This window comes from Pleurodeles waltl, chromosome 9 (assembly GCF_031143425.1).
Source record: "Pleurodeles waltl isolate 20211129_DDA chromosome 9, aPleWal1.hap1.20221129, whole genome shotgun sequence".
NCBI lineage: Eukaryota > Metazoa > Chordata > Amphibia > Caudata > Salamandridae > Pleurodeles > Pleurodeles waltl.
In genome coordinates, this window is record NC_090448.1 from 82,720,809 (window position 1) to 82,864,987 (window position 144,179).

A 144,179-nucleotide genomic window follows, 5' to 3' on the forward strand; every position below is an offset into this window, starting at 1 on the left:
GGCGGGGAAGGGGAGGAGCGAGATGGGGCGGAAGTTCTTCAGGTTGCTGCGGTCCGCCGTAGGTTTCTTCAGTAGGGCGTTGACTTCTGCGTGTTTCCAGCTCTCGGGGAAGGTGGCAGAAGCAAACGAGCTGTTGATGATGGTCTGGAGATGAGGGACGATGATGTCGTCGGCTTTGTTGAACATGAAGTGTGGGCAGGGGTCCGAGGGGGCACCGGAGTGGATGGAGTTCATGGTGGCTTTGGTCTCTTCCGTGTTGATGTGAGTCCAGGCGTTGAGGGTGATGGCTGGGGTTGTAGGTTCTGTGGTGGTTGGCTGGGTCTGGTGTCCAAAGCTGTCGTGTAGGTCGGTGATCTTACGATGGAAGAAGGTGGCGAGGGAGTTGCAGAGGTCTTGTGAGGGCATGATGGCGTTGCCGTTAGGGTTGGAGAGCTCTTTGACAATGTTGAAGAGTTCTTTGCTGTTGTGAGTGTTCTTGTCCAGTCTGTCTGTGAAGGAGTTTCTTTTGGTGGCGCGGATCAGTTGGTGGTGTTCGCGGGTGGCGTTCTTGAGGGCAGACATGTTATCTGCGGTGTGGTCCTTGCGCCAGGCTTTCTCGAGGGTGCAGCAGGTTTTTTTAGATTCCTTGAGGGTGTCTGTGAACCAGAGAGGTTTCTTGGTGTTGGTCTGTCTTGGGAGGCGTCTGAGGGGAGCAAGGTTGCCTACGCAGTTGGTGATCCAGTGCGTGAGGCTGAGGGCTGCGTCGTTGGGGTCGGTGGAGAAGGTGGGTTGGTTGTCGCTGGGAGTGGAGAGAAGCTGTTCCGTGGGGATTTTGTTCCAATGTCGGCATGGGATGGATTGTGTGCGGAGGTGGCGCGTCTCGCGTCGGAAGGTGAAGTGGACACATCTGTGGTCGGACCAGTGTATAACGGAAGAGTGGCTGAAGGATACATGGTTGCTGGCGGAGAAGATGGGGTCGAGCGTGTGTCCGGCGATGTGGGTGGGGTGTTCACCAGTTGCTTGAGACCGAGGTTGGCGAGGTTGGCGAGCAGGGAGGTGGTGTTGGGGTCGTTGTTCTGTTCCAGGTGGAAGTTGAGGTCACCGAGGAGGATGTAGTCCGGCGAGGCAAGGGCGTGCGGGGAGACAAAGTCAGTGATAGAGTCGCTGAAGAGGGCGCAAGGACCAGAGGGTCTGTAGATGAGAGTTCCTCTGAGGGTGGTCCTGGGGTCTGTGTGGATCTGGAAGTGTAGGTTTTCGGCGGTGAGGGGGGTGTCTTCTGTGGAGGTGGTGACGTTGATGGAGTCCTTGAAGACGATGGCGATTCCTCCACCGACTTGGTTGGTGCGGTCTCTCCTGGAGATCTTGTAGCCGTCGGGGATGGCTATGGCGATGTCGGGGGCCGAAGAGGCGATCATCCAGGTCTCAGTGATGAAGGCGACGTCCGGTGCGGTGGAGTCCAGGAGGTCCCATAGTTCAATGGCGTGCTTGTGGACGGAGCGTGCGTTGATCAGGATGCATTTGAGGTGGTTGTTGTTGCGTGGGCTGGCGGCCGGGGTGGTTTCGCGGTGGAAGGTGAGTTTGCAGGTGTGGCATGCGAAGGGTCCGTGGGTACGTTTCGGGTTGGCTAGGAAGCATGTGCTGGAGCGCCCCGGGTTGAGGGCGTGGAGGGTGTTGGGGTAGTAGTGGTGCTGCGGGGTTTGGGAGTGCTGGGGGATAGGGGTCGTGGGGCTGGGCGCGGTCAAGGCGTGGACGGGCTTGCCTTTGGTGCGCCTTGGGCCCGCCAACGGCGCGCCTGCTGCGTGCGGCCGCACAGCGGCGCCATAACAGGGAAGAGGGGTCAGCTGGGGGTGGGGGGCGGGGGCCGGGAGGGGGGCGACGAATGGGAGCGGGGGGTGGCAGGGCCGAGCAGAAGGTGGCGGTGGGAAAGCGGAAGGTGGGGGAGTCAGGTAGAGGGGAGGGGGGTTACAGAGGTGGAGGGGAATAAGGAAGAACAGAGGTGGAGGGGAGTATGGAAGAGCAGAAGAGGAGGGGAGTAAGGAAGAACAGAAGAGGAGAGGAGAGAAGAGTGAAGAACAGAAGAGAGAAGAGTGAAGAACAGAAGAGAGAAGAGTGAAGAACAGAAGAGAGAAGAGTCAAGACCAGAAGAGAGAAGAGTCAAGACCAGAAGAGAGAAGAGTCAAGAAGAAGGGTAAAGAAGAAGAGGAGAGAAGAGTCAAGAGAGAAGGGAGAGGAGTCAAGAAGAGGAGGAGAAGAGTCCGGAGAGACGAGAGAAGGGTCAAGGAGAGGAGTCAGGCAGAAGAGGAGAGACCTGAGAAGCAGAGGGGAAGCGTCCAGAAGATGGGAGGAGACCAAGGAGGAAGAAAAGGAACACGCAGAGAAAAGTATAGAGGAGGAGAAGAACACGCAGGACGGGGTGCAGAGAAGAATGAAGAAGCATAGATGAAGAAAGAAGAAAGAAAACGCAGGTCGGGGTGCAGAGGAGAAAGAAGAAACACAGATGAAGAACACAGGTGAAGAAAGAAGAAAGAACACGCAGGTCGGGGTGCAGGGGAGAAAGAAGAACACAGATGAAGAACACAGATGAAGAACACAGAAGAAGGACACAGAAGAAGAGAGAACACGCAGGTCGGGGTGCCAGGGAGAAAGAAGAACACAGATGAAGAAAGTAGAAAGGACACGCAGGTCGGGGTGCAGAGGAGAAACAAGAAACACAGATGAAGAACACAGGTGAAGAAAGAACACGCAGGTCGGGGTGCAGGGGAGAAAGAAGAGCACAGATGAAGAACACAGATGAAGAACACAGAAGAAGGACACAGAAGAAGAGAGAACACGCAGGTCGGGGTGCAGAGGAGAAAGAAGAAACACAGATGAAGAACACAGATGAAGAAAGAAGAAAGAACACGCAGGTTGGGGTGCAGGGGAGAAAGAAGAGCACAGATGAAGAACACAGATGAAGACCAAGGATGAAGAAAGAAGCAGGAAGAGAACGCAGTGAGGAAAAGGAGCGGGCCGAGGAAGAGCACAACACGCAGCAAGAGGGCTGCAGAAGAGGAGCAGAGAGCGAAGGGAAGAAGGACAGCAGAGGTGCGTAGAGAGGTTGGAGGAGGGAGCGGAAGGCAGAAGACAGAGGTACAGGAGAAGAGAGGTGAGTAGCGCGGGGCTGGGCGAGGGGCTGGGCGAGGGGCTGGGCGGGGGGAGTACTTACTGTTTTTAGCAGGTCTTGCTGGGAGGTGTCAGGAACCTGGGCTGGTGGAGCTGCAGCGGCAGGGGGAGCGACCTACCCTTGGGTCAAGGGTCGCTAACTCTGCCGCGCAGCGGCCGCCATAAGAGGGAGGAGGGGAGGAGGAGAGGTCAGCTGGGGGTGGGAGGGGGGCGACGAATGGGAGCGGGGCCGAGCAGGAGGTGGCGGCGGGAAAGCGGAGGGTGGGGGGGTCAGGTAGAGGGGAGGGGAGAAAAGATAGGGTCGGGGGGGTTACAGAAGTGGAGGGGAGTAAGGAAGAACAGAGGTGGACGGGAGTATGGAAGAGCAGAAGAGGAGGGGAGTAAGGAGGAACAGAAGAGTAGAGGAGAGAAGAGTGAAGAACAGAAGAGAGAAGAGTGAAGAACAGAAGAGAGAAGAGTGAAGAACAGAAGAGAGAAGAGTCAAGACCAGAAGAGAGAAGAGTCAAGAGCAGAAGAGAGAAGAGTCAAGAAGAAGGGTAAAGAAGAAGAGGAGAGAAGAGTCAAGAGAGAAGGGAGAAGAGTCAAGAAGAGGAGGAGAAGAGTCCGGGGAGACGAGAGAAGGGTCAAGGAGAGGAGTCAGGCAGAAGAGGAGAGACCGGAGACGCAGAGGGGAAGCGTCCAGAAGATGGGAGGAGACCACGGAGGAAGAGAAGGAACACGCAGAGAAAAGTACAGAGGAGGAGAGGAACATGCAGGACGGGGTGCAGAGAAGAAAGAAGAAGCACAGATGAAGAAAGAAGAAAGAACACGCAGGTCGGGGTGCATAGGAGAAAGAAGAAACACAGATGAAGAACACAGGTGAAGAAAGAAGAAAGAACACGCAGGTCGGGTGCAGGGGAGAAAGAAGAACACAGATGAAGAACACAGTTGAAGAACACAGAAGAAGGACATAGAAGAAGAGAGAACACGCAGGTCGGGGTGCAGGGGAGAAAGAAGAACACAGATGAAGAACACAGATGAAGACAGAAGAAAGAACACGCAGGTCGGGGTGCAGAGGAGAAAGAAGAAACAAAGATGAAGAACACAGATGAAGAAAGAAGAAAGAACACGCAGGTCGGGGTGCAGGGGAGCAAGAAGAGCACAGAAGAAGAACACAGATGAAGACCAAGGATGAAGAAAGAAGCAGGAAGAGAACGCAGTGAGGAAGAGGAGCGGGGCCGAGGAAGAGCAGATCACGCAGCAAGAGGGCTGCAGAAGAGGAGCAGAGAGCGAAGGGAAGAAGGACAGCAGAGGTGCGGTGAGAGGTTGGAGGAGGGAGCGGAAGGCAGAAGACAGAGGTACAGGAGAAGAGAGGTGAGTAGCGCGGGGCTGGGGGGGGGAGTACTTACTGTTTTTAGCAGGTCTTGCTGGGAGGTGTCAGGAGCCTGGGCTGGTGGACCTGCAGCGGCAGGGGGCGCGACCTACCCTTGGGTCAAGGGTCGCTAACTCTGCCGTGCAGCGGCCGCCATAAGAGGGAGGAGGGGGGAGGAGGGGTCAGCTGGGGGCGGGGGGCAGGAGGGGGGCGACGAATGGAAGCGGGGGGACGGGGCTGAGCAAGTTGTGGCGGCGGGAAAGCGGAGGGTGGGGGGGTCAGGTAGAGGGGAGGGGAGAAAAGATAGGGGAGGGGGGGTTACAGAGGTGGAGGGGAGTAAGGAAGAACAGAGGTGGAGTGGAGTATGGAAGAGCAGAAGAGGAGGGGAGTAAGGAAGAACAGAAGAGGAGAGGAGAGAAGAGTGAAGAACAGAAGAGAGAAGAGTGAAGAACAGAAGAGAGAAGAGTGAAGAACAGAAGAAAGAAGAGTGAAAAACAGAAGAGAGAAGAGTCAAGACCAGAAGAGAGAAGAGTCAAGACCAGAAGAGAGAAGAGTTAAGAAGAAGGGTAAAGAAGAAGAGGAGAGAAGAGTCAAAAGAGAAGGGAGAGGAGTCAAGAAGAGGAGGAGAAGAGTCCGGAGAGACAAAAGAAGGGTCAAGGAGAGGAGTCAGGCAGAAGAGGAGAGACCTGAGAAGCAGAGGGGAAGCGTCCAGAAGATGGGAGGAGACCACGGAGGAAGAGAAGGAACACGCAGAGAAAAGTACAGAGGAGGAGAAGAACACGCAGGACAGGGTGCAGAGAAGAAAGAAGAAGCACAGATGAAGAAAGAAGAAAGAACACGCAGGTCAGGGTGCAGAGGAGAAAGAAGAAACACAGATGAAGAACACAGATGAAGAAAGAAGAAAGAACACGCAGGTCGGGGTGCAGGGGAGAAAGAAGAACACAGATGAAGAACACAGATGAAGAACACAGAAGAAGGACACAGAAGAAGAGAGAACACGCAGGTCGGGGTGCAGGGGAGAAAGAAGAACACAGATGAAGAACACAGATGAAGAAAGAAGAAAGAACACTCAGGTCGGGGTGCAGAGGAGAAAGAAGAAACACAGATGAAGAACACAGGTAAAGAAAGAAGAAAGAACACGCAGGTCGGGGTGTAGGGGATAAAGAAGAGCACAGATGAAGAACACAGATGAAGAACACAGAAGAAGGACACAGAAGAAGAGAGAACATGCAGGTCGGGGTGCAGAGGAGAAAGAAGAAACACAGATGAAGAACACAGATGAAGAAAGAAGAAAGAACATGCAGGTCGGGGTGCAGGGGAGAAAGAAGAGCACAGATGAAGAACACAGATGAAGACCAAGGATGAAGAAAGAAGCAGGAAGAGAACGCAGTGAGGAAGAGGAGCGGGGCCGAGGAAGAGCAAATCACGCAGCAAGAGGGCTGCAGAAGAGGAGCAGAGAGCGAAGGGAAGAAGGACAGCAGAGGTGCGGTGAGAGGTTGGAGGAGGGAGCGGAAGGCAGAAGACAGAGGTACAGGAGAAGAGAGGTGAGTAGCGCGGGGCTGGGCGGGGGGAGTACTTACTGTTTTTAGCAGGTCTTGCTGGGAGGTGTCAGGAGCCTGGGCTGGTGGAGCTGCAGCGGCAGGGGGAGCGACCTACCCTTGGGTCAAGGGTCGCTAACTCTGCCGCGCAGTGGCCGCCATAAGAGGGAGGAGGGGGGAGGAGAGGTCAGCTGGGGGTGGGGGGCAGGAGGGGGACGACGAATGGGAGCGGGGGGCGGGCCGAGCAGGAGGTGGCGGCGGGAAAGCGGAGGGTGGGGGGTCAGGTAGAAGGGAGGGGAGAAAAGATAGGGGACGGGGGGGTTACAGAGGTGGAGGGGAGTAAGGAAGAACAGAGCTGGAGGGGAGTATGGAAGAGCAGAAGAGGAGGGGAGTAAGGAAGAACAGAAGAGGAGAGGAGAGAAGAGTGAAGAACAGAAGAGAGAAGAGTGAAGAACAGAAGAGAGAAGAGTGAAGAGTGAAGAACAGAAGAGAGAAGAGTCAAGACCAGAAGAGAGAAGAGTCAAGACCAGAAGAGAGAAGAGAGAAGAGTCAAGAAGAAGGGTAAAGAAGAAGAGGAGAGAAGAGTCAAGAGAGAAGGGAGAGGAGTCAAGAAGAGGAGGAGAAGAGTCCGGAGAGACGAGAGAAGGGTCAAGGAGAGGAGTCATGCAGAAGAGGAGAGACCTGAGAAGCAGAGGGGAAGAGTCCAGAAGATGGGAGGAGACCACGGAGGAAGAGAAGGAACACGCAGAGAAAAGTACAGAGGAGGAGAAGAACACGCAGGACGGGGTGCAGAGAAGAAAGAAGAAGCACAGATGAAGAAAAAAGAAGGAACACGCAGGTCGGGGTGCAGAGGAGAAAGAAGAAACACAGATGAAGAACACAGGTGAAGAAAGAGGAAAGAACGCGCAGGTCGGGGTGCAGGGGAGAAAGAAGAGCACAGATGAAGAACACAGATTAAGAACACAGAAGAAGGACACAGAAGAAGAGAGAACACGCAGGTCGGGGTGCAGAGGAGAAAGAAGAAACACAGATGAAGAACACACACAGATGAAGAAAGAAGAAAGAACACGCAGTTCGGGGTGCAGGGGAGAAAGAAGAGCACAGATGAAGAACACAGATGAAGACCAAGGATGAAGAAAGAAGCAGGAAGAGAACGCGGTGAGGAAGAGGAGCGGGGCCGAGGAAGAGCAGAACACGCAGCAAGAGGGCTGCAGAAGAGGAGCAGAGAGCTAAGGGAAGAAGGACAGGAGAGGTGCGGAGAGAGGTTGGAGGAGGGAGCGGAAGGCAGAAGACAGAGGTACAGGAGAAGAGAGGTGAGTAGCGCGGGGCTGGGCGAGGGGCTCGGCAGGGGGAGTACTTACTGTTTTTAGCAGGTCTTGCTGGGAGGTGTCAGGAGCCTGGGCTGGTGGAGCTGCAGCGGCAGGGGAAGCGACCTACCCTTGGGTCAAGGGTCGCTAACTCTGCCGCGCAGCGGCCGCCATAAGAGGGAGGAGGGGGGTAGGAGGGGTCTGCTGGGGGCAGGGGGCGGGAGGGGGGCGACGAATGGGAGCGGGAGGGGCGGGGCCGAGCAGGTGGTGGCGGTGGGAAAGCGGAGGGTGGGGGGGTCAGGTAGAGAGGAGGGGAGAAAAGATAGGGGAGGGGGGGTTACAGAGGTGGAGGGGAGTTAGGAAGAACAGAGGTGGAGAGGAGCATGGAAGAGCAGAAGAGGAGGGGAGTAAGGAAGAACAGAAGAGGAGAGGAGAGAAGAGTGAAGAACAGAAGAGAGAAGAGTGAAGAACAGAAGAGAGAAGAGTGAAGAACAGAAGAGAGAAGAGTCAAGACCAGAAGAGAGAAGAGTCAAGAAGAAGGGTAAAGAAGAAGAGGTGAGAAGAGTCAAGAGAGAAGGGAGAGGAGTCAAGAAGAGGAGGAGAAGAGTCCGGAGAGACGAGAGAAGGGTCAAGGAGAGGAGTCAGGCAGAAGAGGAGAGACCTGAGAAGCGGAGGGGAAGCGTCCAGAAGATGGGAGGAGATCATGGAGGAAGAGAAGGAACACGCAGAGAAAAGTACAGAGGAGGAGAAGAACACGCAGGACGGGGTGCAGAGAAGAAAGAAGAAGCACAGATGAAGAAAGAAGAAAGAACACGCAGGTCGGGGTGCAGAGGAGAAAAAAGAAACACAGATGAAGAACACAGGTGAAGAAAGAAGAAAGAACACGCAGGTCGGGGTGCAGGGGAGAAAGAAGAACACAGATGAAGAACACAGATGAAGAACACAGAAGAAGGACACAGAAGAAGAGAGAACACGCAGGTCGGGGTGCAGGGAAGAAAGAAGAACACAGATGAAGAACACAGATGAAGAAAGAAGAAAGAACACGCAGGTCGGGGTGCAGAGGAGAAAGAAGAAACACAGATGAAGAACACAGGTGAAGAAAGAAGAAAGAACACGCAGGTCGGGGTGCAGGGGAGAAAGAAGAGCACAGATGAAGAACACAGATGAAGAACACAGAAGAAGGACACAGAAGAAGAGAGAACACGCAGGTCGGGGTGCAGAGGAGAAAGAAGAAACACAGATGAAGAACACAGATGAAGAAAGAAGAAAGAACACGCAGTTCGGGGTGCAGGGGAGAAAGAAGAGCACAGATGAAGAACACAGATGAAGACCAAGGATGAAGAAAGAAGCAGGAAGAGAACGCGGTGAGGAAGAGGAGCGGGCCGAGGAAGAGCAGAATACGCACCAAGAGGGCTGCAAAAGAGGAGCAGAGAGCGAAGGGAAGGACAGCAGAGGTGCGGAGAGTGGTTGGACGAGGGAGCGGGAGGCAGAAGACAGAGGTACAGGAGAAGAGAGGTGAGTAGCGCAGGGCTGGGCGGGGGGAGTACTTACTGTTTTTAGCAGGTCTTGCTGGGAGGTGTCAGGAGCCTGGGCTGGTGGAGCTGCAGCGGCAGGGGAAGCGACCTACCCTTGGGTCAAGAGTCGCTAACTCTGCCGCGCAGCGGCCGCCATAAGAGGGAGGGGGGGTAGGAGGGGTCAGCTGGGGGCAGGGGGCGGGAAGGGGACGACGAATGGGAGCGGGAGGGGCGGGGCCGAGCAGGTGGTGGCGGTGGGAAAGCGGAGGGTGGGGGGGGTCAGGTAGAGGGGAGGGGAGAAAAGATAGGGGAGGGGGGGTTACAGAGGTGGAGGGGAGTAAGGAAGAACAGAGGTGGAGAGGAGTATGTAAGAGCAGAAGAGGAGGGGAGTAAGGAAGAACAGAAGAGGAGAGGAGGAAGAGTGAAGAACAGAAGAGAGAAGAGTGAAGAACAGAAGAGAGAAGAGTGAAGAACAGAAGAGAGAAGAGTCAAGACCAGAAGAGAGAAGAGTCAAGACCAGAAGAGAGAAGAGTCAAGAAGAAGGGTAAAGAAGAAGAGGAGAGAAGAGTCAAGAGAGAAGGGAGAGGAGTCAAGAAGAGGAGGAGAAGAGTCCGGAGAGACGAGAGAAGGGTCAAGGAGAGGAGTCAGGCAGAAGAGGAGAGACCTGAGAAGCAGAGGGGAAGCGTCCAGAAGATGGGAGGAGACCACGGAGGAAGAGAAGGAACACGCAGAGAAAAGTACAGAGGAGGAGAAGAACACGCAGGACGGGGTGCAGAGAAGAAAGAAGAAGCACAGATGAAGAAAGAAGAAAGAACACGCAGGTCGGGGTGCAGAGGAGAAAGAAGAAACACAGATGAAGAGCACAGGTGAAGAAAGAAGAAAGAACACGCAGGTCGGGGTGCAGGGGAGAAAGAAGAACACAGATGAAGAACACAGATGAAGAACACAGAAGAAGGACACAGAAGAAGAGAGGACACGCAGGTCGGGGTGCAGGGGAGAAAGAAGAACACAGATGAAGAAAGAAGAAAGAACACGCAGGTCAGGGTGCAGAGGAGAAAGAAGAAACACAGATGAAGAACACAGGTGCAGAAAGAAGAAAGAACACGCAGGTCGGGGTGCAGGGGAGAAAGAAGAACACAGATGAAGAACACAGATGAAGAACACAGAAGAAGGACACAGAAGAAGAGAGGACACGCAGGTCGGGGTGCAGGGGAGAAAGAAGAACACAGATGAAGAACACAGATGAAGAAAGAAGAAAGAACACGCAGGTCGGGGTGCAGGGGAGAAAGAAGAACACAGATGAAGAACACAGAAGAAGGACACAGAAGAAGAGAGGACACGCAGGTCGGGGTGCAGGGGAGAAAGAAGAAGCACAGATGAAGAAAGAAGAAAGAACACGCAGGTCGGGGTGCAGAGGAGAAAGAAGAAACACAGATGAAGAGCACAGGTGAAGAAAGAAGAAAGAACACGCAGGTCGGGGTGCAGGGGAGAAAGAAGAACACAGATGAAGAACACAGATGAAGAACACAGAAGAAGGACACAGAAGAAGAGAGGACACGCAGGTCGGGGTGCAGGGGAGAAAGAAGAACACAGATGAAGAACACAGATGAAGAAAGAAGAAAGAACACGCAGTTCGGGGTGCAGGGGAGAAAGAAGAGCACAGATGAAGAACACAGAGGAAGGTCACAGAAGAAGAGAGAACACGCAGGTCGGGGTGCAGAGGAGAAAGAAGAAACACAGATGAAGAACACAGATGAAGAAAGAAGAAAGAACACGCAGGTCAGGGTGCAGGGGAGAAAGAAGAGCATAGATGAAGAACACAGATGAAGATCAAGGATGAAGAAAGAAGCAGGAAGGGAATGCGGTGAGGAAGAGGATCGGGCCAAGGAAGAGCAGAACACGCTGCAAGAGGGCTGCAGAAGAGGAGCAGAGAGCGAAGGGAAGAAGGACAGCAGAGGTGCGGAGAGAGGTTGGAGGAGGGAGCGGAAGGCAGAAGACAGAGGTACAGGAAGAGAGGTGAGTAGCGCGGGGCTGGGCGGGGGGAGTACTTACTGTTTTTAGCAGGTCTTGCTGGGAGGTGTCTGGAGCCTGGGCTGGTGGAGCTGCAGCGGCAGGGGGAGCGACCTACCCTTGGGTCAAGGGTTGCTAACTCTGCCGCGCAGCGGCCGCCATAAGAGGGAGGAGGGGGGTAGGAGGCGTCAGCTGGGGGCAGGGGGCGGGAGGGGGACGACGAATGGGAGCGGGAGGGGCGGGGCCAAGCAGATGGTGACGGTGGGAAAGCGGAGGGTGGGGGGGTCAGGTAGAGGGGAGGGGAGAAAAGATAGGGGAGGAGGGGTTACAGAGGTGGAGGGGAGTAAGGAAGAACAGAGGTGGAGGGGAGTATGGAAGAGCAGAAGAGGAGGGGAGTAAGGAGGAACAGAAGAGGAGAGGAGAGAAGAGTGAAGAACAGAAGAGAGAAGAGTAAAGAACAGAAGAGAGAAGAGCGAAGAACAGAAGAGAGAAGAGTCAAGACCAGAAGAGAGAAGAGTCAAGACCAGAAGAGAGAAAATTCAAGAAGAAGGGTAAAGAAGAAGAGGAGAGAAGAGTCAAGAGAGAAGGGAGAGGAGTCAAGAAGAGGAGGAGAAAAGTCCGGAGAGACGAGAGAAGGGTCAAGGAGAGGAGTCAGGCAGAAGAGGAGAGACCTAAGAAGCAGAGGGGAAGCGTCCAGAGGATGGGAGGAGACCACGGAGGAAGAGAAGGAAGACGCAGAGAAAAGTACAGAGGAGGAGAAGAACACGCAGGACGGGGTGCAGAGAAGAAAGATTAAGCACAGATGAAGAAAGAAGAAAGAACACGCAGGTCGGGGTGCAGAGGAGAAAGAAGAAACACAGATGAAGATCACAGGTGAAGAAAGAAGAAAGAACATGCAGGTCGGGGTGCAGGGGAGAAAGAAGAACACAGATGAAGAACACAGATGAAGAACACAGAAGAAGGACACAGAAGAAGAGAGAACACGCAGGTCGGGGTGCAGGGGAGAAAGAAGAACACAGATGAAGAACACAGATGAAGAAAGAAGAAAGAACACGCAGGTCGGGGTGCAGAGGAGAAAGAAGAAACACAGATGAAGAACACAGGTGAAGAAAGAAGAAAGAACACGCAGGTCGGGGTGCAGGGGAGAAAGAAGAGCACAGATGAAGAACACAGATGAAGAACACAGAAGAAGGACACAGAAAAAGAGAGAACACGCAGGTCGGGGTGCAGAGGAGAAAGAAGAAACACAGATGAAGAACACAGATGAAGAAAGAAGAGAGAACACGCAGGTTGGCGTGCAGGGGAGAAAGAAGAGCACAGATGAAGAACACAGATGAAGACTGTAAAGAAATGGCTCCCTGTTGCAGTTACCCCCCACTTTTTGCCTGATACTGATGCTGACTTGACTGAGAAGTGTGCTGGGACCCTGCTAACCAGGCCCCAGCACCAGTGTTCTTTCACCTAAAATGTACCATTGTTTCCACAATTGGCACAACCCTGGCACCTAGGTAAGTCCCTTGTAACTGGTACCCCTGGTACCAAGGGCCCTGATGCCAGGGAAGGTCTCTAAGGGCTGCAGCATGTCTTATGCCACCCTAGGGACCCCTCACTCAGCACAGACACACTGCTTGCCAGCTTGTGTGTGCTGATGGGGAGAAAATGACTAAGTCGACATGGCACTCCCCTCAGGGTGCCATGCCAACCTCCCACTGCCTGTGGCATAGGTAAGTCACCCCTCTAGTAGGCCTTACAGCCCTAAGGCAGGGTGCACTATACCACAGGTGAGGGCATATGTGCATGAGCACTATGCCCCTACAGTATCTAAGCAAAACCTTAGACATTGTAAGTGCAGGGTAGCCATAAGAGTATATGGGCTGGGAGTCTGTCAAAAACGAACTCCACAGCTCCATAATGGCTACACTGAATACTGGGAAGTTTAGTATCAAACTTCTCAGAATAATAAACCCACACTGATGCCAGTGTTGGATTTATTAAAAAATGCACACAGAGGGCATCTTAGAGATACCCCCTGTATTTTACCCAATTGTTCAGTGCAGGACTGACTGGTCTGTGCCAGCCTGCTGCTGAGAGACGAGTGTCTGACCTCATGCGGTGAGAGCCTTTGTGCTCTCTGAGGACAGAAACAAAGCCTGCCCTGGGTGGAGGTGCTTCACACCTCCCCCCTGCAGGAACTGTAACACCTAGCAGTGAGCTTCAAAGGCTCAAGCTTCGTGTTACAATGCCCCAGGGCACTCCAGCTAGTGGAGATGCACGCCTCCTGGACCCAGCCCCCACTTTTGGCGGCAAGTCCAGGAGAGATAATGAGAAAAACAAGGAGGAGTCACTGGCCAGTCAGGACAGCCCCTAAGGTGTCCTGAGCTGAGGTGACTCTAACTTTTAGAAATCCTCCATCTTGCAGATGGAGGATTCCCCCAATAGGATTAGGGATGTGACCCCCTCCCCTTGGGAGGAGGCACAAAGAGGGTGTACCCACCCTCAGGGCTAGTAGCCATTGGCTACTAAACCCCCAGACCTAAACACGCCCTTACATTTAGTATTTAAGGGCTTCCCTGAACCTAAAGAGTTAGATTCCTGCAACTACAAGAAGAAGGACTGCCGAGCTGAAAGACCCCTGCAGAGAAAGACCAGAAGACACCAACTGCCTTGGCCCCAGACTTACCGGCCTGTCTCCTGCCTTCCAAAGAACCTGCTCCAGCGATGCTTTCCAAGGGACCAGCGACCTCTGAATCCTCTGAGGACTGCCCTGCTTTGAAAAAGACAAGAAACTCCCGAGGACAGCGGCACTGCTCCAAAAAAACTGCAACTTTGTTACAAGGAGTAGATTTAAAGGCCCCTGCAATTCCCCGCAAGAAGCGTGAGACTTGCAACACTGCACCCGGCGACCCCGACTCGACTGGTGGAGAACAACCAACTCAGGGAGGACCCTCCAGCGACTCTACGACTGTGAGTAACCAAAGTTGTCCCCCCTGAGCCCCCACAGCGACGCCTGCAGAGGGAATCCCCAGGCTCCCCCTGACCGCGGCTGTCTGAACTCCATTTCCCGACGGCTGGAAAAGACCCTGCACCCGCAGCCCCAGCCCCTAAAGAAACGGAACTTCTGTGCAGGAGTGACCCCCAGGAGGCCCTCTCCCTTGCCCAGGTGGTGGCTACCCCGAGGAGCCCCCCCCTTGCCTGCCTGCATCGCTGAAGAGACCCCTTGGTCTCCCATTGAAACCTGAAGGAAACCCGACGCGTGTTTGCACACTGCACCCGGCTGCCCCCGCGCTGCTGAGGGTTTACTTTCTGTGCTACTTTGTTTTCCCCCCCGGTGCCCTACAAAACCCCCCTGGTCTGCCCTCCGAAGACGTGGGTACTTACCTGCTGGCAGACTGGAACCGGGGCACCCCCTTCTCTCCATTATAGCCTATGTGTTTTGGGCACCTCTTTGACCTTTGCACCTGACCGGCCCTGAGCTGCTGGTGTGATAACTTTGGGGTTGCTCTGAACCCCCAACGGTGGGCTACCTTGGACCAAAAACTGAGAACTGTAAGTGACTTACTTACCTGTGAAAACTAACAATAACTTACCTCCCCCAGGAACTGTGAAAATTGCACTGTGTCCACTTTTAAAACAGCTTATTGTGTTTTATGACAAAAGTATTCATGCTAATGTAATGATTCAAAGTTCCTAGAGTACTTACCTGGAATACCTTCCAAACAAGCTATTACATGTGAAATTTGAACCTGTGGTTCTTAAAATAAACTAAGAAAATATATTTTTCTATAACAAAACCTATTGGCTGGATTTGTCTCTGAGTGTGTGTACCTCATTTATTGTCTTGTGTATGTACAACAAATGCTTAACACTACTCCTTGGATAAGCCTACTGCTCGACCACACTACCACAAAATAGAGCATTAGTATTATCTCTTTTTACCACTATTTTACCTCTAAGGGGAACCCTTGGACTCTGTGCATGCTATTCCTTACTTTAAAATAGCACATACAGAGCCAACTTCCTACATTGGTGGATCAGCGGTGGGGTACAAGACTTTGCATTTGCTGGACTACTCAGCCAATACCTGATCACACGACAAATTCCAAAATTGTCATTAGAAATTGATTTTTGCAATTTGAAAAGTTTTCTAAATTCTTTAAAGTCCTGCTAGGGCCTTGTGTTAGTCCCTGTTAGCATTTCTTTTAGAGTTTAAAAGTTTGTAAAAGTTTGAATTAGATTCTAGAACTATTTTTAGATTCTTAAAAGCATTCCAACTTTTAGAAGAATAATGTCTAGTACAGAGATGAATGTGGTGGAACTCGACACCACACCTTACCTCCATCTCCAGATGAAAGAGCTAAGGTCACTCTGTAACATAAGAAAAATAACAATGGGCTCCAGACCTACCAAAGTACAGCTCCAGGAGCTGTTGGCAGAGTATGATAGAGCCAACCCCTCTGTGGATAACACAGAGGAGGATGATAGTGAACTGGAGGAAGAATCCCCTCCACCAGTCCTATCTAGGGAGAACAGGGCTTCTCAAGCCCTGACTCCAAAAATAATAGTCAGGAGGGTCCAGCCCTCACAGGAGGGTCCAGCCTCTCTGAAATCACTGAGGATAACTCCAGTGAAGAGGACATCCAGTTAGCCAGGATGGCCAAAAGATTGGCTTTGGAAAAACAGATCCTAGCCATAGAAAGGGAAAGACAAGAGATGGGCCTAGGACCCATCAATGGTGGCAGCAACATAAATAGGGTCAGAGATTCTCCTGACATGTTGAAAATCCCCAAAGGGATTGTAACTAAATATGAAGATGGTGATGACATCACCAAATGGTTCACAGCTTTTGAGAGGGCTTGTGAAACCAGAAAAGTGAACAAATCTCACTGGGGTGCTCTCCTTTGGGAAATGTTCACAGGAAAGTGTAGGGATAGACTCCTCACACTCTCTAAAAAAGATGCAGAATCTTATGACCTCATGAAGGGTACCATGTTTGAGGGCTTTGGATTCTCCACTGAGGAGTATAGAATTAGATTCAGGGGGGCTAAAAAATCCTCGAGCCAGACCTGGGTTGATTATGTTGACTACTCAGTGAAAACACTGGATGGTTGGGTAACTGGAAATGAAGTGTATGACTATGTTGGGCTTTATAATTTGTTTATGAAAGAACACATTTTAAGTAACTGCTTCAATGAAAAGTTGCATCAGTATCTGGTAGACCTAGGTCCAATTTCTCCCCAAGAATTGGGAAAGAAGGCAGACCACTGGGTCAAGACTAGGGTAACCAAAACTTCCACTGGGGGTGACCAAAAGAAAGGGGTTACAAAGCCTCCCCAGGAGAAAGTGGGTGACACTAGAAACAAAGAAAAAGAGTCCCCTGTAGGCCCCCAAAAACCAGACCAGGTGGGTGGGCCCAGAGACACAACCCAAAACAAAGGTGGGTACCAGGGTAAGAGCTGGGATGCCACTAAGGCATGGTGCCATAACTGTAAACAGACAGGGCACCACACCAAGGACACTTCTTGTCCCAAAAACAAACCCCCTAGCAAAATCCCAGGGGTGACCAGTGTAGCCATTGGGGATGACTCCTCAGATGAGGAGGTCTTCATAGCCTTCAACTGGAAAAAGGGCCCAACAGGTGAGTTGGAGATTCCAGAGGGAAGTAGACACTTCCACCACCTACTGGTGAATGGAATCCCAGCCACTGCCCTGAGAGACACTTGTGCCAGTCACACTATTGTGCATGACAGGCTGGTGTTCTCAAACCAGTACATCCCAGGTGAGATGGCCAGAGTAAGAGTTAGCCCAGACAGGGTCACTGATAGGCCTGTGGCTTTTGTGCCCATAGAAGTGGGTGGGTCTTTTAGCTGGAGAAGGGTGGTAGTCAGTACAGACCTCCCCCTTGATTGTCTCCTTGGAAATGACTACCCAGAGGTTAGTCAGAGCCCAAGAGAGGAACTGGTCCAGTGCCAGTCCTCTCCCAAGGATTCTGGAGTGCCTGCCTCTGCAGTAAATGCAAGTAGGCCCCAGAAGAAAAAGAAAAGGAAACAGAGTAGGAAAGGTGGTACCTTTAGCCAAGGTTCCAGCAAGCCAAGGAGATTCTGCTCCAGTAGGGGAGAACTCCAAAAGTGGCTCTGATAAAGTCCAACCTGACCCACAAGAAGTCCTGGCTAGTCAGGCAACTGTTAAGCCTGAGTGGGTGGCTCCTCAGCTAACAGAAGAAAGAGTGGAAGAAGGGTGTTTACTACAAGATGTGGTAACCCCCCACTCTAATACAGCAGACAGGCACCCTGAACCCAAAGAAGCCTGTAACTTAGCCCCTTCCCTTGTAGGTGAAGAGCTAAAGGTGTGGTTCTGGGCACTGATAGCTGTCAGTGGCCTCTGCTGGGTGTTAGCCTTTATGGCTGCACTATCCTTGGCATGGTGGTCTGACCCCATGCCAAATAGCAAGTTAGGCCCCCTGACCCTGTTGGTCATGGTGGGGTTACTCCAGCTCTGGGTAACCTCTTTGGGTAAGCTAGGGGTGACCCTGGCTAAGATAAGATTAGCAGAGGTGGATACCTCTAACCCCAAAATAGAGAGAATGGGTGAAGACATAAAAAGCACAGACAAGAGGCAGTTCAGACTAGGTCCTATCACTGTGGAAGTGGGTCAGTTCCCCAGAGGGAATGACCTGAATAGGAGGATGTAAGGCAGAGTAGGCCCTGCAACAAACCAGCCTATTTCCTCTACTCTTCCTCGCCTGACAGACTAGGAAGACTCTCCCAGCTTTGGCTGAGTCTCCTGGCCTGTGGGCTGGGGGGGGGGCTTGTGTAAAGAAATGGCTCCCTGTTGCAGTTACCCCCCACTTTTTGCCTGATACTGATGCTGACTTGACTGAGAAGTGTGCTGGGACCCTGCTAACCAGGCCCCAGCACCAGTGTTCTTTCACCTAAAATGTACCATTGTTTCCACAATTGGCACAACCCTGGCACCTAGGTAAGTCCCTTGTAACTGGTACCCCTGGTACCAAGGGCCCTGATGCCATGGAAGGTCTCTAAGGGCTGCAGCATGTCTTATGCCACCCTAGGGACCCCTCACTCAGCACAGACACACTGCTTGCCAGCTTGTGTGTGCTGATGGGGAGAAAATGACTAAGTCGACATGGCACTCCCCTCAGGGTGCCATGCCAACCTCCCACTGCCTGTGGCATAGGTAAGTCACCCCTCTAGTAGGCCTTACAGCCGTAAGGCAGGGTGCACTATACCACAGGTGAGGGCATATGTGCATGAGCACTATGCCCCTACAGTGTCTAAGCAAAACCTTAGACATTGTAAGTGCAGGGTAGCCATAAGAGTATATGGGCTGGGAGTCTGTCAAAAACGAACTCCACAGCTCCATAATGGCTACACTGAATACTGGGAAGTTTAGTATCAAACTTCTCAGAATAATAAACCCACACTGATGCCAGTGTTGGATTTATTAAAAAATGCACACAGAGGGCATCTTAGAGATACCCCCTGTATTTTACCCAATTGTTCAGTGCAGGACTGACTGGTCTGTGCCAGCCTGCTGCTGAGAGACAAGTGTCTGACCTCATGCGGTGAGAGCCTTTGTGCTCTCTGAGGACAGAAACAAAGCCTGCCCTGGGTGGAGGTGCTTCACACCTCCCCCCTGCAGGAACTGTAACAACTAGCAGTGAGCTTCAAAGGCTCAAGCTTCGTGTTACAATGCCCCAGGGCACTCCAGCTAGTGGAGATGCCCGCCTCCTGGACCCAGCCCCCACTTTTGGCGGCAAGTCCAGGAGAGATAATGAGAAAAACAAGGAGGAGTCACTGGCCAGTCAGGACAGCCCCTAAGGTGTCCTGAGCTGAGGTGACTCTAACTTTTAGAAATCCTCCATCTTGCAGATGGAGGATTCCCCCAATAGGATTAGGGATGTGACCCCCTCCCCTTGGGAGGAGGCACAAAGAGGGTGTACCCACCCTCAGGGCTAGTAGCCATTGGCTACTAACCCCCCAGACCTAAACACGCCCTTAAATTTAGTATTTAAGGGCTTCCCTGAACCTAAAGAGTTAGATTACTGCAACTACAAGAAGAAGGACTGCCGAGCTGAAAGACCCCTGCAGAGGAAGACCAGAAGACACCAACTGCCTTGGCCCCAGACTTACCGGCCTGTCTCCTGCCTTCCAAAGAACCTGCTCCAGCGACGCTTTCCAAGGGACCAGCGACCTCTGAATCCTCTGAGGACTGCCCTGCTTCGAAAAAGACAAGAAACTCCCGAGGACAGCGGCACTGCTCCAAAAGAACTGCAACTTTGTTACAAGGAGCAGATTTAAAGGCCCCTGCAATTCCCCGCAAGAAGCGTGAGACTTGCAACACTGCACCCGGCGACCCCGACTCGACTGGTGGAGAACAACCAACTCAGGGAGGACCCTCCGGCGACTCTACGACTGTGAGTAACCAAAGTTGTCCCCCCTGAGCCCCCACAGCGACGCCTGCAGAGGGAATCCCCAGGCTCCCCCTGACCGCGACTGTCTGAACTCCATTTCCTGACGGCTGGAAAAGACCCTGCACCCGCAGCCCCCAGCCCCTAAAGAAACGGAACTTCTGTGCAGGAGTGACCCCCAGGAGGCCCTCTCCCTTGCCCAGGAGGTGGCTACCCCGAGGAGCCCCCCCCTTGCCTGCCTGCATCGCTGAAGAGACCCCTTGGTCTCCCATTGAAACCTGAAGGAAACCCGACGCGTGTTTGCACACTGCACCCGGCCGCCCCCGCGCTGCTGAGGGTGTACTTTCTGTGCTACTTTGTGTCCCCCCCGGTGCCCTACAAAACCCCCCTGGTCTGCCCTCCGAAGACGCGGGTACTTACCTGCTGGCAGACTGGAACCGGGGCACCCCCTTCTCTCCATTATAGCCTATGTGTTTTGGGCACCTCTTTGACCTTTGCACCTGACCGGCCCTGAGCTGCTGGTGTGATAACTTTGGGGTTGCCCTGAACCCCCAACGGTGGGCTACCTTGGACCAAAAACTGAGAACTGTAAGTGACTTACTTACCTGTGAAAACTAACAATAACTTACCTCCCCCAGGAACTGTGAAAATTGCACTGTGTCCACTTTTAAAACAGCTTATTGTGTTTTATGACAAAAGTATTCATGCTAATGTAATGATTCAAAGTTCCTAGAGTACTTACCTGCAATACCTTCCAAACAAGCTATTACATGTGAAATTTGAACCTGTGGTTCTTAAAATAAACTAAGAAAAGATATTTTTCTATAACAAAACCTATTGGCTGGATTTGTCTCTGAGTGTGTGTACCTCATTTATTGTCTTGTGTATGTACAACAAATGCTTAATACTACTCCTTGGATAAGCCTACTGCTCGACCACGCTACCACAAAATAGAGCATTAGTATTATCTCTTTTTACCACTATTTTACCTCTAAGGGGAACCCTTGGACTCTGTGCCTGCTATTCCTTACTTTGAAATAGCACAAACAGAGCCAACTTCCTACAAAGACCAAGGATGAAGAAAGAAGCAGGAAGAGAACGCGGTGAGGAAGAGGAGCGGGCCGAGGAAGAGCCGAACACGCAGCAAGAGGGCTGCAGAAGAGGAGCAGAGAGCGAAGGGAAGAAGGACAGCAGAGTTGCGGAGAGAAGTTGGAGGGGGGAGCGGAAGGCAGAAGACAGAGGTACAGGAGAAGAGAGGTGAGTAGCGCGGGGCTGGGCGAGGGGCTGGGCGGGAGGAGTACTTACTGTTTTTAGCAGGTCTTGCTGGGAGGTGTCAGGAGCCTGGGCTGGTGGAGCTGCAGCGGCAGGGGGAGCGACCTACCCTTGGGTCATAAACAATCATTAACTCCTTTTATTTTCCTCTCTAACTCTCTATGATATAATAATCTAGTTAAAATCAACGATAGACCTATTTTTTGGCGTGCTTGGAGGTCTAAAGGCATTAAATGGATTAAGCAACTTTTTGAGGGGAATGTTCCTCTCTCTTTTCCTCAATTTCAAAGGAAATTTAAATGACCCTCATCATTCCAAAACTGTTTCACCCATTCAATTAATGCAGTTTTGGGTACTTTGTTTTCCATGCAAACTGATCCTGCTATCATTTCCCATCCTTCTCCTTTGAATACTTTTCTTGTCTCAGCCCACAAAGCTTCCAGTATTTATATGGTTTTATTATCTCCTAATACAAGTCAAGTCTAGATCTGAACTCTTGTGGGAAAAGGATCTGGGAGTTGATTGGGATGTTATCTTTTGGAATAAGATTTTGTCATGTATTTATAAAATCTCTAGAACTGTTAATATCACACAAACTTTATTTTTTATTTATCACAGACTTTACTTTAACCCCTTCAAACATAGAGGTGTGTATTTGTGTAAATGTATATACTGTCTTTGATATCGGTACACCACTGATTGTTTAGAATCTGAATACATGTCCCTACAATGGTGGGTGTTTGATTTATAAAAGTGAAAAATGCTATTTACCAAGTAATATATGCCCATGCACAAATTTAGCCAGAAAGTAATATCACTGTGCGGGTGTCAGGATTGCCTCAGTTTGCTCACCTATGTCTTGGGCATTGGCTCTTGTGGATAAAATTCAGGGTCTCTGTACCTCCAACAGTACTGGGTTGACCCTTTGACCCATAGAGTCATTATTGGTTGTAGTCCATACTGAGCTTTTGAATGATGAAAAACGAATAGGCATCTTCCCTAGGCCTGAACCCGGAAAGACAAGTGAATTTTTGCAAGATCACATTTCTCCTGAGATTATATGAGATGTCATCTCTTGGTGGCCATCTTGTGTATGATTGTCTATTTAAACTGCACCTAATGATGAAAACATACTTTTCCTTGAGAGTATTTTCAGTGACAGAAACCTACCTACATCCTAATCACCTGCGACAGCGACATACTCTTCGTGGAGTCCAGATTTTGGAATGCACTAAGAACATAGCCTATAAAAGGAAGTGAAAGGAAAGGAAAGGTTCTGCCGAAGTGTCTTGTCACTCTTGCACCATTAACATATCATAGAGATATAATTTTCTAGAAAAAAATGAAGACAATGGAAAGAATCTGAGAGGAATCAGATCATATTTCTGAAACCAAGAAAACAACAGTTCAAGTTTGTAAAACATTTTTTGGAACGTTTGTTGGCAATCCTAAGGTACATTTGCAACATCAGAATCTTGTCATGGCAAGTCACGCCCACCACTTGAAACACAGTGGTCATGTAAGAATGCAAGTGTGAACAATTGGATCTCTCCTGGGCAATTTCCTGAGTTCTTATTATTACAAGACTAGGAGAAAAATAAATTTGAATTGTATATACAAAATTCATAAAGCATAAGATACATGTTTTGCAAACATAGTTAATGCATCATTAATGCATGGTTTTGTTTCCTTGTTTTGTCTTCCTTGAGTATTTCTTAATAGAAAAAAAGAACAAGACTGTGAGTCTGGAACTATTAACAGAATATTCTGCAGTAATGAGAAACAAAAACCTCCCAGAGAAGGAGAATGACTGGATAGTTGTAGTAGCAGAGGGCTATACTTTAGAAACACTGGGGTAATTTCGAAATTTAGAGAATCTATCCAAGATAACCAGACCCCATCTCCCAGTGTGTAAACTGACATCCAGGAGCTGCTTTATTGAAAAGAGTACTCCCTCGACCTGACCCCCTGGATGTGAGCAGAGCCAAATAGCTAGAAAGATCACAGTTCAAAAACCTTTTCACTTCAGGACCAGCTTAGGGTAAACATGTGAAAATTCTAGGCCACAGCCTGATCCTGTGTAATAATAGAATATTTTCAACTCACTTTTACCATATTGTAGGAAAAATGGCTACTGCTTACTACTGTTTTAACAGCTGAGCCTTCAGGGTAGCACAAAACAGGGTTTTATAAAATATCCTCTAGCCATATATGTACAAAAATGTACCTTCATCACTGAACTAGATCAGTTATAAATAATGAAACAGTGTCCCATTGTTGTCCATAACATTGTCCCAACCTGTCATGTAAGAAAAGTGATTTTTATTCATACATAGACGCTCTTAATGTGAACAGCTACTGCGAGCTACAGCATTTTACATCACAATTTCCTTTTAAAAAACACAAAATTGAAATCAAAATGATCTTTTAAAGTATTTTGACACATATGTAAGAAAAAGTAGTGCACCAGAGCTGATGCACCACCTTTTCAGAGTCCCCCTACCGGCACCTAACGACATCATGGTTGCTCCGTATTTTTAATACAGCGCACCATGGCAGTTATTAGCACATTAGCGTCAACATTTTCGAAGCTATTGTGGAGCTTTGCTACACTAGTATCAACAATGTTGACTCTAGTGTAGCAAGGTACAAGGAGCCACATAGGTTTCTATAGGAGCATCATTTTAACATCTGGCGATAAAAATGAAACCAAAAATGGCGCAGTGAAATCTGTTAAGTTTCACTGTGCCGTTTTTGCTGTCTTCCTAGTGTCGGAATGCCCCCTTTGCATACATTATGCCTGACGCAGGTATATTGTGGCACAAAGGTTTACAAAGTGGCACAACACATGCATTGCAGCACTTTGTAAATATGGCATGGGGAAAATGATACTTTAGCACCGCCTTAGCAGAAAACAAATGATGCTATTGCGGTGCTATGGTGAAGCCAGAGGCTCTTAAATATGCTCCTTTGTTTGAAAACTTAAGCTCAAGCAAATATGCTACAATATAATTTCAGTAAAGCAACATCAGAAGTGTATTTTTGAAATTGTAGTTTAGTAAACATCAATACTGATTTCTCACTATCCGCAAAGTTGTGTGACTTAGTACTGTGCTAGCCACCATTATTACACTTTATTCATTTCCATTCATTCACAGTATAACAAGTAGAGGAACACATTTATTTATTACTGTATATGTTTTCTCTAGTCACTTTATGCCGAGAAGTTTGAAGGTATATGCCTGCAAGGAAGATTTTCTCAGTACATCTCTCCTTGTCAAGGCAGCTAGTATTTTTGCAGCCTAGACTGCAAACATTCTTTAGTAAACTTCTTGAAACAAGCCATCCACATTTTTAGAAACTTTCAACACATTTCTGTCCCATTGATAGAATAAATACAAAGAATTTGTCAGCATTAGCAAATGGCTATGGTCTTAATGAAAGAGGTTGGGTTGCAAACTAGCTGGTAAGCTTGCCACAGCTCTCAACTATGTATGCTGGTTCTTGTAGTCATAAACAGTATTTTTACTGAACAATGTTGTAGCGATCGCTTGCATTTTCAAGGACACCCCAGTACTTAGTAACGTTTGATATTCATTAGAAGGGTACGTCTCGGTGAGTGGGGGCATGTCTTGCTGCTCTGTTATTCATAGATGAGTACCAGAAAAGCTCCCATGTTTACCACAAGGGAAAATGTATTTGCCATAGAAAATAAAAATACAAAATAGAATTCTGAAGCAATGCTGGCTTTTCCCACTGCAGAGCTGTGGACTCTGTGTACAATATTGCAGTAGGCAAATGTCCACACAAAGAAAAACCCATTACACAACTTTCCTAGTTGTATGCCTGGAAACATGTGACTGACTCAACTTTCCAGACAAAACCTGGAAAACCTTTCTGAAAATAAATAAAGCTAAACACTTCAAGCTGCTGAGGGAATCATCAAAAGTGCTTTTTTGGATTTTTTATGAATTGGGTCCCACTCTATCTGGAGACAGGTTTCAGCTATTGTCTCCTGTGGGCAGTGGTGTACAAGCTGATCATTAAAAAAAAATCGTTATTCATTTATCAACTTTCCCTTTCGTTGGATGGCCAGATGTATTAAAAGTGATTGATAGCTCTTTCCACACCGGGGAAAGATTAGGGGCCTGTTTAAGGCTTCAGCCACAAGCATGACAGATATCCCGTCCGCCATGATACAACTGCATTATATCTTATGGCCCCTGTAATATAGCGGACAGTATATCCAACAGGTTTGTGATGAAAAAACCAATCCCCCCAAAACTAGGTCTGTAGATCATCTAGAAGATAGTGATCTTTAAGTTAAATCCATGTTTTGTGTTCATCAATTTTCAGCATGACAATAAGCGTTTTTCTCAATTGAGTCTTTTGACTATATTTACTAGATTCCCTTAATTCCATGGCTGCGCCGTATTTACTATATGGTGCACCTTTGTGGTTGTTTCCACAACATCGTCAGAATTCATAACACTATTGTGGTGCTTTGCTGGATTAGCGCCATATATTATAGCACTATTGCAGCAAAGCACTAGGGAGGCCCATAGGTTACTATGGGGCCCATCACTTTAACGCCTGCCCTAAGCCATTACCGTGTTCATGGGCAGCAGGTGGGGCTAGCCACCTATTGCGGCTTACTTTTAATTGTTTTTATACCTTTTATTTTACCTGTCCCTTCCTCCCTCGTTCCTCATTTGACCCCTGCTGCCCGTGTTCAGTGGCAGCAGGTGGTGCTAGACGCGTATTGTGGCTTACTTTTAATTGTTTTTAAGACTGGAAGGGTGTCATTTTAATTCTAGGCTTCTGTGCCTTGAGGAGACGCCATTTTGGTTGCCGGTCTAGCTGCACTGTCTGCTGCCTCTGTGACCCCTTTATAAGGGTCATGAAACAGTGGACGCACAGCGGACCTGCAGACACTTGGTAAGACAGACCTCATTGCTGTCTATCGCTCTGTCTTGTTGCTGTGTTTACCTTTTATTCTCCCTGTCTCTCCCTTCCTCATTCCTAATTTTAGCCCTGCTGCCCATGTTCAATGGCAGCAGGTGGAGCTAGGCACCTATTGTGGCTTACTTTTTATTGTTTTTTTATCTTTTATTCTCTCTTTCCCTCCCTCGCTCTTTCCTAATTTGACCCCTGCTGCCCATTTTCAGTGGCAGCAGGTGGTGCCAGCTGCCTATTGCAGCTTACTTTTTATTGTTTTAAGACTGAAAGGGTGCCATTGTTCCTCTAGGCTTCTGTGCCTCAAGGAGACGCTATTTTGGTTGTTGGTCTAGCTTCACTGTATGCTGCCTCTCTGACCCCTTTATAAGGGTCATGAAACAGCGGTCATGCAGCTAACCTGTAGACACTTAGTAAGACAGACCTCATTGCTTCTCTATCGCTCTGCCTTATTGCTGTGTTTACTTTTTATTCTCTCTGTTCCTCCCTCCCTTGTACCTCATTTTAACCCCTGATGCCCGTGTTCAGTGGCAGCAGGTGGGGCTAGCCACCTACTGCGGCTTACTTTTAAGTGTTTTTATACCTTTAATTCTCCCTGTCCCTCCCTCCCTCGTTCCTTATTTGACCTGTGCTGCCCGTGTTCAGTGGCAGCAGGTTTTTCTAGCCACCTACTGCAGCTTAGTTTTAATTGTTTTTAAGACTGGAAGGGCGCCATTTTTCCTCTAGGATTCTGTACCTCGAAGACACGCCATTTTGGTTGCCGGTCTAGAGGAACTGTCTGCTGCCTCTCTGACCCCTTTATAATGGTCATGTAACAGCAGACTTGCCGCTGGCGTGCCAAAGGCATGCCAAAAGCAAGCCCATCTGAGCCTGTCTGCGCCAGGCCGGGGCCAGGGATGCAGCCCCCTCCGGCCTAGATGTAATAACATTTTCAGCTAGTCAACTCCTTGCCTTCAGAACACATGTTTTTAACTGCTGCCAGCACTCTTTTGACCCTAGTCTCTCACAGTTGGTCTGCAGCAACTGCTTATGGACTCCTCAGAGTGTAGTCATGCAGCCACGAAGGAAGTACAATGGGTCAGTCCGCAGGTTCAATTTAGTCAATTGTCGATTCCTACCCACCAACAAAATTGATATCCATTTACTGTTGAGTGATTATGCCCCAGAGGTTTTATTTCTGATAGAAACCTGGCTCCGTGGATGTCACCTTGGCCCTGCCTCATGTGTACTCAATACATTGATGAGCTAGGGCACATACAAGGGGTGAGGGGATCGCCATTATCTTTAAGGGCTCTATTACATGGCTGTCTCAACCTCTGATAATTCCTGACTGTGAAAGCATGCCCTTCTCCCTAGCAGTGCACCCTACAATCACATTCTCCTGGGCTCTTGTTTACCTCCCCTCTGGCCCTCATGATAGCTTTATTCAAGCTCTTCCTGAACAAGATGCTGATCTAGTTGGTAGTAAATCTAACGTTTAATATTCATGTGGATGAACCAAGTAATGCTGCGGCTAAAACAATTCTTACAGACCTTGAGGCGCCAGGTCTCACACAGATTATTAATGGCCCTACACATACCAAAGGACATATTTCAGCTCAGAAACCCCTTCCTCTGTCATGGTTTGACCACTTTTTAATTAGGCTCATAATACCCAATACCGCTGCTGGCACAGGTCGGCTAGCAAATAAGTTATCTGATCAGCACTGGACTAAGCTAAATTGCAAGGAATGGACCTCCACCCTTGAGAAAGCTAGAGCCATTCTCCTTAATTCCACCCTAAGTTCAGCGGACAAATTCAGTGAATGGATATCCACATCCTTAGACTCTCTCCCACCAATAAAAACTTTAATCCGAGGTGCAGGCCATAAAAAATCATCATGGTTCACTCCTTAGCCATTGCTGCTAAAAAAGGAGTGTAAACGCCTTGAAAAAAAGTGGAGGAAAACTTATAATATGTCCACAAAAAATGAATAAAGGAGGGCAATTAGACACTTCAATGCAGAAATTAAAGCCACACAGTCATCATATTATGCATCTAAAATATATCAGTCCTCCAACTCTCCCAAAGAAATCTTCTCAATATTTAAAGAAATCATTCAAGTGCCCTCTCACACTGATCTCACTGCATCCTCCAAGGAGCATAGCGATAATTTGGCCTGTTTCTTTCAAAACAAAATTCTACAGATCTATTTAGCTTTTCCAGATATGACCACCCAGAATAACAACCTTGCAGGCCAGGCTAAGGTTCTAAACTCCAGAGATCCTCTATTACATTTTCCGCCCCTCATGGAGGAATTGGTGACAAACCTGTTACACATTTTAAAACCAGGATATCCACTGGACCCTGCCCCTCCTCACATTTTGGCTTTAGGTTCAGACATAATTGCTCCTGCTCTGACTAAGGCCCTTAACGAGTCTTTAATAACAGGTCTTATTCCGTCATATTGGAAACATGCTATCATTAACCTATACTTAAAAAGCCTTGTCTAGATATAGCCCTATTGAGTAACTATAGGCCAATTTCTCTCTTGCCTATAGCAGCTAAACTGATTGAAAAACATGTGAGTAGACATCTGTCAGGTTTTCCTGAAGAACACAAGATCCTTCATCATACTCAAATGGGCTTCAGACCCCAACATAGTACAGAGACTGCCCTTCTGGCAGTAGTTGAAGATGTTGAATGATGACTGGATTTAGGGGGCGTGCCGCCATCATTCTATTGGACCTAAGTGCTGCTTTTGACACAATAGATCATAACATTCTGCTTCAAAGAATTTTCAATGCAGGCATCGAGGGGTGCCCTTTGAAATGGGTCTCCCCCTTTTTGAGGGATAGAACCTTTCAAGTTCTTGATCATTCCTTTTTTTCCAACAGCCTTCCTCTCAGCTGTGACATGCCCCAGGGCACCTCTCTCAGCACTACACTGTTTATTATCTATATGTCCCCTCTAGCTGAGATTGTGGAACCTTGCGACTTATCACTGGTTTCCTATGCTGACAATTCACAGCTGGTCTTCTCATTCTCAACCATCTCTAAGACAGGTCAACCCAACCTGACACTCTGTCTTCAAGCAGTAGCTGGATGGATGGGCAGCTGCAAACTTAAGCTGAATGAATTAAAAACAGAAGTCATGCTGGTGGATAATTATGGCCCACTCAGATCCCCTTCTCTGCTCCCTGATGGGTTGGAAGGCCTGCCTCCACCAATAGACAACATAAAGCCCCAGGTTTTTGGGCTGGACTTCAACCTCACTATGGACTATCAATCTAAAAAGCTAGCAGCCACCTGTTTTAGTCTATTAAGACTTCTTAGAAAAGTCTTTAAGATACTTCCTTTTCAAGCCAAAAGACTAATCACTCAGGCTCTCATGATTTCACGCCTGGACAATGGAAGTATCCTCTATCTGAGTTCACCTCGATATGTACTAAAAAGACTTCAGGTTGCGCAGAACGCCTCAGCACTCCTACTGATGAAGATTCCCGGACACCTGTCTGCAAAACCTGCTTTAGTTTCCCTTCACTGGCTGTCTGTGGAACAACGGATCAACTTCAAGGCCCTCTTCACTTTGCACAGAGCTCTGCATAATAATGGTCCGGCCTTCCTTAAACAGATTGCAATGCCCTGCATCCCTCAAAGCACTCTTAGATCCTCGATGGCCCCCCTAATTAATGTTCTACGGATTAAGAAAGCAAGATGAGGAGGTTGATCTTTAGCATTTAGAGCCTCAAATATCTGGAATTCTTTTCCCTTGGAGCTCCGCCAGGATAGTCAAGAAATTTTGCTTCGTAAGAATTTAAAGACTCTTCTGTTCATAGCATAAGTTGCCTCCTTGTCGTTCTGCTTCCACTCTGGGTTACATTGCACCACTTTATAAATATGGCCCAGGAAAAGGCCTCCTTAAAGCCACATTAGCGTAAAAAACAATGACGCTAGTGTGGCAAAGGAGGCACAATGGCCTTGTAAATCAGGCCCTATATATCAATGAAAACGGTATAAAGATTATAGTGGTCTATTTTTCATAATAGTTATTTTCCAAAATGTAAGTAAAAATGAGAACTGCTGAAGGCAGTCTTTTTCTGTGGTGTAAAGATGTAAATGACTGATAGCATTTATGACATTGCTTCATATAAACACTGGTCTTCTTTCAATTTATGATTGATTAATTACAAATTGCTTTGTTTTATTGTGAGTGTTTATAGTGAGCATTTTCTTTAAAAAGTATGTTTGCATTTTTCACTGGCCTGACAAAACATAAGAGCTTGAGGCCTAGAAAAAAGACATTTTTCTAACACTAATTAACCGTCAAAGTGCAATGTTCCAGCAGTAGTCAGAATCTTCCTTGACTTTATTGCTAAATCAAGCCTTTCTCTTGATCAGTTAAACAGTGCAACCAGAAATCTGTTCTTTGAAGCTGTTTTTCTTTCTTTTCAAGAAATAGCCAGTAGAGTATTTCAGCTGTATGTTCGACCTAATTAATTTCCCACTTACGTCATTGTGCAATTAATTAGAATGCATTGCTGAACAGAAATGTTATTTGAAATCTGCTCTATTCATGTTGTGAGCATAAATAGATATTGTTTATCACTGTGGCAAATATTTTTCTCAATTTGAATTCCACTCATATCATGCCATAGAGAAGGAAAATCAAATAGATGTTAGTAACGTATTTAATTTTAGAATGCTGGAAAATATCTTCTTTAGAATTTACAAACTCCGGCCCTGTGATGTGTACTGGTGTAATTTTATGTGTAAATAAATTAATTTGAAAGTATAAATTCACATTTTATGATTACCACAGATGCATTTACACTCTTCCTTCTCGCAAGCTGCACACCTAAGTTACATTTTGTTTTGGAGGATGGGGAGGAGGATATTGAAACACTACATAGTACCAGGTTAATGGCGGCATTAACTAAATAGTACGTTTTCAGCAAGGGGAGCGAGAGTGAATGATGTAATTTGGAGAGTCTAAGAAAATGAGTTTTTATTTGGGGAGGGTGTGAGCCCCTCCCAATGATTAAGTCCAAGATCTTGTGGAGTCCAGTGCACAAGATCAGTATATAAATCTGGCTTCTACCCTGGTAGCTACATCACAGGCTTAACTTAAGAAAAAGCGTGTGTATTTAGAAGTAACAAAACAAATGAAAAGACAAAACATTGCAATAAAATCTCCAAATCACTTCTAAGAAATAGAGCACATTTTAGTTTGAAAAATGACCTGAAAATTATTCCAATCCAAAAAGGGGAACCAGATATATGAACTTGCAACTTTTTAGGGCAAAATGCACCACGAAAAAGTAAAGAGCTAATCAGAAATTAGGGTTCATGGTTTACGATGACGTACGTGTGATTTCGAGCCAAACATGATGGAGAGGAGGCCAGAGATACAAACTAGGTCATCCCAGTTAAATATTTCACCTCAGACTTAGCCTCTGAAATGGAAGTTGAAGTCATCAACTAGGAAAATGTTGATGGCAGCATTTGGCAGGATCATCTTGAAGTTGGATAGTACTGTGTGACCATATCAATCAATCAATCAAACTGTGTGACCATATCAATCAATCAATCCATCAATCATATCGTATTTATAAAGCACACAGCTGCTTCAAAAGAAGTGTCCCAGTGCTAAATAGCAAGAGAAACTAGCCTGCTAGTGAGGAAAAATGGGATCATCTAAGCCTTTTCAAACGGAAGATTGTATAGCCTCTGTTTAAAATCGGACTCAGGGAGCCATTGGAAGACTTGAAGGCAGTGAATTCCCGAGTTTGGCAGTCAAAGATGCAAGAGATCTGCCTCCTTTTATAGCCTTAGACATTTTTGAGGCCTGCAACAGACTGGGGCTGTTTGATCCTAAAATTCCAGCTTGTTGGTAAGAATACAGCCTTTTCCTTAATTAAAAGGACCAAGACCTGATATTGCTCTAAAAGCCAAGGTGAGTGCTTTACATTTAACGCACTTGACAATTGGCAACCAGTGTAGGTGGTTCAAATGAGGAGGGATGGATTGACATAATGGAATTCTGAAAAAGTCTTGCTGCTGCATTTTGAACCAGCTGGAGTCTGTGGGTTACTTAAAGCAGGGAGACCCAAATAAAGACTGTTTGTATAATCCACTCTAGATGTTACCACTGTATGAACAATTGTTTTCCGAGTATTCTCCAGCGCCATATTTAGCATCTTCTTTTAGGAATTAAGCTTTGCAAAACAGAAAACAGTTGGATTTGCAAAGAGAAGTACAAATTTGAATCTAATAAGATTCCTACTTTAGCAGTGGAGGTAGGGGCGGGAGAGGGAGCAGATGGGAAGTTTGCATTGAAATAAAGGATTTCATTTTTTTCAGAATTTAATTTAATAACGTTAGCATTTATCCAGCCTAATCCGTCTTGTAAACACTGTTTAATAGTAGTGAGGACATTGTCATTATGTTCCTGAAAAGACAAAAACAATTGGGTGTCATTAGCATAGGTCACCACCTGCACACCCCTAGATTCGATCAACTTAGCCAACAGTTCTAAATATAAAGTGTCTCTGGGCTGAGCCCTAGGGGAACTCCATACTTCAGTGGCCTGGGATAGGACGTGAAAGGAGGAAGGTGTACCATCTGTCATTTGTCCTCCTGGAAAGATTTCAACCAAGCAAATGCATGGTCCTCAATGCCTGCCACTGTGATTATGTTTAGCAAGGTAGCATGCAAGGCTGTATTTAAAGCTCCTGAAACGTCAAGCTATACTACCATGGCAGAGCATCCCTGGTCCAGATTTTCTTTCACAAATTCAGTGGCCTCCATCAGAGTACATTCACTACTGAACCATGGACGAAAGCCAGACTGGGAGTCATGTGACAGCTTATTAACAAAAAAATAGTTGTGTGTTTTTCCAACATTTTGTCTGGAACTGGCAAAAGAAAGGTAGGTCTGGAATTATTTAATATCGTTGTATCTGTTCAAGGTCTCTTTACCAGTGGAAAAGGAAATGTTAAAACTTTTTTTTAACACAGTTTTAATTGTTGAGAAGGCCAGTTTGAGAATATGGGGAGGAGATGGATCCCAGGTGAAACTTGTTTAGATTTATTGACTTCTTTAAAGGAGTCAGCCTCTAGAATGGCATTACATTTGATAGTGAAGGGCCCAAACTGGGCCAAGGCTCAAGTTGGGAATTGCTTGGAGTTACTGCAGGAACTTTTACGTAGATGCTTTGAATTTTCCCTTGGAAAATTTTAAATAGATCACTGCATAGTTCTTGAGAAGGAGAAATTCTCCTTACAGGATACAGGATAGTCTCCTCAGAGTACAGGAATGATGATTGGATGATTTTCTACAGTTCTTGAAGAATGTTAGCAGCCATTGAGATCAGGGACGAGAAGTGATCACTCTGAACTTTACAGACTTACAAAATTGTTTTAATGCTAATTCATATTTAGTCTTTGCCTCAGGTTCAAAGGATTTATGCCATTGATGTCCTAAAACTTCACATTGTGTCTTTTCTTCCCTTAGGGAGGAAGAGAGCCAAACCTCTGTACGTTGGGATCTTTTGAGAACATAAATCTTTAACGGGGCAATAGGATTGAGTGCTTTTGTAAGCCACTCCTTCAAATTTGAGACGTCAATATTTAAGGTACTGATTAAAAGAGGAGTAGAAAATGCAAGGTATGGCAGAAAAGTATCTCAGAATCTTATGCCAAGCCCTAGACAGACTCAGTGGTTTGCCTTCTTTTCAGGCTGGAAGAACCAGTTAATCCAGAAGATTAGAGAAAATCAAGTCTAAAATATGGCCTGCGTTGTGTGTTGGGGAGATGACCAACTGGGCAACATTCATGCTTGCTAAGGCGAAATTAAACTGCGTAGCTGAGTGGCATTTCATGTCATCCATCTGCAAATTGAAGTCTCCAAGAATCGTAACATTCAAATACTGATGGGAGATTTACTATTATTTTTATTGCAATCTGGTGTTCTATATTATAGAAGTCTCAAAAAGGAAAAAAACGGACTCAGCTCAAACACAGAAAAAAACCTTGATAGTCCCCACTTCCAACAGTGTGGTGAAGGAGCTCTTAATAGTATGGCTATGCCCCCACCCATTCCTCCTTCACAATTTACAAAGTGAATGTGGAAGCCAAAGGGGATGAACAATGCAATATCGGGAGCTGATCTTTCTTTCAGATAGGTTTCACTAAGGAATATAAAATCCCATCTGTTATCTGTAAGAAGATTAAACACATGTGAGGAGTGCTTGCAAAGTGATTTGCAATTAATAAGACAGGACATAAATGAAGTCTGCTTAAAAAGAAGGCGCATACTGGGAAAAAGCTTGAGATAATTGTCAGTATACAAGACCTGAGGTGTGTCCACCATAGGACTGCTTGGAGGAAACCCACAGACTGTACACAAAAACAAATTGTCTTCACCGTGTTCTGGGTTAAAAGGTACATGATGGTGGAGTAGCAGTAACTTCTCTTGAGAGTATAGCCTCACTTGAGGTGAAGATATGGTAAAATTAGCAGCATGGCTGGAGCGGAGTGCATTCTGGGCATGGAGGGGTGCAGATGGACTTGGCTTTGGCAAGCCTGCTACATACGTCTGAGGCATGTGACTGTTTGTAGAGCATTAACCAGAGTGAAAATGGTCACTCTGCAACGGCAAACATTCAATTTAGCAAACAACGGCATTACTCTGAAGCCAATGGTTTTGGCTGGAAAAGCTCCAGGCAGGCAAATTCAAGTTTTATGCCTTAAACCTCTGGTACGCTCTGCAGGATCTAGGCGTCTCTAGGCATGCACCAGAACTCAATCCAACTGAGGCAACCAGCAGAGTATACTCCAGGTTTAGTTTTAACTGGTCAACTAGTCACTTCAGGAAAAAGGCCTATTGAGCTTGCTGTGTCCCTGTAGCTGCACAGGAGGTTAGCAAGTTGACCCTTGGTGCAACTTCTCAGTTGTCTGTACAAGCAGAAGCAGTTCCCATATAGCATGTCTAGTCCTATTCTGTTCTTCAGGTCAAGAAAGTGTTCTTATAACCCAAAGGTGAGGTGCCACTTTTGTAGAACTTATTAGCCACTGGGTGCAGGTGACTTCTAGACTCTGTCTAGCCAATGAGAAAAACAATCATAAGTGCAAACCTTCCCACTTTTGCAACACATCCTGTTTGCCTTCCTGCCATCTATTTCACAGTGCACTCTTCTGTATTAAATCCAACAGAGCAGAAACCTTCTGCTCTTGAAGGCGGCTGCTGTCCCAGCCAAGGGTGTGTTTAAGGAAAGAAGCAGTCCCCTCTTCCTCAGAGCCAACAACATGCTCTGGGACCAGCTCCCACTTGGATGTTGCCAAGCTAGCTACACTGTGTGCAGGGATCAAATGCTTCCTTTCCCCTGGTCTCCCATTACACTTAATTGTGAAAGGGCAGGCATTACCCTAGTCCTTTCAAGTTAATGAAATCCATTAACCCTCCCCAACTTTCCCTCTTGAGATAAAAGGAATCTTATACCTCATACCCAGGTCTTCCTGCCAAAAAGACTAAGCCAATGTTTCTGTTATCGAACCAGTATTCACCTCTCATCAAAATAAAGTACTGACAGATGGCAGTTGCTGGACAGCTAATGCTAATTAGCCTACTGGAGTTTCAAGCTGGCAAAGTCTAAGGGGCAGATTTAAGAGCCCCTAGCTCCACCTTAACATCTCCATAGCATTATTTTTTTGACAGTAAGGAGGAGCTAAAGTGGTATTTTCCTCGCACCATATTTACAAAGTGGCGCAATGCATGCATTGTGCCACTTTCTAAACCCTTGCGCCACATTATGCCTGCTCCAATCATAATGTGTGCAAGGGGGGGGGGGTGTTCCCCCGGTAGGGGGGCCCAGAAAATGGTGCAAGGAAATCTAAGAGAATTCTTTGCACCATTTTTTTAGCACTTTTAACGCCTGCTTAGAGCAGGCGTTAAAAGGAGGCATACCAGTATTTATAATGGGCCCCAATGTATTCTGCAGTAGTAGTGCCAACATTCTGGTGCTACTCCTACAGACTACATCAATAGCATAAAAAAATTGACGCTATTGGCCTTACACTGCGCCATGGTGCTCCGTATTTTAAATACGGCGCACACATAGTGGCAGTAGGGGGGCTCTAAGGGGCACAAGGAAAGTGGTTCTGCACTATGTGCAGCACCACTTTTCCAAAATCTGCCCCTACATTTTTTAAAGTTACTTTGGAACTCATTTACATCTTGGTGGTAAGGATACACTGGAGTATCCTTACTGCCAAGGTGATGGTCTGCCTGCAAATTTAGATGTGGGTGGACTAGAAGTGTCACCATGGAGGAGCCTACTCCATCTTCATGATGCTTACACTTCTTTGATGGAGTAAGGGCTGTCGGACGCTGACCTCTATGTCCGCCCACCTAATTTAGATTGGCCGGCATACAAGTCACTTTTCACTGCCCATCAACGCCAGGAATCCCTGGTGTTAAGGGGCAGTGAAACTTGTCTAATGTCCCCCTCTCCATTGGAGATAACGCCCAAGGTGAGGCAGGTATTTTCTTTTTTATTTTTTATAAAAAAATAGGTTCAATGGACAGCTCCGTGATGGTGACAGAGCCGTGAGCCAAACTTTAAACAGCATTAACAGAAACTGCTGTTATGGCGGTTCATGCCATTACGTCAGAAATTACTGCTTGGTTGGTGGTCATTTCTAAATTGGACAGGCAGAGTAGTCTCAGCCTTGTGGACCTTAATTTGGCTGCCAGGCAGAGGTCACTCAGTCGGCCAAAATGAAATCAAGCCCATTATTCTCAGTAGCTTTAATAGGTACATATGACAGTCCATTGGGCATATTTATACGTCATCAGTTGAGAGAACAAACTATTTTCCATGTTTGTTATTTTTAAATTGTTTCTAATAGGGGCTTGCAAAAGCCTAAAATGCTAACTAGATTATGATAAGGGTGCTTGCTTCTTTTCTGTTCAGACTCCATTAGTCTGTAACAAACTAGGATTTCACTAACTATCCTATTGGCTAAATGGAACAGCCAAGTGGCTTTTTGAAATGTACAAAACCCTTTTATGAGTCATAAAATTACTTCCTGCTAGTAAAGATTATTGTCGGACATGTCCTACTCATGAGGGACCAGAGAGGGGTGTCCTTGCCTACTTATGAGTTGCAGTTATGTGTCAATGATTTGCGAGCACAATGCAGTTGTAACCCATTGATCAGTACTAGCTACTTCTTGCCTTCCCAACGTCTTCCTAAATGGAAAAGATTGTTCAATCTCTTTATTTGACATTGGCTGTAATTAAAATACATGAAAATGAAGGGATGGAGGTCTGCTGTCCCTTGCAGGTTTCTATCCCTGAATTTTACCATTTCAGCCAATAATAAGCAATTAAAATTATAGCCTGCCTAAATAATATTTATTAAGGTTGTCATTTTGCATCCCCTTAGTAACAGACAACATGGAGTGTAATCTATTGTAGAAACTGGGTTATTAGTTGGGAGGGGGATGAAACACCACTCAGATAATAACACAATCTTTGTCAGAGAGAACCACAAAAGTCATTAGATTAACCTGCGCTTAACCATCTGGTAGCCTGTCACAAAAGCAGGTAGGCGTAACATAGAGGCAATGTGTAAAGTACTTACGAAGCACTCCTACATTAATAAAGTTAAAACATAACACAATAAAAATCTCAAATCAAATTAACAAAATAGAGTAAATTGTAATAAATAAAATGACACCAAAACTACAAAACTACAATCAGTAGAACCATAAATATGAGTTTTTAGATTTTTAGGTAAAAATAGCACCATGAAGCACAATTCAAACACTTGGTGGCTATCCGGTCATATTAGACTGAGGGAAAGTCACAAGTTCAGGCCACCTACAATGGACCAGGTTAGTCCTGCAGAATAGTGAACTTCTGAAGTCTGGCATGATGTGTGCTGTTTATATTGGCAGGGGCAGTGAGAACAATGCTGTTAGAGCAAAGAGCAGGTTGAGTGTCACTGATGGTCATTGCTCTAGTGCAAGAGCCAGTCGTCACTGGAGCTTTGCCTTGGTTGCTCATCGCGGATGGTAACTGTCACAGAGTGTTGCTGTCAGCAAGGAGTGCAGGTCCCTCTGGAACGTCACTTTGGCGGTCCTTTTGGGCGGTCAATCTTCAGCCCAAAGAGGTCACTTTGCGGTTGCAAGAGGCCCAAAGATTCTATATCTTCACCTTTTCTTCAGCAGGAGTTCACACTGATGTCACCCAAGTTCCAGGACCTTGGAAGTAACTCTTGGGGATCAGGACTTATTCCAGCAGAGGCCTAAAGCAAGTCTGGGCAGGTCCAGTTGGTGTTGTTGAGCTGGGCAGTTGTAGGGGGGCCTCTGGAAGCTTATTGTATGTCTGTCTCTTGCTGTCACAGCAAGTAAGTCAAATGACCCTTGGATTCCCTCTAGATATCCTGGGTTCAAGGAAAACAGGTCCAATCCTTCTTCGGTCAGCAGAGCAGCCTCTCTTCCTCTAACAGCAGGGCAGACTTCTTCTGAATCTTCAATGGGTCTTGGAGTATTCTGATGATAGGTTCTGATGGCTCCACTTTTATACCCGGAGCCAGCTTTTGTGTGGAGATGTTCCTGACCTATCCCTAAAGCTGGTTCTGGTCAGTTCTTCCCCTTCCCTTGGTCCTGGCTCCAAACTGTCTGTGGTGGCAAAGGCATTGCCGCGCCAGGTTCCTTTTTTTCAGCTTCAAGCAGGGCACTTTGAAGGGAAATCAGGGCAGGGTACAGCTCCTTCCCAGGCATTTTGTCAGTTAGACTGACATTCTCCCCTCACACCTAGGCTTTCTTTGTCTCACTGTGTGGAAATAATACACAACACACAACAGCTGATGCATTCACAGTCATGTGTCCAAGGTTACTGGCAGGAAGACATAGTTGGTTTGGGTAGAAAAAGGGCAACTTTCTAAAAGTGGTATTTTCAAAATTGTAACTTAAAATCCATCATTACCATAAAAGAGGATTAAATATTTCAATGCACAATTTCTCTATTTGTTCCCAATCTGACGCTAACACTTATTAAATGTAATAAGGTAATACACTGTTAGTCTATGGGAGAGATAACCTTACTACAGTGAAAAACTGCCAGAACATGTAAAACATAAACCAAAATGTCCTACCTTTTAAATACCATGTACCCTGCCTTATGAGTGCCAGGGACTCCCTTAGGGGTGACTCATATGTACTAAAAAGGAACTTTCAGGCCTGTCAAACAGTTTATTTCACCAGGTCGAAATGGCAGTTTACAACTGCACTACATACTGCAGTGGCAGACTCAAGACATGTTTTACAGTGCAGCATTATTGGGTGGTATAATGAGTGCTTCTCCCCACTAGTAGCATTGAATAATTTACATGTCCTGAGTTAAGATATAGCATTTATCAGGGGCTTACACGTAAATCAAATCTGCCAATTAGATTTAGGCCAATTTTACCATATTTAAGGAGAGAATATAAGCACTTTAGCACTGGTCAGCAGGGGTAAAGTGTACAGACTCCTAAACAAGTTCAGGAAAGTAAGGGAGTGAAGGTGAAACATTTGGAGGAATACCACAAGGATGTCAGATTTAAAACCTACTAGTACACAGACCACATATTATTGCACACACTCATATAGAAACACTTTTCCACAGCCTGGTTAGAATATTTAAGTCAATCGTCTAGGTATCCTGCTTGGGTAGTCTGCACTTAAGAAATGTACTAGTTAGTCAGTCAGTCTAATACAGAATATAGCATAGTTTTGCCTTTTGTTAAAAATGTATGTTTTTAAAACACTTTGCGACTATGAGTTTGGCGGTACCAGGACCGCCATGTTGGTGGAGGCGGCTGTACCGCCAACGGGCCGGTAGAGAACACTGCCAAATTATGACCATGGCAGTTTTCAGAACAAAAGACAGCCAAACGATTAACTGTACCACCAGTGCGGTCATGCCTCCATGGATGGCGGCAGCCACCTTCAGACTGGCAGACACCATGCGATAAAAAAGGAGACACTCACCATCTGGAACACACACTTGTGTGGAGCCGCCATGGAACCTGAACTGCATGTCCTTCCACTGCTCCTGCTCGCAAACAACTCCAGAGCCAGTTACGGCAATGACGAAAACAACTGTGAGTACACACACCTACCTGACACTGCAGGGAAAACCCAATGCACACACACAACATATACATCCGGGACGGCAGGCAATAGTGACACACACACGTAACCACACACCCATATGCACACAACCACACACCCACAAGCACACACGCACACCCATACTACACACCCCATGAGCAACAACATGTACAATACACGCACCAACCCGCACACACACACAGCACCGGCAAAGTCCAACAATACACAACACCACTCCTTGACACAATGACATTAAAAACACAACAACTCAAACGCTAAGGCAAGATAACACCTTATACACCTCAAAATAACACTACACACATACAACAATATGTTTCAACACCTGAAAACCAATATACGCAATCACACATCCATACAATGAGACATACGTCATACCACGCTAACACAACACACAACGCTTCTGACATACCCATCACCACATACACACACACAACAACCACACCAGGGCACACAACACCACCATTACACATGTCAACATAAACAATACATAAATTATCAACATACATGCATGTTCCAAACACAAACATATCCTAAACACAACACACAGCAATCACAGTGGGACACATGGCAGGGCAACACCCACACATGAAGCCCACACACAACAACTAGCACACCCAACACACACACACGTCACTCGCTCACAAACCAAAGCAGGCAAGACCAAAACAGCTATGTGGAAAGAATGGGAGGACAAGTATGTCACCTTCGAACCAACAACTGGTTGGACCACATATAGTAAATAGAAATAGAAATATATGGTAATAAATAAAGAACTATGTACAAAGAGAAGGTAATTGGCCATTCCAAAGTCCTAAGTGCACAAGACAAAAATGGCACTTTTCTGTGCCCCTACGTGACTCCTGACTGCTAGATGACCTCCGCAGGGCATCAAGGGGACAGGCAGGCACCTCATGGATTAGGGGGTGTGGAGGGGGTGTTTGGGCTTGGGTTTGGGAGGGGGTATTTGGGCATGAGCTGTGGTGGGGTGTCTTTGGGCTTGGGCTTTGGAGGGGTCGACTTTTTGGCAGGGGGAGTGGCATGGGTACTAGCATTGGGGGCAAGGGTTGGGCTTGGAGGTAGAAGGGCTGACTTGGAGAGGGACACAGACGATTTGGGGGTATCACAGGGTAGGAGAGGAGTAGGAACAGGGAAAACTCTACGAGGAACACCTTCTTAGACAAACGAGTGGTCATGGCAAAAAGGTTTGGGAGTAGAGGTAGAGGGAGTGGTTGTAGGAGGTGTATTGGTGGATGTCTCGGGTGCATGTGCATGTGAGGAATACTTGTGAGTACTAGGTGTCTGCTGGGTGGGTGAGTACGGGCATTTATGTGTCTTGGGAAGAGGGGGGAGGAGGTCCTGGGAGATGCCATGCTGGATGGGTGACTGTCTGTTGGGGTGGTGTCTACAGGTATGGAAGATGTGCTGCATGTGGGTGTGTTAGTGGTTATGGTGTCTGCGGATGTGGTGACTGGGGTGGATGTCTGCGGGTCTGATATTGTGCTGACTGTGGGTAAGATAGGAGTTGTGGCTGGATCAGTGATTGCTGGTGTGGTGGCTGCAGGTGTGTCTGGTGTAGTGTCTGTCAAGGTGGGGTGGTGTGGACGTGCGTGCAGGTAGTTAGGGTTGGTGTGTCTGCAGGTGGGTGTTGTTTATGTGCATGCTGGTGGTGGGTCTTGTGTTTGTGTTTATATGTGTTACCCTTGGATGTGGAGGTGGATGAATGCTTGTATGTCTGTGTGCTTTGGCTGGGTTTGGGATAGGGAAGAGATAGGTGGAGGGGAAACGGTAGATAAAGGGTAACTGGTTGCCTTCAGTGCACTGTGAATGCCCTCCAGGAAGGCTTTGCGCTGCTGGACTTGAGCTGCCAGTCCCTGAATGGCATTCACTATGGTCAACTGACCCACAGAGATGGACATCAGGAGGTCAATAGTCTCCTCACTGAGGGCAGCAGGGCTGACTGGAGCAGAGTCAGAGGTGTCTGCAACGAAGGGATGCCCACCCTCTTGGGTGAGTGGGCACGGGCAACTGGATGGGGAGTTACAGGGAAGGTGGTGGTAGTAAGGGGGTGGTGGACAAAGATGATGCTGGGGTGGTCCCAGATGGGTCCGCCACTGCCAGGGAGTGTCCACTGGAGGAGGATTCTGAAGATGACTTTGAAGATCCTGCCTCCCGCGTAGCACTCCCCTGCTCTCCGTGCCACTGAGACACTTTCTGTTGCAAGTAGCAGCACCCTGGGTCCCGTGGCCTGCAGCATCCCCACTTGCCTGGGCCCCTTCTCCTTCACCTGCAGATGCTGATGCACACAAATAGAGAGAGATAGGGAGAGAGAGGGTTAACATGTACCTCACATATACACACTTGTAAACATGCATATCTGTGAGAATACATATCCTGGCTAGGCTATCTCAGGTGCCAATACACATTTCCTACATCATGTCACAACGTGTCACTACTACCCATCCCTGTATCCCTACCCTCACACCTACAACTACATACAAGTAGGTCAGCACGACTGACATGATCACCACCAAAGCCATGTTTGAATTCACATCATGACCTGGATGAAGTACAAATGACAGACTCCCTGATTTCACATCATACCACTCCATACCCCTATCACCCCTTGGAAGTACAGTTGACTGAACAAAACACATCAGGCCTCTACATATACAACAGGTGATCAGTCCATGTCCTCTGGTAAATATCCATGACAGTAAAGACTACTCCACTCACACACCGCACAGCATCTGCCTGTCACATTAAATTGCCGACCTAACACTCTGTACAGTTAGGCCAATACATGTATCATAACAGATGTAACCATTACAAGTTAGACACCCATACAGGTGACATCTGATGTGCACAATACAAGTCTCTGGTATAGCCATGTGATTAGTCTGATCCAAGCACAGAGGAAGATCTGCAGACACCGAACACATATGTCACAAGTTATCATAGATCAACCTGCATCTACAATGGCCCATATTGCACATATTACACATCTGTACTCAATCACTGAGTGCAGTGTCACAACTGATAAACTTCAGGAACACACATATGACAACATGGTCCACATACCATACCACCACACATGCAGTGTCACCAGTAGGACTTCTCAACATTATAACACCACCCTCACACACACCATTCAAGATGTGTGAATACCAGGACCTAAGTCCAGACAACACACATCTCAGACTGTAAATACATGTACGCATTATGCACACATGGACCAACATCACTGCCTTTGCACTGACAACACACTGCTACATAGGGCAGCCTTAGGAGAGAAAATACAACATTTGATTCACATACATATCCCATAAGTCGTGTAATATCCGATCCTGTCCTAATCTGTCACATCAGCTAGGCCAAGAGAAGCCGACATTGTCCCACTCTATCAGATGTACCCCCAAGTAACCATTGAGACATGATGTAGGCAGTAACTAAGCTATGTTGCACTGTAATTGCTAGGACATTGGCATACATGGATATACATAACATATTGACAATGATAAGGTCTGCCTAGGCACTTATCAACTCTAGTACTATCCCATTGGCTTCAAGGTTTCATCCCCACAAGTCTAGCATTTAGAACTGCATGATGATTGCAATCAGAACTAATCAAATCTACATGTAAAAGTATCCTACTTAGGCAACCATAACGCATACCCTATAGTTAGTAGATGACCAATATATGGGAATACAACTATCAAGCCATTAGTCCGGTCCTCTACATGCCATATCTGTGGTTGAAATGTAATGGCTGCCTCACATTCATTCAATACCATTACCAATACTTGATGTATATAGTCCCTGTGGTAAAACGAGAGTCACACAGTTGCATGTACAGGTATGCTATGCAGATGGGAGTGGACTGACACCTTAGAGCCACAAATGCAGCTGGAGGAAAAACGTTATACTCAATGGTTAGGGTGATACACAAGCTGACATCCATTGTAGAGGTAGGATGTAGTCACACACGTGCCAATGTCATTAGACCATCTTCACAATCCAGACATGGAGATTTCTTGATATGGGAGATGTACATCCACTGACAGTAAACTATCAAAAACACATCTGCAACTTATACTCAGCCCAACTGGTTACTACCCATTTCCACTAGTCTACGTACATGATGCATTGAATACATTGGCACATAAGCTACAGTGAGGCAGCTAATCCCATTCAACCAGAGCCAAGTCCCAGGATACAGTCAGTACTCACACCCTTGTGGCTGCTGTGCTGGCCTCAAACACCCATCCACCACAGGGGATGCCACTGCCAAAATGCAGGCCATTAGGGGGGTCAGGGTCTGACGGGCACCCCTTCCTTGTTGGGAGGACATCCTCAGCTGGGCCTCCGTGGTCTTCCAGGCCCTGCATCTCAGATCCTCCAACCGCTTATGACAATGGGTGCTCCGCCTACTGTGGACCCCCAGGGTCCGCATTTTCATTGGTGATGGAACACCAGATCCCTTTCTTCTGATGGCTGTTTACCTGTATGGCTGACACAGACAAACAGAGAAAGTCATGTACACTGGAACTATACCAAAAGGAGTGATCTGTACACATCTGACGCACCAAGTGCCCACACATACCCATCCTCTCAGACCCACACCTTCACTTTATGCCCTCTGCATGCATGTACTTCCTCACAGGACACTTAGCCCATCCACTGTCACATGCACCACTTTCACACATTACTATGGCATTGGGCTCACCTGTTCCTTGGGTGCCCTATACAGCTCTACATACAGGTGCAGGACCCCTTCCACATGCATCTCCAGCTCTTCTGGGATAAAGGCTGGGGCCCTATCACCTGCAGGATGTGGCATGATGGCTCACAGACACAGTGCACTGCAGCTTAGGTAGTGTAGGTCTTGGTAGCAACAGTGTCAGGAGTTAAGTGAGCAAGGCAGCACAAAATGGCGGTCACAGCCGCCACGTACAGGACCATCACCGCCGGCATTCATCGCCAGTAGCCCCAGACTGCAATAGGCAGCAATGATATCCAATGATAAGTTGCATGGTGGTTGCGACTGCCAGGATGACATATGTCAGCAGACTCAGGTCACTTCCAACTGTCCAGTGCAGCAGGACAGGTGGCTGCCATTTTGTGCACATATCATGCTTTGATGTGACTAAATAAGTGTGCCATACACATATTCGCTCAAATGGTGGAGTAAGCCTATGTTGTGCCACCATGGTAGTGCAATAACATGTGACATGCAGGACACAGTGACAAGATGTGGCAGTATATCTGATGATGGGCATGTTTAGATACTCGGAGGTACATAGGCGGTGGAACTATATTGGTATATCTCATTACTATTCAATTGATCAGTGCAGAACAGCTCAGTGTGCCACATATGGTACATTACACATGTGATATGTGTCCCATACGACTTACAGGTTCAGCAATGTGCTTCAAGGATGGTGTCCAAGGGGCTTTAGAATGCCCATATAAGTATGTGTCAGCAGTGCTACGCATGTCCTACAGTGTTAGGCGTGTGCAATTTCTACATGTTCTGCTTACATGTGCCAAGTGCATTTGTCAATGTACATTCTCTCCTCTCTACCTAGACATCCTACCATGAGGAGATTGAGACAACCACCAGTGTACCATCCACTAGTTGACCTTGCAACACTGGAGGAACAGGCATATCATCCAGACCTATCATCTGAATCGTCAGACCATCATGGTTCTATGTACACAGTTGGAGCCTGATCTCTTATCAGTGATATGCAGTCCCTAATGCATTCCTCCCTCTGTATAAGTCCTGTCAGTGCTACACTTTATTGCCACAGACTCCTTTCAGAAAACAGCGGGCTTGACAGCAGACATGTCATAGCCCATGTTCAGTCTTGTTTTAAAGAATGTGCAGTGTGCATTGTTGAAACACCTGGACAGCTACATCAGGTTCCCCAACTTGCAGATTTGACCTATGTGAAGGCAGACTTTTATGATATGGGACACATACCTCATGTGATAGGGGCCATTGATGGCACCCATATAGCCCTGGTCCCTCCCAGTGCCAATGAACAGGTGTATAGGAATAGGAAGAACTACCACTCCATAAATGTTCAGGTGGTGTGTCTGGCAGACCAGTACATCTGACAGACCACTGTGAGGAACAGCATGATGGCACGACTACACACAAAGAGGGCCTGGCTCTTTGGTATATATGCATATGAAGGTGTTTCACTGTTATGGCACCTGTCTTCATATTCTTCTCTGTCACTGTACCTCTACTTTCACTGGTCCTACATTTTTTCACACTGGCTATCCTAACCTTCCACCTTGTTGACACCAGTGAGGTACCCTGCCACAGATGGGGAACTCCATTTCAATGAGGCCCACAGGAGAATGAGGCGTATAATCAAAAGAACATTTGGCCTCCTGAAGGCCAGATTCAGGTGCCTGGACCTATCTGGAGGTGTCCTCCTCTACTCGCCCAAAAAGGTATGCCAAATAATAGTAGCCTGCTGCATGAACCACAATCTAGCCCTGAGATGTCAGATACCATTGCTAGCTGATCAGGGTGAAGCAGCTGGACCAGTGGCCGGTAATGCTGACATGCAAGTGGTGAGGAGGCAGAGGAGGAAGGTGCAGATGACCCTAGGACTAACCTGATCAATCAGTATTTCCAGTGACATACAGGTATGGTGAGTGTGGGTTTGCAAGTTCTGTATATCCACATGACAATAGTCCTCCTGAGTTGACTCATTAGTGGGGGTGTAATGTGGTTCTATTCCGATGTGTGTGTGTTAGGGGAGCTGACTGATTGAATGTAAGGTGCACAGTACATGTATCTCAAGTCTTACAAATGTATTCACTGCAGCTTCCTACATTCACATCTCCACTGTACTGACCACTATTGAGTAATGTTTGCTACATTCTCCTGTTCTCATGTCATTCTACCCTCTGACTGTGGTATTGAAATATGTGCCTCTGCTAACTATGGCTTGAGGCATTCATAGTCATTAGCCATTGCTAAATGATTAGAGAATTGAAGTTGTGCATGCCATATAGCAGCTAATGTGATTTGTGAAGAATATTCTATGACTGGAGATGTATAGGTAATGTCTGGGGACCCCTGTTAAGAGGTATTCTATACCGAGCATGACATCTATGAGCTGCATATGTGCTTTGTGTGGCTCCATGCCTTCCATCCTGATGGTACTATCTGTCATTGTCTTTTTGCAGGTTGGAATTCTTCTGTGGCCTTGGAGTTTTGACTCTCCGGCATCTGTCCTGGAACATATCTGTTGTACTGTCTCTCCTGCTGAGGATGGCTCCCTCTGCTGTTCATTACACTGTTTGTTGGATGTAGGGGGGCATGACCAGATCACACTTTTCATTCGTTACATTTCTTTATGTTTTAATGAATACACATATACAGTAGCCGGGTCCCATTGGTGTTTATTGTGCATATAATGTAAATGTGACTACAAAATTATTGTGCATACATTGTCCAACAGGTGATGAGTGAGGTTATGGTAGATGGAATCACCAGAGTAGGTGGTACAACAGTTGCTGCACAGGTCCAGTGTCCATGTGCCAATGAGAAGACAGAGTTATGTCATTGAACAGTCATTATGGTGTCAGTGGCACACAAGGGAGACAAATTGGGTGAGGATCACTTTCTGGCAGTGGGTTTAGCCTTGGCATCTGCTCCAGCCAGGTTTCAGGATGGATGACCATGTTTACAGGGGGGGTTCTTCTGATACAGAGCAGGGGGGTCTGAGGGCAGAGGTTCCCCTGGCTGGGCTTCCATTCCACTAACTGCCCCTGATGTGGATGCTCTGATGTTATGTTGCTAGCAGAAGGGGCCTTCTGGTGGGTGGTGGAAGCATGCAGGGTGGCGTTGATATCCCTCAGCATCCCTGCAATAGAGGCTATGGTGGCAATGTGTGCCTGCCACTGCTGCATGACCTCCTGGTGGTAATCCTTCTGCAGCCTTTGGTTTTCTCCCAACATGGTAATGATCTGGACCATCCTGTTCTGGAATTGTTGATATGCTCCCAGGACTTGGGAGATGGTGTCCTGGTCAGCAGTGTCCCTTGGGGGCCCCATCCTCTTGCCCCCGGCTTTCCTCACATGCCCCCTGCCCATTGAGCCTGTGCCCCTGCATTGCTATTTGTATTTAACCATCAGCACCATCTTGACCACTGACTCTATTGTGTGTTTAGCTAAGCTTCATACACTGTCAGGTATTTTCCACGCATAGGTTGCACAACATGTTTTCACTCATTTTCTCACCAAGGCAGGGACATAACACGGAGGAGTGAGGAAAAGATAAGGATGTACCAGAGAATGTTTATGTTATGGCAGGGAACAGTTCGGTCTTTGGAGCGCACCTTGGGATGTGGCCAGTCACTAACATGCTCTATCAACACGGACTGGTACTGCCAGCGTTTGAACAACAACTTACAGAATGGGAGGGGGGTTTCTAGGATTCTACTCTCCAGCTTGATTAAGTTATTTAAGAGGGAGGCTTGATGACTGGGTTAGATGAAACTCATTCTGGGAAGGGGACGCCTTTGCCTTGTTCATTCCCATTGAAGGTGGTTCTCTCTTTTGGCAGCCGTCTGGGTTCCCGACTTGAAATTGACAAAGAGATGATGTCCATGTCAAACCCCATGGTGATGCATTTTTAATTCTTATTTGTAGCTTTCCATTCATGATTGTAGTAGCGCATTTTCATTTTTTGTTTCTTTGATCATTATTATTCTACTGCTGTGATTATTTTCAGAAGTGTATTCATGTTGCTGCATTTGACCTTCACGCTTTCCCTATACGAACTTTAAAAAGTGCCTTAATAAATTTGTTACTCAGACTAAGAATGCTGAATTTTTGGCATTCCTTTCATTTTGTCTGGTCTCAGTGTGAAATATAGCAAAACAGCCCCTGACACAGTGTGTCCACTCCCAGTGTTTGCAGGACCTTCATTGTCTGGGGTGTGAGGGGTCGACTCAGGTCCCTGTACTGAGGGGCACACAGTAGTTTGAACAGTCCTTGGGACACAGGTTTGGGGACGAAGGGTTGGCTGTGATGTAGTGACCACAGGGTTGGGGGGCTTTGATGTGGGCAAGGTGAGTCAGGGATTTGTAGACTGACCAGGTGTCCCAGGTGGGCCAGGTAAGTTATCAGTGTCCTGGCATCCAGCTGTGTTGTCCTTACTGGGGCCTTCATCCTGAGGAATGCTAGCAGTCTCTGGTATCTTCTTCAAGGTGGCACTGGCAGGGGTACCTGTGGATGGAGTGAGAGAGGGTACTGAAATTGAACCTGTGTTTGATTCTCTCTTTAACATATGCATACAGTGGCTGGACATGATTCCCAACAATGACAATGGCAGATGCTGCACAGCACACCATTGGTTGTAGTAAGTGGTCTATGACTTGTGTACCATACTCCATTTTGGTTGGAGCCATTCAGGTTTACTAACTTTGGCTCTATGGATGGTTTCTGGGACTGTCTGATAGTTCACATGACTGTTCAGCAGTGTTAGCTATTGACTATTCAGACTTGCTAGTTGTGAGAGGTACTGGCTGTACATTGCAGTATGGTGTTCCATTGGGAGGAGGGTCTGTGTGTATGCAAGGTAAATTGTCCTGTCTGTGTATGTTGTGCAAGTGCATAGAGTCTGCCATATTACATACCATATCATGGTGGGTCAATTTCTGGGTTGTGGATCCTGATTAGTGGGCAATTGGATCAGTCACAGTGCTGTAGCTGTCTTTAGCCTTGGTTGGCATTCTGTTGTGCCATTGCATTGCTGTCATTGCTATGTAGTGGTCCTCAGTCATACCATCTAGTTGGTATAGCTAGTACAATAGACACACATGTAAGGGATGTGATGTGATGTGTACATTCCAGGTATTCATATAGATGGGCTAGTGCATTGTGGGAGTCTTAGGGATAGTATTAGCCAATGCCATCCCTGCCTTTGCCAATGGCTGTGTGTGCATTTGGGCTGGGTGGAGGTGTGGCATGCAGGAGAAGAGCATTAGTTGGATAGGTGGGACATACAGCGAATTGGGGAGTATTTGGGTTGTGAGGAGGTATTCAGGACACAACAATTGTGTGCCATGGAAGTTGTGGGTACTTACCAGAGTCCAGTCCCCCAGGTGTTCCAGTAAGGCACCCGGGATGCAGAAAGTCTAAGACCTTCTCCTCCCATGATGTGAAGTGTGGGGGAGCAAGTGGGGGCCCCACCACCAGTCTTGTGCACGGCAATCTGGTGTCATGATGCCATGGAACGCACCTTCCCCTAAGGTTGGTCCAATTCTTCCTGATGTCTTCCTTGTGCATGGATGTTTGCCTACTGAGTTGACCCTGTTGACTATTCTCTGCCACAAATACATTTTTCTGGCTATTGAGGTTTGCTCCAAACAGTTGTGGCTCTACCCTGATGATTTAATCCACCATGACCCTCAACTCATCATCTGTGAACCATGGGTGCTTTTGTGGGGTCATGGTAGAGGTTATGTTGAGGGTGGGGGGGTGATGTGTGTGTAAGGGTGTAGTGTAGGGTGATTGATGGGGTGTGGGTGGTGCGTGGTGAGTGATGGACTCTTGTGGTGTGTGTGTGTGTGTGGTCATTATGTGTGTTTTGTGTTGGTAGTGCAGTTGTGTTATGTGTGCTGAGTGAGATGTGTATATGTGCCTAGGGTGTAAAGATGCTAAATGAGTGTATTTGCCTGCTATTGGTGTTTGTGTAAATTTATTTTGTAGCACAGGATTGTGGGTTGTATGGGGGTGTGTTATATAGTGCAGGTACTGGTAGGGCACCACTTGGCAGGGCAGGAGTCTCAGCAGAGAGTCCAGGTGCTAGCAGGGGAAGTCTTGGATGGCCCTGAGACTTCAAAACAGGAGGCAAGCTCAGTTCAAACCCTTGGAGTTTCTTCTCAAGCAGAAATGAACAACAAAGTCCAGACTTTGTCCCATTTCGCAGGCAGGAGCAACAACTGCAGGATAGCCCAACAAAGCACAGTCACAGGCAGGGGCAGCACTTCTCCTCAGCTCTTCCACTCTTCTCCTTGGCAAAGGTTCCTCTTGGTTCCAGAAGTGATCTAAAAGTCTGAGGTTTTGGGTCCAGTACTTATACCCTCTTCTGCCTTTGAAGTAGGCAAACTTCAAAGGAAATATTCTGTTGTTTACAGGGCCCTGCCTTGCCCAGGCCAGGCCCCAGACATATACCAGGGGATTGGGGAGTGTATTGTGTGAGGGCAGGCACAGCCCATTCAGGTGTAAGTGACCACTCATCCCTCCACTCCAGCTCAGATGGCTCATCAGGATATGCAGGCTACACTCCAGCTCCCTTTGTGTCACTGTTTAGAGGAGATTCACAAGCACCCCAACTGTCAGTCTGACCCAGATAGGGAATCCACAAACAGGCAGAGTCACAGAATAGTTCAAGCAAGAAAATGCCTACTTGCAAAAAGTGGCATTTTCAGACTAACAATCTGAAAACCAACTTCACTAACAGGCGTATTTTTTAAACTGTGAGTTCAGAGACCCCAAACAACATATTTCCATCTACTTTCAAAGGGAAACTGCACTTTAAGGATATTTCAAGGCAGCCCCCATGTTAACTTGAGAGAGATAGGCCTTGCAATAGTGAAAACTGAATTTGGCAGTAGTTCACTATTAGGACATGTAAAACATATCAGTACTTGTCCCACCTTCAACATACACTGCACCCTGGGCATGGAGCTACCTAGGTCCTACCTTAGTAGAATTGGCAGTTTAAATCTGCACACACAGACACTGCAGTGGCAGGACTGATCCATATTTACAGGGCTACTAATGTGAGTGGCACAACCAGTGCTGCAGACCTACTAGTAGCATTTGATTTATAGGCCCTGAAGACCTCTAGTGCACTTTCTAGGGACATACTAGTAAATCAAATATGCCAATCATAGAAAAGCCAATCACACATTCACTTTACATGGGAGCAGTGGCACTTTAGCACTGGCCAGCAGTGCCCAGAGTACCAAAAACAGCAAAAACAGAGTTCAGCACACATTCAAAACATGGGAAGCAGAAGCCAAAAAAGACCAGGGACACCACACCAAGGATGCCAGGTCCAACAAATACATCCAACAATTTCCTGCGTTTAAGGGTGACTGAGAGGAGTTTGTCAATGTTCCAAGGCTGTCCATGCCTTAGAGTACACACCTTCCCACCTCTTGAGAGGGATATCTGAAGATGTAAATGGACTTATACTTGCCAGAATCCCTCAGTCAGTTCCTGTCAGACATTAAGGGGGTCATTACAACATTGGCGGTAAAAGCCGCTTACCGCCGTGGAGAAGACCGCCAACACACCGCCGGGGCAGCGGAATTCCACCACGGGTATTACAACCCACAGCTCGTAATCCGCCAAAATCCAGACACCCACACAAGTCCGCCACACCAAAGGTCAGTGATAAACTGGCGATAACAAAATCTCCACCGTCACGCCAACAGGAATACGCCCACACTATCACGACCCACGAATCCACGCGGCGGTCTTTCAACCGCGGTATTCCATTGGCGGTACACACCGCAGCGCTCAAAATACACACACATTTACAAAACACATCCACATTGGACAATTCGGAATACACACACCTGATACACATACACACACCACTCCCACACATCCAATACAATATAAAACACACACCCACATCACCCACAAACCCTTATGTCAACAATTGCGACAAAAGGCCAGAGAGAGACACCACCAGAAAGAACAATAGCATCCACAGGCACCCTACACCATCACTCACACAACATCCAAGCACCTCACACAACACACCTTCAAATGTCACCCCACACATCACAACACACACCACCCCAATCATCACCCACACCACCCCATGGCCCCACAAAGACACCCCAGGTTCTCTGAGGAGGAGCTCAGGGTCAGGGTGGAGGAAATCATCCAGGTAGAGCCACAGCTATTTGGATCACAGGTGCAGCACACCACCATAGCTAGGAAGATGGAGCTATGGCGAAGAATCGTGGACAGGGTCAATGCAGTGGGACAGCACCCAAGAACACGGGATGACATCAGGAAGAGGTGGAACGACCTACGGGGGAAGGTGCGTTCCATGGTCTCAAGACACCACCTTGCGGTTCAGAGGACTGGCGGCAGACCCCCACCTCCTCCCCCAGACTCACTACATGGGAGGAGCAGGTCTTGGCTATACTGCATCCTGAGGCCCTCGCAGGAGTAGCTGGAGGAATGAACTCTGGTAAGGCAAATCTTTCACTACTTCATCCCCCACCCACCTGCATGATATCACATACCCCCACCCTCACCCTCACCCCCATCACTCCAACTCCTCACGTATTTCCCAATATCACAAATCACACATCCCAAACCCAAGCCCTGCATGTAACACCAAAGCATGGACTCCCATCACCAAAGCATGTCCACTGCACATACCCATACACCCCCCTAAACCATTATCACACAAGGTCCTACACAGGAATGCAAGCACTGGGGTACAGGGTCACCCACCCATTGCACACCATGGTACACACAGATGCAATAATCATGCTTTTACACCCCTGCAGGACCCCTACCCAACGTCACCAGACAGGAGGGTCCAGACATGTCCACTCCACCCACAGAAGAGGCCCACAGTGATGACAGCAGCTCTGTCCAACTGGATCTAGATGACCAGCCAGGCCCATCTGGGACCTCGGGACAGTCGGTTCCCCTCACACTGGCACAGGCCACCACAGAGCTTTCCCCGTCTGGAAACACCAGCACAGCACCCACCCAGTGGGCCCATCCCTCTGTCCCCAGGACGCGTCAATCAGCAGTGTGTCCACCACTACAGGGAACCCAGGCTAACCCACCACCCCAAAAACACCAGGGAACTGGGGGCAGTGGCAGTGGGCACACGGTTCAGGGGACAGAGGCCCAGGAACACAGGGGAACTGGGAGGGCTGCTGTGCGACAGGGGGAGGACAGGCCCAGGGAACCCACTCTCCACAAGGCCCTCTCCAACATCATGGGAGCCTACCATCATTCCCAGGAGATGATGGCAACGGTACTGGGCAAGTTTCAGGAGACCCAACGGCTGCAGCAGGAACAGCATCTGGGCTTCAGGGAGGAACTCAGATCCATCAGTTCCACCCTGGGCACCATCGTAGGGGTGCTGAAGGAAGCCCTCAACACCAGGAGGGACACTGTGGCACAATAAGGGGCCCCTGACACTAGCCTGGACGATGAACTGCCCACCACCTCTGCCAGCACTAGTGGACAGGAGGCACCGCCACAGGACCACCACACCAGCACCCCACCCCCTGCAGATGGAGAACCACCCCGCAAACAGTCCCTGAGATCCAGGACAAAGACAGAGAATGATGCCAAGACCCCCGCCAAGAAATTAGACCGCCCTGAATGTCATCCTTCTGTCCCACTTTGTCACCCTGTCCATCCTTAAACTGCCCCAGCTCCACTTCCTATGCCCCTTTGGACAATGCACCTGTGAGACTAATAGACTGAACTCTGCCATGGACACCATCACCCCTCACCATTTTACAAACCCCCCCCTTATTGAGCACTTAAATAAACACCCTTAAAGCACAAAACAATCTGGAGTCAGTCTGTGATTTCGAAATAAAATAGTGTATTAGCAATTACAGTGACAAAATGCTCTTTCAATTGTAATGTCAAAATACCTATGTCACACAGCTCTAGTCCATGAGGAAACAAAGCAGATGTCACACAGTGGGACCCACATCTGTGAAATCGTAAGGAAAAAATGCCAACTCAGTGACCACACACTGGGTGAAAAGGACAGACAGTAGAGAGGTAGTAGTGTTAAAGTACATTTAGTAGGCAGGTTTGTCTTCTTATCTGTGTCTCACTGGAAGTATTGCAGGATCACAGAGTTCCTGTTGTTGATGTCCTCTTCTTCTGCTTCCTCGCTGTCCACAGGTTCCACAGTTGCCACAACACCTCCATCTGGACCATCCTCCTGCAGAAAAGGCACCTGTCGTCACAAAGCTAAGTTGTGAAGCATTGTAGGAAAGTACCATCTTGCCTGGCATGTTACCCCCATATTTTCACTGTATATATGTTGTTTTAGTTGTATGTGTCACTGGGACCCTGCCAGCCAGGGCCCCAGTGCTCATAAGTGTGCCCTGTATGTGTTCCCTGTGTGATGACTAACTGTCTCACTGAGGCTCTGCTAACCAGAACCTCAGTGGTTATGCTCTCTCATTTCTTTCCAAACTGTCACTAACAGGCTAGTGACCAATTTCACCAATTTACATTGGCATACTGGAACACCCTTATAATTCCCTAGTATATGGTACTGAGGTACCCAGGGTATTGGGGTTCCAGGAGATCCCTATGGGCTGCACCATTTCTTTTGCCACCCATAGGGAGCTCTGACAATTCTTACACAGGCCTGCCACTGCAGCCTGAGTGAAATAACGTCCACGTTATTTCACAGCCATTTACCACTGCACTTAAGTAACTTATAAGTCACCTATATGTCTAACCTTTACCTGGTAAAGGTTGGGTGCTAAGTTACTTAGTGTGTGGGCACCCTAGAACTAGCCAAGGTGCCCCCACATTGTTCAGGGCAAATTCCCCGGACTTTGTGAGTGCGGGGACACCATTACACGCGTGCACTATACATAGGCCACTACCTATGTATAGTTTCACAATGGTAACTCCGAATATGGCAATGTAACATGTCTAAGATCATGGAATTGCCCCCCCCCCAATGCCATCCTGGCATTGGTGAGACAATCCCATGATCCCACGGGTCTCTAGCACAGACCCGGGTACTGCCAAACTACCTTTCCCGGGGTTTCACTGCAGCTGCTGCCAACCCCTCAGACAGGTTTCTGCCCTCCTGGGGTCCAGCTAGGCTTGGCCCAGGAAGGCAGTACAAAGGACTTCCTCAGAGAGAGGGTGTTACACCCTCTCCCTTTGGAATAAGGTGTCAGGGCTGGGGAGGAGTAGCCTCCCCCAGACTCTGGAAATGCTTTGATGGGCACAGATGGTGCCCATCTCTGCATAAGCCAGTCTACACCGGTTCAGGGATCCCCCAGCCCTGCTCTGGCGCGAAACTGGACAAAGGAAAGGGGAGTGACCACTCCCCTAACCTGCACCTCCCCTGGGAGGTGCCCAGAGCTCCTCCAGTGTGCTCCAGACCTCTGCCATCTTGGAAACAGAGGTGCTGCTGGCACACTGGACTGCTCTGAGTGGCCAGGGTCAGCAGGTGACGTCAGAGACTCCTTCTGATAGGCTCTTACCTGTGTTGCTAGCCTATCCTCCTTCCTAAGTAGCCAAACCTCCTTTTCTGGCTAAGCTCATCAGAGTTCCTCTGCATCTCTCTCTTCACCTTCTGCCAAGGAATCGACTGCTGACCGCACTGGAACCGTGCAAAACCGCAACAAAGTAGCAAAGACGACTACTGCAACCTTGTATCGCTGATCCTGCCACATTCTCGACTGTTTTCCTGGTGGTGCATGCTGTGGGGGTAGTCTGCCTCCTCTCTGCACTAGAAGCTCCGAAGAAATCTCCCGTGGGTCGACAGAATCTTTCCCCTGCAACCGCAGGCACCAAAAGACTGCATCACCGGTCCTCTGGGTCCCCTCTCAGCATGATGAGCGTGGTCCCTGGAACTCAGCAACTCTGTCCAAGTGACTCCCACAGTCCAGTGACTCTTCAGTCCAAGTTTGGTGGAGGTAAGTCCTTGCCTCCCCACGCTAGACTGCATTGCTGGGTACCGAGTGATTTGCAGCTGCTCCGGCTCCTGTGCACTCTTCCAGGATTTCCTTTGTGCACAGCCAAGCCTTGGTCCCCAACACTCTAACCTGCAGTGCACGACCTCCTGAGTTGTCCTCCGGCGTCGTGGGACCTTCCTTTGTGACTTCGGGTGAGCTCCGGTTCACTCTTCTTCTTAGTGCCTGTTCCGGCACTTCTGCGGGTGCTGCTTGCTTCTGAGTGAGCCCCTTGTCTTGCTGGGCACCCCCTCTGTCTCCTCACGCAATTGGCGACATCCTGGTCCCTCCTGTGCCACAGCAGCATCCAAAAACCCTAACTGTGACCCTTGCAGCTAGCAAGGCTTGTTTGCGGTCTTTCTGCACGGAAACACCTCTGCAAGCTTCTTCACGACGTGGGACATCCATCCTCCAAAGGGGAAGTTCCTAGTCCTCTTCGTTCTTGCAGAATCTACAGCTTCTACCATCTGGTGGCAGCTTCTTTGCACCCACAGCTGGCATTTCCTGGACATCTGCCCACTCCCGACTTGATCGTGACTTTTGGACTTGGACCCTTGTTTCACATGTACTCTCGTGTGGAAATCCATTGTTGTTGCATTGCTGGTGTTGGTCTTCCTTGCAGAATTCCCCTATCACGACTTCTGTGCTCTCTGGGGAACTTAGGTGCACTTTGCACCCACTTTTCAGGGTCTTGGGGTGGGCTATTTTTCGAACCCTCACTGTTTTCTTACAGTCCCAGCGACCCTCTACAAGCTCACATAGGTTTGGGGTCCATACGTTATTCGCATTCCATTTTTGGAGTATATGGTTTGTGTTGCTCCTATACCTATGTGCTCTCATTGCAATCTATTGTGACTGTACATTGCTTGCATTGCTTTCTATTGCTATTACTGCATAATTTTGGTATTGTGTACATATATCTTGTGTATATTTGCTATCCTCATACTGAGGGTACTCACTGAGATACTTTTGGCATATTGTCATAAAAATAAAGTACCTTTATTTTTAGTATATCTGTGTATTGTGTTTTCTTATGATATTGTGCATATGACACCAGTGGTATAGTAGGAGCTTTGCATGTCTCCTAGTTCAGCCTAAGCTGCTCTGCTAAGCTACCTTTTCTATCAGCCTAAGCTGCTAGACACCCCTCTACATTAATAAGGGATACCTGGACCTGGTGCAAGGTGTAAGTACCCCTTGGTACCCACTACAAGCCAGGCCAGCCTCCTACATTGGTTGTGCAGCGGTGGGATAAGTACTTGCAACTGCTTGCCACTTTGTCATTTTGTACTTTTCATAAGAGAAAAATATACAAAACAAGTTCAGTGTATGTACACCTAACCAAAAAGTTTTGCTTTTCTTCTCTTACTCTTTTTGCTAAGTGCTGAAAAGTACCTCTAAACTTTCAAAAAGTTTCTTAAAAGTTTAAAAAGTTTTTTTTCTGTTCCTTAAAAAGTTCTGAAACTTTTTTTCTCTTTTTCTGTCCCTTAAACTCTTGTCTATCATGTCTGGTACAGGCCAAACTCTTGATCTGGCCAGCATAGCTTATGACAACCTTAGCTGGAAAGAAGCAAGGAGTCTCTGCATAGATAGAGGTTTAGGGTTAGAGAAGAATCCTTCTAGAGGATTGTTGATTAATATGCTCATTGAACATGATAAGTCCTTAGGTGGCACATCTGGTGAGAAATTAGCTGATGGTTCACACTCTGACTCTGGGGTAGCCCCAGTAAAAGTGTTAGATGGGAACCTTCCCAACCTGCCCCCTAGCAGGCCACCTAGCATGGCTGGTACTAATGTGAGTTCTCATCACAGTAGGAGTGTTACTTCTGTAAATCAGGTTGTTAGAGTGCCATCTGTTAGGGACAGGTCTCCCTCTGTTCATTCACACCATTCTTCTGTGTCAAGGCATGCCCAACCCACCCTCTCTGAAGACAGAATGTTAGAAAGGGAACTCAATAGATTGAGAGTGGAAGAGTCCAGGCTGAAGCTTAAAAAGCAACAGCTGGATATAGACAGGGAAGCATTTGACTTAGAAAAAGAAAGACAGAGGTTGGGGTTTGGACCCCATGGTGGCAGCAGCAGTATTCCAAATAGTCATCCTGTGAAAGAGCATGATTCTAGGAATCAGCACAAGATAGTTCCCCCTTACAAGGAGGGGGATGACATTAACAAGTGGTTTGCTGCACTTGAGAGGGCCTGTGTTGTACAGGAGGTCCCTCAAAGGCAGTGGGCTGTTATCCTATGGCTATCTTTCAGTGGAAAGGGTAGGGATAGGCTCCTTACTGTGAAGGAAAGTGATGCCAATAATTTTACAGTTCTTAAGAATGCACTCCTAGATGGTTATGGCTTAACCACTGAACAGTACAGGATCAAGTTCAGAGAAACCAAAAAGGAGTCTTCACAAGACTGGGTAGACTTTGTTGACCATTCAGTGAAGGCCTTGGAGGGGTGGTTACATGGCAGTAATGTTTCTGACTATGAAAGCCTGTATAACTTAATCCTGAGAGAGCATATTCTTAATAATTGTGTGTCTGATTTGTTGCACCAGTACCTAGTGGAGTCAGATCTGACCTCTCCCCAAGAATTAGGAAAGAAGGCAGACAAATGGGTCAGAACAAGGGTGAACAGAAAAGTTCATACAGGGGGTGACAAGGATGGCAAGAAGAAGGATGGTAAGTCTTCTGACAAGGGTGGGGACAAACCTAAAAATGAGTCTTCATCAGGCCCACAAAAACACTCTGGTGGGGGTGGTGGGCCCAAATCCTCTTCAAATCAAAATCAAGTAAAGAAACCATGGTGCTATTTATGTAAAATAAAAGGCCATTGGACAACAGATCCCAGTTGTCCAAAGAAAAGCACCAAGCCTCCCACTACCACAACCCCTACTGCTACACCTAGTGCCCCTAGTAATAGCAGTGGTGGTGGGAGCAAACCAACTAATAGCCAAACCAAGGGAGTAGCTGGGCTCACTTTTGGTAATTTAGTTGGGGTTGGTCTTGTTAGGGAGACCACAGAGGCTGTGTTAGTCTCTGAAGGTGCCAGTGATTTGGCCACCTTGGTTGCTTGTCCCATTAATATGGATAAGTACAAGCAACTTCCCCTAATAAATGGTGTTGAGGTTCAGGCCTACAGGGACACAGGTGCCAGTGTTACCATGGTAATAGAGAAACTGGTCCACCCTGAACAACACCTACTTGGTCACCAGTACCAAGGGACTGATGCTCATAACAACACTCTTAGCCACCCCATGGCTGTTGTGAATCTCAACTGGGGGGGGGGTTACTGGTCCAAAGAAAGTTGTGGTTGCCTCAGATTTACCTGTAGACTGTCTACTAGGGAACAATTTAGAGACATCAGCTTGGGCAGAAGTGGAGTTGGAGGCTCATGCAGCAATGCTGGGCATTCCTGGGCATATTTTTGCTTTGACAAGGGCTCAGGCCAAAAAGCAAAAAGGACAGGGTGACTTGGATCCTGGAAGAATGGACCAAGTGCTCCCTAAAGCTAGGGTTAGTAAAGGTAAAACACTACCTACTATCCCTCCCTCTACAGTGGATTCAACTTCTGAGGAAGAAAAATGTCCACCCTGTGCAGAACCTTCACCAGAGGAGCTGGAAGCAGACACTGCTGAGCTTTTGGGTGGAGGGGGGCCTGCCAGGGAGGAGCTGAGTGTGGCACAGCATACCTGTCCCACACTAGAGGGTCTAAGACAGCAAGCTGTCAAACAGCAGAATGGGGATGTCAGTGACTCTCACAGAGTTTACTGGGAGGACAACCTCTTGTATACTGAAGCAAGGGACCCAAAACCTGGAGCAGCCAGGAGATTGGTGATTCCTCAGCAATACAGAGAGTTCCTCCTAACTCTAGCCCACAACATTCCCTTGGCTGGACATTTAGGGCAAATGAAAACTTGGGACAGGCTTGTCCCCTTGTTTCATTGGCCTAGAATGTCAGAGGACACAAAGGAATTTTGTAAGTCCTGTGAAACCTGTCAAGCCAGTGGCAAAACAGGTGGCACTCCAAAGGCTCCCCTTATTCCACTACCTGTGGTTGGGGTCCCCTTTGAAAGGGTAGGGGTTGACATAGATTGCCCCCTTGACCCTCCTACTGCTTCAGGCAATAGGTTTATCTTGGTGGTAGTGGACCATGCCACCAGATATCCTGAAGCAATTCATCTAAGGACCACTACAGCTCCTGCAGTAGCAAAGGCCCTCCTGGGAATCTTTTCCAGGGTGGGCTTCCCAAAAGAGGTAGTATCAGACAGGGGAAGCAATTTCATGTCTGCTTACTTAAAGGCTATGTGGAAGGAATGTGGTGTGACATACAAGTTCACCACACCCTATCATCCACAAACAAATGGACTGGTTGAGAGGTTTAATAAAACTCTCAAAGGAATGATAATGGGACTCCCTGAAAAACTCCACAGGAGATGGGATGTCCTGTTACCTTGCCTCTTTTTTGCTTACAGGGAGGTACCCCAAAAAGGTGTGGGCTTCAGCCCCTTTGAACTCCTATTTGGACACCCTGTGAGAGGTCCTCTAACACTTGTGAAGGAGGGTTGGGAACAACCTCTAAAAGCTCCTAAGCAAGACATAGTGGACTATGTACTTGGCCTAAGATCTAGGATGGCTGAGTACATGAAAAAGGCCAGTAAAAACCTTCAGGCCAGCCAAGAGCTCCAAAAGCAATGGCATGACCAGAAGGCTGTTCTGATTCAGTACCAACCAGGGCAGAAAGTGTGGGTCTTGGAGCCTGTGGCCCCAAGAGCACTCCAAGACAAATGGAGTGGTCCCCACATTATTGTTGAGAAAAAGGGAGAAGTCACCTACTTGGTTGACTTAGGCACTGCCAGGAGTCCCCTTTGGGTGCTCCATGTCAATCGCCTGAAACCCTACTATGACAGGGCTGATCTCACCCTGCTCATGGCAACAGATGAAGGACAGGAAGAAGAGAGTGACCCTCTCCCTGATCTCTTCTCTTCCACAGAACAAGATGCTCTAGTGGAAGGTGTAGTTCTAGCAGATTGTCTTACTGCTGAGCAGAAAGACCACTGCATAAATCTCCTGGGTCAGTTTTCTGAACTCTTTTCTACTGTGCCAGGCACCACTTCTTGGTGTGAGCACACTATAGATACTAGAGACAGCTTGCCTGTCAAAAGTAAGATCTATAGGCAGCCTGACCATGTCAGGGACTGCATAAAACAAGAGGTTCAGAAAGTGCTTGAACTGGGAGTGGTTGAGCACTCTGAAAGTCCATGGGCCTCTCCTGTGGTACTTGTACCAAAACCTCATTCCAAAGATGGAAAGAAGGAAATGAGATTTTGTGTAGATTAGAGAGGTCTCAACCAGGTAACTAAAACTGATGCTCACCCTATACCCAGGGCAGATGAGCTAATAGGTACACTGGCATCTGCCAAGTATCTAAGCACCTTTGATTTGACTGCAGTGTATTGGCAGATCAAGTTATCAGAGGATGCTAAAGCAAAAACTGCATTTTCAACCATTGGAGGGCACTACCAATTCACAGTAATGCCTTTTGGATTGAAAAATGCACCTGCCACTTTTCAGAGGATGGTGAATACAGTCCTGCAAGGGTTGGATGCTTTTAGTGCAGCATATCTAGATGACATAGCTGTCTTTAGCTCCACCTGGGATGATCACCTGGTCCACCTGTGGAAAGTTTTGGAGGCCCTGCAAAAGGCAGGCCTCACTATCAAGGCTTCAAAGTGCCAGATAGGGCAGGGCAAAGTGGTTTATCTGGGACACCTGGTAGGTGGAGAACAGATTGCACCACTTCAGGGGAAAATCCAAACTATTATAGATTGGGTTCCCCCTACAACTCAGACCCAGGTGAGAGCCTTCTTAGGCCTCACTGGGCATTACAGGAGGTTCATAAAGAACTAAGGCTCCATTGCAGCCCCTCTTAATGACCTCACATCTAATAAAATGCCTAAAAAGGTATTATGGACAGCTAGCTGTCAGAAAGCTTTTGAGGAGCTGAAGCAGGCCATGTGCTCTGCACCTGTCCTGAAAAGCCCCTGTTACTCAAAACAATTCATTGTCCAAACTGATGCATCTGAATTAGGGGCAGGGGCAGTCTTATCACAACTTAATTCTGAGGGCCAGGATCAACCTGTTGCTTTTATCAGCAGGAGGTTGACCCCTAGAGAAAAGCGTTGGTCTGCCATAGAGAGGGAGGCCTTTGCTGTGGTCTGGGCACTGAAGAAGTTGAGGCCATACCTGTTTGGCACTCACTTCATTGTTCAGACAGACCACAAACCTCTACTTTGGCTAAAACAAATGAAAGGTGAAAACCCTAAATTGTTGAGGTGGTCCATATCTCTACAGGGAATGGACTATACAGTGGAACTTAGACCTGGGAGTACCCACTCCAATGCAGATGGACTCTCCAGATATTTCCACTTAGACAATGAAGACTCATCAGGTCATGAATGGATCCCTCGACCCCTCGAAGTCCGGGTTCAGAGCCAACCACAGCACTGAGACCGCCCTCATCGCAGCCACCGACGACATCCGAGCCCTTCTCAACAACGGGGATACAGCGGCACTCATCCTCCTGGACCTCTCCGCCGCGTTCGACACTGTCTGCCACCACACCCTAGTCCAACGCCTCAGCAACACCGGCATCCAAGAGAAGGCTCCGAAGTGGATCATCTCGTTCCTCGCTGGAAGAACACAGAGAGTCCGCCTCCCCCATTTCGCTCCGAGGCCACCGAAGTCATCTGCGGCGTCCCGCAAGGATCATCACTCAGCCCCACCCTCTTCAACGTCTACATGGGACCTCTCGCAGCCATCGCACGCCAACACAACCTCAACATCATCTCCTACGCCGACGACACCCAGTTGATCCTCTCCCTCACCAGAGACCCCGACACCGCCAGAACCAGCCTCCACAAAGGGATGAAAGACGTCGCCAAATGGATGAAGAACAGCCGCCTGAAACTGAACTCAGACAAGACGGAAATCCTCATCCTTGGACCATCACCCTCCGCCTGGGACGACTCCTGGTGGCCCCCAGCCCTGGGCACCACCCCAAAGCCGACAGACCACGCACGCAACCTGGGCTTCATCCTGGACTCCTCCCTCTCAATGACCAGACAAGTCAACGCCGTCTCCTCCTCATGCTTCCACGCCCTCCGCATGCTCCGCAAGATCCAGGAAGACGGTCACCCAGGCCCTCGTCACCAGCCGGCTGGACTACGGAAACACCCTCTACGCCGGAACCACAGCCAAGCTACAGAAAAGACTACAACGCATCCAGAACGCCTCCGCCCGACTCATCCTGGACATCCCTCGACGCAGCCACATCTCCGGCCACCTGAGGAACCTGCACTGGCTCCCAGTCAACAAGAGGATCACGTTCAGGCTCCTCACCCACGCACACAAGTCTCTCCACAACCTGGGCCCCAAGTACCTCAACGACCGCCTGACCTTCCACACGCCCACCCGCCAGCTACGGTCCGCTAGCCTCGCCGCCGTACCACGCATCCGAAGAATCACCGCCGGAGGCAGATCCTTCTCCTACCTGGCGGCCAAGACATGGAACTCCCTCCCCATCCACCTTCGGCTGACCCAGGACCGCCTCGCCTTCAGGAAACAACTCAAGACCTGGCTATTCGAGCAGTAGCGGCCCCCTTCCCCCAAGCGCCTTGAGACCCTTCCGGGTGAGTAGCACGCTATACAAATGCTATGATTGATTGATTGATTGGCTAGTCTTATTTTCCTACGTTTGGGGGGGGGGTTGTGTAGGAAAGTACCATCTTGCCTGGCGTGTTACCCCCATATTTTCACTGTATATATGTTGTTTTAGTTGTATGTGTCACTGGGACCCTGCCAGCCAGGGCCCCAGTGCTCATAAGTGTGCCCTGTATGTGTTCCCTGTGTGATGACTAACTGTCTCACTGAGGCTCTGCTAACCAGAACCTCAGTGGTTATGCTCTCTCATTTCTTTGAAATTGTCACTAACAGGCTAGTGACCAATTTCACCAATATACATTGTGTTAGAAATGGGGTCTTTGGTTGACAGTCAGGTTACCCCCTGTTCAAGCAAGGACCCTCACTCTAGTTAGGATAAAAGAGAATCACCCTCAGCTAACCCCTGCTTACCCCCTTGGTAGCTTGGCAGAGCAGTAGGCTTAACCTCAGAGTGCTGGGCGTAAAGTATTTGTACCAACACACACAGTAACTTAATGAAACCACTACAAAATGACACAACACCAGTTTAGAAAAATAGGAAATATTTATCTAGACAAAACAAGACCAAAACGACAAAAATCCAACATACACAAGTCAAGTTATGATTTTTAAAAGGTTTAAAATAAAAAGAGTCTTTAGGTAGTTGTAACAACACACTAGCGCTGCTAGCGTGTAAATGTACCTGGTTTGCGGCAAAAATAACCCCGCACGGGCGGTGTGCGTCGAAAATAACCCGGCACGGGTATATGCGTCGAAAACAGCTCGGCTCGGCGAGGCGCGTCGAAAAAGCCAGCCACGCGACGGTCCGAAGTCCCGCGGCGCTGGTTGCGATCTCTCAGCCTTCGTCAGCGATGCTGCGCGTCGTTTCTCCTGCTCCGGGCGTCGATTCTCCGGTCGCGTTTCCTGCGGCGTCGTTTCTCAGCTGCGGAGCCGGCGTCGCGTCGTTTTCTCAGCCGCGATCGGATTCGCGTCGATCTTTTCTCCGCACGGTGCGCGGTGCGTGTATTTTTGTCCTTAGGCTGCCAGCCTCTCCTTTCAGGGTCCCAGGAACTGGAAGGGCACCACAGAGCAGAGTAGGGGTCTCTCCAGAGACTCCAGGTGCTGGCAGGAAGAAGTCTTTGCTATCCCTGAGACTTCAACAACAGGAGGCAAGCTCTACATCAAGCCCTTGGAGATTTCTTCTTCAAGATGGAAGGCACACAAAGTCCAGTCTTTGCCCTCTTACTCTGGCAGAAGCAGCACTGCAGGAAAGCTCCACAAAGCACAGTCACAGGCAGGGCAGCACTTGTTCCTCAGCTATCAGCTCTTCTCCAGGCAGAGGTTCCCCTTGATTCCAGAAGTGTTTCTAAAGTTTGTAAGTTTGGGTGCCCTTCTTATACCCATTTTAGTCTTTGAAGTCACCTTCCTTCAAAGGGGACTCACACCTACTTGTGAAATCCTGCCTTGCCCAGGCAAGGCCTCAGACACACACCAGGGGGCTGGAGACAGCATTGTCAGAGGCAGGCACAGTCCTTTCAGATAAGAGTGACCACTCCACCCCTCCCTCCTAGCAGAGATGGCTAATCAGGAATGCAGATCACACCCCAGCTCCCTTTGTGTCACTGTCTGGTGTGAGGTGAAAAACAACCCAACTGTCAAACTGACCCAGACAGGGAATCCACAAACAAGGCAGAGTCACAGAATGGTTTAAGCAAGAAAATGCTCACTTTCTAAAAGTGGCATTTTCAAACTCACAATCTCAAAATCAACTTTACTAAAAGATGTATTTTTAAATTGTGAGTTCAGGGATCCCAAACTCCACATGTCCATCTACTCTCTAGGGGAATCTACACTTTAATCATATTTAAAGGTAGCCCCCATATTATCCTATGAGAGAGAGACAGACCTTGCAACAGTGAAAACGAAATTGGCAGTATTTCACTGTCAGGACATATAAACCACATTATTATATGTCCTACCTTATCCATACACTGCACCCTGCCCTTGGGGCTACCTAGGGCCTACCTTAGGGGTGCCTTACATGTAAGTAAAGGGAAGGTTTAGGCCTGGCAAGTGGGTACACTTGCCAAGTCGAATTTACAGTGTAAAAATACACATACAGACACTGCAGGAGCAGGTCTGAGACATGATTACAGAGCTACTTATGTGGGTGGCACAACCAGTGCTGCAGGCCCACTAGTAGCATTTGATTTACAGGCCCTGGCACCTCTAGTGCACCTTACTAGGGACTTACTAGTCAATCAAATATGCCAATCATGGATGAACCACTTACATATAATTTAAACAGGAGCACTTGCACTTTAGCACTGGTTAGCAGTGGTAAAGTGCCCAGAGTAACAAAAATAGCAAAATCAGAGTCCAGCACACATCAACAACCTGGGGAACAGAGGCAAAAAGTTAAGGGAGACCACGCCAAGGATGAAAAGTCTAACACGTGTCCCCCCCAGCTAAAAGTGGGGAGCAACTACCCAACCTCATGGGAGTTCTCATCACTAAGGCGGAAGAACCTGGACAGACCATCAGCATTGGCGTGTTCTGTACCGGGTCGATGTTCCACCGTAAAGTCCATCCCCTGTAGGGAAATGGACCACCTCAACAGTTTTGGGTTCTCACCCCTCATCTGCATTAACCATCTGAGGGGTCTGTGGTCGGTCTGAACTCGGAAGTGAGTCCCAAACAAGTAGGGTCTTAGCTTCTTCAGTGCCCAGACCACAGCAAACGCTTCACGTTCTATGGCACTCCACCTACGTTCCCTGGGTAGTAACCTCCTGCTAATGAAGGCTACGGGTTGATCTAGGCCCTCTTCATTCAGCTGTGAGAGTACTGCTCCAATACCATGCTCTGAGGCGTCTGTCTGTACAACAAACTCCGTGGAGTAGTCAGGTGCCTTCAGCACAGGTGTTGTGCACATGGCCGCCTTCAGGGCATCAAAAGCGTTCTGGCAAGCCTCTGTCCAGATCACTTTCTTGGGTTGCTTCTTAGAAGTCAACTCAGTTAAGGGGGTAACAATGGTACCATATCCCTTAACGAACCTCCGATAGTATCCTGTGAGACCTAAAAAGGCTCTCACTTCAGTCTGGGTCTTGGGAGGCTCCCAAGCCAGAATCGTGTCAATCTTCGGCTGTAGGGGTGCCACCTGGCCACTCCCCACCTGGTGTCCTAAGTACACAACAGAACCCTGCCCTATTTGGCACTTGCTCGCCTTAATAGTGAGGCCTGCCTTCTGCAGGGCCTCTAACACTCTCCAGAGGTGTTGCAGGTGTTCCTCCCATGTGGAACTAAACACAGCAATGTCATCCAGGTAGGCGGCACTGAACTCATCCAGTCCTGCCAACACCTGGTTGACCAACCTCTGAAAGGTGGCAGGGGCATTCTTCATCCCAAAGGGCATCACATTGAAGTGGAAGTGCCCATCGGGGGTAGAGAATGCTGACCTCTCCTTTGCCCCTTCAGTTAAGGCAATCTGCCAGTACCCAGATGTTAAATCAAACGTACTGAGGTACTTGGCAGCTCCTAACCGATCAATGAGCTCATCAGCTCGGGGGATGGGGTGTGCGTCAGTCTTGCTGACCGCATTGAGACTCCGGTAGTCCACACAGAACCTAAGTTCTGGAGTGGCACCAGGAGCAGTAGCCTTTGGGACCAAGACCACTGGGCTGGCCCAAGGACTGCTGGAGTGCTCAATAACCCGTAGGGCTAACATCTTGGAGACTTCCTCCTTAATGCAAGCCCTCACCCTGTCAGTCACCCTGTAAACCTTATGTTTAACAGGTGTACTGTCCCCAGTGTCCACATCATGTGTGCACAGGTGTGTGACTCCTGGGATCAGGGAAAACAGTGAGGCGAACTGTCCCAGCACGTGGCGACAGTCCCTCTGCTGTTCCTCAGTCAGGGAGGGGGAGAGGATCACTCCCTCCACAGACCCATCTTTCTCTCCTGCAGACAGGAGGTCAGGAAGAGGCTCACTCTCTTCCTCCACCCCGTCATCTGTCGCTAGGAGCATGGATAGCTCAGTTCGCTCAAAGTGGGGTTTGAGGCGGTTGACATGTAGGACCCTCAAGGGGTTCCTGGGGGATTGCAAGTCTACCAGATAGGTGACCTCGCTCTTTCTTTCCACCACCTCAAAAGGCCCAGTCCACTTATCTTGGAGAGCCCTAGGCTCTACTGGTGCCATGACCCACACTTTTTGTCCAGGCTGAAACTCAACCAGAGTGGCATTCTGGTCGTACCACCGTTTCATGTCCTCCTGGCTTGCTTCCAGGTTCTCCTGAGCGAGACGCCTGAAGCGGGCAGTCTGGTTTCTTAGTGCCAGCATGTAGCTAAATACATCCTGGGGTGGTTTACTAGGAGCTTTCTCCAAAGCCTCCTTCACCAGACTGAGCGGTCCCCTCACAGGGTGGCCATAGATGAGCTCAAAGGGGCTAAAGCCAAGTCCCTTTTGAGGCACCTCCCTGTAAGCGAACAGAAGGCATGGCAAGAGGACGTCCCACTTACGCCTCAAGGGCTCTGACAGGCCCTGAATCATGCCTTTCAAGGTGCGGTTGAATCTCTCAACCAGACCATTACTTTGGGGGTGGTAAGGGGTGGTGAACTTGTAGGTTACCCCACACACCTTCCACAGAGACTTCATATAAGTGGATATGAAGTTTGTACCCCTATCAGATACTACCTCCTTGGGGAACCCCATGCGGGTAAAAACCCCCATCAAGGCACGTCCCACCACGGGGGCGGTGACCGTCCTTAGAGGAATAGCCTCTGGGTACCGTGTGGCATGGTCCACCAAGACCAGGATGAACCTGTTGCCCAGGGCTGTCTTGGGATCCAGAGGCCCCACAATGTCAATTCCTACCCTTTCAAAGGGAGTACTGACTACCGGTAAAGGTTGGAGGGGAGCTTTGCATTTCCCCCCACTCTTGCCACTTGCCTGACAAGTCTGACAAGATCTACAATAAGCAGCTGACTGCTTGTTCATCAAGGGCCAGTAAAAGTGGGAGCCAAGCCTCTTATAGGTCTTGTCCTGCCCTAGATGTCCTGCCAAAGGCACATCATGAGCCAAACCCAGTAGGAAGGTCCTGAAGCCCTGGGGTACCACCAGCATACGAGCTGACCCCGGCTCAGGAACCTTAGGCTCACTATACAGGAGGCCATCCTCCCAATAAATCAGGTGAGTACCTGGCGCCCCGCCAGCCGCCTGGGCTGCAGCCTGCTGCCGCAGTCCCTCAAGAGTAGGGCATTCCTTCTGCGCTGTGCAGAATACTTCCCTGGTGGGTCCCCCTTCCTGCTGCCACTGCGACAGCTCAGGGACCTCCCCCAGTTCAGCCACCTGTTCCCCTGTAGGTTCCGGGGCATCACCCTCAGGCTCTGCCTCCTCCCGGACCGTGGGAACTTCTGGGGCGGGTTTCCCGCGCCTCCTGCCTCTCCTCTTCTTGGCGGTCCCCTGGGCCACTGTTTCAGGCTCCAGGGGCTCTTGACTACCCTGATTGGCTGCCATAGACCGGGTGGATACGCATACCCACCCAGGCAGACCCAACATCTCCAAGTGAGACCTGTGTTCCACCTCCTTCCAAGGGGAATCCTCCAGGTCGTTGCCTAGCAAACAATCAACAGGCATGGTTGGACTCACAGCTACTTTCCAGGAACCTGAGACCCCCCCCCATTCAAAGGGAACCTGCGCCACTCTGCAGAGGCGCTCAGAGTTGTCTACTGCAACTACTTGGTGAAGTACCCGGGGATCAATCTGCTCTTCAGACACCAGGTGACTCCTCACTGTAGTCACACTGGCTCCTGTGTCTCTCAGAGCCTCCACCCTCTGTCCATTGATGGTCACCCATTGCCTGTACTTCTTAGTGTTATCAGGCACTAGGTTTCTCTGGACCATCTCACTGTCCCCTAGTGAGACAAGGGTCATTTCTGCTGGTTCCCACCCACCTGAAACCAACTCCTCCCCAAGCGCTACACTGGCCAAACCCTGGGACGGTGCACCAGTGGGTGCCGGTGTACTTTTGGGGCATTTGGGGTCCCCCCTCACATGACCCACCTGGTCACATGAATAGCACTTACGTAGGGGACCACCTGCCATTGGCTTCCCTTTGGAGAACCATGGCCTCTTTTCACTGGGGGGTTGGGAATCCTTACCCTGGGAATCAGTTTGGGGCCCTTTAGAGAACTCATCCTGTTTGCCCTTACCCCCCCCTTTCTTCTGAGAGGGACCCTGCCCACCCTTGGCGTGGTCTCCCCCATACCTCTTTTGGACCCTGGTGCTCTCCCAGCGGTCCGCTTCCTGTGCAAGCTTCCTGGGGTCAGTCAGCTTGCTGTCAATGAGGTGCTGGCGCAGCTCTGGAAAACATAAACTGTACAAGTGCTCCCAAGCAATTAAATTGTAAAGCCCCTCATACGTGTTTACCTTACTGCCCTTCACCCAACCATCCAGTGACCTGCAACAAGAATCAACACATTCCAACCATGTTTGGGATTCCTTTCTCTTGTAGGATCTAAACTTCTCTTTGTACTGCTCAGGGGTGAGACCATACCTGGTAAGTAAGGCCTCCTTCATGGCAGGGTAGGTGAGACTCTGAGCATCCCCTAAGGCCGTCAGTGTGTCCCTCCCCTCTGCCTCAAAATGCTTCCACAAGGCTGCCCCCCAATGAGTTTCAGGGACCAGGTTCATGTGGAGAGCTGACTCATAACCCTTGAACCACAAGTAGATATCATCCTCCCTCTTATAATCCCTCACAAGGTCTTTTGGGATGTGTACCCTTCTCTCAGGCTGCACTGTAGAATTGCTGCCACCATCCCTACTGGACTGACTCCTCTGATCAATCTCTTTTAAACTGAGCTCATGAGCCATGTTTATCTTCCTTTCCTCAAGGGCCAGCTTTCTCTGTTCCACCTCAAGGGTCAGCTTTCTCTGTTCCCCCTCAAGGGTCAGTTTTCTCTGTTCCACCTCTAGACTGAGCCTTTTCAACTCCAACTGGTACTCCCTCTCTGCCTGTCTGTCCTGTAACTCTCCAGGTGTCAGACTCATGGAGGACACACTGCTACCTGCCCTGGAGATTCTCCCCTGAGACATAGCAGGCCCACCCACTACATCAGTGTGAGTGACTTGCAACTCCTCTTCCCCCTCTGGCTCCTCATCTGTGTGTCCCTCAGCTGCTTTGGCTGCCACCCAGGCCCTCAGCGCCTTTTGCAGCTCAACCTTCTTGGATGAGCTCTCAATGGGACAGCCAACATTCCTACAAAACTGCTTCAACTGAGCCACCTTGTAGCTCTCCAATTTCTCCAAATCAAAAGCAGTTTCAGCTAGGGCATCTCCAGACTGAGACATGATGAGAGGTTAAAAAGAAAATATGCACAGTTCCAAAAACAGAAAAGCAAGTTCTCAAATGAAGTTTCAGCAAAGTCAATCCCGGGATCAGTGAAAAAAAAAAGAAACTGAATGCAGAGAAAAACAGTCCAAGTAAAAAACAAAAATCACAAGACTAGTAGTATGTGGTCACGTAGTGGTCTGAGATCAAAACAGTAGTGTACACTTAATTACTGTATGTCAAGTACAAATACAAGTCCAAATCCCGACCGCTGGTCACCAATGTTAGAAATGGGGTCTTTGGTTGACAGTCAGGTTACCCCCTGTTCAAGCAAGGACCCTCACTCTAGTTAGGATAAAAGAGAATCACCCTCAGCTAACCCCTGCTTACCCCCTTGGTAGCTTGGCAGAGCAGTAGGCTTAACCTCAGAGTGCTGGGAGTAAAGTATTTGTACCAACACACACAGTAACTTAATGAAACCACTACAAAATGACACAACACCAGTTTAGAAAAATAGGAAATATTTATCTAGACAAAACAAGACCAAAACGACAAAAATCCAACATACACAAGTCAAGTTATGATTTTTAAAAGGTTTAAAATAAAAAGAGTCTTTAGGTAGTTGTAACAACACACTAGCGCTGCTAGCGTGTAAATGTACCTGGTTTGCGGCAAAAATAACCCCGCACGGGCGGTGTGCGTCGAAAATAACCCGGCACGGGTATATGCGTCAAAAACAGCTCGGCTCGGCGAGGCGCGTCGAAAAAGCCAGCCACGCGACGGTCCGAAGTCCCGCGGCGCTGGTTGCGATCTCTCAGCCTTCGTCAGCGATGCTGCGCGTCGTTTCTCCTGCTCCGGGCGTCGATTCTCCGGTCGCGTTTCCTGCGGCGTCGTTTCTCAGCTGCGGAGCCGGCGTCGCGTCGTTTTCTCAGCCGCGATCGGATTCGCGTCGATCTTTTCTCCGCACGGTGCGCGGTGCGTGTATTTTTGTCCTTAGGCTGCCAGCCTCTCCTTTCAGGGTCCCAGGAACTGGAAGGGCACCACAGAGCAGAGTAGGGGTCTCTCCAGAGACTCCAGGTGCTGGCAGGAAGAAGTCTTTGCTATCCCTGAGACTTCAACAACAGGAGGCAAGCTCTACATCAAGCCCTTGGAGATTTCTTCTTCAAGATGGAAGGCACACAAAGTCCAGTCTTTGCCCTCTTACTCTGGCAGAAGCAGCACTGCAGGAAAGCTCCACAAAGCACAGTCACAGGCAGGGCAGCACTTGTTCCTCAGCTATCAGCTCTTCTCCAGGCAGAGGTTCCCCTTGATTCCAGAAGTGTTTCTAAAGTTTGTAAGTTTGGGTGCCCTTCTTATACCCATTTTAGTCTTTGAAGTCACCTTCCTTCAAAGGGGACTCACACCTACTTGTGAAATCCTGCCTTGCCCAGGCAAGGCCTCAGACACACACCAGGGGGCTGGAGACAGCATTGTCAGAGGCAGGCACAGTCCTTTCAGATGAGAGTGACCACTCCACCCCTCCCTCCTAGCAGAGATGGCTAATCAGGAATGCAGATCACACCCCAGCTCCCTTTGTGTCACTGTCTGGTGTGAGGTGAAAAACAACCCAACTGTCAAACTGACCCAGACAGGGAATCCACAAACAAGGCAGAGTCACAGAATGGTTTAAGCAAGAAAATGCTCACTTTCTAAAAGTGGCATTTTCAAACTCACAATCTCAAAATCAACTTTACTAAAAGATGTATTTTTAAATTGTGAGTTCAGGGATCCCAAACTCCACATGTCCATCTACTCTCTAGGGGAATCTACACTTTAATCATATTTAAAGGTAGCCCCCATATTATCCTATGAGAGAGAGACAGACCTTGCAACAGTGAAAACGAAATTGGCAGTATTTCACTGTCAGGACATATAAACCACATTATTATATGTCCTACCTTATCCATACACTGCACCCTGCCCTTGGGGCTACCTAGGGCCTACCTTAGGGGTGCCTTACATGTAAGTAAAGGGAAGGTTTAGGCCTGGCAAGTGGGTACACTTGCCAAGTCGAATTTACAGTGTAAAAATACACATACAGACACTGCAGGAGCAGGTCTGAGACATGATTACAGAGCTACTTATGTGGGTGGCACAACCAGTGCTGCAGGCCCACTAGTAGCATTTGATTTACAGGCCCTGGCACCTCTAGTGCACCTTACTAGGGACTTACTAGTCAATCAAATATGCCAATCATGGATGAACCACTTACATATAATTTAAACAGGAGCACTTGCACTTTAGCACTGGTTAGCAGTGGTAAAGTGCCCAGAGTAACAAAAATAGCAAAATCAGAGTCCAGCACACATCAACAACCTGGGGAACAGAGGCAAAAAGTTAAGGGAGACCACGCCAAGGATGAAAAGTCTAACACATTGGCATACTGGAACACCCTTATAATTCCCTAGTATATGGTACTGAGGTAGCCATTGTATTGGGGTTCCAGGAGATCCCTATGGGCTGCAGCATTTCTTTTGCCACCCATAGGGAGCTCTGTCAATTCTTACACAGGCCTGCCACTGCAGCCTGAGTGAAATAACGTCCACGTTATTTCACAGCCATTTACCACTGCACTTAAGTAACTTATAAGTCACCTATATGTCTAACCTTTACCTGGTAAAGGTTGGGTGCTAAGTTACTTAGTGTGTGGGCACCCTGGCACTAGCCAAGGTGCCCCCACATTGTTCAGGGCAAATTCCCCGGACTTTGTGAGTGCGGGGACACCATTACACGCGTGCACTATACATACGTCACGACATACGTATAGCGTCACAATGGTAACTCCGAATATGGCCATGTAACATGTCTAAGATCATGGAATTGCCCCCTCAATGCCATCCTGGCATTGGTGAGACAATCCCATGATCCCACGGGTCTCTAGCACAGACCCGGGTACTGACAAACTACTTTTCCCGGGGTTTCACTGCAGCTGCTGCTGCTGCCAACCCCTCAGACAGGTTTCTGCCCAGGCTTGGCCCAGGAAGGCAGAACAAAGGACTTCCTCAGAGAGAGGGTGTTACACCCTCTCCCTTTGGAATAAGGTGTCAGGGCTGGGGAGGAGTAGCCTCCCCCAGACTCTGGAAATGCTTTGATGGGCACAGATGGTGCCCATCTCTGCATAAGCCAGTCTACACCGGTTCAGGGATCCCCCAGCCCTGCTCTGGCGCGAAACTGGACAAAGGAAAGGGGAGTGACCACTCCCCTGACCTGCACCTCCCCTGGGAGGTGCCCAGAGCTCCTCCAGTGTGCTCCAGACCTCTGCCATCTTGGAAACAGAGGTGCTGCTGGCACACTGGACTGCTCTGAGTGGCCAGGGCCAGCAGGTGACGTCAGAGACTCCTTCTGATAGGCTCTTACCTGTGTTGCTAGCCTATCCTCCTTCCTAAGTAGCCAAACCTCCTTTTCTGGCTATTTAGGGTCTCTGCTTTGGGGAATTCTTTAGATAACGAATGCAAGAGCTCATCAGCGTTCCTCTGCATATTCTCTCTTCACCTTCTGCCAAGGAATAGACTGCTGACCGCGCTGGAAGCCTGCAAAACCACAACAAAGTAGCAAAGACGACTACTGCAACCTTGTATCACTGATCCTGCAGCCTTCTCGACTGTTTTCCTGGTGGTGCATGCTGTGGGGGTAGTCTGCCTCCTCTCTGCACTAGAAGCTCCGAAGAAATATCCTGTGGGTTGATGGAATCTTCCCCCTGCAACCGCAGGCACCAAAAGACTGCATCACCGGTCCTCTGGGTCCCCTCTCAGCACGACGAGCGTGGTCCCTGGAACTCAGCAACCCTGTCCAAGTGACTCCCACAGTCCAGTGACTCTTCAGTCCAAGTTTGGTGGAGGTAAGTCCTTGCCTCCCCACGGTAGACTGCATTGCTGGGTACCGCGTGATTTGCAGCTGCTCCGGCTCCTGTGCACTCTTCCAGGATTTCCTTTGTGCACAGCCAAGCCTGGGTCCCTGACACTCTAACCTGCAGTGCACGACCTCCTGAGTTGTCCTCCGGCGTCGTGGGACCTTCCTTTGTGACTTCGGGTGAGCTCTGGTTCACTCTTCTTCGTAGTGCCTGTTCCGGCACTTCTGCGGTTGCTGCTTGCTTCTGAGTGGGCTCCTTGTCTTGCTGTCTCCTCACGCAATTGGCGACATCCTGGTCCCTCCTGGGCCAGAGCAGCATCCAAAAACCCTAACCGTGACCCTTGCAGCTAGCAAGGCTTGTTTGCGGTCTTTCTGCACGGAAACACCTCTGCAAACTTCTTCACGATGTGGGACATCCATCCTCCAAAGCGGAAGTTCCTAGCCCTCTTCATTCTTGCAGAATCCACAGCTTCTACCATCCGGTGGCAGCTTCTTTGCACCCACAGCTGGCATTTCCTGGGCATCTGCCCACTCCCGACTTGATTGTGACTTTTGGACTTGGTCCCCTTGTTCCACAGGTACTCTCGTCTGGAAATCCATCGTTGTTGCATTGCTGGTGTTGGTCTTCCTTGCAGAATTCCCCTATCACGACTTCTGTGTTCTCTGGGAAACTTAGGTGCACTTTGCACCCACCTTTCAGGGTCTTGGGGTGGGCTATTTTTATAACCCTCACTGTTTCCTTACAGTCCCAGCGACCCTCTACAAGCTCACATAGGTTTGGGGTCCATACGTTATTCGCATTCCACTTTTGGAGTATATGGTTTGTGTTGCCCCTATACCTATGTGCTCTCATTGCAATCTATTGTGACTGTACATTGCTTGCATTGCTTTCTATTGCTATTACTGCATAATTTTGGTATTGTGTACATATATCTTGTGTATATTTGCTATCCTCATACTGAGGGTACTCACTGAGATACTTTTGGAATATTGTCATAAAAATAAAGTACCTTTATTTTTAGTATATCTGTGTATTGTGTTTTCTTATGATATTGTGCATATGACACCAGTGGTATAGTAGGAGCTTTGCATGTCTCCTAGTTCAGCCTAAGCTGCTCTGCTAAGCTACCTTTTCTAACAGCCTAAGCTGCTAGACACCCCTCTACACTAATAAGGGATACCTGGACCTGGTGCAAGGTGTAAGTACCCCTTGGTACCCACTACAAGCCAGGCCAGCCTCCTACAAGCATACATCAGGCCACGATGATCTGACACACCTTCTTTGGTGAGTAGAATTGGGAACCACCTGTCATATAGAGGCACCGGAACCTGGCCTTCAGGAGGCCGAATGTCCGCTCTATAATCCTCCTAGTTCGCCCATGGGCCTCATTGTAGCATTCCTCTACCCTTGTCCTGGGATTCCTCACTGGGGTCAGTAGCCATGACAGGTTGGGGTAACCAGAGTCACCTGCAAATGGCGAGGGACAACTGTATAGGGTCCATGTCCTCACCTAATAGACATACACAGTGCCTCTGGAGTTGCCCCATCACATAAGGGATGCTGCTATTCCTCAGAATGTAAGCGTCTTACACTGAGCCAGGAAATTTGGCATTCACATGGGAGATGGACTGGTCGGCCAAACACACCATCTGCACATTAATCGAATGGTAACTCTTCCAGTTTCTGTACACCTGTTCCCTCCTGCGTGGGGGGACCAAAGCCACATGTGTCCAATCAATGGCACCTATGATGTTGGGAATATGTCCCAAGGCAAATCCTCCACCTGAGGGAAAACGATGTAGCTCCGCATGTGTTTCAGCAGGGCAGACAACACTCTGGACAACACGTTGGAAAACATAGGCCGGGACATCCCTGATGCTATGGCCACTGTTGTTTGAAAAGACCCACTTGCTAGGAAATGGAGTACTGTCAGCACCTGCACTAGAGGGGGGATTCCTGTGGGATGGCAAATAGCTGACGTCGGGTCTGGCTCCAACTGGGCACACAGTTCCAGGATTGTGGTACGATCAAGTCTGTAGGTGATGATCCCATGTCGCTCCTCCATTGTCGACAGGTCCACCAGCGGTATGTACACCGGAGGATGCCGCCACCTCCTCAGCTGCCCCAGCGGACGTTGCCTATGGAGGAGAACAGCGAGCAGAGAGTCAACCAACTCTGAGGTACGTCAACACAACTTAATCGGAAAATGTTTACAAATCGACATATGGCTGTATTAGTATTTAAGAAAGGCCTAGATACGTGTGACGCAGTCCAAAATAATGCCATGTGGGCCCCAGAAATGGTGGCTGCCTGACCTGTAAAGTGGGACAAGGGGATATGAGGTAACTGCGGTGGCATTGTACACCGTCGCTGTAGGCGGTCGAAGATCGTGGTGCAATCCTGCATTGGTTAGCATTGGACCCTATGGGTCCCAGGAGCCAATGACGATGTATGCCGGTGGTGACGGTACACACCGCCGCGGATGTGACCGCCATTTTCTCTCTGTTCAATCACTTGATACCAGATCTTCGACAGGAGAGGACCTACACTGCAAGTGCTGCTGTGATCTCAGTCTGGAAGAGACAATGGCTCGTGTGTCTGGGGAAAGGGCCCCTGCCTTCAGCACAGAGGAGTTGGAGAATCTAGCGGATGGGGTCCTCATCCAGTATACGCTACTCTACGGTCCTCCAGACAAACAGGTGAGTACACTGTGAGCATGCTGTATGGGCAATGGCTGTTTGGAGTGGTGTGGATGAAAGATGGGGGGGAGAATGAGGCGTGCATGAAACGACGGTGAGTGCATGTGCGTTATGGCAAGGGTAGGGATGCGGGCCAATGACTGTAACGGTGCGGACGGTTATATCTTCTCCTTTTCTCCTGTACTATTCCTGTAGGTCAGTGCCCACCAGAAGAAGGATATTTGGTGTGCCATCGCCAAGGAAGTCCGGACCCTGGGGGTCTACCACAGACGGAGCACCCACTGCCCGAAAAGGTGGGAGGACATTCACTGCTGGAGCAAGAAGACGGCCGAGGCCCAGCTGGGGATGGCCTCCCAACGTGGGAGGGGTGCCTGTCGCACCATGGCCCCCCTGATGTTCCGGATCCTGGCGGTGGCGTACCCAGAGTTGGATAGGTGCTTGAGGGCATCACAGCAGCCACAAGGGGGTGAGTACACTCTCATTCAGCTGATTCAGCGCGCATTGTAGGTGTCTGGGTGGGGGAGGTGGGCTGTGGGTTCCCCTATGCCAGGGCGAGTTTAGTAGGCAAGGTCCCTTCTGAAGGCAGGCCCTGTGGCACCCCACCCCACTTGTGTACAGAGCCAACTACACCTAGTCAGGCTCTTGTGATATCCATATGTGCAGCAATCGGGCATAGCCTTGTAACCCATGTCCCTGTGATTGATTAGGGAACTCCAAGTGCACAGCGTAGTGCAGGGGACTTCTGTGTCTGTAGTGTCCGCCAACGGTAGCGGTATTGCATGCACTTAACATGTCTTTCTTCTGTCTTCCCCCTCCCTTTTTGTGGTCTCCCTGTTCTTGTGTACATTAACATCATCAGGTGGAGGAGCAGTGGCACCGGAGCAGGAGGGAGCTGCATCCCACATGGCCCTGGAGGGCGACACAACGGAGTCTGAATTCACCAGTGGGACGGAGGGCGAGGGGAGCTCCACAGCGGGGACAGGAGCTGTGACCAGCGATACGGACTCCTCCTCTGATGGGAGCTCCCTTGCGGTGGCGGGCCCATCTGTGCCCCCCGCATCTACAGGTACAGCTGCTACCCCCGCTACCAGCACCGCCCTCCCAGCAGCCCCTCAGCGTTTGCCCCGTGGCCGCTCACCCAGGATGGTGGGCATCTCCTTCGCCCCAGGCACCTCAGGCCCTGCCCCTGTCACCCCTGCTGCCCTCAGTGAGGAGGCCATTGATCTCCTCAGGTCCCTCACTTTTGGGCAGTCTACCATTTTGAATGCCATCCAGGGTGTAGAGAGGCAGTTGCAACAAACCAATGCATACCTGGAGGACATTCCTTCTGGTCAGGCAGCCCAACAGCGAGCTTTTCAGACTCTGGCCTCAGCACTGATGGCAGCCATTGTCCCTTTCTCTAGCCTCCCCCCTCCAACTTCCTCCACCCAGACCCAAACCTCTGTACCTCAGCCTATCCCAAGCACACCATCAGACAAGTATGCACACACGTCAACACACAAGGGAAGCTCAGGCAAACACAAGCACCACACATCCCACAGGCACTCACGCAAGCATCATACACATGCAGACATACCAACATCCACTGCCTCCACTGTGTCCCCCTCCTCCTCGTCGTCCTCCTCACTCCCCTCTCCACTCACACCTGCATGCACTACATCGTCAGCCACTACCTCCATCACCAGCACACCCACCACCACACCCCGCTCACGTGCACTCACCACCCCCACTACCATTCACATATCCCCTGTGTCCTCTCCCAGTGTGTTTGTGAGCCCACCTCCCAAGGTACACAAACACAGCCACACACCCACCGAACAGCCACCCACCTCATGACAGCCTCCAGCCCATGCACCTTCACCCAAAGTCAGCAAACGTACACCTCCTACAACCACTACCTCTTCTTCCACTCCCAAACCCCCTCCATCTACCCGTCCCAGTGTGCCCAAAAACTTTTCCTGTCCAACCTTGCCCTCTTTCCCTCACCTCCCCCACCCCTTCAGTCTCCTAGGGCCCGCCTCTCCAGGTCCCAACCCAGCGCCTCAGCCACAACATCTGCGGGAACAGTGGTGCCAGTAGTAATTGGCTTCTGGAGTGCGCCAGGCAGCAGGGCAGCCAGTGTGGCAAGGAGCGAGAGCACTGACAGTCCCCCACCTCAAAAGCATAAAAAGTTGGACAGTGCCCGGCGGGAGAGAGGAAAAAAATCTGCCACCAAAGCCGCTACCAGGAGTACAGTTGGGAGTGTGGAGACAGCTGCACCACGATCCAAGGTGGGGAAGGGGCACAGTAAAACCGTCATGCCTGGGAAAACATGTCCGGCGGACAAGACCGCAACAAGCACTGCTGCCAAGGAAACCGCCGCCACCAGCACCGCTGCCAAGGACACCACCGTCACCAGCACCGCTGAACAGGACACCGTCACCACCAGCACAGCTGAACAGGACACCGCCGCCACCAGCACCGCTGCCAAGGACACCCCCGCCATCAGCACCGCTGCCAAGGACACCGCTGCCACCAGCACCGCTGCCAAGGACACCGCCACCACCAGGACCGCTGAAAAGCACACCGCCGCCACCAGCACCGCTGAACAGGACATCGCCACCACCAGCACTGCTGAACAGGACACCCCCGCCACCAGCACCTCTGCCAAGGACACTGCCGCCACCAGCACCGCTGAACAGGACACTGCCGCAACAAGCACCACAGGCCAGTGAGCGCCAAAGATTCCAACGCTACTGAGGCCACCACGAGCAGGATGAAGCACTATGGGCACCAAGCCCCCTCCAGAACCAGTGGAGAAAGGCATCCACTACCTCAGTCCTTGGCAGGATGAAGCACTCTGGGCACAAAGCCCCCTCCAGAACCAGTGGAGAGATCCATCCACTATCTCAGTCCTTGGCAGGATGAACCACTCTGGGCACAAAGCCCCCTCCAGAACCAGTGGAGACTGTTATCCACTTGAGAGACTGTGGCTTTGCACTCCCCAGGATAAAGCAGTGGGCAAACCACCCACTGGAGAGACATGAGAGACTGTGGCTTTGCACTCCCCTGGATAAAGCAGTGGGAAAACCACCCACTGGAGAGACTTGAGAGACTGTGGCTTTGCACTTCCCAGGATGCAGCAGTGGGCAACCCACCCACTGGAGAGACTTGAGAGACTGTGGCTTTACACTCCTCTGGATAAAGCAGTGGGCAACCCACCCACTGTAGAGACTTGAGAGTATGTGGTTTTGCACTCCCAGGATAAAGCAGTGGGCAACCCACCCACTGGAGAGACTTGAGAGACTGTGGCTTTGCACTCCCCTGGATAAAGCAGTGGGCAAACCACCCACTGGAGAGACTGTGGCTTTGCACTCCCCAGGATAAAGCAGTGGGCAACCCACCCACTGGAGAGATTTGAGAGACTGTTGCTTTGCACTCCCCAGGATAAAGCAGTGTGCATGGAGCCCCCTCGTGGATCTGGCGTCGTGCACTCATCCGGCTGAGGTGCCCCCTCTTCCCTTCCCCCTGAGGGGCCTGTTTTATTTTTGTCTGATGCCCCAGCAGTGTTCTCTCCGTCTTGTTCGGGTATTGAGTGTGGGCCTCGCCCATGCATTTTGGGCCCAGTGGTCCACGGACAATGATGGTGGAATCCCTTGGACTTGTATTCTTGCTGTATATATTTGTTTATAGTGTGAATATCTTTATATATGTATATATTTTTGATTCATGTATTTGAACATATTACAATCATTCGACTCATTTCCTTTTGTCTTTGCATTCTTCCAGAGGGGTTGGGGGGCGTAACTGTAATGTATCATGATGTATTAGTGTGTGTGTTGTCGTGGGTGAAGGTGGGGGTGAGGGTGTTGCGTGTTGCGTGTGTGTCACTCTCTTTTCCCTCCCCTGTGTTGTAGGTGCAGTACTCACTGTGGTCTTCGCCGCCGTCTTTTTTGTTCCTGGTAGAGAAGCAGGAAGATAAAGGCTGGCAGTATCTGGAGCTCGGGCTCCATGGCGTCCTGATTCCTCGTGGGGTGTGTAGAGGTGAGCGTTTTCCCTTCCAAGTCCTGTTTCTGACGTGTTTTTGTTAGCAGTGAATCCGCCCCGGAAAAGGTGGCGGATTGGACTGTTGAAATTCTGTGGGCGGTACATTGTCCTCCGCCTATCTGTTGGCGGTTACCGCTGCGGTGTTTGTTTGTACCGCCTTGGCGGTCGGAGCGTTAAAGTGACTGTCTATGTTGGCGGTTTCCGCCACGGTTGTGATTCCCATTTGTTTTTCGCTGGCCTGTTGGCGGTTTTACCGCCGCTTTAACACCGACCGCCAGGGTTGTAATGACCACCTAAATGTTAAGTATGGATGTAAACATATATTTATGATCAGATTTATCTTTGCATGTGGGGTCTATAGTTTAATGTATTTACAGTATGTTTAGAGGCATTGGACAACATTTTCTGACTGATAAAGGCACTGTAACCCATTAATATCAGAGGAAGATTAATACCCTACTACCTCCTAAGTGGAGCCTTAATTTGAATGTGTATGTGTTTAATCCTCGGTATTCTTTCAGAAAGACCTTCTGATATATTTGGAGGCAGATTTAAGAAAAGTGGTGCTGCACTGAATGCAGCGCCACTTTCCTTGCACCCCTTAGTGCCTCCTACTGCCACCATGTGTGCACCGTATTTAAAATAGGGTGCACCATGGCGCAGGGTAGGGGGAAACAGCATCATTTTTTGTGACACTATTGATGTACTCTGCAGGAGTAGCACCAAAATGTTGGAACTACTCCTGCAGAGTATAGGGATCACATTCTAAATAATGGTATGCCCCCTTGCAATTCCTGCTCTGAGTAGGGTGTCATGTTCAATATTCTCTTATTTATTCACGCACTTTTCTTTCCTCCTCTTCTTCTTCACTAAGGATATTTGAGCTCCCAAATGTGCTTTCTCTCTCTTTCTTTTTCTCTCTTTGTATTCTTTCACTCATTTCATTGGGCACTATTTCTTTTTTCCTCCCTGGCATTAACTCTTATCTTCTTCAACACACATTCTATTAACCACATTAATACCTCTTGAGTCTGTGGGCAACATTGATACCTGGAGGACAATCCCAACATGTTACTTTATAAAAACAAAAGACGTCCATAGTGCAAACAAACAATGCTTTACATAGACACAGGACATATGCATTTCACCAGCACGTCCCATAGAAAATGCACTCTAGGAAAAACAGTCTTACGGATCCTTGATTTTTTGACAAAATATTAGATAGTGCCAGAGAGAAAAAAGCACAATTGCTAAGGTCATTGAGAAACTGCTATAATAAACAATAAACAAAAGTACATGGTCATGAAACACAAACAAATGTGTCCACGATGGCACACTCTAAGGCAGTGGTTCTTAACCTTTAACTTCTGTGGACCCCCACTTAATCATTATTGGATCCCAGGGACCCCACTGAATCATTATTGGAAATCGGGGGCCCCCACTGACTTATTACTTGAAGCCGAGGATCCCAACCAAGAAATACACAGATGATTAAATATTTTATTTAATTCACAAACATATTTATATAAAAAAAAGTTTTAATAGGAAGGTTGGAGCTTTTCTGAAATCAATTGATGCCACTCATCATACATACTACATGCCTGATTGAGATCTTTGCTGACAAGCTACTCCATCACAACGGTGACGGATATCCCATCTGCTGAAATATAAATCCAAGTATATCCAATGGGATGAATATTTAGGTGGATGGGATAGCAGTCACGGTTGTGATAGAGTAACAAATATAAATCCCATGATATCCTATGGGATTTATATTTCGGCGGAGATGAAATTCGTCACAGTTGTGACGGAGTAACAAACATAAATCACATTATATCCTATGGGATTTATATTTTGGTGGATGGAATATCCGTCATGGTTGTGACTGAGTAATTAGCCGCCAAGATCTCAACCAGGCCCTATATCTTGTTTGATGCATTTGCACTGCTCCCACAAGTCAATCTGAGGATACTCACTTTTTCCCCTCCAATCTTAAATTTCTTCACAGTTACAGAATGTTTGAAAAAATGTCAGTTGTACGTTTTGCCTCCTTTTTTATATATATTTTGCAAATCTGTTAATACTTATTTTTGTAAGCAGTTGCAGACCCCCTGAGTAGGCTTCCCAAACCTCATGGGGTCCCCGGACCACAAGGTTCAGAACCGCTGCGTTAATTTAGCACAACTGCAGTGTAGATATAAAAGTGCAAACTCTATCTGAAGCAAAGAAACAAGGGAAGACTTCTCTGAGACTACCAAACTTCTCAATAGCCATATGCAGTGAGGAAGAAACACTGGATTGTGAGATGAAGAGTGCAGCTCTACGTACTGCTGATAACTAAAGTGGGATCATGTACATTGGTCTCAGAGTCATGCCACATACCTAGTGGCATGAGACAAGGATGTTCACTGCCTCCGCTTGTGTTTGTGTTGGCAATGGAACCCATATGGGCCACTATGCCAAAAAAGAGTGAGGTCTCAGGATTACGAATGAATGGTGTGAACTATGTGATTTTTGTTGTAGATAGAGAATACAATGGTAAATCTTAGTGATGTGGATGAAGGTTTATCACCAACTATAGACAGACTGGACCTCTTCTGGAAGATTTCAGGACAGTGTGTCAATTGCCCCACAACTATCTGAGGCAGGTCATGAGATAACAAACCCAAATAACATCCAATGGGAATACCACACATTTCCCTACCTAGGTGTATCTATCTCCTACTTCAGGCCGGGTGATATAACAAGTAAAAAGCGAAGGGCTATCAGATTATAAAAAGGATCATAGACTTCTGGAAATCCCTGTCACTCTTGACCCAGAGTAGGATCACACTCGCTCTCAAATATCCTGGTGCTCCTGGAAAGATTTTATTTCAACAATCTGGACGCCACAATTATCAACCTAATATGAAGGGGGGCTGCTGCAGAGTGGCACGCCTTAAATGTCAGCTCCCTAGTGAGTGGACAGTGGGTACTAGATTTTGGGGTGTATTTTGTGGCAGCATAACTACAGCTTATGGCTAGTGGATGGCTAAAACACTGTCCGTTGATGCCCCCTACTTGAGAGCACACTACAACATCCATGGCATTATTGTGCTTTTGCTACAGTTAACAAGCTCATTGGGCAAACCTCTTAGGTTGATGAGTGTGGCCAAATTTAGCTGGAATAAATACTGATGATAAACATCAGCACTGTTGCCAGATTTTTCTAAGCTTCTGAAAAGGGGTTTCCAAGGCTTACAAACAGTGGAATGGAAGCACATCATGGACTTGTTTACTACAGCTGAGGTCAAACTCTCAGGGGATTTTTATGAGGGGGGGGATACTTTGCCATTTTTGAGAACTAGTTGATTAATGAACCGCACTGAAGGGGCAATATTTGACATTTAGAAAAATGGAGGGCAACATATAGAGAAGTTGGAAGGAGGAGAAAGCGAACCACTTATGCAAGAGGTGATGTCTGACTTGCACTCACTGGGAACAGAGAGGAAAACATTGAAAAGGCATTAATAAGCAGTTTGAAACCGCTACTGACAGATCTCAGGGACAAAGGAGAGATGATCATGGCAACAAATCGTTGATGGGGTTCAGACCCTTGCTTAACAACATGTACGCAAAGTTTCTAGAAACACACTACTGAAAGTAATCCAGTTTAGCTATCTCTGCAGAACATACCTTCCACCAGGAAAAACAGCAAAAATACATATCAGTCCTAAAACATCTTATCAGAAATGCAATCATGCAAAGGTGGGATTTTATGAAATTATGTGGGACTGCCTAATAATGTCAGTTCAGCATTTAGCATAGAGAAATGGAGACAATAGGTGCCTTTTTAGACTGAGATGAAGACGCAAAGAGGGAGCAAGGGCTGAAAGACCTCAGGCCTTGGACAAATTGAAACAAGTATTTTATAGCACTACTAATGATGGCTGACCGCCATGAACAAATTCACCTCTCTGCCTCTTAGGGGTGCATGCCAGTGATTGACCGCCCTTTGGTCTTCCCACATTCCTTCTCCTATCTCTGTTAAAATGGTTCACCTTACCTGACTGGCCTGCTGCTACAATCATTCCACAAGTTAGACAAACTGTTGGTGAACCTGTTATTGGAAGCTTAGTTAGCAAAACTCTTAGATAATAATTTCTCTAGGGAGAAAAACAGAGTCTTGGGATGTTATCATTCTGTAGTATTTTTTTTTTATAAATTGTTTTTGTTTTGCAGCATAGCTGATACGATGAAGAAAAGAGTGAATACTGTGTTAATCAGTAAGGCAAAAATATAACTGTCACACATAGAAAAAATGACAGAACATGAAGAAATATTCATAAATGTGATACTGGATGTTATATGTCCTCTGTCAGAGTAAATGCCATGTGTAATGTATAAATGTTATGAAAAACTAAAAAAAAGATTTAAAAAACAAATGAGACGAAAAGTACCATCGGGAATGAAAAGCGGATGATTATCATTCTGGACCCACTCAACACTATTTGAAAAAAATCTAAATAAAAAAAAATCAATATAATTTTAATAGAAATAGAATAGAAATGTAGAAATGACAGAGAACTCCTTTTTATTTTGAATGTGTAAGGGTCAGAAAGAGGATGACCATGCCCAAAAGGGGGGACTCTTACTAAGTTAATAAACACACTTTTGTTGTTTTTCTACTCAATGCTGAGTAGGTGTGACACAAGCAACTGGCAGTTCCATAGAAAAATATGTGTTAAATTCAACCAAATAAAAAACATAATTCCGCAACCAATTTTGTAAAATACAGAAAAGAGAGAAGAATGAAATGAGCAAAAAGACACCAAAACAATCAACTTTGGTAAGTGGCACTAGAGATAAGCATGTTTTGGGGCAAAAAGCATCTAGAAAAAGTAAATTGCCATTGCAAACATATCTGTTTGCGAGTAACCATGACCTATGTGCAATTTTTTACAGATGGAGCAGAGGTCAGGTGCACATCTTGGGTATTTTATAATTTCAGAATTAGTGTACTTTTGGAAGCATGAATCTTCCAGTAGGACATGATCCAAAGGTGAAGCTGGTAAGGGTCCCTGAAAAAGTCAGGTGCTTGCTTGAGCTTCCGCTGAAGCCATTAGATTTGGGACCAAAAGCTATGATCAGGACAAAGTTCGATTTAGTAACCATGGAGATCACTTCACTACCTAGATATATTACAGCCCTGAGACTTAGTTAAATCATTCAGTGGAGCAAGGCATGAAGCTGTAACTGGGCATGAGGCCAGAGGAGAAGGAGGCAAGCAGTGCAGCAGCCCCCAACAACATAAAAAAACAGTAAGAGGCATATTTATACTCCGTCTGCGCCGATTGTGCGTCAAAAAATTACGCATTTGCGCATTTGCGATTTACGTAAAAAATTAACGCCTGGGTCAGAGCAGGCGTTAAAATGGGGCAAACACACCTGTATTTAATCAGAACACACAGAACAAACAGCAGAGCAGCAGAGCAGCAACAGGGAGACATGGAGGTGATTCTAATCCAGCGTGCACGCAGACGTAGAGCCCAGCAGCAACAACTGCAGCTACAACAACACCAGCAGGGACCCCAAAGGCAGCGCAGAAGGCAGGAGAGGATATTCCGCCCAAGAACAACCCTTCAGGGCCTCAGGGAACACGACATCATACAGAGGTACCGGTTGAACTGGCAGGCCATTCAGCAGCTGCTGCGCAACATTGAATAGCAGTTGGCACCCACTTTGGTGACACCCCGCACCATCCCAACAGAAACAAAGGGGGTCATTCTGACCCCGGTGGTCTAAGACCGCCGGGGCCAGGGTCGGCGGGAGCACCGCCGACAGGCCGGCGGTGCTCCCAAGGGCATTCCGACCACGGCGATAAAGCCGCGGTCGGACCGGCAACACTGGCGGTCTCCCGCCAGTGTACCGCCGCCCTTTGGAATCCTCCAAGGCGGCGCAGCTAGCTGCGCCGCCGAGGGGATTCCGACCCCCCCTACCGCCATCCAGTTCCCGGCAGTCCGTCCGCTGCAGGGGGGGACCCCTGCAGTGCCCACTGGCATGGGCACTGCAGGGGTCCCCGTAAGAGGGCCCCTACAAGTATTTCACTGTCTGCTTGGCAGACAGTGAAATACGGGACGGGTGCAACAGCACCCGTCGCACCTTCCCACTCCGCCGGCTCGATTACTAGCCGGCATCCTCGTGGGAAGGGAGTTTTTCCCTGGGCTGGCGGGCGGTCTTTTGGCGACCGCCCGCCAGCCCAGGGAAAAACTTAGAATACCCTCCGCGGTCTACTGACTGCGGTGCGGTATTTCGGAGGGGGGAACTCTGGCGGGCGGCCTCCGCCGCCCGCCAGAGTTAGAATGACCCCCAAAGCTGCTTGCCGTACTTCACATGCTGGCAAGTGGCTCTTTCCAAACAACTGGTGCCCTGGTTGGCGGAATGTCACAACCATCATTCTCCGCCTTTTTGCCCAAAGTACTGGATGCCATCATTCGACTGACACCCCGCCACATCTGTTTCCCTAACACACTGCAGAAGCAGCAGGAAACAAAACAGGGGTTCTACGCTATCAGTGGCTTCCCACACGTCCTTGGTGCAATCGACTGCACACATGTACGCCTTGTGCCACCTGCTGCAACTGAACACCTCTACTGCAACAGGAAGCGCACACATTCCATCAACGTGTAGGCCATAGTCGATCACCAGGGATTGATCACCAACATTGTGGCTAAATATCCTGGGAGTGTACATGACTCATACATCTTCCGTCACTGCACCATCAATGAACACTTCCAGGATGGACGGTATGGCAATGGACTACTTGTTGGTAAGTACAAAAACGTACTTATATACACACTGCACAGCAACCCTCTAGGACACACAACACATACACCATAACAGAAACATGTGAACAGGAACATACTGAGGTCGTGACATCGCTAGCCATGTTTCTTAGCTCACCATTGAACCTGTCACACATTGGAAATTACTGTACAGCCTAATGTGAAGACGTCAATGAGTGTGGTTGCCTAAATATCACCTTGCAAATTGTAAGTGTCCCAATTACCTTTACATTAATACATTGCATAAGTTTCAAGGTATGGGATGTCCAGGGTACTTTGATATGAACGTGTTAACAACACTTTCAATTTTAACTGTGCATGGAACTATCATCTCACCCCCAGTGAAGACACATGGACACCTGTATCACAAATCACAATGCTAGGGATAGCACACTGTACTGCAAATCCCAAAACATACTGCTGACAAACAGTTAGCAGACAAACACTTGTTCAGCCAAGGAAACAACACAATGCAGATGGTACAGCCAACAAGCATAGGATGTCACATTAGTACACAAAAGAGTCACAGACAACACAAGACAACTACTGCCATTAAAGGTCTTTTCAATAGTGCCAGTTACATCAACATGATTCCATTCATTTTCTCTTGCAGCTGATCAGGGGTATGGCATCCAGCCATGGATTATGACACCATATGGCAACCCAAGTACAGCTGCAGAGCGTGCATACAATGAGGCCCATAGGAGGACACGCAGCATTGTCGAGCGGACCTTCGGCATCCTCAAGTCAAGGTTCCGCTGCCTTGACATCACTGGTGGTAGCCTCCTATATTCCCCCGAGATGGTCTGTAGGATCATCCTCGCATGTGCAATATTGCACAACATTAGTATCAAAAGAAACATTCCCCTCCTGGAACCAGAGCCACACATGCCTGAAGAGGAGGAAGAGGAGGATGCTGGCCTGCAACAGAAGGGGGAACTACAGAACACAGCTGCTGGTATACGCAGGCGGCAAAGATTGTAAATAATTTCTTATGAATTTGATCACCTTCACCACTTTAGTTAACTAATTTAAATAAACACCTATTCTAATCACCATATCATGGTCTGGCTATTCCTTTTTGCACACCTTCATCTCTACTTATCAGAATAAGAGTGTTGCCTCATGGAGCATTGCTGAGATACTGAGTAGGACACGGAGCATCCCAGAGCTAATGTGATGCCTAACATACAATGGTCACATACACACACACTCTTATTGACATATATCATGTACATATCTCCTTTGAAGGCCAATAGCAGAGGACCACAACTATTTCATACATACATATTGAAAGCAAGGTCCAACGCAGCATATGGCACACAACTATGACACCATCACTCAATAAGGGAAAACAAGCCTCATACATGAGGCAGTCAATGTGCTTTTGCATCACTAACAGGAATGTCTGACCAGACCCTTGACAGCAGTTAGTCCAACTGAATCCAATATTTGCAAGGAATATCTGTGACTAGAGTTCCATAGAAGCAGAACATAGACAGCACAAGTGCCACACATATGACATGCATTGCGCACATGACATTCCATGCACATGTCAGCCCGTTTCCTAACTCCTGACACACCCATGCACATGGTCACAACCCACCTGTCGGAAGAGGTCCCTGGAATACTAAGATGTGTACCCTGATAATACCTCCTCTACACACACAGACCAACATTAGCAAACCAGTGTGCTACACCCTTTCCTAAGGTATGCCATTGTCATATAACATCTGACTGCATGGACGTCAGATCAATTTATACACTGTCTTCTAGTTTCAAAGCCCTGTTAGCACATGTAGATTGCTTCCCCTTGTGAAAATGTCTGTTGGCCCTTAGAATGCAAGTCTCACCTACAGGACTGGTGAGAAACAGATGCAGCCCACACCTGTGATCACCTCCATGCACAACACCCATTTCAAAAAGCACTGCCCCTGATGATGCCTGGAACAGCATAGGAGTTCCCATTATGTCAAATACACCGTCAACCATTGATACTAATTAAGCAGTGTAACACAGCCCTTGGGTTCATTTGTCACCTTCAAAAACACAGGACATACACAGTTTGACATGTCAACTGTCTAGTTTATCCTCCAAACAGTCTCAGTCAGACAACTGATTATATAACTTGTCCAGTAGCTGGCTCCTGAATCACCTTGCATTCTGTCAGCCTGACTGGCAACTGTCTGTGTGTCACACTAAAGTATCCCTGTGTCTACATATGTACCACACGTGCATAAGCAAACCTCCCATTCATCAGGGGGCATTGGGCATGGGCTTCTTCCATGCATACCCAAATACATTGTATAGCATCATCTGCCTTTTAACTGTACCATTTGAGTTACATCCTCTTGGAAATGCAAAATTCATGGCCCATCCCTTGTCTGCGTTGCATATATGCATGAATGAGAAAGTGTGACAGTGTCCCAGGGTCATAGGCAGGGATTGGGTACGGGGCTTTCAGCACAACCAGCAACCTCTGATAATGTCCATGAATAATACACAAATGTCAGAACCATGACAGTTCACACACAGCATCACAGTGCGCACAACATAGTGATGGGCCGTGTGTGGTGAAAAGCTGCGAGAATAAACAGCACAGAGGCTATGATGTTCCTAGATGCAGTGGGAAGTGCAGAGGCCAACCTGTGTACAAATGTTGTAATGACACCTGCCGGAACATGACAATTGAGACATTATCTCACTCAGCACACCAAGGTTGCCCTGTTGACTGTCTCATTACACGTCTTTAGTGACAGGGTGGGACCATCCACATGTTGGTTCACATGTCCACATCTACTTTACTCACATTGATCAACAAAGGATACTCAGTAGTTACAGGAATAGCTGCCACTGACTCATGATGAGTCCTGGTCCGAACTGTGACAAATTACGCCCCAAACAATCTACAGGATCATCATTGGACCACACACATGAACAAGACACCTATTTGCAATTGATCACTATAAATATGTGGACACGTGCTGTCTTGTATGCTGGTCCACCACAGCCACTTGATAGTTGGGGCTCACTTCTATGGCCTCAACTGTGGTGTCATCATACATATGAGATTGACCCTTGTCTGTCTGTGCAAACAACATGGTACCCACTTCCTCAATGCATGTGTGTGACTCACTGTGGGTTTCATCAACTAGTGCCTAGGAAGCTGTTACCAATACTCTAGGACATAGGATGTAGAAAATGTGGACCATTGACATGAACATGCATCTGCCATCCATCTGGTGCATGCTATGTCACATGTGGTGTCTACGTGACCCTAAAACTTGGAAGTATACTTTACGGGTGTTGTTACATGTATGACTAACACATGCCCTTGCTCATTTTCAATTTGACTTGCATCTTAGGATTGGACACATGGACGTCACATTCATACAACCATATGTACAATTATGCTTCATGTGATATACACACACACTTGGTCAACCAACACATTAGTTGTCAGAGCACACACTTTGAGCCAAAGGTATTTAGGTATTGTACATATGTGCGTCACAATGCTATCCTCTCCTTATGATAAACATGCACAATTTGTGCCACACATATATGTAGGCCACACTTATGACAATCTATGACGTCAGCCAACTGTAAAAATACTGTGAAGGGTGTAGTGGATGATGTTCCGCTGCAGTATGATGTCACACATGTGAATATACACCATCAACACCATACTGTCTTCAATTAGCCAATCTCTGATGTGTTCCAAACGTAAAATAACCAAAAAACTAGTAAAAATGTCCCAAACCAGTTAATGCACTGTAATTTTGACGTCCCTAGCTGTGTGCGGCATTTTTCATTTACCAAAACTGTATTTGTGTCATTTGTTTTGACACACAGGAGTGAAATTTAGCCCGCATCCAGATATTTGTACAGTCCATGTATCATTATGTGGATGCGGGTTAATATTCACGTCTGTGCGTCAAAATAAATTACGCAAATACAGTTTTGTGCAACAAAAAATGACGCATAACGCGAAAAAGGTGGGACTTTTCATACGGGAAGTGATGTAATAGGATATCCTGTTTACAGATCATGTACAGTGGGTGTACTTTCACTTTCACTTTGCAGTCTTTGATCCTTCTAGGCTGTGTGGCTGTATAGAGAGTGTTGTCCAGAGATGTTGTGCTGTATTTGTCCTGTGACTCTGTAAAGTCCTTTTGTGAAATAATTATTGTTTGTGTATACTGTAGTACTGTGTTTTGTCTACATTTGTCCATTTATCTTGTGTATTTCTTGTTTGTGGGAGTCTGTTGTGGGTAGTGTTAGTTTGGGGATAGTTGGGCTCTTTTAGTGTTTAGGTTTACTTTTTTTCTGTCTTTTTACCCCTACTTTCACCCTTTTCCCCTTTCTATTTCTTTTACCCCTATTCCTTATCTTCATCTATAAGTATGTCTGGTAGGCCACGTCTTGGCAGGATGGGGGAAGAGGAGTTGTGGGGCTTCATCTGGCTGGTGACACATTTCTTGCCGCTCATGATCCAGGCAGGGGGCAGGGTCATACAGGGGTATCTGACAGAGGCGCGCAGAATCCTGTGGGGAAAGGTGCTGCATCACCTGCAGCGTGTGTATGCCAGCCAGAGGAGTGACCAACAGCTGAAGCACCGGTGGGCTGACCTCATCACCATGGGAATCATGATTGGTGGCACTGTTGGTGAGTACGACTATTGTTAATGTGCACGATTAAATGCTCTGTAGTGTCATCAGGGGATTAGTGCAATGTCTGCCAGCTAACTTGATGACTGTGTGTAATGCTGGGGAAATATAAGGGGATCATTGATGCACTATGGCAAGGATCACAATTGCTAGCTGTCATGTAGCACATGCTCAGCAAACTTACAGGTAACTTTACCATGAAAGAAATTGGTGCGGCCTTTTTGTCAGCACAGCTAACAAAATAGGAGCCAATCATGTCTATATAGGGTACGATTGACAGAGAAGTACAGATGTACCAACATTTGGGCCATCTATGTTGACGCAATTGCTAGACTGACTTTAGAATCACTACATGATGCTAAAATGAGTGCTGCCTTCACGTCAATTGATAATAGCAAAGTGGCTCAGACATTGGTCTCATGTTAGTCTGGTGAGTGTGGAAGGAAAGCGTTCACAGAAGTACTATGAATGTGTGGGATTATTGTGTTTCTTGATCTTTTTGGATACATGTCAGTTCATGATTTGAAAACATCGTGAAAAGGTGTAAGTTGCCCTCAGCTAACATCTTAAGATGTTTGTTGGAATTAGTTGAGCCACAATCCAAATATGGATGGCAGTCCAAGTGTATGCACATGGCTTCACATCTCCATGGTTGGTGCAAATCACCATAGCTGGGCCACATCAATTGACTATACTGTAACAACAGGATGGCTTACAGGAGTCCATGCCCCTCCCTCTGTACATTGGGCCTATGTGCAATATATGTGTCATGGCCACAAGGCATGTTTGACTGGTGATGCAGTCCTCAAGTAACCAGGCGTTGGATGTTTCTCTTGGATGCACATGATGAGACGATTACACTCCATATTTTTTAGTGATCACCAATTATGGGGCAAGTTTGCAACCACATGATAGATAGGGCCAATGTATGTGTGCAGATATGTGTGTAACTGTCACAGGAGACCCATGCTATGTACAAGTTGGCCTTGAAATATCAGATGCAGTACCATCATGTCTGAATGGCTGCCATTTCCTTATTCAGCCTACACATTGTAAATGATTATGAAATTGTTGCACTGTGCACAGATTTTGAGCACATTTCTTCCTTCCATACCTTACAGGTGGATCGGCACCCTACACTGTGGGAGAGGTGGCGACATTTGAGGACCCCGACCACTCCAGTAAGTGTTGATATGTCTGTTATGTGTTGTGTTTGCTGGTTATGGACTTGTGTGAGTTGGACGCATAGCAAGGTGTGATGCGTTGGGCAAGCTTTTCACTTGTTCCATGAGTAGGAATGCAGTTCTCACATGTTTTGAGTTTGCCAATGCGTATCCAATGGTATCATGTAGGGATTGTAGGACATCCCTGTAGGCCCCACTGTGAGTACAGGGGATAGTCATGTGTATGACACTTGTATCACCAAGAGTCGCAATGTTAGTCAGCCCCTATTTAGTCAGCCTGTCAGACCCACATTCTCTAAGATTGGTAGAGCTAATTGCTTTCCAATAGACATCTGCTTCCCTATTTACCTACGTAAGTTTGAAACAGTAGGTAGAACCTCCTAGCAGCATGTACTTGCATATGTAGTGCATCAAGTCTGTGGAACCTGAGTGTAATGGCCTAGGTGTGCATGCAATTCATGATCATGGGTGTTCTAGCAACTCTGTGTCTGATATATGCCAGGCCTCACTGGAAGTATATGTTGTGTACTAAGTTCTGCATTTCCTGACATGTCTGACCCTATGAGTGCTCTAGGGTTTGCTGACTCCTAATTGTAGATAGACCTTACCTGTGGTGTGTCTGTAGAGACAAACATGTGTGGAGTTGCCTATACACTCCTCGGTGTACATGTTGTTGGCAAATTATAGTTGTGTATCCACCGCACCCCCTCAAACACGGCCATGGGTTTGTGAATTGGGTACCTAGTACTGATGCTACCAGTATGTTACACATACCTGTGAATAAGTGACGGTTTGGTTGCATACTAGTATACACACTCAGGTTTGGCACTTGGTACCATACTGGAAAGTCCAGTTACAACTTGCAGACCATGTGGCTTTAGTTTTGCTTTCCGTACACTGACATTTGTAGCCCAGCTCTTGGTGGAGGATATGCAGCATGATTCTTAGATGATAACTGTCAGAACTCAGATTGCAAGTCAAAGCCAGTTGTTACCCATCTTGTGGGTTATGGATGTGCTTTGTGTGATGCCACCTTTGTTGTCTGGCCTGCCATATACTTCCTCAGGGACATTCAATGCTCTGTATCGTGATATGAGCTGTTACAAGTACAGTAGATGCAATGTCTGATTGACTTGCTGTGCCGTTTCACACAATGCAGTTACTAATGTAGCATATCTGCATTTGTCTTCACAGCAGCTAACATGACTCCAGACCAGGTCCGTGAATTTCAGGGCCGGGCCATGCGATACCAGCACATCCTACTGGTGGAGTCAGGGTTCCGGAGGATGGCCCGGCGATATCGCCATGAACGTGCCTCCGGGGCATGGCGAGCCTTCCCACAGGGTGGGCCTACTTTGCCCACCACAGCCACCACAGAAACAACCACCAATCAGAGCCAGGTGGCCCCACCTACAGCTGCCACTGTTGATCCAACATCTGTTGGACTTCCTGGCCCCAGCATTGCCACCAGTGCAGGACAGCCCACACAGACCTCCTCCACCGATACCCATACTGCCACTGCTCAGTTTGTTGACCCTGCAGCCTTCAATAGACTTGAACATAAGATGGACAAAGTGCTGCGCAAGGTGAGCCACCTGAGCCAGGACGTGCGGCACATTAAACGGCAGGTCAAGGATATTAAGAGGACCCTCCGGAGGGCCAACCTCTAGACACTTGATTTGATGGACATGATACTCTCCCCTCCCTCCTCTTTCCTTGTTCTTATAGTTAGTGGGCTTAGGGGGCTTAGTGTGAGGTTAGTATAGGCTGTTAGTTTAGTTAGTGTTAGTGGGTGTGGGGTGGGGGGTCCTGCTTGTTTTTATTTTTGACTTATTACATGTGTGGGTGGGTGGGTGAGGGGCTATGTTGGGGTTCTTGTGTGTAAAAAAAAAATATATATATATATATATATATATATATATATATATATATATATATATATATATATATATATATATTTGTTTAGGATAGTATAGTATGTGTTTAGGTTAGTATGTGTTGTCCTCAATGTGTCCCGTCTCATAAGGGGGGTGGGGGATAGATGTTTAGAACGTTTCGTTACATGTGATTAGTAAGTTTAGCTTAGGTTAGTTAGGGACAGTTGTGGGTAATGAGTAGTCAGGGTAGATTAGGGTAGGTAAGATTTTTCTTTCAGTTTCCTCATCTATGGTTAGCTTTTAATAAATATTTGGCTACCCCTTAATATTATGTGTTGAATGGTACTTGATCGTGGGTTTGGATTCAGTGTACATCAATTTTGTACTATAACATCTGTGTCCTATGCTGCTAACAAATCCCAACTGAGCTGTACGATTGGCAGCTAGCCCAGAGCTACCTTGCATAGTGTCTACCCTTTGTTGCAACCACCAATCACAGTTAATATGGATCCCAATGTGTTTCTGTTGATAAGTGTGTTTTCAAAGTCACTAACAGTGCTTCCAGACTTGATATTGGGGAAACAGTTTTAGGTCTGACTGCAGTGTGATGATCATGCACACCCTTATAAGATGAGTTCTCATTGGCAATCTTGTATTCTTGTCTTCATGACCCTCATACATCATTTGTGACACAGTTCGGCATGATTACCTATTTGTATGTTAACTCAGACACCTTCATTTGTGCAGTTATTTTTGTATTTACTTCGATTAGTGTGGCATGTTTATTGTGTTATTTTTGCATGGTGAAAAGATTTTGCGGACACTATTTGATGACTTAGTTATCCCCTGAGGAAACATTCTTCTGTCCTACACAGCATGGTGGTGTATGGTTTCTCACTTCATCAGATTATTCCCTCAGGATGGGCAGAGTATGATGCAATAATGGTCACTGTGCAGATTTCTCTAACTACATAATATCAGGACAGATGTATTTAACAAGCTACGTAATTTGACAGTAGGCACATTTCAGTTATCTACTGCACAGTTGATATGTCACATTACCCAGAGACAGATTTGTTGTGTAAGTGCTATTTATTCAAAAGTGCTGTAGTGCTATATGTACATTGTCCATGATTGTGAGTCCATTATAGTGATAGCTTCCATTGTGATCCAACACAAGGGTTTACCAAAATGCTTTTGTCATGCTGGGGTTGCTGTTTCAGACAGTGCAGAGGGACAGACTTAGCCAATGAGTAGGAGAGAGACAATCACTGGGCTGGGTGACAAGATATACAGTGGTTAGCAGAACAGTGCTTGAGTACAGTTGTTGTAAGACTGTCATGTTTCAAAACGCAGGACTTTGGTAATAGTTGGCCATGTGGCAGGGACTAGTGCTTCCGGGTACTTTTCCTTGTGAATGTGATCTGTTCCATGTCTTCTTCTTCTGATGTGTGTGTTGCCTGCTTTGTCCTTGTTGTTGTTGGTTGTGAAGGGGCAACACACACCTCAGTGTTAGAAGACGTGGAGTCAGACATCCCGGTCTCTGCTCCCTGTAAAGGTCTTAAGGGCAGTACTGCTGCAAGGAAGGCCTGCTGGTTCTTGAGAATAGCAGCCACATCACGATGGTAGGCAGCCAGGTCAGCCCTGAGGGGTTCAATGTTGCATTCGTGCACGCGTTGACAAGATTGCTGTTGTAGGTGTTGGGTCAACTGTATTACAGCTGTGCTGATTTCCTTCTGGGTTTTCTGCAGTTCCTGCAAGATAGATGTTAGGGCTTGCATAGCTGCTGCCTGATCTGCAAATGACATCATGCACGAACGCACCCCCTCTAGGCTGGCTGCCATATTTTGCATCCCCACCCGCACCTCCTTGGCCAGCTCCCGCTGTATTCCAACTACAGTTCTCTCAAAGCTGGTGCCAGTGTCGTCTGAGTCCTCAGCAGTATTGGAGCTGGCAGGTCTTAAAATTGGGGTGGTGGGTTCCTCTGCGATGGCTGCTTGTTCTGTGCTCCTCCTTGTGACAGAAGGTGGGGTCTGGAGGGTTTCAAGGACCTTTTGGATAGTCTCCTGGGGAGTGTTTATCGGCTCGTCATCCATGTCATCAGGGAAATCTGGGACAGGCATATCGGCAGGAGATCCATCTTCCTCTGCAATGAAACAGGGTACAATTAGTGTGTCTGTGTTGTGGCAATTTTGTTGTGACATGCCTGCCTTTTGTTGAATTCACTTTGTGATCTTGTTTTGTGTTAATATCTCCAGTCCTTCAGATGGGCATTGTTTCAGGCCTATGGCCTACCTGTGTGTCACATGTATGTTATTGAGTTATCAGACTTGTCAGCCTCATCGATTCTAGGTGTTGATTTTAGCCAAATAGAAAATTGCCACCTTCTTTTCCTACTCGACCCTCCGTGTGCATCCATTCTCATGGTGAGACCTTTCACTGGATGTGGGTTTTCTGATGGCCTGGCAGCACACTTAACAATCTGGACCTGCCCCAATCCCTGATCGTTCACATCGACTTAAATGTAATTGACATGTGGCATATTCTATGCATGTCAATGTTATGATCCGATATGGATGTTGACATTGTTAATGGGTCCTACTGATGTTGGGTAATGTGTGTTGCATTGGATTGCCTTGATAGTCGTATCTGTGTCCTATTTCCTCCTCTGAATGTGCAGGTGTATTTCAGTGACCAGTTACATGTGTCCCCTCCTCAATGCTGTTGTCTGAGCAGTATGACATTTGGGATGTTGTCTTGTTACCCAGGCACAGGATGGACCCTGACATATGCAGCATGGGTGTGTCCTTAGTGCTGTGTCGCTCCTATTGTTGTTTACTTTGGCTGATGTTTGTGACAACTATGGGCATTGACATTTGAGAGTACTGGGGCCTTTGTCTTGTTTCTGGGTTTTGTTGCAGATGTCATCCTCACACCCCTAATTTAGGTGTGTATGATCCATGGGGAGGTTACTGCCATTGGCTACTTGAGCTGCACACAGATCAGAGGTGGTAGTGGCAACTGTTGTCGCAGTTACATTGCAGTTCTCGGTTTGGCTAGAGGATTGCTAATAGGGCCCTAGTTAATGTAGGGGGTATGTTGGCTGACGAGTGCCAGGATGTAAGTTTGACGTAGTGGCCTTCCCTCCTGTCGTGGCTTTCCTTTTGCTCTATCGTTGGCATGAGAGCATGCCCCCATGGGACTGTTGTTGGTGTAGTGTAATGGTGTGCCCCAGCTTCTGTCTGTGCAGGCCATGCCCCAATGCCGTGCCCCTTTACCCATGCCACTCCATGTATATGATGACTTCCATGCATTTTGTGGTCGGTATCCCCCCCCGCTTGCAGTTAACATTTGTGCATTTTAATTCCCCATGCAACTTACCCTGCATGTGCGTTGTCTCCTGGTAGTCTGCGCTGTCCTGTCCTTGAATCCCTGTGAATCCCTCAGGGATGACGGCTGCGACCATCTCCTCCATGTGGTCCAGGGCCTCCTGATGTGCTGGACTCCCCCCTCCAGTCTGCAGTGCTGCCTTCCTGTTCCTGGCCATCTTTTCCTTGGTCCTGCGTTTGCAGTCATGCCAGCGTTTCTTGCACTCGATGACAGTTCTGCGTACTTCAGCCACACTGTTAATTTTGTCAACAATTTGTTGCCATATAGCCTCTCTCTTACTGATTGGCAACTTTGATGTGACAAACAGTTGGTGCTGGTGTTCCGTCACCTCTTTAACAGAATTTCCTGCTCCTCTGCACTAATGCGACACTTTCTTTTCTTCTTAAAAGTGTCCTGTTTCTTGTGTGGGTCCTCCTGGCTGGTTCCTGGTCTGCTGTCATCTTCCTGGTGTCTGTAGTGGCATCTGGGATCCATTTTGGCTCTCCTCTGGTGAAATGGCTGTGTTCGCTGTCTTTTTTGACACTATTGCGTCAAAAAAACTGTGCATATCCAGTTTGCGGTGTCGTAAATCTACCCACAGTCATTTCCGCCGCGTTAACGTCGTTTTCCTTTACGACTTGACGCCACGGTGTGCGTCAAAAATAATGACTCACGCCTGTTGTTTGCGCCGCCGTGCGTCAAAGTATAAATATGACGCCCGCACGGCGCACCAAAATGCCGTTAGCCAGCGGTAATATTTTCAACGCAAAACTGCGCCGGCGCAGTTTTGCGTCAAAAAGTATAAATATGGGCCTAAGTCTCCTGGGTCACTCAATACATGAGAATGATATGGTAATCTCTTGGCAAATCCAATAGTCTTGCTTTTCATACTGATGTGGTCACTCTTTGACAATGTCAATAGGCTGTTTTTTTATAATGTTGTGGTCACCCTTTATCTAGACCATGTCTTGTATATTAATATGGACACCTTTCAACAAAGCCAATAGATTATTTTTTTAGATTCATGAGATGACATCTTGACATAGTCAATAGTCTTGTTTTCATATAATGATGTAGTGACTGAGTGACAAAGCCAATATTCTTGCCTTGTGTTTGTTGTGGTTACTGTTTGACAAAGTCAATAGGCCTGCCTTTTATGCATTGATGTGCTGACCCTTGAGGAAACCAGTAGACCTACATTATTGGAAATGACACCTCCTATAAATTGTGATGATGCACTCTCATTGGCTGGTTGGCTGTCCATGCCTGGAGGGGTGGGGATTGTTGGCATCCCCCTGTGGGGTTAGGTGCAGGGCTTCTCCGCCACAGCCCAGTGACATTATCGTTAGGTATGGTAGTAGGGTTAAACTTTGTGTAAAAAAAAAAAAACTAGAAATTTACTGAGAAAAACAAATATTAGAGTGACATTATAGTTAGGAGAAAATGTCAGTAAAAAATACTTTTTAAGCTCTAAAACACTGAAATTCACCAGTTATAGTTTACTGAGCTAACTATAACGTGTGCCCATGACATGCACTGCTAATGACCTCACATATTACATTACTCATGACATGTTCAATGGCATCAATGATCATATGACTGATGATATCATCCAATGAGTGTAACAGTTTGCTGTACCCTTCTGATACTAAACGGTATTTAGTGAGCTATTGCCGGAGCAAGTTTTTTACTGTAAAATGGTAGTTTGAGAATAACAGAACTTATTGTGTGGTGACTTTCCAATGGCAGATATGCATAGTACTGTGCCATCAATCCTTGTAACACATTTTCCATTTTCACTCATTCTCAGTAAAATAGTCATAGACCATCGTTATTGTAATCAAATAGCCATCATGGTTTGATAAAGAAATGTGGAAGCACAAATAAAATAGTGTTGGAACATGTTTAGTCATTTTCTTTTCTTTATGGGTGTGCTCAATGTAGACAAGTACTCTCTGTATAACTTTGCAGGGGGCAAGTTCCTGCACACAAAAAAGTCTGTAACGTGGCTTCTCGAGTTGTATGCCTGAAAACATGTGATTTACTGTACTTTCAAGACATCCCGTGAAAATATTTATGAATACCTAAAAATTCAACAGCACATTCTGGCTGGAGAGGTAATCACCAACTGTGCTTTTATGTTTTTTTGTGAATTGAGCCTTATTCTATGTGGAGATAGATGTTAGGTAGATTTTATCTATTTGTCTCCTGTATATTGTGCTGCGCAAACAGATCATGAAATAGTTTGCATTTATCATCTTGTTATTTAGTCAGCTGGCTAGAAGTGGTGGTTGATAGGTCTTTCTACAGTTGAAGCCTTTTACGCCTGATGTTCCAGGACCAAGCAACTATGAGTCCTGAGTAACTGGAACAAGTACTACCCTGTCCGGCACTAGACTCTCAATGGTAGTGTGAGTCAAGCAGTCCAAGGCTCTTGAGGGGTAGGTAGGTGTAACCTACAGGCTCAGATCACACAGGCCCACCCAATAATAAGCAAAATATCCAGTCAAATAATTGCTTTCATGAAAAAGAAGGATTTTAATGTAACACAAAAAGCATTGCATCAGCACACTATAATCACTTTTACAGCCTCTTAAGGTCGGCGCACTAGTGTCAGGCTTGGTGAAATCTATAAGTCCTTATGTATCCCATCTAGTGGGGTCTGTTATTCCCTAGTTGAAACTGGAGGTGATTACCGAATTCTGCTCATGCTAGCCACATGCTTACAGAGTTATGTTTAGCCTTAACAGTGAAGTCAGTAGTAATCAGCTGCTAAGTTGATGCAGGTCTCCAGCAGGCATGACAACTTAAAACAGTCTTGCTCAAGCCGAGGCAGCTGGCAACTCCAGAGGACAGGGGTGTGCTTCTGCAGTCTTGGGTCTCCACATGCTGTGGGTCTGTGTGGGTCCGTGACCACTTGAGGCCTTTTCCCAATGTTATCTAAGACTCTTTAGTCTCCAGATGGCTGTGTTTGTGTTGGACATAACCACTTGGTTCCTTCTGTGATCATTAAGCATTTCTAGCAGTTCCCTTGTCACAGGGCAACAGCTGAGGCTCCACAGTGGCCTCCTTCCAGACACACCGGGGTCAGCCATTTTGACCATTATACTGGCAGCAGCCCTGCATTCACAGTGGCCTCTACTTCCTTGCACACAGGAGGATAGACCCAGGCACACATTAAGGTGGCAGTCAAACCCTCCTGGCACATAGGTGGTCAACTGACGGCACATACTAGCTTGATATTCCAAATTTCAAAGTGGTCCTTGCTTCTAGCACATGGAGTGTCAACCAAATTCTCACAGTTCACTGACTAGGAATAACACTACTAGATACCTGCTGGGCATCACTCCCTCCAGGTGCTCTCCTCCTTAGAGGGCCCACTGATCTTGGGAGGCAAGTAGACTGTATGCACTGTCCTCGCAAGGTAGTCTGGTCTTGACAAGCAGGAAAAAAGCCTGGTGTTCCAAGTTCAGGGCATTTGGTTTTGACTGCACCCAGCAGTGAGACAGGCAGACCATAGACCCCAGCCCAGGTAGAAGCATCAAGAAGCCATGGTGAATACTCATCTTCTGACATCTGATTGACCCAGTACACAGGCCTCTGGAGTAACCGGGTATCACACCTGGCAGTCAGCCTCCACTGAAGTATGCCAAATAAACATTCAAAAGCCTAGGTCTTCCTCTCTATCAGGATTCCCTGGACGAGGCTGCCAGTCTTATCAGTCCCATCATCTCCCTGACAATGAGCCAATGCCCCAATGACCAGTAGCTTTTCCTGGAATGAAAGAGACTTTTGATGTTCATAGAGTATGCACTGCTCCTCTCCTTTCAGTGTTTGTATCCCACTCGAGACCTCAGGAATATCAGCAACACATATCTCCTGCCTGGTGGGTTGCAGTTATCACCCCTCCAGCCTTTCTGGTTCATGTGCTTCCAAAACATAAACCACAGGCCTCCATGTTATGTATTGCACACATGCACACAAGTGCCTCCCAGCATGAACACACAAGTATCAAGCGATGTGCGCTGTTAAAGGCAATCCAAGGAGGGTGAGTTAAGTATACAGTATTTTACACGTGTGGGCCAGTAAGCCTCTCTCCATTGACACAAACAAATGGGCCTGTTCATACTACTGATGTGCAGATCACAAAACCAATGGACAATTTCCAAGGTGGGGAATTAGAAGCTTAAGGCCTCAAGAGTGAGCCAGCTAACAATATAATTCTGTTTCATAGAAAGGCCATTCAAGTTAGATTAGGTTTTACACTTTATTATTGTTTCATCTTTACCAGTTTGTTTTTAAACACTCACAAAATGTTTGATGGGATGTCCTCACACACCAACCAGGTGTCATGCTTCCAAACAGGTGACTGGGAATCACAACAATGAAGAAAGAACAAATGAGAATGGCCATATGTGGTGTCTTTATGACTCAGTACCTTAGAAAAAAGACAGCCCCAGGGGGTCTCATGGTCAACAACGAACCCCATATTTTTCTGAACAATAAAGAGTTTAGGTGGGATTGGTCATTCATAGTGTGGGAGTGCACTAGGGACTCACTGGTGGTGATTGTCAATAATGGCAAAAAGATGTCTGATCTTCTGCTGGCTGAGATTCAGACCAGTAAAAACAAATTAAAGTCCCTAGTCCATATTTCAGAGTTCAAGAAGAAACTTGAAGAAATCAATCTTGACCACACACAATATAAGTGCTCCTCACCCAGTCCAAACTGACTAAAATGAGGAAGGATGTACAAACATTCAGCCATGAAAAAACATTGCCTTACACTACAGATGACTATCATGAGAAACCACTACACTACCCAGGTCCCTAGAGCTTAACCTAGGTTTAGGGCAACACCCCAGAACTGGACCTTCAGCTTGAGTAGTAGGAGAAGTAGGGGGAACTGTGGTCAGCACAACTATGGGGGTAATTTTCGACCATGCCACCACAAGGGGGTAAGTAACTAACAGATTATGTCATTTAGATATTGCCCACAGGCATATCAGCTGATTCCACAAAGGTTGCCGTTTTACCAAGGAGTGCCCCCTTCTTTATACAGACGCAGAGGCCAGGGAAGAGGAAAACATAACCTACCTCAAAATAAGGCACCCAAGGCACAATGGGAAGATGAGCAACCAGTGCAGGTGGTCACAAAGGAAAAGGAGAGAGAACCCAACCAATAAACAAGTACGGACATGACATCATAGTAAATTTAAAAAAAGATCAGATGATGGACGAAATACTGAACAATGTAAACATTCACCCCGTCACAAAGATCTAAGTTTAATTCATTGTTTTTTTTGCCTACTAGGAAATCCCAGTTTGGAACCAGCCATATGCAAATCAGTCTTGACCTTGCTCCCCATGGAAACAGTCCAGACCAAACTGCCAAACCAGTTCCTCCATGGACCAGTAACAAGCATCCTGGGATACCTTTCCCACTTAGGGTGACAAAAGCAAAAAGAACCTATGATGGACGGAATGCTGAACAATGCAAACACTCAACCCCGTCACAAAGATCTTGGTTTAATACATCATTTTGTTGCTCACTACACCACCCCAATTTGGATCCAGCCAGATGCAAATCAGTCTTGACCCTGTTCCACATGGAAATATTCTTGCCCGAAGAGCCAAGCCAAGGCCTCCCTGAACCAGAAACAAACATCCCGGGATTAGTTTCTGGGTTTCACCCAGGTCCCTGGAGCTTAACCTAGGTTTAGGGCAACACCCCAGAACTGGACCTTCAGCTCAGGTGGTGAGAGAAGTAGTGGGAGCAGTGATCAGGACAACTATTGGGGTAATTTTGGAGCATCCCACCCCAAGTGGGTAAGTAACCAACTGATTATGCCATTTAGATATTGGCCACAGGCAGATCAGCTGATCCCACAAAGGTTCTTGTTTTACTAAGGACGACCAGATGCAAATCAGTCTTGACCCTGCTCCCCATGGGAACAATCCTGCCCACAGAGCCAAGCCAGGTCATCCCTGAACTAGAAACAAGCATCCTGGGACCGGGTTCTGGGTATCACCCAGGTCTCTAGAGCTTAACCTAGGTTTAGGGCAACACCCCAGAACTGGACCTTCAGCTTGGGTGGTGGAAGAAGTAGAGGGAGCAGTGATCAGGGCAACTCTTGGGGTCATTTTAGACCAACCCACCTGAGGGGGTAAGTAACCCACCGAATATGTCATTTAGATATTGGCCACAGGAATATCAGATGATTTCTGGTTATCACCCCTGATCAGCCAGGTTAGCTTGAATTCAATGATGCAGTGAGCGCAGGACCCACAGCTGGGCATACTCTTTCTACTTAGGGCGACAAAAACAAAAAGAACAGGCAATGGATGGAATGGTGAACAATGCAAACAATCACCCCCAGTCACAAAGATCTGGGTTTAATCTGTCATTTTTTTGCCCACTAAGCCACCACAGTTTGGGCCCAGCCATACGCAAATCAGCCTTGACTCTGCTACCCATGGGAGCAGCCCAGCCCGAACTGTCAAGCCAGGTCCTCCCTGACCAGAAACAAGCAACTTGGGACCAGTTTTGGGCACTAAGCTACCACAGTTTGGGCCCAGCCATACGCAAATCAGCCTTGACTCTGCTACCCATGGGAGCAGCCCAGCCCGAACTGTCAAGCCAGGTCCTCCCTGACCAGAAACAAGCATCCTGGAACCAGTTTTGGGCACTAAGCTACCACAGTTTGGGCCCAGCCATACGCAAATCAGCCTTGACTCTGCTACCCATGGGAGCGGTCCAGCTCGAACTGTCAAGCCAGGTCCTCCCTGACCAGAAACAAGCATCCTGGAACCAGTTTTAGGGTATCACCCCTCACCAGCCAGGCTAGCTTGAATCCAGTGGTGAGGTGACCATGGGACCTATGCCTGGGCATACACTTCCCACTTGTTGAACATGTACATGCTGTACAACAACTGTGTAGTGTACACGTTTACCACACAAACCAAGGAGGTGGATATTAAAACGGGTAACCTGTGATCAAAATCATTCACCAATTGTAATAGTGAGAAGGTGATATACCTTATCACTTGTCCTTGTGGCTTAATTGATGTGGGAATGACAACTAGTAAAATAAAGATCAGAAGTGATGACCATTGCAGCATGATACAATGCAGAAGGAGCTCCAATAAACTAATGTGTCATTATCTGAAATCCAACCACACTTTCAAAGAATTATCATGGGTTGCATTGGAGAAATTGGCTACACATGCACCAGAAGTGGCAAAGAAAGTGTTCACCCAAGAGCAAAGATGGGTATATCATTTGAAAACATCTGATGTGGATCTTAATGATGAAACACCATGGCACAAATTGTGAGGACGTTGTTCCTTCCTTCCCCCTGGGTTACCACCAACATAGGGTGTCAGAACACATCACCTCTGTGGGAGATTCACACATATATCTATGATTATGTCATATATATATCATTCATGTACGTACAACTTCAATATATGTGAATACAGTTCCCATTGAGCTCAGCATAAGATAAGGTGGAGTCTTGTGTAGTGAGTTAAAATGCATATATAGCATATCAATCAACCACAAAGTTTTATTATAAAAGATTCTCACTGCCTCTTCCCTTCCTTCGGCAGATAGAAACTAATAGTAAAATTTAAATATTGGCCATCAGCTGTTTAAAAAAACTACATCACCCAGCCTGCATCAGCAGGCACTACTGTGGAGCACACTGCATAAACACCTCATGGAAACACTGCGTCTGTCTTGAAAATAACTACATTTCCCAAAGCTTCTCTACCTCTCTCTGATCATGGGTGGGTAACTCTATCACCATGCTTGCCTTCGCATAGCACATTCCTCTTTCACAACATAGAGCATGTGCAGTTTATCGTTACCACGTCCACCTGAAAGACCAGTGGCTGTTGCTCATTAACATAAACATCTGCACAACCCCCACCAATCACATCTACCGGGAGAGCTGCAGGGGAAACAGCAGCTGTTAGTCATTAACAATAAACCAACAGATTGGGACACAGCGGCCATACTTACAAGAGATGGTGTGAATGATTGCCATCAGGTGTGATTAATTTTGGATATATAAGGGAAACATACAGAGACACTTGCTATCATCAGGAAGAAGAGCCAGGAGCAGTAGGTGGATGAGAGGAAGGTACCCTGGTGTATTAAGTGGGTAAAGGAGGTTAAAGTAACTTTTGTCAGAGATCTTTACAGCTATGTGGTGACAATAATTTCATTCCCCTGCCAAGTGTGTGACCACAGGAGTTCCTGGGACTTTCCTTCATGAAGTTCAGAAGGCCCTCAGTTAGTGGGAGAGTGGTGTCATATCTCACAGTATGACACTACTTAGTACTGAATTGGTGTGATACACAAGCACAGTGACAGAATCACATCCATCACAAGCGGTTGTAGGAAAAAGCTTGGTGGACTTTGTTTCCGGTTTATCAGTCTATATGTATACCAGTATATGCCACATGTTATCTTATTCTCTTACAGGTAACCAGTGAATCTAAGATCAAAAGATAGTAACAAGTATTATTTCACTTTTCATTAGTGTATGCAAAGGGTGTATACTTGTAAGGATCCATCTCATGTCCTGATGACTACTGTGGACTCTCTAGTGGGATTGGGGTACGTACTCCCCTATAGCCCATGCCCCTTTGTAAGACCAAGTGGTACCCTACGAAGTAAACGTCATACTGGTTACCACACTGGTTTTTAACTTATTTAATAGATTCTAGGTCAGAAAAGTGCCTCCCTGATGCCAGGATGAAGGTCAGCTTTCCATCAAACCAAATGTTTTGAAGAGCATGGGGTTGTCCTATGATGAAGTATGACACCTGGTAGGTGTGTGAAGACATCCTAATAAATATTTTGTGTGTGTATAAAAACAGGCCATACTGCTGATTCTACTGAACACAATACAAATATGCTGCTACCACAGTGCTTGTGTCACTTAATTCCAGGTAGGGCCGTAGCCTACAGTCAAGGACAGTACCAGGGTGACCCCTCTCAATCAAGCCAAACTCACTATTGTGAAGCAGGCCTAGGTCATGGTGCACACACATGATCCCTGTTTGCCCATGCCCAATAATCATTATCAGGGATCAATATATCCTTACAGCTGAGGCACTCAGGGCAGAAGTGCACATCTGTCAACATGCAGGGATGTTTCCCATCCCAATAACCCCAACAAAGTCTGAGGACCTCATTTACAAGGACCTTGCACCGCCATTGCATAATTGTTTTGATGCAGCGGTGGCACAATCAGTGCTTCACACTGCTCCATATCTTCAAACTGACTCAATGGGGCACAATGCATCAGTTTGTAGAGTCCTATGTCACAATATAGCTGGGCCAGGTATAATGTATGCAGGGTAGACATTCCACGTTAGAAGCCACTCAGAACTGATGCAGTGAAATATACTACTTTTCACTCATCATTCTGCAACTTGACAGCATCAAAATTATTACCCCTGCTCAGACCATGTGTAAGGATTGAAGCAGGTATTTTAAAATAGGACTCTCCTCTGTGTTCTGATGCTTTGCTGGAGTTGTGTCAGTTTATGATGCAACTCCAGGGATGAGTCACTTTAGCACCAACAGAATTTCTGATGCATCCATGAAAATTTGCTCAATAGAGCTCTGTATTGTAAACACAGTGCAACCATGGTGTCGTTAGGGCATTTGCGGCAGGCGCAAGAAATGTGACTCGCTGCCAATGCGTACGATTCTTGTAAATGAAGCCCAGAGTCTTTTCCCTGGTTTTGGCAATCATTATTAAAAATGTCCTGTCTGTAATCACCAGGTTTTCACTTTTGGTGACAGACAGAAAATAAGAATATCAGATAGTTCACTCTACATTGGGAGCGTGGTGTGATGACATTACTCCGATGGCCAGCACGTTTTCCATCAATGGAGCAAACAAGGACACTGGTGATGAGAAGCTGACTGCTTTCAGACTGCTAAAAGACCAGGCAGACTGAGAGTTTTGTGACAGAGTACCCTGTCTGCCAAGTTCTGTAGATCTTCTGGTATAAGTTGATCTCTTCATTTTCTGGTCCTCATATATTACCAGCATCACAATGACTGTTTTTCCTCATTTGAGTATTTTGCCTATATTAACCAGATGGTCTTAATTCCACTACCATCATAAACCTCTTGTGACAGTATATACCAGTGGTTCCCAACCTGTGGTCCGATGACCCCTGGGGGTTCACAAAGCCTCCCCAAGGGGTCCCCGACTGCTTGGAAAATAAAATAATATTCACTGATCAATAAAGTTATATAAAGTAACTAAGGCCCTCAGGGCAGAGGAAGCACCGCCAACAGGCTGGCGGTGCTTCCGGGGCAATTCTGACCGCGGCGGTAAAGCAGCGGTCAGAAAAGGGGAACCAGCGGTTTCCCGCTGGTTTTCCCCTGCCCTAGGGAATCCTCCATGGCGGCGCTGCATGCAGCGCCGCCATGGGGATTCCGACCCCCTTCCCGCCAGCCTGTTCCTGGCGGTTTACACCGCCAGGAAGAAGCTGGCAGGAACGTGTGTCGTGGGGCCCCTGGGGGCCCCTGCAGTGCCCATGCCACTGGCATGGGCACTGCAGGGGCCCCCTAACAGGGCCCCATTAAGATTTTCAGTGTCTGCTTGGCAGACACTGAAAATCGCGACGGGTGCAACTGCACCCGTCGAACCCCAGCAAATCCGCCGGCTCCATTCGGAGCCGGCTTCATCTTTGCTGGGGCTTTCCCGCTGGGCCAGCGGGCGATCTTTTGAAGATCGCCCGCCGGCCCAGCGGGAAAGTTGGAATGCTCCCTGCAGTCATTTGACCGCGGGGCGGTGTTTGGGTGGTTTCCGCCCGGCGGGCGGCGCCCACCGCCCGCCGGGGTCGGAATGACCCCCTAAATGTACACCTGAACATTTTAAAACGTACTGTAAATCTCAAGGAATTTGAAATTAGAGATTAAAAATGTGTATCCCCGGATTGATTTGTGGGAGCAGTGCAGGTGCATCAAACAGAATACAGTAAGGGCAATGTGTGGCTTCAACTGAATTTTGAAAAGCTCTGACCTTCCTATTATTAAAAAATATATATATATATATATATATATTTTTTTTACATATATATATATATATATATATATATATATTTATTTATTTATATTTGTTTGCAAATTAGATAAAATGTGTTATCATTTGTGCATGTGTTTCATGAATGCTTGTTTCTGTACGTTTTTGTGTATTGTTTTGCCTTTCAAATCATCAACAGTGTTTAGGCCGTGGTCCCCAGCTTCCATTAATGACTCCGTGGGGGGTCCTTGAATTCCAATAATGATTCAGTGAGGGTCCCCAGGTTCCAGTAAGGATAAAGTGGGGGTCCACGGAAGTCAAAAGGTTGAGAACTACTGCTATATACCAATGGGAAAAAGATGGATAAAGGAAAACACGCTTACAAAATACCGTATAAATATATTCCTACAGATCAGGGTAGACTATTTGTCATGATGTTTCTTTACCAGAATGCAAATGAAAATGAAGAATTCTGGAGTTGGTCATGTTATTCCTTGATGTAAAGGTGGAAATAGCTGACAGCACTTATATAGCGCTAACCACTGGACTTCCTCTTCAAGCATTGTCTCATTTCAATCATGTTTTTTTCACACTGTATGTTTTATTAATTCGAAATTGCTAAAAATAATTGTTTTAATGTCAGTTAAGCATTTTGCACTTTTCAGTGAAAAATCTGAACATGAGAGTTGAAACCCAGAGAAGTCGCTTCCCTACCTCTAATTAGCCATCAACATGTAGTTCTCTTGCAGCAGTCAGAATCTTCTTTGACTTAACGGCAAAAATCAGAATTTCATTTGATCAGTTAAATCAGGTAAACCGTGCCACCAGAAATCTGTACTTTTCACATTGCTTTACTTTCTTTTGAAGAAGAAGCCAGAGGTGCATTTCAGCTGCATGTTCGACCTAATTAATTCCACACTTAAGTCACAGATCAGTTAATTATTGTTCATTACCGAAAAGAAATGTTCTTTGAAGTGTGTTCGGCTCTTGTGAGCATAACGAGATTTTGTTTATCGTTGTGAAAAATGTTTATTTTTTAATTTGAATTCCACTGTAATATCATTCCATAAATTCGTGAAGGAAAATCTAATGTTTTTTGTAAATAAAATCAGACTTGTCAAGAACTCATTTAGTGTTAGAGTGCTATATAATAACTTCTTCGGTCCAGCTGGGGGTTTAGTATTTGCAATCTTCCTCCCTTTCGGGATATTCACTAGAGTAGCTTTATGTGCGAGTAAATGAAATTACAAGTATACATTCTGGTTTTGTGTCTAATACAGATGAATTTATAATTCTTAACCAATTTGCGCACCTAAATTCAATTTAGTCGTACAAATGGCAATACACATAGGGGTGTAAGGCAAAAATGTATTTTCTAGATCTTCAAAAGTGATGCATCCAAATATTTGTCTATTTCAGAGGTGAGCAAAGGCACTAATGGGGCAATTGTTTACTTTTATTACAGTGTACATTGTTAAAAGATATCTGCCAATGCTTTCTGGTGCGTGTTTATTTGCACTGAGGAGCAATCAATCTGACTTATTAAACTTACAAATGTTTTCAGGCAATAATCATGCTTGCAAAGCTTAGATTCATTATTACTTGCCCCGACATAATCATAAAACATAGCGAGGAAGTAACCAATATTTAAAAAAAACATTCATTATGACGATGGCTGCTGACCCGAATCCCACCATCCAAAATGGAATTTGTACATAACCTAATGAAGTTTTCATCTCTTTAACGACCGGTACTCAAAACATTGGCAGAGAACTCTTACATCTCTCTTTTGACATATATAATGCTTTAATTGAGCCGATGGTTGCAGGTGGTTGCCCATTGGCACTAATCTTTAGGGACCAACACTTATTTGTTGTCAACAGACTTTGAGCCAGAGCAAGAGACAGAAAAACCTAAAAGGGGAAAGAATGAGGAAGGGAAATATAATAAAACAGTTACACACTGAGAAAGCAGATTGAAAAAGAGCCTGCAAGAGTGAGATGAAGGGGCAGGGAGTGTATGTGGGTGGATTAAAGAGGCATGAAGTGGAATCAAGACTATGCAGTCTTGGTGTTTGCCACCTCGACCATCAATAACGCCTGCTGCAGGCTTTTGAGGAAACCTTTGGCCCACAGCACTTATTATTTAACAAATTAAGCACTGGACATATATTGACTGTTGTCAGGTAAAACGTTAAGGGTACCTTCCTGCCAACTGAACCAGAAAACATCCAAGGAAAAGATTGTGCTTAGATGGAGGCAAGCTAGATGATTATCAAGACTGGTCTGGTACATATATATTTGAAATACAGGTATTTAGGTTGTCTGATTATTGACCAACCACACTACTACCTGTATCTCAGCTCCACGCTAAAAAAGTTGAAACAAAAGGCAGTCAGCCAAGGTTGAGATGCCATTGGCTGCCCACCTCTACTGATGAATGGTGAATAAGAGGATGTTAAATTGCTATACATCACTGGACTCATGGTGACATGAAAAATATAAAATTTTCCTCAAGAGGAGAGACACTGATTGATGTATTTACAGAATTATAATTATTGTTTACTATCCACATATACAACAGACCTCAATTCACATCTGTTGTATGTAAAGTGTTTGAAATTTGGTGAAAATTGCACTCTTTTAGAGACACTTTCTGTAGTTTCATTAGGTGGATGTGACAGTCTCTTGACCGTATTTGTATCCATGCCTACACAGATATATCCTCTACTCCCTCTCTGGATTTGAATAATGCTATTATATCAATTTTCCTTCCTTTTACCTGTTTTGTTCATGAAATTAACCATCAATTTAGTGGATGATCTATTTTCCATGGGCATCATGGCCGACTGCATGCTCCACTTGATGTCTTCCCAAGAGGAGAACATTCTTATAGGAGCACCTGCCCCTTTATTTCACTCTGGCTGCATTTAAAACTAAGCTACTCTGCTATCTTTTGGAGGTTCCTGTTGCTGTAATTGTAGCAGATCTCTGATCAGCTACCAGCGCTGCAGGTCTCCTGACCCTGCCATGCATTCTGTGGCCTGCATTTCATCTCTGTGCCCCATGCTACCTGCACATTGATCCCATAGATCCCAAGTTTTAGTCTCATTTTGCTCTAACCAACTTTCCTTTCCTGTACTGCACTGCTGCATATGTAACTGTCTCTGTGAGTTTAGTTAGTCATTTCAGCCATATTGTATCTCCCTGGACAACATTTCTTTTTCTGTATCTGTATTAGGATCCCCAGTGTATTTAGCAACTGTATAGCTGTGGTTGCATATTGATTTGGTTTAAACTTCTCTTTTCCCCCTGTAATATGGCATTTTTAGGGCCTCTGCACAGCCCGCTCCTGTATTTTCCCACCCACTTCACCACTTCCGCCACCCAGCACCCATCCCAGGACATACTAAATAACAGTTGGAGCGATCCCCATTAAGCACATCTCTGATCAGCTCCCCAGCGCTGCAAGTCTCCTGACCCTGCCACACATTCCACTGCCAGTGTTGCTGGTCTCCTGACCATTTTGCCGCTTCTGCCATTCTATGCCTTAATGGAGGCCCCACTGCAGCTACATGCAGCGGGCGTGCCACTATCACGCCAAAGGAATGCTGAAGGTGCGCCAAAGGCAAGCCTGTCTGCCTCCGTTCATGCCTGGACCGCATCCAGGCCCATATTTATACTTTTTGACGCAAAACTGCGCTAACGCAGTTTTGCGTCAAAAAAATTAGCGCCGGCTAACGCCATTCTGAAGCGCCATGCGGGCGCCGTATTTATTGAATGACGTTAGCCGGCGTTAGCCGCCGTCGCCGTCTGGTGTGCGTTAAAAAAAACGACGTACACCAGGCAGCGCCGGCGTAGGGGAAAATGGAGCTTGGGCGTCAAGAAATGGGGCAAGTCAGGTTGAGGCAATTTTTTCGCCTCAACCCGATTTGCGCCATTTTTTTTCACTCCCAACCCCCATAGAAATGACTCCTGTCTTAGCAAAGACAGGAGTCATGCCCCCTTGCCCAATGGCCATGCCCAGGGGACTTCTGTCCCCTGGGCATGGTCATTGGGCATAGTGGCATGTAGGGGGGCACAAATCAGGCCCCCCTATGCCACAAAAAAAAAAAAAAAAACACTTACCTGAACTTACCTTAATGTCCCTGGGATGGGTCCCTCCAGCCTTGGGTGTCCTCCTGGGGTGGGCAAGGGTGACAGGGGGTGTCCCTGGGGGCATGGGAGGGCACCTCTGGGCTCTGAAGCACAGGTCCCTTAACGCCTGCCTTTTGCAGGCGCTAAAAAACGGCGCAAAAGCGGCCGTACGTCATTTTTTTTGACCCGCCCACTCCCGGGCGTGAATTTTGCCCGGGAGTATAAATCCGACGCACATGCCTCGGAGTCGATTTTTTAGACGTGAACGCCTACCTTGCATCTCATTAACACAAAGTAGGTGTCCACGCTAAAAAATGACGCAAACTCCATGGACTTTGGTGCTAGACGCATCTAAAACCAAAGTATAAATATGGAGTTAGTTTTGCGTCGAAATTGCGTCAAAAAAAATGACGCAATTCCGGCGCAAACGGAGTATAAATATTCCCCCCAGTGTCTGGAATCCTGGTTCTTCCACCGAGCAGAGCTACAAGACCGCAGACTTCAAAACCGGGGACCCTGGCCCCATCAACAACAACCACTGCTGCCTCTCATCTATAACACAGAAGCAACCAACAATGCCAAAGACACCGCAAACATGACTGCATACACCGAACCAAATGAGACCGCCACAGCACAACTCTAGTGCACTCCGCAAACACACCAAGGAGATCTGGGACACAATCTCATCTTCCTTACAGAGACCTGGCTGAACCCCATCTCTGAGCCAGACATCGCCACTGCCACACCCAAAGGCTACAAGATATCAACTGGGACAGAACCAACAAACACAGAGGTGGACTTGCCATCATCCACAAGGACATAATCTGCTGCAAACCTCTGCAGATGACCCAACCCCCATAGTGGAGCATCTCAACTTCCAACTTCACACAGACGGAAAAAGCACCATCACAGGTACCCTCGCATAAGGGCAACCTGGACCATGCCCCAGCTTCTGCAACACCATGCCCGACCTCATCACCCCAATCATTATCGAATCCAAGCATTACATAGTCCTAAGGGATCTTAACTTTCACCTCGACAACCCCTGCAACACCAACATAACCAACCTCCTGGAACGCATGCTCAGCGTCGGCCTCAAGCAACTCGTCACCACCCCTACTCACAATGCAGGATACATGCTTGATCCCGTCTTCATGTTCAGCAGCAGAGTCAAGTGCAAACACGTTTCGCAGCTCACCTGGACTGACCACTACAGCATCCACTCCACCATCTGAGGAACTACCATCACTGGCACCACATCTTCCAGTTCCACACACAGAAACTGGAAAAAAATATGAGAAGACCAGTGGAACAACACACTCAATTCCCATCTCCCAGACCCAACATCCAACCCAGCACAGGTTGCAAAGAACTTCTCTCAGTGGATCATAAAATGTGCCAAACAATCATCCCTCCAAAGCCAGTCAAACCCAAAGGACCTGTCAAAAAAGTCAACTGGTTCAACGTGGAGTTGAAATCTACCAAATGCAACTGCCGGCAACTGGAAAGAAAGTGGGACACCAGCAAAATAACAGAACACAACACCACTATCAAGACAGCACTCAACCAGTACCACCACCACCAGAAAAAAAACAATGAAGAACCCGTAGCAGACCACATAGAAGCCAGCACAAACCACAGCAAGCAACTCTTCACCATCATGAAGGAGTTCTCCAACCTCGCAGCCACTGAGAATTGCATCAACCCAAGAACTGTGTGACACCCTGGTGACTTCTTCCATGACAAGATCTTAGCCACCTATTAAAACTTCAAACCCCAAACACTGCCGACAACAGCATCAACCTGCTCACACCCAAGGAAACAAACCCTGAACACCTGCTAACCCACTGAGACCCTTTCACATTGCAAGCCACAATTGCCACCATGACCTCAGTACACTCAGGAGCACCCTCGGCCCCCTGTCCCCACCACATCTTCAACCTTGGGAGCAAGACAATTGGCAACAAACTCGAGAATGTCCTGAATGTCTACATCATCTCGGCCTCCTTCCCTGACAGTTGAAAACACTCTGTAGTAGGCCTCTCCTGAAGAAACCATCCACTGACACTGCAGAACCGAACAACTACTGGCCCATCTCCCAGCTCCCCTTCCAAGCAAAGGTTCTCAAAAAGGCAATCAACCACAATCTCAACAAACACCAACAAACACCTGGAGCATATCAAGCTCGTGGACTCTTCTCAATCTGGAATCCAAGCCAACCACAGCAGCGAGACAGCCCAAAACACAGCCACCAACGACATCATGGCCCTCCTGGACCACGGCGAAATGGCAGCTCTCGTTCTCCACCTTCAACACTATCTCCCATCACATCTTGATTAACAGACTTCACCACATCAGAATCCAAGGAGACGCCCTCCAATGGATCACCTCTTACCTCACTGGAAGAATGCAAAAAGCCTTCTCAATCTGGAATCCAACCCAACCACAGTAGCAAGACAGCCCAAAACACAGCCACAGACAACATCATGGCCCTCCTGGACCACAGCGAAATGGCAGCTCTCATTCTCCATCTTCAACACTGTCTCCCATCATATCTTGGTTAACAGACTTCACCACATAAGAATCCAAGGAGACGCCCTCCAATGGATCACCTTTTACCTCACTGGAAGAATGCAAAGAGCCGTCTCCCACCATTCGTAACCCAAGAAGATAAACTGTGGTGTCCCCAAAGGATCATCTGTCAGCGCCACCCTCTTCAACACATATATGAGCCCCTCTGACCACCACCATTAGATGTACGGTCTCAACATCATCTCCTATGACACCCAGCTAATCATCTGACTGTCAGAATACCCCACCACCACCAGGACCAACTTCCACAGATGTATGATGAATGTCACCAACTGAATGAAGGACAACTGGCTCAAGCTTAAGACAGACAAGACAGAAGTCCTCATCTTTGGGAACAACACCTTGCCATGGAATGACGCATGGTGGGCTGCTTAATTCAGTACATGCCGACAGACCACGCCTGCAACCTCAGCATCATCTTGGACAGTAAGCTGTCTATGAAGATACAGGTTAATGCCGTCTCATCTGCCTGCTTCCACACCCTCTTCTGGTCCAGTCAACACCAGAAGGACTGTCATGCAGACCCTTGTCACCAGCAGGGTAGGCTACAGGAACACACTCTACATAGGAATCACCTAATGCCTCCTGAAGAGACTACAGACAATACAAAACTCAGCGGATCTCCATAGACAGACCCCCATCACACCACACCTAAAGATGCTACACTAGCTCCCAATCCAGACGAGATGCCATTTCAAAAGGCTCACCAACCCATACAAAGCCCTGCACAACGAAGGACCAGCATACATCAACAAACAACTGATATTCCACCAACCAAACAGACACCTGTGATCCGCATCCCTCTTCCGTGCAGCCACCCCCGGATCTACCGAAGAAACATCGAGGGTGCTCCTTCTCTCACCTGGCAGGCAAGGCCTGGAATGACCTTCACCTGAGGACCACCTCATCATTCTAGAAGGGGCTCAAGACCTGGCTGTGCGACTGAACAGAGCACAGTGAGGCAGCTAGTAACTCCAGCGCCTCAACACTCTCAAGGGTAATTTGCCGTGCTTTACAAGGCCCGATTGATTGATTGATTGATTGAATCACAATTGGTTGCAATTGATGGCTTGCCTAAGTAATAATTATTAGGTTTGGTTTTGCTATTTTGTAACCCAAAATGTCGATGGACAATAAGCAATATAACCGATTATTCGATTACTCCCCTCACAAATTGCACACCTAATTACAACAATTTGGTTCCACGTTATGGTTTGTGAATGAATATTAGTACATTTGGCCCTAACTGTCTTTAGACAGAAGCTAGTTTGTTTTATTAGTAGATTATTTAAGTATTTAAGGAAAGCACCTAGAAATCCTGCTTGGGATGCCTGTGCTTTAGAATTGCAGTAGTTAGAAAGTCACTCTAACAATATGCATGGTACAGTCTGACCTTTTGCTTAAATTTGACTACACTTTATTGAAACACTTTATCTTTTTTGTCTTTTAAATCCAAAAAGCAAAGGGGCCTATACATGAAATAATACAAATATCAAGTGTAGTTTTATGTCTACATGTGTCTGCACATTTACTATTGTTTCCTATTCACAGATGTTCCTAGTAGTGCTCTTAAAAACCTGCATCATTTGCAGGTTTTCTGGCAAAGTACTGGGAATTTCATGTTACTGAAAAAAAGTCTCCTAAGGTTTTTGTTCAATGTGCTTGACAGTGACGAATTCGGTATTGGGTGAATAAGATTACATGTGCAGACCCATATTTTGTCTGTTTTTTTTTCTCTCCAAGGGGAAGTTGACAATGTGTTTCCACAACACTTAAACCAAATCTAGTAATAATTCCATTCCCCTTTCTACCCTAAAAATGGATTTATTGGTTGGAGAGAAATTCAAACAATTTCCCTGGGGGAAAAGAGAATAGGAAGAGTTTGTGAATACTGACAAACATACTGTTTGTGAGCATTCACAAACTCCAGAGGTTAACCAAGCATTTCCCGCTCCTTGAGTGGGGTCTACAGGTGCACGTAAATGGGCATCCACCTTCGAGGAATCACTTTGTGAACTAGCATAAGAAAAGTAATAAACTTGTGTTTATGGACAGATTTATCTTTATACATAGGACCTATAGTTTGATGTAATTACAGTATGTATAGAGTCAACAATGCACAAAATGTTCAATGAAAAGTTAAAAGCGGTGTAATCCATTCATGTCGAGGATGGTTTAGTATTCAATATATATTTAACCCTCAGTATAATTTAAGAATTATATTCAGACATATTAGATGTACTTGTGAAGGTGAAAGACATGACAGGTGTGGTGTTTTATTATTTAGACTTGACACTTCTGTCAACTCTTGCTCATTGGTCATTGGTTGGCTTAGCAATTTAGTGCACCTAAGATCAGGTTTCTGGGTTGCTTTCGTTCTGTTAGAGTTTACTACTCATTCAGGTACCCATAAGATTGCAGCAGATGTCTGCACTTCGGAAAGAGAAGCTTTTGTTTCTCCTGTGTTACATTGAAAAATGGTGGCTATTTTTACACATTTTTTTAACATTAGTGGAACCAGCAGAGACAGGTGCAGATTATTTAGAAGAACATCGGACACCTGTCAATGCAATTCATTACATTCCCTTTTCCACATTTTCCTTCTGACTGTGGTCATTTAGTAACCCTTTCACCAAAACTAATTTGCACAAGTGCTTACTCTGTCGGCTCATGGTGTAACTATGGCGGAGATGAGGTAGTCTCCCCCAAGGCTACACCAAAGGTCCGCCACATTCAAATTGTGTTGGAGGACCTTTTGGATGAGAAAGAGTATCCTTGCCACTCACATATAAACCAGCCCCTTACTGTGCCAAGGTTGATGGCCTTGTGCTGTACACAACTGCCCATGTTCTGTCTCATCCCCATTTCTGTAGGCTTGGGTTGCCTCACTCCACTCTGTGGAGACAGCGGTGTACCAGATTGGACTTAACAGGATGATGATTAGACAGGAAAAATATATAGGGGAATCCTTAATGGGGCTAACCTAAAGGTAATTCATTTTAGATTAGAAGAGGGGTTTCACAAGTATGGAATGTCCCTGAACAACTATCATACATGATATTTTAGACATGTATTGTGAAATGATGAGCTTCTAAAATAATTGAAAATAATATCCTAAATATTCCATAATTCGAAATAATTTCTACAATTATAATTAAAACATGAAGTAAACATGGCATAATACTTTCAGAAATGATGTGAGGTGCTACATTTTTTTTAACCTTATCCTCCTTGGAAACAAGACTATGGGGTCACTAGGAAACATCCATCCGACCAACCTCTGACGAGGAGACCACTGCGGTGCTGGCAGTCTCCCCACCGGCTCCATTCCAACTTTCACACTGGGCTGACCAGCGGAAACCAAGGTTTCCATGGGTCAGCCCAGTGGGAAAGGTGTGGCAGCCTCGTTCCTGCCTCACAATTGAGTCGGCGGCAATGCTGTCGCACGCAGGGTGCACCAGCACCCTTGAAATACACATTGTCTGCACAGCAGACAGTGTGCATTCGAGGGTGCTGGACAGGGGGATCCTGGGCAGTGCAGAGGCCCCCCTGTGGCACCCTGCATTTGTTCTCTGCCAGCCTTTTCATGGTGGTGAAACCGCCATGAAAAGGCTGTTGGGAAACAAGGTTGTAATCTGCAGAATGGCAGAGTTCAGCACCGCCCAGGCTGATTACAACCAGGGTCCCCGTCAGCCCGTCGGGATCTTGGATCCTGGCGGGGATCGTGGTAGGACGGTGGGTCTGCCCGCCAACCTCGTAATGTGGCAGTCAGATCACTACAGCTGTGGCGGTCCGAAAGCCACCTCAAGTTTGAGGTCTTGTGACAGCCAGACTCATAATCGGCCCCTAAAAAATGAGTTAAGTGGTGTCTGAGATTTCATATTGTTGTCCTGGTAAACAGGACAAATATTTATTTTCCCTTTAGTATTTGATTGCACAATTAAGAGAATCAATCATGACAAAAAGAACTTCATGTGAAATAGCGGAGTTTATCCGCTGTATATGTAATTTTGAACTATAAATAGCTATGTCTTTTGGATATCTATGCTTGTTGTAGCAAATTATTTTTAAATGATTTATTTTTGACAGCGAGTTTTAATTTTATTTTAACTATCTTTATTCGTTTTCATAGTAAAATGATTTTTTTTAATACAACTGAATTATTTTTGCTATTTTCCTGAGGTAACTCTACTGTGTTATACATGAAGCTTCTTATTGCCTTCTCACCTTACTGAACTAGTAATCTCTTAAATAAATGTATTACTCAGATACTTTAGGAAACTACGAAAGTTCTTTTTTTTTTATGAATACATTTGAATGTAATAGTTTAGATTTGGATGACGTTTCTTAAGTGTCATATAAAACATGTGTGACCAGATGTACGAAGGGTTTGCGCAGGGTAAATCTACAAAAAATTATCCCAATCAGTGGAATGTTTAATATGTTGTCTTGGCATAAGATTTTGTACTGAAGGGGTTACGTCCAGTACATATCCTATGCTAGACAACATGCATACACCTCTGCAAGAGATGAGAGCTGCACCAGCCCATGTTTAGGCCTTGTCTTCTAGACAGCACACAGCTTTCTGTCATTCTCATTTACTTGCTTCTTATTTGAACTCAGCTTGTCAATCTTTTATTTGTCCCTCTCATGGACCGCTGCCTCCTTACCATCACATTTGACTGGCTGGCATTTGTGCTTTCACTGATTGCTTTTCAAGTACTACTTTTCTGTTTATGATTAAGTACTCCATAAACATGCTTGTTTTTTCCACCCATCTCCCTGATATATTTCTTTCCCCTTGCACTCCACTTTGCTCTCGTTTGTCAATGTGCTTTTCCGGATCCACTTCAAGTTGCATTTGCCTTCGTGTACTTTCCTCCATTACTTTTTCACCTGTGTGCCTAAACCCTGTCTGCTCCACATTGCAACCTTTCACCTGATGCATCTCATCCCCATCCCACCATCCATTTTGCTTCTCCCTAACCCTTGCTCATTGCTTCTCATTGCTTCTCCTCACAGCTGCATACTACTCCCTGCCCATTTCAAGTGGCTGTTTAGCCTGTTGTTTCTCATCCCACCCGCTTTGTTGTTTCCACCTGCTCAATCCCCTATATTTCCGCCACCCTCAAGTTACTTCAGTCCCCATCCACCTGCTTTTTTTTAAAATAAAAAAATGATTTGTCATTCCACTTCGGATCAGTAGCTAAGGACAGACTGAAAAGAAAATGTTGCACCCAAAAGTACTTTCATTTACTTTGGATGAATAGTTTATGTAAAAGGTAGCATGGCCCAAATGAAACTTGAGTGTGAAAACATGCTTATGTTTGAACTACTCATGTGTAACTTGCTGAACCTCAAAACAATTCTGAACGAATCACTGGTTAGGATTCCATGCATCATTAAAGTCTTCAAACTTTAGAAATAATTTTCACTGACACTGCACATTTGCACATTTGAAAAATGCTACTACACAGATCTTGGGGGTGTGCCAAAATATTCCACCTACGAACAAGACAGAAAAAAAAATCTTTAAGCTTTTCTGAGGAACCATTATAATAGAACACAAATATTAATCCCTGCTCATTCGGTTAGTGTCTGCATAAGAACAACATTCAATACAGCCAAGTCTGCAGACTCCCATGTTTCACAGATGCAGGGTGCCAAAAAACATGAAAACACCATCTGAAGCAAAGCTACCACCAAGGAATACTTCTCTGAGAAAAATCGGGGTCCCAAAACATGCTTTCCTCATGCAATTTCCCACATGGATTTTGAACATGACTACAGCCTGAAGCACTTCACAGAATTACACCAAATATGGCAGAAAGGTAGATCTTGATCAGTAGTTTTTGAGAAATTGAAGGTAAAAAAATAGAGATGTCTATGGACGTGGATCTGACAGTCCCATGCTTAGATCTGATTGGCTGCCAACACTTCAGACAGGAAGTGTTCTCTGCCATTTTGGGACTCAGCCTCAACCTAGTCCTAAAAAACAGTGAAAAAAAGCAGAAGGGTCAGTGTAGAAATACCCTGAACCCTAGGCCAAATGCATTTGTTTTAAACTTTTGGTGTGAAAATCATAGAGGATCCAAGAAACTAGCCAAAATTTTTTTTAAAAATCAAGCACTGTCTCCCCGTGGCTTTAAAGCTTGGCCTCCCGGTGGGTCAGGTCTCAGGGACATATTGTTAGAATTGGAATGGAGAGGGGGCTGCACGCGGCTCCTCTCTTTATGGCCAATTTCGTCCCTGGGGACTGCCACCTCCCTGAGGCAAGGCATGTGTATTACATGGAGGGGGGCCACAGACCACACTACTGGGCTGATTACGGCCCTGGGGACCACCAACTCCCCGGGGTCAGGTACTACAACAAAATAGGGGCCGTATGATTCCGTTTCCGGGATGTTTTTGGCTGGGGACTGCCACTCCCTAGGGCCAGTTCCCTATGTGCCCACCATATCCCTGAAACCTTGTTTTTTACGTACATATATATATGTATGTTACCTAGTGGTCACCACTAGGTAGTTATAGTTAGGACCATGTTTCAATAGAAAAATCATTTTTTGACTTGCCTATATCTTTGGCACCGTTTGACAAATCTGCACAAACTTTTCCAAAAAAGTGTCGGGGTGGTTCTTGTTGTCATGGAAAGTTTCAGGGTGATCCGTCAAGCAGGGACTGAGAAAAAGGGCGGGGTCAAAAAAGTTGTGTTTCCCATGTTAATTCCCGTAGGACCTTGAAACACGTTTACAGCCCGAACTACTGGACGGAATTACACCAAATCTGGCAGAAAGCTAGCTTTCGGTACACAGATTGATCTTTTGCTTATTTTGGGTAAATATGTTCAGTAGTATTTGAGAAATTTTGAGAAATCAAAATATGCATATCTCTGGCCACTGAGTCTTTGCAAATAATTTGTGAAATTTTTGAATGTGTGTGCGAAAGGAATCGCTGTAAATGGCTGACCGCAACCAGACTAGAAAGTGGCAGCCACCATTTTATTTCAGGGGAAACGGTCCTCAAGTATGAAAATCCTAATTGAAAGTGGCATGGTGGGTCGGGTTGAAGGTACCCTGACGCCAGCGGTGTGAAGTAGGTATGTTTTAGGGGAAAGTTATAGGTTTAATATAATTTTGCATCACAGCGTGTGATATTCGTACATTTTCAGGAATTTCCATGAATTATTTGCAAAATATTTGTAATTATGGAAAAATTTGAAAGAAAAACCACAGACTCATTCATACACAAATTAATTCACTCATACATGCACTCAGAGGCTTATGCACCCACTCATGCATGCACTCACACACCCACTCATACACCCTCTCAGACCCAATCATAGACTCATGCACCCACTTTCAGACTCACTCAGACACTCACACACCCACTCACAGATCCACTGACATGGACAGGCCCTGTGGCCAACCTGTGCTGTGCACTGCCAAAGGCCATGCATTGCGCGGGGTTGGGTGGTTATATGGGCTCGACAATAATTCTGTTTCCTAACTCTAACATCCCTGCAACATTTGTATTTTTCAGTGAATATAAAACAAAGGTTACAGGGACGTTATAGTTAGGAAATAGAATTTTTAAAAAATATTGAAATTCACTTGAAAGAAACAAAGGTTTGTGGGGTGTTATATTTATGTTTTGAATGTACTCATACAAGACCATAGAAATTCAGCTGCTATTTCAAGTAACTATAACTCGAGCCGTAAGGTAACTATAACACTCGCCCTTGCCATGCACAGTTTTTTTCAATAATAACTTGACTGATAATGTTTAATTGATATTTTTATTGACGTTATAAAAGTTGTCATGAACGATGTAGTATCTGGTGTAATTAGCAGTGCATGGCAAGGGCGTGAGTTATAGTTACCTTAGGGTGTGATTCTGTCTGGGTGTGAGAATGGATGTGAGAGTCACAATGAGTGGGTGTGTGATTGTCTGTGTGGGCCTGTGAGTGGAGTGAGTGGGTTAATGAATTGATGCATGAGTGTCTAAGTAGGTCTGTGAATAGGTACATGAGTGTCTGAATGGGTCTATGAATGGGTGCGTAGGTGTCTGAGTGGGTCTGGGAATGTTATGTTATGTTATTGAGACTTATATAGCGCCAGCTACCTGGAGGCCTCGTAGCGCTGATCAGTTTGAAAAGTTTAGAACATACTGGAGGAATCTCAAACTTCCCTGGATAGGGGGAACTTAGAAGAATTTAGAATAGCCAGGTTTTAATGGCCTTCCTAAATTCTGTCTCCTGATTCATCATGCGAATGGGTGCGTAAGTGTCTGAGTGGATCTGTGAGTGGGGGAATTAGTGTCTCAGTGGGTCTGTGAGTGGATGTGTCAGTGTCTGATTGGCTCTATTAATGGGGACATTGGTGTCTGAGTGGCTCTGTGAGTAGGTGTGTCAGTGTTTGAGTGGGCATATTACTGGGTAAATAACTGTCTGAGTGGGTCTGTGAGTGGGTGCATGAGTGTCTGAGTGCATCTGGAATGGGTGTCTGAGTGTCTGTGTGGGTGTGTCATAGCTGTGTGAGTGATTCAGCCACTGTTAGACCTGACAGCCTTAGAATGGTCACCCTCAACTTTTTGCCTGCCTCCCTCCACTTTTTGACACTGTTTGCTGGTTTTAGGACTGTGTGTGCAGTTTCACTGCCAATTCGACTTCGCATTTAAAAGTACTTGCCAAGCCTTAAACTCCCATTTTTTCTACATATAAGTCACCACTAAGGTAGGCCCTAGGTAACCCATAGGACAGGGTGCTATAAAGGGAAAAGGCAGGACATGTACCTCTGTAGCTTATATGTCCTGGTAGTGTACAAATCCTAAATTAGTTTTACACTGCTGGGAGGCCTGCTCCTTTCATAGGCTAACATTAGGGCTACCCTTATATACTGTTTGAGTTGGTAGATTTTGATCTGAAAGTTGTAGGAAGGTCATAGTTAGCATGGCCAGAATGGTAATACAAAATCCTGCTGACTGGTAAAGTTGGATTTAATATTACTATTTTAGAAATGCCACTGCAGTGACTGCACCAGTGGTGACCAGAGCCCTGCTGGGAATATTTAACTGTGTGGGATTCCCTAAGGAAGTTGAGTCTGACAGAGGCACAAACTTCATGTCTGCATACATGAAGTCCATGTGGGATGAGTGTGGGGTGACCTACCGGTTTAACAACCCTTATCATCCTCAATTCAATGGGCTTGTTGAGAGATTCCACAAGACCCTTAAAGGCATGATCAATGGCCTAACTGAAGCCATGAGGCGTAAGTGGGACATCCTCTTGACTTACCTGATTATAGGGAAGTGCCCCAGATAGGGGTGGGGTTCAGCCCCTTTGAACATCTCTATGGTCACCCTGTCAGGGGACCGCTAAGCATAGTTAAAGAGGGCTGGGAGAAAGCTCCCAAGACACCTCCCCAGGATGTGGTCAGCTACATGCTGGCCCTCCACAACCAAACCCAACACTTCTGGAAGCAGGCCAAGGGTAACCTTGAGGCCAGTCAAGAGGTGATGAAGGAGTGGTATGATCGGAAGACCACTCTGGTTGGGTTCTCACGTGGAGACGAGGTTTGGGTGATAGAGCTAGTAGAGCCTACGGATCTCCAGGACCGTTGGTCTGGCCCATTTGAGATTAAGGAGCGAAAGGGGGAGGCCACTTACCTAGTGACCTCAAGACCCCTAGGCACCCCCTGAGAGTTCTCCATCACAACAGACTCAAACCTCACTTTGAGAGGTCTGAGGTCAGTATGCTCCTGGTCACTAATGAGGGCATGGAAGAGGAGAGTGAACCTCTCCCCGACCTCCTCTCTGCCAAAGAAGGTGATGGGTCAGTGGAGGGTGTCATTCTCTCTGACTCCCTGACTCTAGATCAGAGAGGAGACTGCTATGAGTTGTTAGAGCAGTTCTCTTCCCTGTTTTCCCTTACTCCTGGACTTACTGATCTGTGTGTCCATGACATTGATACGGGAGACAGTCCCCCTGTGAAGAACAAAATTTACAGGTTATCGGATAAAGTGAAGGCCAGCATCAAGGAGGAAGTCTCCAAGATGTTGACCTTAGGGGTTATTGAGAAGTCCAGTAGTCCCTGGGCCAGCCCTGTGGTGCTGGTTCTTAAGGCTGCTGCCCCCGGTGTGAAGCCAGAACTCCGGTTCTGTGTGGACTACAGGGATCTCAACTAAGTCACACGGATTGACGCTCACCCCATCCCGAGCTGATGAGTTTGTTGACAGGTTAGGTGCTGCCAAGTTCCTGAGTACTTTTGATCTCACATCAGGTCCAAACACAGGATACTCAGCCTCACTTGCATACATCTGCATTTTGAATGGGTCTTCCTGGGCTGGGAGGGTGGAGGGCCTGCTCTCACACAAAGGACTGCCACACCCTCTATTGGGACCCTGGCAGACAGGATTGAACTGAAAGGGGACCTAGTGCACTTCTAAGCCACCCTTTGAAGTCCCCCCCACTCCAAAGGCACATTTGGGTATACAAACAGGGCCTCTGCCCCTACCAACACAGACACTTCTTGGGGTAGACACTCTACCTCACAGACACTTCCTGGAGAAGAAAACTGGAACCAAAACCTGCATCCTGCTAAGAAGACCTGCCTGGCTGCTCAAAGGACTCACCTGTCTGCTTTCTGTGAAGGACTGTTTCCTTGCTGTTGCCCTGCTGCCTTGCTGCTCTCTGGCTGTGGTGAAGAAGTACTCTCCAAGGGCTTGGTTAGAGCTTGCCTCCTATTCCCTGAAGTCTCAGGAACAAAAAGACTTCATCTCTTCAAGAAGGACTCCTTGTGCAGCGAAATGCGATGCTCAGCCTGCCAGAAACGACGCAGAGCTTGAACCGCAGTGAAAATTTTACTGCACGCCGATCTGGAATGACGCAGCCCGACTTCAGAATGAGAAGATCGATACAGTGCCAGCGTAGCGAGAGGAAATTTGACGCACAGCCCACCGGAACGACGCAAAGTCAAACCGGAACGATGCAGCCCGACTTCCAGAGAGGAATTGACGCAGTGCTGCCGAGCGGTAGCAAATTCAACACAACGCGACTGAATCGACGCAGCTCCTATAAATTCGTCCTGCCAGCGCAGGAAATACACGCACCGTCCCCAGTACATCTGAAAACCCTGCAACTCGAAGAGAATCCATGATCGAGCGCTTGAAATCAACACATAGTCGTCACTTTGTGAAAACTAAATGACGCATCGCTGTGTGCGGCCCCAGAAATCCCCCTTTGTTTCCAAGCATCTCCTCCGCTGTGGCTCTTTGCGGAGATTTTGCATGCAAACCAGGTACTTTGTGCTTGAAAGAGACTTTGTTTGCTTCTAAAAGACTTAAGACACTTTGGGGGTCATTCTGACTCCCGCCGGCCGCGGTATCCGCGGGGCCGGCGGGAGCCGCCAGAATACCGCTGCGCGGTCACAAGACCGCCGCAGGTATTCTGGGTTTCCCGCTGGGCTGGCGGGCGATTGCCAGGAGGCCGCCCGCCAGCCCAGCGGGAAACACCCTTCCACAAGGATGTCGGCTCCGAATGGAGCCGGCGGAGTGGAAGGGGTGCGACGGGTGCAGTTGCACCCGTCGCGATTTTCAGTGTCTGCATGGCAGACACTGAAAATCTTGGTGGGGCCCTGTTATGGGGGCCCCTGCAGTGCCCATGCCATTGGCATGGGCACTGCAGGGGCCCCCAGGGGGCCCACGACACCCCATACCGCCATCCTGTTCCTGGCGGCCAAAACCGCCAGGAACAGGATGGCGGTATGGGGGTCGGAATCCCCATGGCGGCGCAGCAAGCTGCGCCACCATGGAGGATTCCCCAGGGCAGCGGAAAACCAGCGGAAAACCGGCGGTACACCGCCGGTTTTCCGTTTCTGACCGCGGCTGTACCGCCGCGGTCAGAATGCCCTTGGGAGCACCGCCAGCCTGTTGGCGGTGCTCCCGCGGTCTCCGGCCAATGACCGCCTTTATATCACTTTTCAGTGATATCTCTCCATTTACTTATTGCATCTTTGATTGTTTTGACCTGCATTTATCCAGATAAATATTATATATTTTTCTAAACACTGTGTGGTGTATTTTTGTGGTGCTATATTGTGTTATTGTATGATTTATTGCACAAAAACTTTACACATTGCCTTCTAAGTTAAGCCTGACTGCTCAGTGCCAAGGTACCAGAGGATGGGCACAGGATAATTTGGATTGTGTGTGACTTACCCTAACTAGAGTGAGGGTCCTTGCTTGGACAGGGGGTAACCTGACTGCCAACCAAAGACCCCATTTCTAACAATGGGTGACATTTGGGTGCCTCTTACAAGAGTAAGGCACACAGGGGGTTATTCCAACTTTGGAGGAGGTGGTAATCCGTCCCAAATGTGACGGATTTACCACCAGCCGTATTACGAGTTCCATAGGATATAATGGACTCGTAATACGGCTGGTGGTATATCCATCACTTTACCGTCACTTTTGGGACGGATTACCACTTCCTCCAAAGTTGGAATAACCCCCACAGTCTTTTATGTCTACTGTAAGGGGGCAGTGTTTGCTGGTTTGAGTTTGTGTGCATCTCAAGAGACCATACCTTTACAGTGGAATTTGCATTTTCACTGAATATGTCCTATTACAATAGGTATCATTTATATGCACCAGATTTTCACTACCCTTTTTTAATACAATCTCACGATATTCTTGCAAGATCATAAACTAAACTTTTTTTAAGTTACATTATGTACACTCTCCTGCATTACAGGACTTACAACGTTTGCTTCCTTCTTCTAGGATTTTTGGAAAAAGTGATCACTCTAGTCCTATCTTTCCATACCATGGGTGTGCGTAGTAAGGTGCGTACATGGGCTGCCCTCTCAATCCAGACCTGTCTCTCAGGTGACGGGTTTGTGCAATAGGGTATATTGAAAGAGATTGCCTCTCTACTAAGTCCTTTCTCTCAGATGACAGGTGTACATATTAGGATGTGTACATAAACTGGCCTCTTCTGTCATCCCTCTGTTTCAGATGATGGGTGTGTATAGTAGGGTGATGACATGAACTATCCTCTCCTTCCAGACCTCTCTCTCAGATGACAAGTGTGCAGTGTAGACTGTGTGGAGAAAGACTGGCCTCTGCAGTGAGGTCTCTGTCTCAGATGACGGGTATAGTTAGTAGGGTGTAAACATGGACTAGCCTTTTCTGTCAAACCTCTGTCTCATATGATGGCTGTGCATAGTAGGGTGTGTCAATGAACTATCCTCTCCTTCCAGACCTCTCTCTCAGATTGACTCTCACAACTCTGTCTAAGTTGACAGGTATGCATAGTAGGGTGTGTGGAGAGAGACCGACTTCTCTGCTGAGACCTCTCTCTTGGATGGCAGGTTTACATAGTATGCTCTGTCCATAGACTCTCCTCCCTCATACCACCCCTCTCTCTGATAATGGATGTGAATAGTAGGGTGTGGGAAGACTTGACCCTACTCATAACTCATCAAAAGCCAATGGGCATAACTAGTACACTCTGGCAAACACCATCTCCAGTAATACTCCTTCCTACAGCAACAAGTGTGCCTACTGCAGTCTATTCAGAGATCACCTACTCCTTTCTACTGTTCATGATCCAGCAAGAGTCTTGTGAGATTGTACTTTTTTTGTAAAATAGGAATTAACCATCTACTCGTCACAGTACGTATGTCTTATACACTTCCTCTCAGAAAGAATGATGACAATATGCATTCCTACAAATGGAGTGTGTTCAGAATTAATCTTCCCCTTTTTACCATTCACAATCCTCTGCGAGCCCAGCAAGATAATAAAAATTAGTTAAAAACAGCATATATATATTTTTATCACATTAGGTGTCCCTTAGAGAAATCATCTCTAAATTTAGGGGGACAGCAGCCTTTCTGCTGTCCTTTATATAGCTTTTTACTTCATTCCAACAACACCTCGAATTTTTCTCAGAAAACAGTAATGGTTGCCACTTTATTTCAAACATTCCAAGCAATCAGAGCACTCTCCCTTGCAAGACTCACTCCAGCGAGAGCGTGAAGGATCAAAGGAAAAATGGGCCTCTTGACTAATCACTGGGCTCCACTTTTCAATTTGCACTCTCGAAGGAGGCCCATGGGATTCTTGTGAGGCCTACCATCCAAATATACAGATATTTTTGACAACTAGGGGCTGATTTAAGAGCTTCTAGTGCTATCCTAACAACACATTAGCGTCATTTTTATATGCTAATGTGGCATTACATGGCCCAAAACGGCGCACCATATTTATAAAGTTGTGCAATGCATTTACTGCCCCACTTTGTAAACTTTTGCACTACATTATGCCTGTGTCAGGCATAATGTTCAGAAAGGGGGCACTCCCCCATTGTGGGGGGAGGGAATGATGCAAAGGAATCTAAGATATTTCTTTCGTCATTTTTTTGGCCACTTTTCATGCTTGCTCAGAGCAGGCATTAGAAGGAGGCACACCATTGTTTTCAATGGGCCTCAATGGGCTTTGCAGGATTAGCGTAATTTTTTTTGATGCTAGTCTTGCAAAGCTCCGAACTAGCGTCAAACATTTTGAAGCAGTTTCCCTATACACCGCCATGGTGCACCGTATCTTAGATATAGTGGGGCGCTAAGGGAAAAGTGGCGCTGAACTGGGTGCAGCGCCTCTTTTCTTAAAGCAGGCCCTGAGTTTCTCAAAAACTAATGAATGGGTTTACACCAAATCACAAAAAGCATAATCTGCGGACCAAGACCTAGCATTCTGCTGAACTTGGTATAATTATGTTCAGTAGTTTTTGCTCTAGCTGTGTCTAAAGAAATCTAAAGAAAATGCATGGGAATTATGTATTTTGGGACGCCCTGTTTTTTTTCAGCCCCAGTTTGATGGGTCACCTCAAAGCTTTCCGGGAAGGTGCTGAGGTAGATGAACTTTTTTTAAGGAAAGTTTTGTGAAGATTCTTCAAATGTGACAGAAGTAATTGGCACACCAAAAAGAGCTCCATCTACGCAAAAGAAGACCTAACTATAACGACCAACTGTGGGTTGCCAGTAGATAGTTAGAGTTAGGACCTAATTTCCATAGGAAAAGCTTTTTTTGTTTTCCAAAAAACATTGATGCTGTTTGATGAATCTTCACAAAATTTTCAAAATAAGTTCAGAACTCACTTCAGGTGCTGTCGGGAAAGTTTTGGGGGATTAGTCAAGCGAGGGCCAAGAAATAGCGGGATCCCAAAAGATGTTTTCCCCATGCAATTCCCCATAGGGATTTTAGACACAACTACACCCTGAACCGCTGAATGGAATTACACCAAATTTGACAGAAAGGTAGATCTTGGTTCAAAAAGAGTGTTTTTTTGTAATTTGGTGTAAAGTTTTTGAGCAGTTTTGGAGTTATTAAAGAAAAAAGATTTATGTATATCTAGAGACACTGATCCACAACAAATCCACCGTAGTGGATCCCTGGATCCATGTGCCAACAGTAATGTCGTGATTGGTTGCCACCACTTCAATCAGAAAGTGGTGGCAGCCATCTTGGGACTCAGAATCAGCCGAGTCCCCAGAAAAAATGTTAAAAACCCACAAGGGGCAAGGTAGGAATACCCTGACCCCCAGGTCTTGTAGTGTGGTCTCGCCAGGGCAAAATATTATTTTTTTTAAACATTTTTCCACAACTTCACAAAGGATCCATGGATCCACAACAAACTTTAAAAATAAAATAAAAAAAAAACGTCACCCAGGCTTGTTTTTTTGAGCCCCCGAGGTGGGCCAGGTCCTGGAGTTAATTCTTTATAATGATATGGGGGAGGGTGGCACACAGAACCCCCCTCAATGGGTCACTTTCAGTCCGGGGACCCCATATCCTGAGTCCCAGCCATTAAATACAAAATGAGAGGGAGGCATGCAGCCCCATCTCCAAGCCGAATTCTGTCCGGGCGACCCCATCCCCGGGGCCATGTTGGTAAAACAAATAAATTGGGGTACACAGCCCCTTTCCCTGAGCTACTTTTAGCCCCTGGGACCCCATCCCTGGGGCCTGGTTGTAATAACAAAAGAATTGAATCAACGTAAGGTGGTTAAATATTACTTTATGTTACGGAAAACCCTGGAAATTCACTGCAAAAACAAAGGTTTGAGGGATGTTGTAGTTAAGTAATAGGATTAAAAAATGCAGAAATTCACTGAAGAAACCAAAGATTATAGGGATGTTGTAGTTAGGAAATAGAATTTAAAGTACCTTAGTAATTCACTAAAAAAATAAAGGTTACAGAGAAGTTCTACTTGGGTTCAGATTTTACATACACAAAACTACAGAATTTTGCAGTTTGACAGATTTACAGTTTACATAATTATGCGTAACTTCACGTAGTTTTGGTGAAATTTCATGAAATTCAGCAAAATCAAATCACTCCAATATTTCAAACCACTAAGCACAATGGTAACAGTTGTTTTTAGTTTGTAGGCATACCCTACTGATTTGCCCCATCATGCATAAACATGGTGTTCCAGACATGCAATGTATTTTTTACAATGTGTAATAAAATGGTTTTCCCTCATACTGCACTGCCAGTATGCAAAGAACACTGGTTCACAAACATATCACACTGCTTTGCAAGATTACTTAATGGATGCCAATGTTTAATTCATGTACTGGTTCATATACATACTAGATTGGCTTGCCCTTATAATGTATTTTTTTGTTCACTTACTATGTTGATTCAAATGTGCAACCTGTTGGCCTGAAAGCATTATGGGCCATATTTATACTCCGTTTGCGCCGAAATTGCGTCGTTTTTTTTTACGCAATTTCGACGCAAAACTAACGCCAACTAACGCCATATTTATACTATGGCGTTAGAGGCGAATAGCGCCAAAGTTCCCGGAATGTGCGTCATTTTTTAGCGTGAACCCCTTCCTTGCGTTAATGATATGCAAGGGAGGCGTTCCCGTCTAAAAAATGACTCCCAGGACTTTACGTGGTATTTATACTCCCGGGCAAAAGAGACGCCCGGGAGTTGGCGTGGCTAAAAACGGCGCATTTGCGCCACTTTTTAACGCCTGCTCAGGGCAGGCGTTAAGGGGCCTGTGGGCTCAAAATGAGCCCACAGGTGCCCTCCCATGCCCCCAGGGACCCCCCCTGCCACCCTTGCCCACCCCAGGAGGACCCCCAAGGATGGAGGGACCCACCCCAGGGACATTCAGGTAAGTTCAGGTAAGTATAATTTTTTATTTTTTATATTTTTTTTTGGTGGCATAGGGGGGCCTTATTTGTGCCCCCCTACATGCCACTATGCCCAATGACCATGCCCAGGGGACAGAAGTCCCCTGGGCATGGCCATTGGGCAAGGGGGCATGACTCCTATCTTTACAATGATAGGAGTCATGTTGATGGGGGATGGGCGTCGTTAAAAAATGGCGCAAGTCGGGTTAAGACGATTTTTTCGACGTAACCTGACTTGCCCCATTTTAAGACGCCCATGCGCCATTTTCCCCCTACGCCGGCGCTGTCTGGTCTACGTGGTTTTTTCCCACGCAAACCAGGCAGCGCCGGTCTGATTGCGCCGTCTAACGCCATTCCATAAATACGGCGCCCGCTTGGCGCTTCAGAATGGCGTTAGACGGCGCAAAACTTTTTGACGCTAAACTGCGTTAGCGCAGTTTAGCGTCGAAAAGTATAAATATGGGCCTATATGCCCACGATCATGATGATCTGGCAGGCCTGCTTAATTGAATGGTTGGATTACATAATATTTTGGTTCACTCGTGTAATGCCCGGCTGGCTATGTGTAATTATTGGTTTTAATTGACAATCTATTTGCTTGTAACCATTGCTTGCTTGTTTGAATGCATATTGTAATGGTTCACATAGATACCCTGCTGGTTTGCATAAAAAATAGGACTGGGCATAACTTGGGGAGCTATGCTACACAGAAGTCCACGGAGTCACAAAAAGCTCTGTTTAATTCTGCAGAGTTCCGCCCGTCTTGCAAAGTTACTTAGGTGTGTTTGATCAGAAGCCCTTTTTAGTTGGATAATCTCAGGGTGCAGCAGGAGCAGATGTGATAATCAAAACACAGCTGATTCACACGGCCCCGTTGTACAACAACTCTATAACATAAATTAACACTGCCACATGATGCGTGCTGCTGAACAGCGAGCCCACAATGTATGTACCACATGTGAAGCAATTGGTCTTCGGAAATACACCTGCAGCATTTTGGGCCAGATGTATCAAACTTTTTCGCATTCGCAAACGGTGCGAATCGCAAAATTCGGCCATTTGCGAATGCAAAAATGCCTTTCATGTTGTATGAAAGGCATTCACAGTGCAAATATAAGGAATCGCTAAAATAGCGATTCCTTGCAACTGCGACATGCATTTGAGGGTTGCATTTTGCGTATCGCAAATAACGACATGATTTAGCGAATCGCAATCTGCGTAACGCAAATTCCGACCTAGCTTTCCGAATCGCAGAATGCGATCTGCAAAATCATGTTGCTATTTGCGATACACAGATTACGACACAAAAATTCCGTCTCACAATGCTATGCATCAAAAATTCCCAAAGAACTATTATTCACAGAATGGCCTTTTGCACATGCAATTCAACACGAAGTGAAATCAGGTGGTAACCAGGTGCAACCGATATAAAGAGGCCCAGAATGACTTTTCCACAAAGGCCGCACTCTATGTGATGGCGAGGAGGATGAGGATTCTGGCAGGTTTGAGGAGAGGGAGGAGGAGACAGGAGTGCATTTTCAGAGTGCACATAATCCTTTTTGACCAGACAGAGGAGGAGCTATAAGAGAAATACAGGTTAAGCTCAGCCATGAAACCTGACCTGATAGCTGATTTACAACCCATATTGCAGCGAATCACACACAGGACCAATAGTATACCCACCCATGTGCAGGTGTTATGCTCCCTGCACCTATTAGCCTCAGGGAGCTATCAAGGGGTTATAGCAGCAGCTGGAGGGTTCTCACAGAGTGCCCTTTCAACATTTTTTCCATACATTTCTCAATGTCATGCTGAGCAAAATTCAACAGCACATAAGAATTCCCAACACCACACAGGAATTACTACACACAAAATGTGATTTCTACTAGATTGCCCGATTCCCACATGTAACAGGCACCATTGATGGGACACATGTAGCTATCTGTCCACCATCGGCCACAGAGTATGTTTATCAGAACCTTAAAAATTCACATTCCATGAACATACAAGTAATTAGCAGTGCCTCCAACATTATAACCGATCTCGTAGCCAGACATCCAGGTAGCACACATGACTCCTACATCTTTTGGCACAGTAGAGTTTGCCAAAGGATATCTACCCTGTAATGTTATAGTTGACAAATTTGCATTGATGTAAATGTGACGTAACGTATAATAAGTACTCATTTTACTCTTATGTCATTCCAGGAGACAGTGCCAACGCCGTGCGGTCATTCATACTGATGCCCTACCTGAGTCCTGCAATGTCAGCCAAAAGGAGGTATAATGCTGCTCACAGGGCAACCCGCAGTGTTGTGGAGAGGACCTTTGGCCTGCTAAAAAGCCGCTTCAGATGCATCTACAAGTGTGGTGGTGCACTACAATACAGCCCTGAAACAACATGCAAAATCGTTGCAACATGTGCTATGTTGCACACATTGCTACAATGAGGGGCATACCTGTGGAACCAACCGAGCCAGACTCAGATGAGGATGGGGATCCCTTGCCACCCCTTCACCCAGTAGAAAGAAGCAGTGCAGCAAAGGGCAGACATAGATGTGCTGACATCACACGCAACCATTTCTGACGTGAGTAATGACTATATCACGTCTATTATATGTATTGCGGTAGGTAGCATCTTTATAGCCTACACTTCAGGCAATTTATGTGTGATTAGTACATAGCTATGCACTATACACAAACAGGTGTGAGTAACAGTGTCACACTATTAGATCGAGTATAACTGTTTTGCTACATGTTAAGCTAGTCCCCTAACCCCCTCATAATTACTCCCTACGTCCACGCACTCCACTTGAGTGCTCAGTGGCATCGGTGGCATCTCTTGTAGGGGGTTCAAAGACAGTACTGTGTCTGGTACTGCGACGCTTAGGATCCATCACAGGGGCTGTGAGACTGCTGAGGCTAGAGAGCTCCTCACTATCCCCACCACCCAGTTTGCTGTTTGTAGCACTCCGTGCTGTCTACATTGTCTCCAAAACATTGGCTATTTGCACCAATCCTTGTGCAACGTCCCGACTGCAATGTGCCATCTCCAGTTGTATGCCCACAGCACGTCGTGATATCAAGGCAGTTGAGGTAGCGAGTCAATTGACAGATCTGCAGAACCCATCCAACGTTCCCATCAATTGGTGATGGTGCCTAAGGTGGCTGACACGCTTCTGCTGAATCACAGTGCAGAGTTCCCTAATGGCGTTTGTCATCTCCTTTGTGTTTTCTGCTGCTGCTTGCTATCTGTCATGCAGCTTGCAAATGTTTTCATTAAGAGACTCCAACTACTTGTGCATTACTCCCATGTTGTCATTGTGAGACACCAACTGCCTGTGCATTGGCCTCATGTGTTTACATTGCAGGCGCTGCACTTTCAGCATGGAAGCTTCAGGGCCGCCAAAGAGTGATGGGCCCTCTCCTTCATCAGTGCACTGTCTGCCTGCATCGTGACACCTTCTGAGGGGAGTGGACTGACGCTAGGGTAGGGACTGCTTTCTAACTGTGATTCTAGCCTCTGAGGGAGGTGTGGGTACTTTATCAGGCATTTCATCAGACTCCAGGTTATACACTAGGAGAGGTAACACTCTTTCCCTGCATCTAGTTGGTGCAATAATGAAGGACTCACTGGTGTTTGAGTCGGACTGTGGCTATGTTTTTTTATCCCCCACATTCCCACCATCTGCTGAGTCAGGGCCCGGAACATCTACAACGACAATGTGCAGCATATCATTTTTGATTATTTCACAAATAATTGCATAATAGTATTAAATGTACACTGACATAGTAACACTAAGAGTCTTTTGTGTTGTTTCTCTATTTGGCTGAACACTATCTTGCTAGTTATGTGGTAGTTGTACTTTAGGGGTGTGGACTACCACTCCCATAAGGCATTGTTGCGTTGTATGTAAGATGTGGCATGGACTACTTATCACACTGCATCGTGCTAATATCTATTTTCTAGGGGGCATTTGTATATCCACATATGGGGAAACACATCATTACTGCCCTTACCTTTGCTGGTGCTGGGTGTCCCTGAGGTGTCAATGTCAGTGACACCACTGACAGCTTCAGGAAGCAGTGTGGACTCCACCATGTCTTCCATTGGTGTGGACGGTGTCTGGGTGGGTGGTCCTCCTCTGGTGCTCCTTCCCTCCTTTAGTGTGCTGGCTACCCTCTCTTTGGCACGGGAACGCAAGTCGTACAATTGCTTGCATATCTCCTCAATGGAGCGCTGCGCAACACCCAATGCGCATATTTTGGTCTGGATGTCTGACCACAGTTTCCTCTTCTCACTTTCAGGTACCTGGAGTGAGTTTTTCCCAAAACGTTTGTTGTGGTTCCTGACTACCTCCTCAGTGGGCACCTCGAATTCCTAATCCCTGAATTTGAGGTTGCGCTTCCTGTCACCTTTCTTTTTCACATTCCCATCAGCGGCCATGTTGCTGTTTGGTCCTGGCTGGCTCACAAGGCTGCCTCCTTGGTGCTGGGCTGTGTCTCTCTGCCTGCTCCTGTTGGTGTGGCTCCTGGAAACTGCATGGGCTGACTCACTTCCTGGTTGTGATGTCATCAGGCTGTTCTGGTTTGCCGTTTTCGCAATTTGAGATTTTCAAATGTTGATTCGCTATTTTTTTGTGATTCGGTATTTGCAACTCGCAAATTGTGTTTGCTAATTTTAAAAAATCGCTATTACCGAATTGCAATTTTGATACATCTCATTTTGCATTTCTTAAATAGCGATTTCTTAAAATTTGCTATTTAAGAAATGCAAACCGGGAGGTTGATATACATCTAGCCCTTTATTCATATTAAAGCACACAACAGAGACTCATCTGGTATTAGGAGACATACAAACAGTAGCAAAGAAAAGTTAAACCTATCCACTTCACTTCACGTCACTGACAGTGAACACCCACACGTCAGACTTATCGGCTTTGTAGTGGCTGTAGTACAAGCCAAAGGTGGGTTGTCGGAGACACCCAACCTGAGAGGGTGGCCGGCCTAAGCCCTTCTCAGTTAGCACAGGAGCTCACTGTGGGCCTATATTGCACATTCAAACTAGTGTATTGCAAGACTTGAGCAAAATATGTGTATGACCCATACAATTATGTATGTCAGTAAGTATATTATGCATGTAAATTAGTGTGCTATTCAAGAAATTAATGCATACAAACAGTACATTACAAAAGTGAGCTATGTCAGACTCACGTCACCATTAACCTATAGATTAGAATATTGCTTCAGAAGTGATGTGGAACCCAGCCCATACATGACTGCAGTCAGTACTGGCAATAAAGAGGTGGGAAGGTGTATGGTATGAGAGAAGACACACAAGATTCATTGTCGGTTTGTAGTCACACAGCTTGCCTGATCAGATGGAGGTTCTCATGGATATTCTGTAGTCTCTCACCAGGGATGGCTTTTTTCTACTAACCAGATAGCTAGACTATGGTTATTCTCCGCTCTTATATCAATTAAAACACATACAGGCGGTCATTCCGACCCCGCCGGGGTCTGCGGGAGCACCGCCAACAGGCTGGCGGTGCTCCTTTGGGCATTCTGACCGCGGCGGTACAGCCGCGGCCAGAAACGGAAAGTCGGCAGTGTACCGCCGACTTTCCGCTGCCCAGGGGAATCCTCCATGGCGGCGCAGCTTGCTGCGCCGCCATGCGGATTCCGACCCCCATACCGCCATCCTGTTCCTGGCGGTTTCGGCCGCCAGGAACAGGATGGCGGTATGGGATGGCATGGGCACTGCAGGGGCCCCCGTAAGAGGGCCCCACTTAGAATTTCAGTGTCTGCTTAGCAGACACTGAAATTTGCGACGGGTGCTACTGCACCCGTCGCATCCCTTCCACTCCGCCGGCTCCATTCGGAGCCGGCTTCCTCGTGGAAGGGTGTTTCCCGCTGGGCTGGCGGGCGGCCTTTTGGCGGTCGCCCGCCAGCCCAGCGGGAAACCCAGAAGGACCGCTGCGGTCTTTTGACCGCGGTGCGGTCTTCTGGCGGTTCCCGCTTGGCGGGCGGCGCCCGCCAAGCTTGGAATGACCCCCACAGTTTTTTTTGCTTACATTGATTTCACATGAGTAGTAATGCCTGTGAAACACATTTTGGGGCATATTTATGAGCCCCTCAAGCGTAATGTTTTTTACGCTAATGTGGCGTTAGGTTGGCAAACTTGCAGAGCCATAGTTACAAAGTGTTCCTATTGCGTCCCATTGTTTTCAATAGGCCTCCTTTCACTTTGCAGGATTAGTATCAACATTTTTGGCGCAAATCCTGCAACTATCATCAAAATTCTTGACGTTAGTTCCCTAATGTGCGCCATGGTGTGCTGCATCATCAATACGGTGCACACATGGTGGCACTAGGGGGTCGCAATGGGGCACAAGAAAAGTGGTGTATCATGACATGGTGGCCCACTTTCCATAAATATACCCCTTTGTTTGTTAACTCACGCAACACTATGAGCTGTGGATCTTAAGATATGCAAGTATAAATAAATCTTAACTAATCAACAGCTTCTGTTTCCTAGTTGTTGAACTAGGTCCAAGAGTAACAAGCCACCAGAACACCAAAATCTATAAGGAGCTGTGTGCGTTGTATTGTTCAAATGATAACTTAACATTACATTGAACCTCTTGGTTGACACTGCCATAGTCCTTGTGACTTAAATCATTTATGAGTTTGGAAAGTGTCACTATCGGAGTATTCTTTTATGCACCCTTTCATTTTTTTGTGTGAATTGGCCCTGAAATGTTTCTCTACCTCTTAGTGAAGGTTCAAAGATGTCACGGTACTTTCTTTTTGTATTAAATGTACATGAATATTCCAGGAATATGCCCATGTTATTCCCATTTTAGATATTTTTTGTTTTCGATTCATAAAGGGATGTAGGAGTGCACAACAGAGTACCACAGCGATAGTTCTGTGCATACTTCAAAATGCCTTTCACTATTTCTGTTTGAGTTGTAGTGTTTTTAGAAATTAAGTTTTATTTTTGAAGTCGTAACATCATTTTTACATCCGTAGGTCTAGGCGTGTTTTTCTAGCACCATGCAATTTCCAGAGTGACAAGCACACTTTATTCTGGGTGAATGTGCACTATTTATCACCCCAGAATTAATGCTCTTGAATATGTGAAGCCAGGGGTTTGGTTAGTGTTATTAGCATGATTAATGAGAACAATCTTCTTTGCAACAATATTGAAATAGTGTCTTTTTCAAATATATGTCACTTTCTTGCTAGTAGACTCGATCATACTTGATAAGATTTATTATGAAAATGATTTTTATCAGATGAATCGATAAATTAAAGTGTTTTGAATTATCCACAGTGACAATAACAATTTAAAACTTAGTAACGCGGCAGCACAAAAGAATAGCCTTCCAATAGAGCGGAATCATTATGGCGCAGCTAAGAGGCAGAGCTGTACCATAAACAGACTGGTTGGTGCAGAGCTGTGAGCCGGATTTTAAGACTTTTGCAGCTCAGAGCTGTGTGCCTCACTTTGAGACTTTTGCAGTGCAGATCTGTGTGTCTCACTTTAAGACTTTTGCACTGTGATACGACCGTGGGAACAATGTTATAAATGTGTGCACTTGAATGCATTCACCGATTCGCACACCTACATTAAACTCTTGGCTGCATTCGCAGATGTTCCCAATTTCTTTGTATAAAATAAGTATCACTTATTAATCTTCAGTAAATGTTGCTATTGCCCGGTTTCTCAGTAATGGTGATGCAGTATCTTATTTGAGCCATCCCTCAATAACACATTGTACAAGATGAGAAGTGTCTAATAGCTCTGTCCTCATTAGCACATGTTGAGATTTACACAATCACTCATTAATCATAAATGCATGTTCAGATCTGGACAATCATTCAGTAGTTAGTAGACGGAGCGCCTACTGAATTAGCTAACTCTGAAAACAACTTAGCAAGTAGGGAGCCAACAGAAGACAACTGGCTCGCCTCTGCTGGGAACGTGCTCATCATCTCTCTGAAGCACTACAGTCACTTCTGTGGAGGCGTCCCCTTTCAGCCTCAGATGCTCCTGACAAGGCATGACAGCCAGGCATCAAGGGCCTTATTTACAAGCCCTTTGCGCCACTCTCATTTAAGTCCCTGCATACTTATAAGTCTCTTGGAGAGTGGTATACCGTATACCCAGGACGTGTAAAGTAAATACTACTAGTGGGCCTGCAGCACTTATCCAAAACTTGGGATTTAATTGTTTTTAAGCTAAAACCTGCTCTGAGAATGGAGGGAAGACTGGGACCAACCTTCAAGTCGATGCGACCTAGGTGCACTGCCGACTGGCCTGCCTTCAGGGCTGCTTCCGCCACATTCTTCTCCACAGCAGCAAATCTGTTTCAGCAGTCCTTCATCAAATTGGTATCCGACTTTCTGGAACTGTCTTTGGCTGCAGCCACTTGCCTTGCCCCTCTGGATATTTTCAACTTTCATAACAGTGACTAAGTCCGAACATAGAAATCTTCAGAGGACTTCATCCAGAGGCACCCTGACAGTGAAGCTCCCTTCTCGGACACCGTGTGCATTCTTACCCCACTGAACTTTTCCTTCTCAGAACATTGTTGTTGAAAATTCTTCTAAGCTCGACAGTAAGCCCTGACCAGGCCCAAATGGCTTCTGTAATTGAACCACACGATTGGCTATATTTTTTCTATTTTGACCCAGTCTCCTGCAACTAGACGGCCACGTTTATCCCTTCAATCTTTTAGGGACTAGTTTTTACTAAAAACTATAAAAATTCATAACTCCGGTTTAACTGATTGGATTTTTGTTGTTTTGGTGTTGAATAATTTATTAAAATTCATTCACTTTTTTAAATTAGTGTGTGTTAGACCTGGCATCCCTGGTGTGGTTTCCCCCTAACTTTTTGCCTTCAGACCCCCTATTTTTGCAGACTTCATTTTTTGCTGGCCTTAGGATTCTGCACACTTACCACTGCTAACCAGTGCTAAAGCGCTTGTGCTCTTTCCCTAAAACATGATAACTTTGGCATATACCCAATTGACATATTTAATCTATTTATAAGCCACTAGTGAAGTGGACTACATGTACCATGTAAATTAAATGCTACTAGTGCCCAGCAGCACTGATTGTGCCACCCAATTAAGTAGTCCTTTAGCAGGCCTTCCATTGCAGAGCCTGTGTGTGCAGTTTTGAACTGCCATTT